At 60.6% G+C, this 126,189-nt stretch overlaps 17 protein-coding genes and 1 long non-coding RNA gene across 47 annotated transcripts in view; 6 read left to right on the top strand and 12 right to left on the bottom strand.

The window, feature by feature from the left end:
- Positions 1–2,800, bottom strand: part of PRDX5 (peroxiredoxin 5) — a 5,808-nt gene extending 3,008 nt beyond the window's left edge. The window contains exon 1 of the mRNA XM_074273376.1: positions 2,592–2,800. Within this exon, the coding sequence (XP_074129477.1) occupies positions 2,592–2,738 (147 nt within the window). The 5' untranslated portion in view covers positions 2,739–2,800. The remainder of the gene's footprint in view (positions 1–2,591) is intronic.
- A 1,822-nt stretch (positions 2,801–4,622) lies between these two features.
- Positions 4,623–5,874, top strand: TRMT112 (tRNA methyltransferase activator subunit 11-2). The gene is made up of 4 exons (XM_074273398.1): positions 4,623–4,829; positions 4,917–5,018; positions 5,493–5,585; positions 5,661–5,874. Exons 1-4 carry the CDS (start codon positions 4,752–4,754, stop codon positions 5,766–5,768), a joined length of 381 nt encoding a protein of 126 aa, XP_074129499.1. The 5' UTR covers positions 4,623–4,751; the 3' UTR covers positions 5,769–5,874.
- Positions 5,875–5,880: 6 nt separating this feature from the next.
- Positions 5,881–10,251, bottom strand: ESRRA (estrogen related receptor alpha). 3 transcript variants are annotated; one of them, XM_074273360.1, is made up of 7 exons: positions 9,968–10,251; positions 8,594–8,951; positions 8,064–8,180; positions 7,851–7,979; positions 7,596–7,763; positions 7,222–7,491; positions 5,881–6,893 (listed from the first exon to the last, which is right to left on the bottom strand). In XM_074273360.1, exons 2-7 carry the CDS (start codon positions 8,934–8,936, stop codon positions 6,640–6,642), a joined length of 1,281 nt encoding a protein of 426 aa, XP_074129461.1. In that variant the 5' UTR covers positions 8,937–8,951; positions 9,968–10,251; the 3' UTR covers positions 5,881–6,639. The 3 variants fall into 3 exon arrangements, with proteins under 3 accessions (XP_074129461.1, XP_074129459.1, XP_074129460.1); XM_074273358.1 differs by having other exon boundaries at positions 10,162–10,235; XM_074273359.1 differs by lacking the exon at positions 9,968–10,251 and adding an exon at positions 9,600–9,611.
- A 725-nt stretch (positions 10,252–10,976) lies between these two features.
- Positions 10,977–13,084, bottom strand: CATSPERZ (catsper channel auxiliary subunit zeta). The gene is made up of 5 exons (XM_074273386.1): positions 12,670–13,084; positions 12,075–12,345; positions 11,752–11,825; positions 11,526–11,592; positions 10,977–11,191 (listed from the first exon to the last, which is right to left on the bottom strand). Exons 1-5 carry the CDS (start codon positions 12,772–12,774, stop codon positions 11,091–11,093), a joined length of 618 nt encoding a protein of 205 aa, XP_074129487.1. The 5' UTR covers positions 12,775–13,084; the 3' UTR covers positions 10,977–11,090.
- A 373-nt stretch (positions 13,085–13,457) lies between these two features.
- KCNK4 (potassium two pore domain channel subfamily K member 4) lies at positions 13,458–17,437 on the bottom strand. 4 transcript variants are annotated; one of them, XM_074273354.1, is made up of 7 exons: positions 17,237–17,425; positions 16,209–16,310; positions 15,967–16,130; positions 15,404–15,564; positions 14,920–15,106; positions 14,603–14,739; positions 13,458–14,057 (listed from the first exon to the last, which is right to left on the bottom strand). In XM_074273354.1, exons 1-7 carry the CDS (start codon positions 17,423–17,425, stop codon positions 13,558–13,560), a joined length of 1,440 nt encoding a protein of 479 aa, XP_074129455.1. In that variant the 3' UTR covers positions 13,458–13,557. The 4 variants fall into 4 exon arrangements, with proteins under 4 accessions (XP_074129455.1, XP_074129457.1, XP_074129458.1 ...); XM_074273356.1 differs by having other exon boundaries at positions 16,013–16,130; XM_074273357.1 differs by lacking the exon at positions 16,209–16,310 and having other exon boundaries at positions 16,013–16,130; positions 17,237–17,437.
- On the bottom strand, positions 17,422–30,629 carry GPR137 (G protein-coupled receptor 137). 6 transcript variants are annotated; one of them, XM_074273369.1, is made up of 8 exons: positions 22,822–23,728; positions 22,182–22,553; positions 21,982–22,031; positions 21,408–21,633; positions 21,153–21,302; positions 20,909–21,037; positions 20,694–20,812; positions 17,422–17,512 (listed from the first exon to the last, which is right to left on the bottom strand). In XM_074273369.1, exons 2-8 carry the CDS (start codon positions 22,536–22,538, stop codon positions 17,422–17,424), a joined length of 1,122 nt encoding a protein of 373 aa, XP_074129470.1. In that variant the 5' UTR covers positions 22,539–22,553; positions 22,822–23,728. The 6 variants fall into 6 exon arrangements, with proteins under 6 accessions (XP_074129470.1, XP_074129469.1, XP_074129467.1 ...); XM_074273368.1 differs by lacking the exons at positions 17,422–17,512; positions 22,822–23,728 and adding exons at positions 19,986–20,406; positions 30,530–30,629; XM_074273366.1 differs by lacking the exon at positions 17,422–17,512 and adding an exon at positions 19,986–20,406 and having other exon boundaries at positions 22,822–23,725.
- BAD (BCL2 associated agonist of cell death) lies at positions 29,953–37,798 on the top strand. Of its 4 annotated transcripts, none has more exons than XM_074273391.1 (4): positions 29,953–30,039; positions 32,602–32,792; positions 36,832–37,055; positions 37,252–37,798. In XM_074273391.1, the coding sequence occupies exons 2-4, from the start codon at positions 32,630–32,632 to the stop codon at positions 37,375–37,377; spliced, it is 513 nt and encodes a 170-aa protein (XP_074129492.1). In that variant the 5' UTR covers positions 29,953–30,039; positions 32,602–32,629; the 3' UTR covers positions 37,378–37,798. The 4 variants fall into 4 exon arrangements, with proteins under 4 accessions (XP_074129492.1, XP_074129491.1, XP_074129489.1 ...); XM_074273390.1 differs by lacking the exon at positions 29,953–30,039 and adding an exon at positions 30,061–30,173; XM_074273388.1 differs by lacking the exon at positions 29,953–30,039 and adding an exon at positions 30,134–30,644.
- Positions 37,799–47,549: 9,751 nt separating this feature from the next.
- PLCB3 (phospholipase C beta 3) lies at positions 47,550–64,127 on the bottom strand. Of its 2 annotated transcripts, XM_074273344.1 has the most exons (32): positions 63,860–64,127; positions 61,653–61,730; positions 61,017–61,085; positions 60,747–60,887; positions 60,444–60,523; positions 60,266–60,319; positions 59,951–60,026; positions 59,721–59,821; positions 58,491–58,657; positions 57,969–58,115; positions 55,501–55,741; positions 55,323–55,407; positions 55,062–55,248; positions 54,702–54,785; positions 54,551–54,621; positions 54,373–54,469; positions 54,181–54,265; positions 53,923–54,047; positions 53,686–53,840; positions 53,442–53,603; positions 53,192–53,291; positions 52,889–52,993; positions 52,484–52,575; positions 50,971–51,118; positions 50,592–50,627; positions 50,284–50,464; positions 49,470–49,611; positions 49,230–49,306; positions 49,060–49,149; positions 48,708–48,765; positions 48,462–48,548; positions 47,550–48,380 (listed from the first exon to the last, which is right to left on the bottom strand). In XM_074273344.1, exons 1-32 carry the CDS (start codon positions 63,956–63,958, stop codon positions 48,138–48,140), a joined length of 3,663 nt encoding a protein of 1,220 aa, XP_074129445.1. In that variant the 5' UTR covers positions 63,959–64,127; the 3' UTR covers positions 47,550–48,137. The 2 variants fall into 2 exon arrangements, with proteins under 2 accessions (XP_074129445.1, XP_074129446.1); XM_074273345.1 differs by lacking the exon at positions 54,702–54,785.
- An 11,346-nt stretch (positions 64,128–75,473) lies between these two features.
- On the top strand, positions 75,474–78,036 carry PPP1R14B (protein phosphatase 1 regulatory inhibitor subunit 14B). Its single transcript, XM_074273396.1, has 4 exons — positions 75,474–75,811; positions 77,225–77,308; positions 77,503–77,535; positions 77,669–78,036. The coding sequence occupies exons 1-4, from the start codon at positions 75,566–75,568 to the stop codon at positions 77,735–77,737; spliced, it is 432 nt and encodes a 143-aa protein (XP_074129497.1). The 5' UTR covers positions 75,474–75,565; the 3' UTR covers positions 77,738–78,036.
- Positions 78,037–78,829: 793 nt separating this feature from the next.
- On the bottom strand, positions 78,830–81,487 carry FKBP2 (FKBP prolyl isomerase 2). Of its 4 annotated transcripts, XM_074273395.1 has the most exons (7): positions 81,369–81,419; positions 80,352–80,376; positions 79,989–80,154; positions 79,757–79,869; positions 79,633–79,679; positions 79,078–79,113; positions 78,830–78,995 (listed from the first exon to the last, which is right to left on the bottom strand). In XM_074273395.1, exons 3-7 carry the CDS (start codon positions 80,148–80,150, stop codon positions 78,934–78,936), a joined length of 420 nt encoding a protein of 139 aa, XP_074129496.1. In that variant the 5' UTR covers positions 80,151–80,154; positions 80,352–80,376; positions 81,369–81,419; the 3' UTR covers positions 78,830–78,933. The 4 variants fall into 4 exon arrangements, with proteins under 4 accessions (XP_074129496.1, XP_074129495.1, XP_074129493.1 ...); XM_074273394.1 differs by lacking the exon at positions 80,352–80,376 and having other exon boundaries at positions 81,369–81,484; XM_074273392.1 differs by lacking the exon at positions 81,369–81,419 and having other exon boundaries at positions 80,352–80,486.
- A 1,329-nt stretch (positions 81,488–82,816) lies between these two features.
- Positions 82,817–87,092, bottom strand: VEGFB (vascular endothelial growth factor B). Of its 3 annotated transcripts, none has more exons than XM_074273384.1 (7): positions 86,648–87,092; positions 85,620–85,662; positions 85,212–85,411; positions 84,781–84,854; positions 84,496–84,528; positions 84,028–84,168; positions 82,817–83,213 (listed from the first exon to the last, which is right to left on the bottom strand). In XM_074273384.1, the coding sequence occupies exons 1-7, from the start codon at positions 86,714–86,716 to the stop codon at positions 83,192–83,194; spliced, it is 582 nt and encodes a 193-aa protein (XP_074129485.1). In that variant the 5' UTR covers positions 86,717–87,092; the 3' UTR covers positions 82,817–83,191. The 3 variants fall into 3 exon arrangements, with proteins under 3 accessions (XP_074129485.1, XP_074129486.1, XP_074129484.1); XM_074273385.1 differs by having other exon boundaries at positions 85,212–85,408; XM_074273383.1 differs by lacking the exon at positions 85,620–85,662.
- Positions 87,093–87,220: 128 nt separating this feature from the next.
- Positions 87,221–92,176, bottom strand: DNAJC4 (DnaJ heat shock protein family (Hsp40) member C4). 5 transcript variants are annotated; one of them, XM_074273378.1, is made up of 8 exons: positions 91,341–91,397; positions 89,851–90,249; positions 89,422–89,521; positions 89,079–89,172; positions 88,055–88,257; positions 87,773–87,946; positions 87,619–87,705; positions 87,221–87,365 (listed from the first exon to the last, which is right to left on the bottom strand). In XM_074273378.1, exons 3-8 carry the CDS (start codon positions 89,511–89,513, stop codon positions 87,293–87,295), a joined length of 723 nt encoding a protein of 240 aa, XP_074129479.1. In that variant the 5' UTR covers positions 89,514–89,521; positions 89,851–90,249; positions 91,341–91,397; the 3' UTR covers positions 87,221–87,292. The 5 variants fall into 5 exon arrangements, with proteins under 5 accessions (XP_074129479.1, XP_074129482.1, XP_074129480.1 ...); XM_074273381.1 differs by having other exon boundaries at positions 87,773–87,943; XM_074273379.1 differs by lacking the exons at positions 89,851–90,249; positions 91,341–91,397 and adding an exon at positions 92,057–92,176.
- Positions 91,537–99,240, top strand: TRPT1 (tRNA phosphotransferase 1). 5 transcript variants are annotated; one of them, XM_074273365.1, is made up of 9 exons: positions 91,683–91,838; positions 95,716–95,821; positions 97,328–97,390; positions 97,479–97,560; positions 97,893–98,062; positions 98,360–98,534; positions 98,609–98,665; positions 98,742–98,851; positions 98,977–99,240. In XM_074273365.1, exons 3-9 carry the CDS (start codon positions 97,346–97,348, stop codon positions 99,238–99,240), a joined length of 903 nt encoding a protein of 300 aa, XP_074129466.1. In that variant the 5' UTR covers positions 91,683–91,838; positions 95,716–95,821; positions 97,328–97,345. The 5 variants fall into 5 exon arrangements, with proteins under 5 accessions (XP_074129465.1, XP_074129464.1, XP_074129466.1 ...); XM_074273364.1 differs by lacking the exon at positions 91,683–91,838 and adding an exon at positions 91,537–91,620 and having other exon boundaries at positions 98,742–99,166; XM_074273363.1 differs by having other exon boundaries at positions 91,681–91,838; positions 98,742–99,166.
- On the bottom strand, positions 92,117–96,684 carry NUDT22 (nudix hydrolase 22). Its single transcript, XM_074273374.1, has 5 exons — positions 96,020–96,684; positions 93,675–93,773; positions 93,496–93,593; positions 93,057–93,150; positions 92,117–92,292 (listed from the first exon to the last, which is right to left on the bottom strand). The coding sequence occupies exons 1-5, from the start codon at positions 96,497–96,499 to the stop codon at positions 92,188–92,190; spliced, it is 876 nt and encodes a 291-aa protein (XP_074129475.1). The 5' UTR covers positions 96,500–96,684; the 3' UTR covers positions 92,117–92,187.
- Positions 99,065–106,700, bottom strand: FERMT3 (FERM domain containing kindlin 3). The gene is made up of 15 exons (XM_074273350.1): positions 106,551–106,700; positions 106,086–106,225; positions 103,255–103,488; positions 102,948–103,067; positions 102,682–102,850; positions 102,208–102,310; positions 101,827–101,934; positions 101,375–101,506; positions 101,244–101,293; positions 100,969–101,093; positions 100,789–100,895; positions 100,482–100,715; positions 100,067–100,191; positions 99,674–99,815; positions 99,065–99,518 (listed from the first exon to the last, which is right to left on the bottom strand). Exons 2-15 carry the CDS (start codon positions 106,207–106,209, stop codon positions 99,339–99,341), a joined length of 1,953 nt encoding a protein of 650 aa, XP_074129451.1. The 5' UTR covers positions 106,210–106,225; positions 106,551–106,700; the 3' UTR covers positions 99,065–99,338.
- LOC141545952 (uncharacterized) lies at positions 106,278–108,183 on the top strand. 2 transcript variants are annotated; one of them, XR_012483189.1, is made up of 2 exons: positions 106,278–106,408; positions 107,308–108,183. It is a non-coding gene; the product is annotated as an uncharacterized LOC141545952 (long non-coding RNA). The 2 variants fall into 2 exon arrangements; XR_012483190.1 differs by having other exon boundaries at positions 106,318–106,397.
- STIP1 (stress induced phosphoprotein 1) lies at positions 107,807–116,613 on the bottom strand. Of its 2 annotated transcripts, XM_074273351.1 has the most exons (14): positions 116,461–116,613; positions 113,352–113,561; positions 113,122–113,263; positions 112,870–113,011; positions 112,332–112,500; positions 111,251–111,377; positions 111,066–111,168; positions 110,781–110,901; positions 110,336–110,432; positions 109,999–110,123; positions 109,395–109,431; positions 109,048–109,151; positions 108,764–108,936; positions 107,807–108,300 (listed from the first exon to the last, which is right to left on the bottom strand). In XM_074273351.1, exons 1-14 carry the CDS (start codon positions 116,467–116,469, stop codon positions 108,228–108,230), a joined length of 1,632 nt encoding a protein of 543 aa, XP_074129452.1. In that variant the 5' UTR covers positions 116,470–116,613; the 3' UTR covers positions 107,807–108,227. The 2 variants fall into 2 exon arrangements, 1 of the variants encoding a protein (XP_074129452.1); XR_012483181.1 differs by lacking the exon at positions 109,395–109,431 and having other exon boundaries at positions 109,048–109,190; positions 109,939–110,123.
- Positions 116,614–122,830: 6,217 nt separating this feature from the next.
- Positions 122,831–126,189, top strand: part of MACROD1 (mono-ADP ribosylhydrolase 1) — a 140,889-nt gene continuing 137,530 nt past the window's right edge. Inside the window, 2 exon segments of the mRNA XM_074273373.1 lie at positions 122,831–123,104; positions 123,106–123,250. Of these exon segments, the coding sequence (XP_074129474.1) occupies positions 122,937–123,104; positions 123,106–123,250 (313 nt within the window). The 5' untranslated portion in view covers positions 122,831–122,936.

Genomic DNA, 126,189 nt, shown 5'->3' with positions numbered 1-126,189 from the left:
CTTTATCTCTATTTTTCTCTCTGTCTCTTTCCTCTGTCTCTCATTTCTGTCTCTCCTCTGTGCCTCTCACTGCTCTCTGTGTCTCTCATTTTTCTGTTTCTTTCTGTCTGTCTCTCCTCTCTGTGTCTCTGTCTCTCCTCTTTATCTCTAACTTTTCTCTCTGTCTCTTTCCTCTGTCTCTCATTTCTGTCTCTCCTGTGTCTCTCATTTCTGTCTCTCCTCTGTGCCTCTCACTGCTCTCTGTCTCTCATTTATCTGTTTCTGTCTGTCTCCTCTGTGTCTCTGTCTCTCTCCTTTATCTCTATTTTTCTCTCTGTCTCTTTCCTCTGTCTCTCATTTCTGTCTCTCCTCTGTGCCTCTCACTGCTCTCTGTGTCTCTCATTTTTCTGTTTCTTTCTGTCTGTCTCTCCTCTCTGTGTCTCTGTCTCTCCTCTTTATCTCTAACTTTTCTCTCTGTCTCTTTCCTCTGTCTCTCATTTCTGTCTCTCCTGTGTCTCTCATTTCTGTCTCTCCTCTGTGCCTCTCACTGCTCTGTGTCTCTCATTTATCTGTTTCTTTCTGTCTGTCTCTCCTCTCTGTGTCTCTGTCTCTCCTCTTTATCTCTATTTTTCTCTCTGTCTCTTTCCTCTGTCTCTCATTTCTGTCTCTCCTCTGTGTCTCTCATTTATCTGTTTCTTTCTGTCTCTCCTCTCTATGTCTCTGTCTCTCTGTGTCTCTCATTGCTCTCTCTCATTTATCTGTTTCTGTCTGTCTCCTCTGTGTCTCTGTCTCTCTCCTCTTTATCTCTATTTTTCTCTCTGTCTCTTTCCTCTGTCTCTCATTTCTGTCTCTCCTGTGTCTCTCATTTCTGTCTCTCCTCTGTGCCTCTCACTGCTCTCTGTGTCTCTCATTTATCTGTTTCTTTCTGTCTGTCTCTCCTCTCTGTGTCTCTGTCTCTCCTCTTTATCTCTATTTTTCTCTCTGTCTCTTTCCTCTGTCTCTCATTTCTGTCTCTCCTCTGTGTCTCTCATTCATCTGTTTCTTTCTGTCTTTCCTCTCTATGTCTCTGTCTCTCTGTGTCTCTCATTGCTCTCTCTCATTTATCTGTTTCTGTCTGTCTCCTCTGTGTCTCTGTCTCTCCTCTTTATCTCTATTTTTCTCTCTGTCTCTTTCCTCTGTCTCTCATTTCTGTCTCTCCTGTGTCTCTCATTTCTGTCTCTCCTCTGTGCCTCTCACTGCTCTCTGTGTCTCTCATTTATCTGTTTCTTTCTGTCTGTCTCTCCTCTCTGTGTCTCTGTCTCTCCTCTTTATCTCTATTTTTCTCTCTGTCTCTTTCCTCTGTCTCTCATTTCTGTCTCTCCTCTGTGTCTCTCATTCATCTGTTTCTTTCTGTCTTTCCTCTCTATGTCTCTGTCTCTCTGTGTCTCTCATTGCTCTCTCTCATTTATCTGTTTCTGTCTGTCTCCTCTGTGTCTCTGTCTCTCCTCTTTATCTCTATTTTTCTCTCGGTCTCTTTCCTCTGTCTCTCATTTCTGTCTCTCCTCTGTATCTCTCACTGCTCTCTGTGTCTCTCATTTTTCTGTTTTTCTGTCTGTCTCTCCTCTCTGTGTCTCTGTCTCTCCTCTTTATCTCTATTTTTCTGCCTCTTTCCTCTGTCTCTCATTTCTGTCTCTCCTGTGTGTCTCTCATCTGTTTCTTTCTGTGTCTCTGTCTCCTGTTTTTCATCTCTTTCTGTCTCACACACCCCTCCCCCACTCAGATCTCAGCCTCAGGGGTGGGAGGGACAGGCCAGGCAGGAGAAAACTGGGTCCAGAGGCACAGACTTGGGGAAGGAGCTGCGGGGCGGGGCACTAGAGCACTGGGGCATCCATCCCTCAGGGAGACGGCAGTAGATCTGGGGACCCTCAGGAAGGTCAGGCCACTCCTTATGGAAGGTGCGCAATGGGGACGACCAGGGATGAGGGGGCAGCTGTCAGTCCGACTGAGGGGCCACGCCAGGAAAAATGACTCCTCCCTGGGAGGCTCGGCTCACTAAGAGCTATGTTAAAGCCCACCCTCCTTAGTTCCCCCAGCCCCCCAGGCCCATCACTCCGCCCACACCTCGGTTTCCCCGTCTGTAAAGGAGCGGACAGAAAGCTGCTCCCGCCAAAGGGAGCGTGGATGAGCCCACGGAACCCCTGCAGAGGGCAGACGCCCAGGGGAGCAATGAGGAATTCTGTCTATATTCATCATTGTTTATAAACGGGAGGAGGGTCAGTCCAGGGAGGGACCCCCCATATGGCCGGTCCGCAAGGAGGGGTCCGCTGAGGAGGCTGGGCAGGGAGGTCAGGGTATGAGGGGATTTATCCCTGCGTTAGGGGAGATTCGTTCGATGGGGGGGGAGGGGTGTCTCTATAAACTAGATCAGTCCAATGGAGAGTCGAGGTTATGGGGAGGAGAATGGACGGGGAAGGCTCACAGTACACGAGTCACCGGCGGTCAGTCCACGAGGTGGCTGCCCCTGACTTGGGGGATGATGGGGGAGCTCAGTCTGCATGGGGGAGGGGTCGGTCCCGGGGGAGGGGAAGGGAGGAGGCGGCCAAGGTCAAAGGCAAGGTCTGGCCACGGCTCACCTTGATCGGGGCCATGGCTGCAGGTGCGCTGCGCAGGGTCCGAACCGACGCGCCGGGGAAGCTCTGGGCTGCTGAGGCAGCTCCCGACGCCCCTTTAAGCGCCGGCCCAGCGCGGCGCCCGAGGGCGAGCAGCCCGGCCAGCCCCATCCCCGCCCGGTTCCGCGTATGGCCCGCCCCCGGCTGAAGCCCCGCCCCTGCAGGGATTTTCACTTGCATGAAGGGGCGGGGCCTAGAGCCAGCCAGCCACTCAGCTCCTGTCATGAAGGGGGAGCGGTGGGGCGGGCATGTCTATGGGGCAACCAGTAAATTTGCACGCAGCCGGCGGCGGGGGCGAAGCGCCGAAGGGGGCGGGGCTGAACCCTGCGGGGCATGTCGGTCATTGGCCTGGCCGCCTTCTGTCTCCGGGGATTGCCCCAGCGGCGGAGTGTCGCAGCGATTCAGTGTGTGATTGACAGGTGGCGTGGGAGGAGGGAGCGCCGGGCCGAGCCCGGGGAGTTCGGCGTAAGAACGTAGTCTGAGCCCTCGGGTGCCAGGGCACACTTGGCGCAGCCGCTCCTCCGCGCCCTCGTCCGCCCGTCTACCTTGCTGCGGTGCTCCTTGTCCCGTCCCTCCCCTCCTGCAGAGCTCTGTCCCCTTGTCAGCCTCCCGACGCGGCTGGGGCTTCTGCAGCCTTAGAGGCCCTCGCTGACCTTCCATCCGCGCCAGCCCCCCTCTCACAAGCTTCCTGTCCGGTGCCTCCGCTTGCCCGTCCCCGGAAGTAGCCGGCAGCTGGCACCTGCCCCACGCCAGTCCCGCCAAATCGGTGTTGCTGCGCTCAGGTCGGAAGGTGACTCACGCCCACGCTGTCTCTTAACAAACCAGAGTTCCCGGTGATGTCCAGGAGCAAATACAAACTCCTCTACTTGGTGTCCAAAAACCCTCCAGGCCCTAGACCCGCCCCCCTTGCCAGTCCCCAGACCATCCCGTCCATCACGTCTTTGGGCAGGCCACTCCCCCACAGCTTTGGGCACCATACGAAGTGCCCCCAGAGTCGCCCCTACCCCCCAGAAAGAAGCCCAGCGTCTGAGGGGGAGACAGGGAACAAAAGGTGCACGGGAAGAACCGGAGATAACGAAGAGCGGGCCGGGATTGTAGGGCGGCAGAAAATTCCCTGATTGGGCAGAAGGGGAGGGAGGGAGGGTCTTCCTCCAGGCCAGCGACGGATGAGAAAGGGAAGAGGAGCAGGTTTGACCAAACAGGTTTCCCATCTGCTCCCGGAGACGGAGGCGAGCCCCCGGTCAGAGCTGGCCTTTAAGGAATCACTTTGATGGCCGAATCCACTCGTGTGGCCCTCTGGAGTTGTCTGGATAAAAAGATTGGGGTGGTGGGCCATTTTCTTCTCCGTTCATTTTACAGATGAGGAAACCGAGCAGACCGGGTGAAGGGACTTGCTCCTTGGTTACCAAACTAGAAGAGTCCGAGGCTGCTTTAGAACTCGGGTCTTCTTGACTGCGCCACCTAGCGGCCCTTTTAATAATGGCACCTTTCTCTGCAAGGCTGCTACTACCTAAGCGCTATTATTATCCCATTTGGTCCTCACAACAATCCTGGGAGCCAGGAACCACTTTCAACCCAATTTTAAAGATGAGGAAACTGAGGCTGAGTAATCGGCTGAAAAGGTTTACAGAAAGTGTCAGGGACGATTCGAATTCAAAACATCTTCCTGTTCGGTTCTCCGGCACACTCGCCACTCCGCCATCTAGGGGCAAATGCTTGTGCGCGACGTGCTTGCGCAGAAATGTACCTGCAGGATCCCGGACGCAGCGCAAGGTATGAGAACGCATGCGCACATTGGCCAGACTACGTGCTTTGGTACCGCCCTCTTGCAGTATCAAAAAGCTTAGCCCCCGGCTCCCGCGCGAATGCGAGTGCACATGCGCACCTGGTTTTAGCTGTATTATTTACATCTAGAGACTGGAAAATGAGAAGTTTCCGGAACTAAAAGCAGCAGCTCCTGCAACATCCTGTTGGAGGAGGAGGATGCCCCGCCCCTTACGGAAGTGGATGGTGGGGCGGGAGAAGGATAATTCTCGAGTGGCAGGGGGAAGCTAACTGGAAGAAGGAAGTGGCGTACGGAGGTTGCCGGTTCCGGTTCCGGTGCGGGTGCGCGCGCAGGCGGCGATGAAGCTGCTGACCCACAACTTGCTGAGCTCCCACGTGCGTGGGGTGGGGCCCCGGGGCTTCCCACTGCGTATCCAGGTACTCGAGGTGGAGTGGGACGGGGGGAAGGGGCCGTGCCCGGCCGGCGGCCCACGTGACAATCCCTGCGTGTCCCCCCTCCCCCAGGCCACCGAGGTGCGCGTGAGCCCCGTGGACTTCAACCCGGACTTCGTGACGCGTATGATCCCCAAGATGGAGTGGACAGCGCTGGTGGAAGCGGCCGAGAGCGTGAGCGCCCACGCACGCCCCCTGCCCCCGCATCTCCCACCTCCACCCCAGTAGACCTCAGTGTCCTCCGTAAAGGCCGCCCCGACTCCCCTGTGGTTGCGAAGCTCACGCTAACAGCCCTTGAACGAAGTGTCGTCAGTCACAAGCACTTATTGGGGATGCCTTTGGGGGGCTCTGTGGGCAGAACGCCGCATTCGGTCTCTGGAGGACATGGGTTTGAGTTCTGATGACTCCGCCCAGACCCCTTAAGTGCTACTCGGGGAGGAAGCTTCGAGCAGAATAGGAAAGGGGAGGGGCCCTGAGGCCCCACCCGCGGGGACGGAGGATGTGTCACGCTGGAGGCCCGCACGGGCCCTGGCGAATTGTGGGCGCCCAATACCCTTAGTTCCATTCTCCTGGAGCCACTTAGGGGGAGGGCCCGGGGGGGTGGGGAAAGGGCGGCACCCGGTTTACTGCCTCGGTTGCCTCCCGCAGCTGGGCCACTTGTCGGAGCTGCCCCGGGAGCTGGCGGAGGGCTACGAGAAGGACGAGGAGTTCCTGCGGAAGGTGCACCACGTCCTTCTGGAGGTGAGGCTTCCTCCCAGGGTCTGGGGGGGTCGGCCCGGCCCGGGCCCTGCTCACGTCTCCCTCTGATCTGAGCAGGTGGAGGTGGTGGAAGGCACCCTGCAGTGTCCGGAGTCCGGCCGCCTGTTCCCCATCAGCCGAGGGATCCCCAACATGCTGCTGAGTGACGAAGAGGCTGCGTCCTAGGCCGCACCCCACCCCCTCTCCTTTGGATCCCAGACCACACAGAGCCCTGGGGGATGGGATGATTGCTGTTATATTTTTTTTTCCTCATTAAAGGTTCAAAACTGAACACGTGTTTTCTTTGCAGCAAATATACATTAAAATAGAGTCTCTGTACAGCTCTGTTCCCCACTCAATGGCCCCTGCTCCTCCCTCAGTCCAAACCCTAAAAATAAATATAGTGTTATTGCTATGCAGGGGTAGAGTAGATGCTGCGGCCCCCCTCCCCTCCCCGGGGTCTGGGATCATCCCTGGGCCCCAGCTCCAGGGGCGGGGCGGGGAGGAGGAGCCAGCTCTGATTTATTGCTTTAAAGGGGGAAAAGGATTGGAGTTCGGGGGCAGTAATAATGCCCAGTATAAATGGCAAGGAGGGAAGAGTTTCAGGGGTCCTTGCTCTCCAGCCCCCGGCTCTGCTAGAGGGGGGAGCCAGGCCCCTGGGGATGGGCCAAGCAGCAGCAAAAAGCACTAACCAAAGGGGAAGCTGGGCCCCTCAACCCTTCCCTCCCTGAGATCTCTTAACCCTTCCCCAGCAGCCCCCCTTTATGGCTTCCACAAGGCCCCCCCAACCCTGGGGGTAGATTATGGCTTGCAAGGGGCAGTGCTTCCCCCTAGCGGTTGGAGCTGCACTGACTAGCCTCGATCCTCTAGGTGCCTATGGAACAGAGCAGGGGGGGCACGGGCCTGGTTCCCATGGGCTGTTGGCACTGCCCTGGCACTGCCAGCAGGCTGTGGGCACTGCCCATGCCCTCCCCTGGGCTTCTTCTGGGGCTCAACCCCCTCCCTCCCCCCCTAGCCGGTCCTGCCAGCACCCCCACACACACATGTCCATCCCCCATCAGTCCATCATGGCCTCCAGCATCTCCAGGAAAAGCTTGTGCATGGGGACCTTCCCCTCCAGCTTCACCCCATAGAAATGGGCCAAGACTTTGCCCGCCGTCTGGCGAAGGAGGGGGAGGGTGAGCAGCAGCCGCCCGGCCCGGCGCCGCTCAGCGCCCCCGCCGGCCCGCCCAGCTTCGTACTCCAGCAGGGCTTCGTGCAAGGCTTCCCGCAGCTGCTCCACGGCCTCCGCGTCCTCGATGTGCACCGAGTCTGCAGAGGGAAGGACCTAGCTCAGGGTTGGGCAGCCCACCCAGAAGCACCCTTGCTCATCTGGGGGGAGCCATCCTGGGATTGGTCCAGGGCTCAGGAAGGGATTCTCAGCTGCAAGATCAGGGCTGGCTGAGGGGATGCCTCCGGTCCTCCCAGCTCGGACCTCTGCAAGCAAGCTGGGCAGGAGAAAGCAGGGTGGGGCGCTCCTGGCCCCTCTCCTGGGGGAGCCCCGGCCTGCTCACCTCTGAGGCCCAGTGAGGACCATGGGAGACTTCGGCAGCTCGCCCCCAGCCACCCCCCCCTCGCCCCTGCCCCACACATGTCTCACCAGAGTTGGCCAGGGCCAAGGCCTTGAGCAACACATATTCCTCCCGTTCCAGCCGAAGGGCCTGGAGCCGCCGAACCAGCTGCAGGAGCGCAGCCCCCAGCTCCCCCAGGCCTGCCGCCCGGGCCCCCTCCTCATCCAGGACCAAGTCCTCTGCAAAAGCCAGCTCATCCCGGAGGGGCAGGGAGCGCTGGGCCACTCCCAACACCAGCACCTCCATCCACACGCTCTGCAACACTGACATCTGGTCCGACAGGGACAAGGCGGAGAAGCCTGCAGCCAGGGCGAGGAAAGAGTCAGGAGACTGCATGGGGAGGGGGGGAAGGAGGGGGGAGCACAGGAGGTCCGGGGAGGCTGGGGGGAGGAGGCTCCCTCACCTGGGATGCTCTTGGCCCAGCTGATTGTGACCACAATCTCTCGGTCAAAAAGGTCACACAATGTGGCTACAGCTGGCAGGTGTCCGTCGGGGCCCGCCGGGTCAGGCATTGCGTAAAGTTTCTCCGGCTCTGCAACCAGTAGGTGCGACACCAGGGCATTGACAGGGGCTGCAGGGACAGAGAGCTGTCAGGGAGCCGGGCCTTCCACACTGGCACCAGGCTCGCCTCCTTGTCCTGGGGCAAATAGCTCCTCACCTGTCTTGCGAGTCCCCCCTGCAGGTGCCAGAGGAGCAGAGGGGAAGGGTCCTGGAAAGGGCAGGGGCTCCACCTCTGGCCGCCGCTTGTACTTCTGCCGTCCTCCCCGGACCCGGTCCAGACGGACCCCTGCATGAGAGAGGCGGGGCGAAGGACGTTCAGCACAAGTCGGCCTCCTCCCAGAGGCCACCAGGGTCCCCTCCCCTCACTCACCCTCCTTGAGCATGCCCACCCGCAGGCACTTGGTGAAGCGGCAGGCTTGGCAGGCCTTCCGCCGCCGCTTAGTGATCTCACACTCATTGGACGCCGGGCAGCTGTACTCGATGCTCCCTGGCAGAACAAGAGATGGGGTTCAGATGTCGCAAGAGCCCCCCACGAGCCCAGCTTCCCCAGGGCTCGGAGTCACGCAGAGGGAGGGACGGCCACAGTTAAGATGACGGGAGTCCAAAGGACCCGAGCTCCAGTTCCGCTGGACTTTCAGGAGCCGTAGGACCTCGGGCCTGTTTCCTGAGCCCAGGACCCTTCCAGGTTCCCATCCCGCCCAGCAGGGGCTCTCCAGAAGCTTCATCTGTGGGTGACCCATTTTGTCAGAGAATGATATAATTAGAACCAGGACTGTCAGATCTGAAGAAATCGAGGTCCGAAGGTCAAGGCCAAGGTCACAGTGAGCAGCAGGGCAGGGACTTTTGCACCCTGACTCCCCCCCACAGGAAGCCGGGAGGGGGAGGCCTGTGCGGGCTCACCTTGGATGGTCCGCTTGAAGAAGGCCTTGCACGCCTCGCAGGAGGCCACGCCGTAGTGGTAGCCAGAAGCCACGTCCCCACACACCAGGCAGAGGCGCTTGGGCAGCGAGCTCAGCACCAGCTTGCCCCCACTGCCCCCGCCACCCCTCTCGCCCAGCCCTGTGCTCTCCCCTTCCTCATCCTCCTCCCGGCCCGGGGGGAGCCGGCGCCGAGCGGGGGCGGGGCCAGGAGGCCGGGCAGGTGGGGGCTCGGGCTCAGCCTCGGAGGAGCCCCGGGGACTGTCTGGGCTGGCAGGCTCTGCCTTGATGTAGAGCGGTTCCGTGCCCCGATCGCGGCCAGACATGGTGCTGCCAATCACCTGGGGAGAAGGAAGGAAGGCAGAAGTGGATGAGGGTCAGGGCGGCCGGGATGAGGAAGGGGACCACGGAAAGAGCAGCTCCCTGAGCTGGCCGGGCGCTGGGGAGGCCGAGTTACAAACGTGAAGGAGAGCTTCCCCCAAACCCTGCGCTTTCCATCGGGCCGTCTCTCGCCCCCAGCCCAGGGTCCAAGCCTCTGGGATGTCCGGGGAGGCATCCGTGCTGGTTGCCCAACAGCCGGGCACGGAGCCAGCACCTGGGGAGGTGGGGGGGAAGGAGACAGGGAGCAGAGTCCAGAGGAATTTCATTCCCAGAAAGAGACGGAAACAGGCTGGGAGCAGGGGGCAGCAAGGGAAAAGTCTCAAGAAACTCACTAACTGCCCCCTCCCCCGCCTGAGCCCCCCAAAGTAAGGAAGGGGCCCCGTGGCCCCCAACGTGAGTCACACTCAGCGCCAGGTTAAACTTAGAAGCCGGCGACCTTCAGCACCCCACGGGCTTCCCGGCCCGGGGTCCTCCCTGGACAAGGCCCACACCTGGCCTCCCACAACACGCCCTTCACTTCCTCCATAGGGTGTGGGGGGGGCCTACTCCCCGCCCCCACCCAGGGGGCATGAACTTCCCTCCCGTCTCCCCAGGGCCTGCGCACTCACCTGCCCGCCCGCTCACCTGGCTAGTGCGCCGGCGGGGGGAGAGGGAGGGCAACGAGGGGGGAGGGGCGGGGCCTCGCTCCAGCTCCTATAACACCCCTACCCCTCCCCGCCCGGGCCACCTCCCGGCAGCTGGGGGGATGGTTCACAAACTTGCGCCCCCCCTCCCGCCCGCCAGCCGTGACCCCTGACCCAGAAAACCCGCACCGCCCCGGGGAGAGGAGCCCCCGCCCACGCGGCCCCGCGGCCCCCACGTGTCTCCCGGGGCGGCGCGGCCTCGGCCCGGACGCCCAGCGACGGCGGGAGCCTAGGCGACCGCACATGGCCGCAGTCCCGAAGCCCGGCCCTGCCCGCCCGGCCCGGCTCCGGACCTGGGGCTCCGCAGCAGCGGCGGCGGCAGCAGCAGCGGCGGCGGCGGCGGCGGCGGCAACAGCAGCAGCGGCCGGCCCGGCATGGGGGCCCCGCGGCGCCGGGGCTGCGCGGTGCTGGACGGAAGCCGCCCGGCCCGGGCCCCGCCTCCTCCTCCGCCGCGTCCCGGCCCAGCCCGGCCCGGCCCGTTGCTCACTCGGCGCCGCCGGCGGCTTGTAGGACACAAAAGGACATCGCGGCCGCTTCCTACTCGGCTTCCTCCAGCTGACAGCGGGGGCGGGGCCAGCCCGGCGCGTATGCAAAGCAGGGGCGGGGGCGGGGCCAGCCCGGCGCGTATGCAAAGCAGAACTCGAAGCACGAGGTGGGGAGTCGAGGGGGCGGGGCTTCTGCAAAGCGGAGTTGGGCGGGGCCGAGGAAGGGAAGGGGCGGAGCGACCCTGAAGCGTATGCAAAAGAACCCAGGAGGTGGAACCTAGAGGCACCTGGGCAAAGCCCCGGGCGGACGTGGAAGAGTCTTCCTGAAAATCTGTTACCGGAGTGAGCACGCACTCGCCGGACCGGCAGAAATCCCTTCGCCCCCTACCAACTCCAAGCCACGCGTGGCTGAGATGAAACCGGAGATGTTTAAGTCTAGAGTTAGGACCCACATTAAATAGGCGGGATACGGGGGGTGGGGCCTTCGCATGACTTCGTTTGGGCGGATCCAAAGAGCGAGAGCGGGCCGCTGCACGGCCTCCCGCATATGCAAATAAGACTGCGGACGAGCCTCTTAGGGGTGGGACCGGCGCCTTATATGGCACGAAGGCGGGCAGAGGAGAAAGTCACTCAAGGTCGCAGGGCTGCGTACGGAAGGGGGCGGAGCCCGCAGGAGGGCGCAAGGCGCCCAAGGTCACTGCGGTGACCGTTGAAGGTCGCGGGGCGGGACTCGTTGTCACGTGGCACCGTGGCCGACCACCTCCACCCCCTCTTTTCCGGGCTCGCACGCGTCCCACGCAGGCGCAGACACCCAGGCTGGCAGAGCAGAGCGCGGAGCGCCTTTATTTATCTGGGGGCGGAGTCCGGATGGGCGTGGCCAGCCCCGGCGGGGCGGGCTTCCCGGGGAGGGGGTGGGAGGAACGCCCTGTGCTCAGGTGAACTGGCGATACTTCTGGTTCCTGAGCAGCTTGTCCACGTGCCGCTGCAGCTGCTGGGTCAGCTTGTGGTCCTTCCCGATCCCCTTGCGGTAACCTGGGCGGAGATCAGAAAGGGGGATTTAGGGCGCGCAGTTGGGCACCTGCTCGCCCCCCAGCGGCTTTCTCGCCCAGGGAGCCAGTTATCTGAACCTCAGTGTCCTCTCTGAATCGATCGGATCTGGGGGCCAGGAGTCTCCGCCCTTCACCGGGAGAATGATCGTAATTCTTACCTTGACGGCGTGTCGGAAATGTAGGAATGGACTTTGGAGAGAGACAAGGTCCCCCTCTAGGTGACCTCCCCTCCCCCGAACCCCACTTCCAGGGACCCCCCTCCCTGCTTAATGAGTCATGGGCCTGATCTCCAAGTAGAGGTTCCCCGGGGCGCTCACTTTGGAGGCTCTTGGTTAGGATTTGCAGCGCCTCATCCTCCATGAGGTGAGCCAGAGGCAGAGGCAGCTGGGGATGGGAAAAAAAGAAGCGGCTGCTAGGACGCGGGGGGGGGGGGGGGGGGGGGGAGAGAGGGGGCAGGCAGAAGCTTCCCAGAAGCCCGCCCGAGGGGAGAGACTCGCCAACCAGCCCTCCCGCCCCGCCCCCCATCTCGCCGCACGCACGCACTCGGTTCTGCAGCTCAGCCCAGTAGGCGCGGTGCATAGCTTCGCGCGATTCCAACAAATTCTCGAATTCCAACTCTGGGAAGAGAGGAGGGTTATTAGGGCCGTCACTTGGAGCCTTCCTGAGGTACTGAAGGGCCGAGGATGGCCACCGAGGAGATCACATCTTTCCTCCTAGTCCAGAAGTGCCGGCTCTTCCCCTTCAGGGACTTGGGAGAGGTGCTGAAGGGGAGAGGGCCCTCCCCTACATCCCCGCGCGCGCTCCGGGGACTCCCGCCTGCGCCCGCATTAGCGCTCAGCCAGGGCGCATCCCCCGCCCCCACTCACCACTGTTATCTGCTGGGTCTCCGACGCTCGGAGAGGTGGAGCCGGACGGCAGCTCGTGGCGGGTGCCCTCCTCGCGCAAGGTTTTGCTCGGCCCGCGGGCAAACTCTAACGGGCCCTCGTTATGGGGTGCAACCCTGCTGGAGCCGGATTCTACGCTGCTGTCCCGTTCCCTACTCGACTTGCTGATACGCTGGACTAACGAGAATCGATGCTTCCGCGTTTCCTTTCGGGAATCGGGAGGGCTTTCCTCCCACGGGGAATCTTCGGACTCCTGCCCAGGGAAGGAGAAAAGGAGGCCCGAGGCTAGGGAGAGGAACGAGCCGAAGCCCAAGGCCCCAGCTTAGGTCCGGGGGAGGGCATCCCAGCCCACCCCCCTTCTAAAGGGTCCTGGGTACAGTTCAGCCTTCTTCCCGGGTGAGGTGGCCCCTGGGCAGTGAGGAGAGCCAGAAAGGAGAAGGCACAGAGCTTGGACATTGCGGAGGAGGCCGAGGCTGGGGCCGTAGCGGTGGGAATGGGCGCGGGCTGGGGGCATGGGAGACCGAGGATTAGAGTCCAGGGCGGCTCCTGGCAGCCTGGGTCCCAAACGAGGCCTTACTTCGGTCGAGTTCTGGAGAGAGCCTTCCCGGGCTTCGATCCTCCGAACAAAGGTTTGCTGCTGTGATCCGGCTTTCGCCGGGGCTGAGCCGTCTTGTCCCTCCATCCTCTTGCCCCAACGACCAGAGCCCGTTATACAACTGATCTCTGGAGGTCGTGCTCTCGGGAAGTGGGGTGGGGGAGGAGACGTTGGGATTAAGTCACGAGTTGGGAATTCGGACCCTACCACTTAAAGGGCACTCCTTCCCCTCGGCCCAAGTCGGAGCTCCGAAGGCTGCCAGGATCCTAAACCCCAGGACCAGCCACCCGACACGCCGCCAGCCCCTCCCTCTCACTGTGGTTCCCTTGTTGGCAAAGGGGCTGCAGTAGTTGCCGTCTTCTTCTTCGGCTCATTTTACAAAGAGTTTACAATCCTCGGCCAGGGTCACGCAGCTAGCGAGCGCCCGGGGCTTGATTTGAGTTGGGGAAGCAGTCTTCCCGATCCTGGCTCAGTGCTCCGTCCGCCGCGCCACTAGCTGCCTCCATCGGGCAGGGGGCGAGGGGCTGGGAAACACCGGTCTCCTAAACCAAGATCTCACTCACTCCCTCCCAAGTGACTGTTGCGCGAGCTCCCCGAGCTCCCCTAGAGGAGAAACCTGAATTCACACCCACTGCATGGTCCGTCCAATTCAAGCCGCCCCCGAGCCTGGGGCTGCCCTTGCCCCCTCAGGGACCCATCCGAGCCCCTCCGCGGGGCCGCGCGCACACCTCTGCGCCGTCGGCCCCCTACAGGTAGGAGACACAGAAGCAGGCAGGCGCAAGACTTTATTGAGTGGGAAGCTCGGGCGGGAGGGTCTGGGGAGGGAAGACAGGCAGGAAGCTTTTAGGGCTAGAGCCGGAGCACCGGTTCCTAGGATGCCCCACTCCCGGAGAATGGGAGCTCTTTGGCTGAACGAAAACCCGGAGGGAGGCGAGAGGAGCAGGAGCCCCCGAGGGTCGCTGCGCCCGAGAGGCCGGCCCGGCCTAGGCCAGCTCCCTCTTGTCCGGGCCGTGGCGGGAGTGGCGAGGCCGGGCGGGTTTCCTGGGCTGCTTGAGGCCGGCCCGGCGGCTGCGGGGGAGCACGCTTCCCCGCTCGCTCTGCGTGTCCGACGACTCGTCGATGAAGGCGAAGTTCTCTCCCGGGTAATCGAGGGGCGCTGAAACTGAGCTCGTGGGCGCCGAGGAAGGGGGCTTCTCCTCCAGGCTGGACGGCCCCGCTCCCGGCTTGGCCGGGGGCGTCGGGGGCGGCCCGGAGCTCGGCTTCTCGGGCAGCGGCGGCTCCGGCCCCCGCGCGTCCGGCCCGGCGCGCTGCGTCATCCGCGCCGTCACCGTGCCGGTCCAGCTGGCTGCGTGAGCGGTAAGGTCGCCCATCTGCGGAGGGAAAGGAGGGAGGACGGAGTGTGTCTCCCGTCGCCTCGGGGGGCTGGGACGAAACTGCCAGCGCCTGGAGGGCTCCGCACGCCCTATCCGGACCGCCTAGCCATTTGCACCAAAGGGATTGAAGAAGCGAGACCAGAAGCGACCTGGCTAGAGTCAGGGCGGCATTAGAACTCAGACCTCCTGGCCCCGTGCGTCACTGCGTACTGATTTGGCTAAACGTCCCGGCTCTGCCCTCAGGCTCTCTGGCCGTGTTAAAACGCCCACCATCACCCCCCAGGCTGGATGGCTGCGAGGGAGAAACGATCTGAAAGCAAGCTCCAGTGGAAGGAGAGGGGGGAGGAGGGGCGAGCGTGGGAGCCGCTGCCGTTTTTAGCAAGTTCCTGGACAGCCGGGTTGGCACCTCCTAGGAATCCCTGGCGCCCCGGGGCCCCCAGGCGACCGCTCCGCGTACTACGGAGCTTGGGGGGAGGGGGGAGCGAGGCGGGAAGTGGAAAGAGCTTCCCCGGCCGCCCCGTCGGGGAGAGGAGCCTCCCTACCTCCGCCCGAGTGCGCGCCGACACGACCCGGAGCCAGTTCCCGATCATGGTGAGGATGGAGGCGAAGTAGGCGAGGCCCATCAGAATCCAGAACCAGACCATGGGCTGGTAGGCCGGGAACTGCTCGGGCTTCGTGCCTGGGGGCAGCCGGCGGAGTTGCGGTTGGGTGCGGCCCGGAGCTGCGGCTGTCCTCCCCTGCCCCGAGCCCCCAAGGCGCGAACCTGCTCCAGCTTCCGTGCCCCTGCCCTCCACCGCCTGGCCGCGGCTCCGGGCCGAACGGCCGGCTCCCTCCCTCCCTGGCTGGGCCTCTCACCCACCGGCCACGTAGTCCCCGAAGCCCACGGTGGTGAGCGTCACGATGATGAAGTAGAGCGCTTCCAGCGAGCTCCAGCCCTCGATGTAGCGGAACGCGAACATGGGCGCCAAGACGAAGAGGAGGCAGCCAACCAAGAGGAAGAGCATGGCCGACAGCGAGCGGACCAGAGCCGGCTGGACCTTCCACTTCTGAGGGAGGGGGGCGGTACGGAGAGAGCGCGGTCAGGCTGTTCGCTCAGGCAGCCCCTAGTGCAGCCCTCCCTTTTTACCGAGGGGGAAACTGAGGCCCAGGAAGGCAGCCCGACCATTACTCAGGATCAGAGAACCTTAGACGTGAGGAACTTGCCACTCAAAAGGGGCTGAGGATTCCCCGGCGGGGGCGGCGGATCGCATTAGGTGTCTCGGACTCTAGCTCCACACGTCCTGGGGTGGGGATGCGGAAGGGACCGTGTGGGGACTGGACGCGCCGATCGCAGGGACGCTCACCAAGAAGATGGCTTCCACGTGGCCAATGCCCCGGCGCAAGGAAGAGCCCAGCTTGTCGCCGACCCCCGCCAACAGCATCCCGAACAGCGGGATCCCCACCAGCGCATAAAAGATGCAGAAGATGCGAGCCTCGTCTGTGAGCAGGACCATGTTCCCATAGCCTGGAGGACCCGGAGGATCAGGGCAGGCTCCGGGGCCTGGGAGTCACCTCCTCAGTCACAACCCTGACACAGACCTTTGTCCTTTAACCCCCCACAAAGCCCCGTCAGCTGAGATTGAGCCTGAGGAGAGGGAAGAGTAGGCCAGGAAAGTGGGCAACAGCCCCCGGGGTTTTGGTCCGCACCAGAAGTTGGGACTTCCTCTCATTTCATTTCCAGTTTAACTGATCACTGAGGTGATGAGCCAGTGCATGAAAAAAGTTGGGGGTGCTCAGAAAAATTGGGGGGCGCTTAGAAAAAGTTGAGGGGTGCTCGATGCTTATTAGGAAGCAAGAGCCCCTGAAGAACCTAAGCTCAAGTGCCTTCTGTGAGTGCCCCACCCTGCCTCTCCTCCCATGGCCTGACCTTAGCTCTGCCCGTGACCGGCCCCTCAGCACCCCTGCCTGCACACCGATGGTGGTGATGATGGTGCCAGCGAAGAAGAAGGCACTGCCCAAGTTCCAGGCTGTTCGAGAGACGTTGGTGAGGTCTCTGGGGTCAGCACCCATGGACAGGTCATTGGCCACCTCCTGCAGAACGGGAAGGAGGGGATTACCAGGTCAACAAAGTGCCCCGCCCCCTGCACCATGCACTGGAGTCCCGCTTACCTGCTGTGCCGGCTTCTCCAAGCCAGGCCCTACCTCTCCTAAACTGGGGGGGCTGGATGAGAGCCTAGAGCTCTCCTGGCCCAGCAGCATCTTTACTGAGGTCTAGACAAGGGAAGGGATTGGACGGGGGTCTCAGTAAGTGCCCGGTCTTGGGACCCCCAATCACTCGTGCTCAGCCAGGCTCCCAGAAGGCCACCTTAAAAGCCAGCCTCTTCTTCCCTGGCAGCTCCTCCCAGGGTCCCAAGCTTAGCTCCCCTCCTCCCCCCCCCATTTTGCCTCTCTCTGAACCGGGAGGATGGCTCAGAGCCCCCAGCCCCTTCCTGGAGACCCCCAGAACTCCCGAAGTGGCCACCCCCCAGCTCCTGACTCTGCTCCTCGGTTCTGTTTTCCAATATATACAACATGTCCATTGCAACGAGGAAAATGGGTCACTTCTGTGTCTTTGTGGTTTGTGTGAGAGCCCGCTCGGCCTCTTGGAGAACAGCAATCCAGAGTTGTTCTGCTACCAGAGCCCCCCCAGTACCCCCATTCCTGCAGCAGGCTACTGCCCCCTCCAGAGCGGGGCCTCTCTGCCCAAGAGCCCGGGGGCTGGGGGGGCAGATAGTTTAAATCATTTATTACAGCTAAATCAGTTTGTAACTGGCCCCTCTGCCTCCTGGGGCAGCCCCGCTCCCAGCCTCTCCTCTAAGCGGAGACCTGCTTTTTCAGGGGGGTTCCAGCCTGACGCCGCCCGGATTGCAGAGTTGGGGGGGAGGGCGACTCCCCGAAGCCCGCGGAACCCCGGCTGCACCTTGCTCCCACGCCCTCCCGCAGCCTGGGCCCCCGCCCTTCTCTTCCTGGGGACATCCCCCGCAGCCAGTCTCACCAGCTTCCAGCTCTGAGCCCCAGCCAAGTTCCCCCGAGAGCTCTGCTGCGGGGGCGCGCCCGAGGTTCCCATCCGCACCGCCCGGGCCGCCTCGCCCTCCCCACAGCGCCCGGCAGGGGGAGGAGCCGGGCCGGCCCCCTCCCGTGCCCCCAGCCCAGCTCACCTCGATAAAAGCCTGGAGCGCGGACAGGTTAACGCACGGGTGTGCCCGGAGGAAGTTTTCCCGGGTCTTTCCCAAACTGCTTTGAGCCTGCTGCTCCTTTGGCATCTCAAAGGCCCTGAACACCAGGGCCCCGGACACCAGGTAGAGCAGCACCAGAGCCAGCAGCGCCAGGAGGGTGGTGGGCCTCATGGCACGGCCTCGAGACGGGCGGCCGCCCCCCCGGGAGCTGCGCTCTTGCCCCAAACCTCCTGGTCACGGCGGTGACGATCATGGACGCTGGGGGGGGGGAGGGGGCGTCAGCTCCATCTACCTGATGCCGGAGCCGCTCCCCGCTTTCCTGTCAGCCTCGCTCCTGGCCCGCTTCCCCGCTCCGTCCCACGCTGACCCTCCAGGGACCCGCCAGTGCGCGGTCCCGGGCCACCCTTAGTCGCGCCCCTGCCCTGTACCCATTCCTCTGCCTCCATCAGCTCCTTCCCTTACCTCTGCCCCTTTCACCAGCCCGTTCTCAGGGCACTTATTGGGGGGAGGGGAGACCGAGCGGACTCGGGGGGAAGAGGATACCGGCCGGAGCGGGATGGGGCTGACAACGAGGAAGAGGCGGGGGGAGCGGGGGCCCGGGGAGCCGGGGAGCGAGAGGAACGCGAGACCAAGGGCAGGAAGCGGAGCGGAAAGGGAGGAATGCGGCAGCAGAGTGATGGAGAGCTGCAGAAAAGGCGGCTGGAGGGAGGGAGGGGGTCCGCGGCGGGGGCTCCGGCCGAGCCCCGGGCTCCCTCCCGCGCCCGCCGCCGCCACACCTGGCCCGGCCCCGCCCTGCCCCGGGCGGGCTGCAGCATCCTCCCGCAGACGGAGCGGGCGCCCCACCTAGCCCGGGGCGGGGGAGGGGAAGGGGAACTCGGCCCCGACCCGGCCGGCTCCGCGCCCCCAGCCCCAGCGGCGGGGGCAGCGCTCCTCCTTCCGAGGGGCGCCGCGCCCAAGACCCCCCGCCCCCCCCCCCCCCGCCTCGGTCCGGGGTTTCAAGGAACAGCCGCAGGGCGGGTCCTGGAGGGCGGGGGCGGCGGAGAGGGGTTCTCCCGCACTGCCAGAACCTGGGACCCGCGCGGGGGAGGGCGGGCTAGAGGCTCTGCGGGTCCCCGCTAGAGGAAGGCGCCCTGGAGAGGGCGTGACGGCTCCCAGCTGCCCCAGGGGACCCGCGGAGCAGCCGGCGGGGAACCGCAGAGACCGCGGAGCAGCTCCGGGCCGTGCCAGCGCACACACGGCCGCGCACGTCCCGCTCCGCCACATTCTCCAGCTGCCCACTCACGCCACCCGGACGCGGATTCCCGCGGGCCCACGCCATGCCCACGCACGCACACACATCTGGCCCATGCCGTGCCTCCCGCCCACGGCCACACTCACTTTCGCACGGACACGCGGGGACCCTCCCCTGGAGCGGGAGGACGATGTGCCGGCCGGCCCCCTCCCCGGGCCGCCAGCCCCTTTCCCTGCCCCCGCTCGCCGCCTGGCTGAAGCGTCCCCGAGGCCCAACCGTGAGCAGCAGCTGGGGGGGCGTGGGAAGCCAGGGCTGGGACACTCTGAGAGCCGCGGACATGCGTGCAGGAGACCGTGCCTGGCCCGGCCTGAGCGGCCCCCCTTCCCTCTGCCTGCTTCCTCCCCCCCACACACGCTTTTTCCGGGTTTGCACCCTTGCCGGGCCCCCCCCCCCATTCAGCCCTCTGCTCACCTCCAGCTGTTCTACAGCTGTGCAGCTCGAGGGCCCAAAGCAGGACGGCCCAAGTCCTGGCCAGAGGGGTCAGCCGGGTACCCAGAGGAAATAAACCAGGGGCACTAGCCTGGGCTGCCCCTTCTCGGGGCCCTTGGGGGCAGACCATCCCTGGGGCTGCCATTCTCAGCAGGGGCTGGCCCAAGTACAGGGTGGGGCCCGGGGCGAAGGAGGGGAGGACACTGCACACCTGTGAGGCTCTGTCCTCACTGAGGGCCGCCCCCCCCAGCTCCAGTATCTCCCAGGGATGAGCCCCCCTGTGCCAGGGCTTGCACCAGGTGCCGTGATCTGGCCGTCCGTGGAGCAGATGGCATCGGAAGCCGTCTCAAGGCTCCAAGCCCACTGCCACCCCTCTGCTTCCTCTGCCAGCTCCCCAGGGGGTGCCCCGCCACCCACCCCAGACCTCGTGCATTTTGGCTCTGCCCCCTACTCCTTGGAGAAGTCCCAGGAGCTCATTGGTCAGTTCCCAGAATGGGCAGAGGCCCGTGGTTCTTTGGTCACTCAGCCCTTGGTTCATCCATCCAGGGACCCCCACCCCCACCCCGGGAGGCCTCCAAGGTCTAGACAAGGCCTGACTTCAGGGTTTCCTCACCAGAGACAATCAAGTCATCCCCCCCAACCACCATGGGGCCCTGCAGATTGACAAGGACTTGGAACGCCTCAGAACCAGTCTCCTGACCTTCCTCAGAAGGGCCCAGATTCTAAATGGAGGCTGCTTTGAAGGCTCCCCCCCTCCCTGCCTCCCTGTGTACTCCTGGGCCCTCCAGATTCCACTGATGCTCCCCCCACGCCAGGCCCTTGTTCCAAGGACAGGAGGGGATGGTCGGAGATCCGGGGGGCAGCGGAGCTTGCTTGCTGCCAGCTTCCAAGCCCTGCCTTGCCAGCTCTAGCTTCTGTGATTTTAAACCCCCCCTTTTTCCAGGGCTAGACCAGCATCGGGACCTGGAAGCCAAGTGTGTGAGTCGGGAGACCACAAGCACCAGACCAAGATTCCCAGGGGGCATGGGCACTGTTTATTGAGCAGCAGGCACAAAAGAGGTAGCGGGCTCCGTATGGCGGACAATGCCGCTCCCAGCAGGAGGCAGAAGCTCACTCTGAGAGGAGCAGCTAAGGAGCTGGACCCAGCACTAGAAGCTGCAGACTTGGCAGGGGCAAGGGCAGAGGACAGGGTTGCGCCGGGGGCTGCGGAAGGCAAGAAGGGGGCCACCTGGAGGAGGGGCGCCCCACCCTAGCCCAGATTGCGGGAGCTCATGTTTGCGGGGTGGAGTAGAGGCTGTGGTGATGGTGGCCGGCAGGCCCAGCCACCTGGGAGAAGAGGAGGGGCGCGCTTCGGCTCTGGCTGCCCACACACCAGCCGGGCTCCCGCCCAATAGCACCATACCAGCTGCCAGCCCCCAGGCTCCCCGACAGGCTGCAGAGAGAGATGGGGGGACTGAACATAGAGGCCCCAACAAGCAAGGGCTAGAAAGCAAAGCAAGATGGGACCCTGAGCCCCTCGGGCAGTGGCCAGAGGGGCCAGAATGGGGAAGCTCTTTCATCCCAAAGTAAGGAGCAACAGGCAGTGGACAGGATAGCAAAGGCCGCCAAAGCAGGGCGCCTGGAGCTGGCAGTGTCTCCAGAGGGGGCTGTGAGACAGGCCCCGAGGTCCCCACAGACAAAGCCCCAGAAGCCCCTGCAGCCTCCACGGCACCCCCATACCTGGTGCTCTCTCCCCGGCCGTGCTCCCAGGGTCCTCCTTCATCTTCACAATGTCCAGCCCGGTCAAAAAAGTAGGAGCGAGAAGTGAAGACCTGTCCGTTGATAATGCGGCTGGTGCTCTTTGGGAAGAGGCCACAGGGCGTTAGCGGCTCCACGCACACGCTCCCCTTCTGACCCCTCACAGACCCTGGCGGGGGGCTAAGGGAAGAGCTTACCAGGTCCTGCGGGGGCCGGTGGACCCGAAAGAAGCCAACAAGCAGGGTGGTGGGCAGCAGCTCCCACACAAAGAGGATGAGACCAAAGACCAGGTAGCCCTTGTCCCCTAGATCATTCACCAGGTCAGCCTGCCAGGGGAGGGAGAGTAAAGGGAGCCGTGGCAGACCAAGGAGAGGAGAGAGGGCCCGGGGACGCCCACCAAGGGTGAGGCTCACAGACAAGGACGCCCAGCAGCTCACCCACCTGGTCAGAGACGTTGTACCAGTCGTAGTCAAAGGAGTCCAGCCGGCTGTGGGGAGCCAGCGCCAGGGCCGCCAAGTTGTAGCAGGCCCGGCTGGCATAGAGCAGAACTATGGCCCCACCCATGGCCGCTGCCTGACACACGCTGGTCCCCTGGACACACAGACGGGCGTGCTTACTTAGGTCCAGCTTCGCGGGTCCGAGGCAGCCCCAGCCACCCCACAAGCAATCCCAGAAGTCCCTGGGACAAGCCCCTACCTTGGCCTCCAGGTAGATGCTGGTGGAGGGGGCCCGCCGCGCCACCAGGCAGAGGCAGGCAGCCAGGGACAGGGCACAGATCACAAAGAGCGAGTCGCTCACCAGCACGCGCACCAGCAGCAGGGCCCAGGGCTGCGTCCGGCGCCGACGGGACAGCATGGCACACAGCACGTTCACCAGCAGGAAGAGCAGGGAGGCCCCGACGAAGGCCCCCCGCACGGCCAGCCTGCGGCCCACAGGCTCTGGTCAGTCCCCCCCCCGCCCCCCGACCGGGAGGGGCCCCTGGCCTGCAACATTCACACTGTTACGTCTGACACACAGGTGCCCCCTCCCCCAGCCGAGCGTCAGCCCTAAAGCCAAGGGGCGCAGGAACCGCAAAGACCTCAGGTGCCCTCCATGCCAGGAGGGAGGCACCGGGCGGGCACCATTGGCTGACCTGAAGGAGCTTCTTGCCCACTTCCTAGTCTCACAACAGCCCCATGTAGCTCCTGGGCAGAAACCAGGGAGCGGCTGTCACGCTGACCCACCCGTTCTCGGGGCTCACGGGGGTTGGACCTTCGGCAGGAATACTCACAGGCCCCGGCTCATCTCGGGGTGCTGCTTTGTCTTTGCCTTGAACACCACCTAGGCCAGAGAGAGGAAGCGTAAATGACAGCCCTGGCTGTAGGGCCACAGCGGTCCCAGGATGGGCCGGAGCAGGGGCCCACCGTCCTTGGGGGTGGGCTGCCTGACCCCGAGCCCACTCCACGGTGCCTCGGCCCCCTCTCCTGTTACCTGGGCAAAGTAGAGGTTCATGAGGGTGAGGGTGAAGAACTGGAGGCACACGGGACAGCAGTAGAGCAGCCAGAAGGGGAGAGGGCCCAGGCGGTTGGCTCGAGCCGTGTCGCGGAAGTAGAAGGAGAAGAGGGTGGTCCGCAGGGCGGCCCAGAGCAGGCACAGCGCCAGGAAGACTGTCTGGTAGCTGAGCCGCTTGTGCCCGTAGAGCAGCACCAGCCAGAGCTGGGCGTAGACCGAGAGGAAGAGCAGGCCGTACAGCGTGGTGTAGGCGGCAGTCAGGCCCAGAGTCACGGCGGGGGGCAGCGCGGGCACCAGCCCCGCAGCGGGCACCAGCCCCGACAGGTTGCCCTCCATGCCGGGCAGGGAGGCCTGGGAGGGCGGGATGAACGAGAGAACAGACCAAGCTTCAGAAAGCAGGCACGGACAGGACAGGCTTGGCGATGGGGGGCAGGGTCCAGGTTAGCTCCCTCCCCCCCCATCAACCTCTCCTCCCTTAGAGAAGGGAAGGGGCAGGGACGGCCCTGGGGGCGGGGGTCCTGGCTGGTCAGCCCCGGTCTCCCGCCCCAAGACACACAAACAGTCCAGACGAGCGCTCTCCCTCCCTCCTGTCTGCCCAGCCAGACTCCCGTCTCCTCACCTCCCTTCCCAAGTATCAGGGTCTCTCTCTCCTGGGCCTGGGGTCTCGCCCCAGGGGGCTGGTCCCCCACAGTTATAGGGCTGGGGAGGTGGTCTGTCTATGGCGGGGGAAGGGGCAGGGTATCTGCACTGACGCTCAGAGGTTTCCTCCAGATTCTTTAGGGTCTGGGGTCTCTGGGGTTAGTCTAAGGGCCTGTCTATTGAGGGGGAGGGGACACTCACTGCAAGAGGTGTCTTCCGGATTCTGGGGGGCCTGGGGGTTGATCCCACTCTAGATGCTAGTCTCAGGGTCTGTCTATCGGAGGGGGAGGGGCAGCTGTCTGCACTGACTCCCAGAGGTCGCTTCCAGTTCTGGGGGACCTGGGGGTGACCCCGAGCTAAGATGCCAATCTAGGGGGAGGGGGGAGGGGTCTGCAGTGACTCCCAGAAGTCTTTGGAGTCTGGGGGTCTCCCGAGGCTAAGATGCCAGTCTGTGTGAACCCTGGGCTCGCCTAGCGGGGGAGACGTCTCCCCCCGTCCCAGGCCCCCCGAAGATTAGCAGGCCTGGGGTCCACGCCAGGGGATGCAACGTGGGGGTCTCTGTGCGGCTCGCGTCCCGCTCGTGGTGGCTCTCCCCGGAGGGCTGCCCGGGGTCTGTCCGGCTGGGTCCGGGATGAATGTGGAGGCCTCCCTCGGGCGCCCTGTCACGTCACGACGTGTCCGGTCCCGCGCGGCCCAGGCCCCGGGGCCTCCCCGGGCTCCAGCCGGGCCGGAGCCCGCCGCGATCCGCTGTGCTCCGGGGGAGCCGGCGCCGCTGCCGGGACCGGGATCAGGCTCCCCGGCTCCCCGGCTCCCGGCTCCCCGGCTCCGCCTCCGTCGCTTCCTCGGCCGCCTCCGCCTCCTCCTCCGCCTCTGGAGAAAGCTGCGCATGCGCTGCGCCCGGCCCTACGCAAAGTGCGCAGCGCCCCGCCCGGGCCCCGGGCAGAGAGAAGGACACAGGGGGCGCGCGCGCCGCCGCTGGCGTAGCCGCGTCCGGGAATGGCCTCGCGCCGAGCCGCGGGCCGGAGGGCGCTCGGGGAGGAGGGGCCGTTGCCATGGAGACGAAGTGGCGGCTACGCTTCTGGCCTCGGAACCCCGCTCCTTTTCAACCAATCCTCGCCCGTAACCTCGGCCCCGCCCCAAGCCGGGGCCCGGTCCCTCAGTGGCTCCCGAGGGGCCTGAACTGGTTTCGTTTACTTCAGAGCTAGAGTAACGGACTTCCGCCCCAAACCAAGATGGCCGCCAGGCCCGGCGTTCCCCGGACTTAACCCTTTGTTGAGCGGGCTTCTGTCTGTGCTGATGCACTGCGAGAGGAGCCCGAGCCTCGAGCCGGGGCGCTTTTGAATTGGACTAATAATCCTAACAGACACCTTGCAGTTAATTATAGGAGTTACAATTGTAACTGCGCTCAGGTGGCCCGGAGGAGCGGCTCTCGGGGTAGCTACACACCAAGCCGCGAGCCCCCACGGCGGGCTACCCTTTCACCACAGCGCTCCCTGGGGTCTGCAAAGAGCTTTACAGGAATCCCGTTTTATCCTCCCTTCTCCGGCGAAGATGTAGCTACAGCAACGGCGGGAAAGGGCGAAGCGTCCCCCACACACCTGGAGCCCGAGTCCGCGGTGGGGGGTGCAGGGGCCTGGGCGGCCCAGGTGACCGTGCAGGACAGACAAGCGCTTCCCCTGCTCCCCATAAGCCGCATTACCCTTCCACTGGTCCTTCATCACCTGCACAGGCAGGGTCCTGTGTCTGGTGCCAACAAGACCCGAGTTCAAACCAGCTCAGAAAGTCACTGCTATGTGGCCCTGGGCAGGTCACTTAACCTCGGTTTCCTCATCTGTAAAATGAGGATGAAAATAGCACTTACCTCCAAAGGTGGTTGTAAAGACAAATAAATTCAGATATGTAGAGCCTGGCACATAATAGGTGCATCATAAATGCTTATTCGGGTGGCACAGTGTATAGTGGCCAGTCTGGAGTCAGAAAGACCTGATTACAAATTTGTCCCCAGATACTCACCAGCTGTGTGACTCTGGGCCAATCACTTAATGCTGATTCTCACACACACACACACTCACACATACACACATGCACTCACACACATGCACACACACATATACTCACACACCCACACACATGCACACGCACACACACATATACTCACACACATGCACACACACACACACATATACTCACACACATGCACATGCACACATACTCACACACTCACACACATGCACACGCACACACATATACTCACACACATGCACACATATACTCACACACATGCACACGCACACACACATACTCACACACATGCACACTCACACACACATATACTCACACACATGCACTCACATACACATATGCACTCACACGCACACATACACACTCACACACATGCACATGCACACACACATATACTCACACACACGCACATACATATACTCACACACATGCACACACACTCACACACATGCACACATATACTCACACACATGCACACGCACACACACATATACTCACACACATGCACACTCACACACACATATACTCACACACATGCACTCACATACACATATGCACTCACACGCACACATACACACTCACACAATGCACATGCACACACACATATACTCACACACACGCGCATACATATACTCACACACATGCACACACACTCACACACATGCACACACACGCACACATATACTCACACACACATGCACACACACACACCTATGCTCACACACTTGTGCTACTTCCTTTCCTTTCACTGGCACTGTACTTTCGAGCTGGAGGCCTGCTGTGTTCTTTCAGCTAGGGCAAGGGCCCTTAGTTTATTTATTTTTATTTTTTCTTTCTTTCTCCCCCCCCCCCCCCAGGCTGGGGTTAAGTGACTTGCCCAGGGTCACACAGCTAGGAAGTGTTAAGTGTCTGAGACCAGATTTGAACTCGGGTCCTCCTGAATTCTGGTCTGGTGCTCTATCCACTGCGTCACCTAGCTGCCCCCGGGCCCTTAGTTTAGGGGCTTCCTTGACTGCTTGGGTCCCTTCATTCTGAGGCTGGCCAAGTCCAGGCAGGAGAAGAGCTCTGGCCTTTGCTTCCTGATTCAAAGCCCACCCTCAGAAAGGGCCTCCACCTTGCCTTCCAGTTATCCAGATGCCCAGCATTGGTTTCCTCAGAGAAGTCTGGGTTAGGTTTATAGCCTTTCCCTCCTGCCCATCTCCTCCCATCCTAGGAAACTTCAAACCTGCCCCCACCTCAAAGGCCCTAACTTCCTGGTTCCTCAACTCATTCATTTTCTCTGATCCAAGCCTCCATCACAACCCAGCTGTCCAAAGAATAGGTGGATGGCCATACCATTGACCTTCCCAGCACCCCCCACTCTTCCACTTCCAGGTTCACAAACTTCCAGATTCTTTGATCCCATCATTCCATCTTTCCCCTCATGGATCTTCCTATCTATATCTCAATTCCTAGTTGAACCAACTCAACAAAGGCTTCTCCACTAGCCTCCCGAATTCTGTTGTAGACCACACCTGGCCAAGCCCCAAAGCCTGTATTGCTCCCCCTTCTGGCTCCTTTGCTCCAGTTCTTTGGTGGTGGGTGCTGGAGGAAATCCCAACTGGCGATATCTTATCATAACTGAACTCTCACTGCCACAAAACTAACCTTTGATTCTCCCCACCCTCCACAGAAACTGCTCCTTCTCTCTCCAGAACTTCCTTTTCCTCTCTTCCGGCCCTGCCAGTCGGCCCGATCCTTTTCAGCTGCCTGCAAACAAGCCCGTGCCTCCAGCATCCTAAAAAGACCTCACTTGATCCCCAGAATAGAATCCCTTCCAGTCTTCTGACAATTTATTCACTTCCATAGGACTCTAAGACCCAGCTTCTTCTTCTTTTTTTTTTTTTAAATAGTTTTTATTTGCCAGATATATGCTTGGGTAATTTTACAACATTGACACTTGCCAAACCTTTTGTTCTAATTATTCTCTCCCTTCCCTTCCCCCCAGATGGCAGGTTGACCAATACATGTCAAATATGTTAAAGTATGATTTAAATACAATATATGTATACATAGGACCCAGCTTCTTAAACTTCAACCCCTCTGTGGAGTCCCCTAACTGAATGTGGGAGTCATGAAATTATGATTAGTAGTCAATGATTTGTAAAAGGTTTTCCAATGAAAAGGTGTCGAGAGTGAGAAAAGCTTAAGGAGTCCTGCTCTGGAATCTCATTCCCCTGGCCTCCTGACCTTCTAGCAAGACAATTTCTCTCCAGACTCCAGGCCTTTGCACTGATCTGAGCTTGGAACACCATCTCTCCTCACTTCTGCCTCCTGGTTTATCTGCATTTCTTCAAGACTTTTTTTTTTTTTTTCCCCTCCCGGAGGCAGAGTTAAGTGACTTGCCCAGGGTCACACAGCCAGAAAGTATAAAGTGTCTGAGGTCTCATTGGAGCTCAGGTCCTCCTGACTTCAGGGCTGGTGCTCTCTCCATTGCGCCCCCTAGCTGCCCCTCAAGACTCATTTACAAACCCACCTTCTGCAAGGGGCCTTTCCAGGTCATCCCTGCCCCTATTCCCTTCGGAATTACCTCCTATTTGCACTGTGTATATCTTTTAAGTCCATGGTGGTTGTGTGTATGTGGTCTCTTCCAGTAAGGCAGGGACTTTATTTGTGCTTTTACACTAGTGAGTGCATAATAAATGCTCAGTGGATATATTGGATTACTTGCTGTCTAAGGAAGGAGGTGAGCGGAAGGGAGAGCGAAAAAATTTAGAACGCAAGGTTTTGAAAAGGTGAGTGCTGAAAATTATGCATATATTTTGAAAATTAAAAGCTAAAAAATAAATAAATGCTTGTCGATTGACTGTCCTCAAACCCCACCTTCTGTAGGAGACCTCCCCAAGTTTCTGTAGCCTTCCTTGAGGTGAACCCTTCGTTTACTCTGAACATTTCTTATAAGCACCAGTGATTTACTTATCTCCCCTATGAGAATGTAAAGCAGGTAAATTATTATTTCCCTTTTTTTGGATGCCCAGAATTTACAACAGTGTCTTGCACTTAGTAAGTTTAATAAGTGTGAGTTTTTTTAATTTGACTTGACAGATTGCTTGCCCTAACATGGTCAGAACCAATCCAGTTGGAGTTATCCAGGGTCTGGTATTTTACAGGGATGGACGCTGGGTCAAAGGCAGGACCTCCATCTGTGGCCCAGAAACCCGGTCTAAGGGTAAATGGTTTCTTCTGGGCAAAGCCGGGAAGGCCTATTTGCATCCGGGGACTTTCCCCTTTGTTTCCCCGAAGTCTGCTAGCCCCTTGGGACTCCTAAAGCACCCAGAGAGGACAGGGACTGTTTTTCTGTTGTTGTTGAGTCCTTTTGGTCCGTCCCACCACTCTTCCTGACCTCATTTGGGGCTGTCTCGGCAGAATACTGGAGTATTCGCCATTCCCTTCTGCAGTTCATTTTACAGAGGAGGAAACTGAGGCAACAGGGTTAAGTGACTCGACCCGGGTCTCACACACTCACCAGAAGTGTCTGAGATCCAATTGTAACTCAGGAACTCTTCCAGGCTCTTACGAACTATGGCGCCACCTAGCGGTAGCATTTGTTACACTTATTATTGTGAGCCTCTAGGGGGCGATCAAATCCAGCCTCAGACACTTCCTAGCTGTGTGACCCTGAGCACGTCACCTCTTTCTGCCTGCCTCAGTTTCCTCGTTTATAAAATGATCTGCGGACGGAAATGGCAAGAGCACTGGGTTATCCTTGTCGAGCACTCAGCCAGAAGGGCCGTTTCCAAGTCCCAGCAGACTTCCCGAGGAGACACGCTTCCGGCCCGGATCTTCGGGCTCCGGTTTCCCACATTCTACTGCACCTTCCGTGGTAGAGAGAGAGAGTACGGGAGGCTGTGAGAACCTCACAAATCCCAACTAAAGTATCATCGTTATTGTTATTCACTCCCATTCTTATAACGGTCACCCAGTCCTTAACAATTATTACGGACTCACGGAGGCTCACGTGCTGGGGATACAAAAAAGAATCTAAACATCGCCCCTGCGCGTGGAGGATTCCGATCTGACGGGAAAGCGAGCACAAACAAGCTCCAGCCGAATCGGAAGCGAAGGAGAGGGAAGTTTCCTGTGAGCCTGGGATTCGGCTGGCACTGAGGATGCCGGGGGTCAGGGGGCAGACCGTTTCCCAAGCAGCCTTTGCTAATTCCCCCTAACCCCCAGCCGCACTGTTGATACGCCCATTTTACAGAAGAGGGGACTGAGGCTTGGAGCACTGGAACCCAAGACAGACCTCCACCCCAAAGACAGTTCCCAGACGACGGCGCTTGGTTTTTAGCGGAGGGCGCAACGGGCCTCGGCTCACACGAAGTTAACTGAGTCCCACTGAGGAATACTCTGGGATGGGCCAAACCAAGCAGTGGGGGGGGACAAATGGGGGGGGGACAAATGGGGGCCCCGAAAGGGAGAGTACCCCCCCCGGGAAACGCTCGGCTTTGGAGTGGGCCGCGGGGTTCGAGCGGCCTGTTCTCCCCAGTTAGGTGACTCTCGCCAGCGTCCTCACCTTCCAGCGCCTCAGTTTCCCTCTGGCCACAAAGCGGACGCCGGACAACGAGCGTTTACAGAGCGCGGGGAGAAGGGAAAGTTAATTGCCCTCAGGGGGCTTCCCCTCGACGGGGGAAAACAGCGGGCTGCGGAGGGGGAGAGGATACTAGGTATCCAGGAGGCGCAGCCCAGGAAGGGGGTGGGAGTCCAGTCAGGAGGAAGCGGGGGGAGGGGGCCGCTGCCGGGATGGGGGCTGGGCTCGGCAGCGCTGGAGGGGGAGGGGCAGTGTAAAATAACTCCCGAGGCCCGCCAGCTTGAAATCGAAGCTCCTGCAATCTCGGCCGCCCCCCCCCCCCCCCCGCCTCTCCCCCCTAGTCCCAGCCCTCCATGCTGGAAGGAAGCAAGCTCAGGGCCACAGGAAGGAAGAATCAAAAATACTCAGAGTAACCTGAGGGGCCCAGGGCGGGGGCAGCAAGCCGGCCAGACCGGGCCCCGGCCCCTGCCCCGGGCCTGGGGCTGGAGGGGGGCGGGGGGAGGAGTCAGGGACTGGGGTGGGGGAGGGGAGACCCTCCCCACCTCTTTCTTCCCCTCCTCCCACCCTCCCTCCCAGCCGGGGTGACATCGCAGGAGCTGATTGGGTTAGGTTCGTGACAGTTTCTCTCACCCAGGCAACGGGGGCCGGGCTCCCACGAAAACGGGAGGGAGGGAAAGAGGAGGGGAGAGAGAGGGAGAGACCCGGGGAGAGAGGGCGAGAGAAGTCCGGGGCTGCCCGTCCGGGTAAGCCTCCTTCACCCACGGCCACAGCCAAGGGCGAGCCCGGGCCGGGCCGCAGGGAGCCAGCCTCCCGGGACTGGGAGGGAGGGCGCTGGAGGGAGGGAAGTCCGGGGAGTTGCCTCGCGGGGAAGGAAATGGAGAGGGATGGAGGCACAGCCGGCGCGATCCCACCTCCCAGCCTCAGTTTCTCCCTCCGTTTAATGGGGAAGTTAAGCTTGGCCCCCCCTCCCCCTCCCGGGGCCGCTGGGGGGAAGGGCTTTTCCGGAGTGGAAGCCCTTCTGCCGGTGTAGATCGCAGCCCACCCTACCCTGGATCCCGGGGAGCCCCCTGGACCACGCTTGGGGCACCGGACTCGTTACCTGGCCCGGCTTACTGTCGGGGGCGGCCCTGGCCACGTTCCCTCCTCGGTCCAATGGGGGAATTGAACCCGGAGGTTGTGGGGAGAGGCGGGCAGATCCTCCCGGCTGCAGGAAGGTGAGTTCTTAGCGGGGACTCATCCTCCCGGAGGGAGCTGGGCGGAGCCCCGGACCCTTGACCTGGAAGTCCCAGGAGCAGGGCGAGACCCTTTGCTTCCCATGTGACCTTGGTGCCCTAGGAAGAGAGTTCGGGCTCTCCGGGCTGGGGCCCCGGGTTCAAATCCTACCCATGTGCTTGAAAGAACCGCAGAAATTAAGTCAGTAATTAGGGGGTGCCGGCAGGCCCCGCTTTAATTAGCCCCGTTTTCCCCTGTTTATAATTCATTGATACCTTGTTGTTTACATAGCACCTTCCCCTTAGATAGTAGCTCCTTGAGGACCTGGGCTGCCTTCAGCCTTCCTTTATATCTGTAGCTCTTAGCACTGGCACATAGTAGGCAATAATTGCTTGTTGCTCCCTGCTATCACCAGGGAATGGTAGCCAGGAAGTAGTAGTTTGACCTGGAATGCCATGGGTATTATGGGGTTAACAAGCATTTATTAAGCACCTACTGGGTACCAGGGGAAGCTACATGGAATAGTAGATAGAGTTCGGGGCCTGGAGTCTGAAAGACTCATCTGCTAAGTTAAAATCCAGCCTCGGACATTTCTAGCTGTGGGACTCTGGGTAATAATTCACTTTCCCCTGCTTGCCTCAATTTCCTCATCTGTAAAATGAGCTGGAGAGGGAAATGGCAGTATTTCTACCATGAAAACTCCAGGTGGGTCACGAAGAGCCAAGCAACCCAACAAGGACACTCCCTAACAGGTGTGGTCTTCTCTGACTGGCTGGTCAGTCATCAGACATTTATTAAACACCTGCTGAATGCCAGGTCTCCATCTGGGAGTACACAGAGAGGCCCTGGGGAGCCCCAAGGGGGTGCTGGTTGATGGGTTATTGACTGGGTCAATGGGAGAAAGCACTGGCCGATGGGAAGGGCAGAAGGTGGCTTGGCTGACACTTCTGGGGCCCAGGGGGCTGGCCCACTGGATTATGGTTCCTAGAGACAGAAAGGGAGGGAGGTGATGGCCAGAACCCTGGGGCATGGTTCTTCCTGTTCGGGATAAGGCCCCAATGGCTCACTGGGAAGGTTCTGGAGGGGCCCAAGGTGGGGTTCTTGTACTCCCTTATGGATGCCTTCTCTGGAACACCTCTAGAGTAGGAACTCTTCATTGCTGATCATGTAGCCCAGGGCATGGGGCACCCACTGGGGGACTGATGGCTGATGCTTGTCAAATTTCATCCAGGCCCTGCCCTTAGAGATGATAGTGGCCCACCGTCTCTCTTTGGGATTTGGGCTGTGCCTGGACTCAGTTTGATGGGCAGGGCACTGGGCACACAAAAAATGAAAAACTGCCCCTCTCTCTTTCAGCTCCAAACACATTTGGGGGACATGAAAATGTTCTCCCTCTTATAAATGGGAAAACGGAGGCCTTGAGAGAAGGACGGTGTCAGACAGCAGTCCATTGGGAGCCTGGGTTCTCTATGCCCTTGGACCTCACCTCCTTGGGGCTCGGTTTCCTTTTCTGTAAAAGGTTATTTAGCCCTAGAGGTCCCTAACTTGTGACATTAAGGAGATCCCCCCCCATGGAGGCGGATGGCTGGCCATCTTATACGGTGTCTTAGAAGGTAACAGTCTGCCCAAAGTCACTCGGCTAGTAGGATCAGGGGCAGGATTTGAAGGCAAGGGTTGCCCAGACTCTGACCACCGAGGCTTGTTACGTTCTAACACGGTTATATTAGGTTAGAAATGGTGCTGGAGTCGAGCAGGTGGAAAGGGACAGAGGAACCTGTCCTCATCAGAATTCCCTCTTCTGCCTCCCCCAGCACCTGGTGGTCTCTTCCATCCTACCCCTGGCACCTGAAGGCCTCTCTCCCCTGGCATCCAGTGATCTCTTCCACCTCCCCCATAACACCCAGTGGCCTCTTCTGCCGCTCCCCTCCCCCAGCCACCCACCTCCTCTCTCCTCCCCAGGCCAGAGGATGCCTCCCACCCTGTGAGCATGTTTCAGATCCCCGAGTTTGAGCCGAGTGAGCCCGGAGAAGACCCTTCTGCCTGTGACCCAGGGGAGCCCAGGGGGCTGGGCAAACACAGCTCCACTGCCCCCAGCCTCACCCCGCTCAGGCCAGGACACAGAGCAGCACCTGGAGCCCACCACCATGAGGGTAGGTACACGCCCCCCTCCGGCCTCTCTGTGGTGTTGCCACTCTGCCATCCCAGAGGGCTCCGAACTCCCCCTTTTGTAGGCTGGCCAAGGTGGTCCAGCTCCTGAGGAGCAGAGAGCTTTAAAACCGCACTAAGATTTTGGGGCTGCCCAGGGGAATAGCTATTTCCATCTCCATTTTACAGATGGGAAAACTGAGCCTTAGAGCCACCTAGCTAGTCAGCAGGAGCAGGGTCCACTGTTATCTGAGGGACTGGGCCTGGCTTAGCCACTTGTGTCCAACACACCTTCACTAGTTTTATATCTCGAGGAAACCCAGTCCCCGGCTCCCAAGCCACCAGGGGAGGGGCTTGGAAAAGCCCGCCACTCTGCTGCCCTCGGAGGCACTGGGCCCGGCCCAGCACCTCCCAGTGCAGTCCCGGGACCTGTGTTTCAGGCCCAGCCCATGAGGCCTTTCCCTGGATCACCTGTCCTAGCTCTGGTCAGCCCCAAACCTAGGGGTGGCCCCCAGGAAGAAGGCAGCTGCCAGCTCCCTGCCCTCCACACCCAACCTGTTGTTCACTCTACAAACCTTTGGGCTGGCCCGGACAGCCTGGGGCTTGCATTCCGATTGGGTGAGGTCACAGAAGCTCTGGAGGGCAGGGGTCTGGGGGGCCGAGGATGCTGGGAAACAATGACAGGCCGCCTTCCCCCTCCCCAGCACTTGGGATTGCTGAGTGAATGAAGATTAACCTCTTTTATCCTCATTTCATTTATACGAGTTCGTCAAAGTCCTTGTGGCTTTGTCTCTTGAAGGCCCTTCCTCCCTATGGCAGGTGTGTCTGAGGGAGCATCCCAGGGACTTCAGGCCCCCTCACATGGGTTGGCTGACGGGCACCTGGCACAGTGCTTGGATGAGCTCGCCCTCCATGAAGGCCATCAGCCCAACGGAGCTCTTCTGCCCAGGGTTTTAGTTCCTTGGACTGTCCCACACCCTATGGGCTCCCCTGGGACTGGAAGAACAGGTGCAAAGCAGGGGACAGGGGAGGAGAAGATCTGGGCAGCAGGGAGCCTCAGAGAGCAAGGTGAAGGAAGGGCAGGGAAAAAAGGAAAAGGAGGAATGAGAAGGAAGAGGACAGGAGCTGGGCAGCAGAGGACAGCTATTCAGAATGGTTATATCCCTTCACAGCTCCACCAACAATGTACCAGTGCACTTTCTTCCCACATTGTCTATTCCCGCTTGTCAATTTTATCTTTTTTCAAGCTAAGCTTTTGATAAAGTTTGATAAAAGTGTAGAAAGGGAAGGAACAGGAAGGGGGCCATTGGGGCATCTTCTTGGAGTCCAGCCTGAGAGCACCCGACACTTCTTTCTTTTGGCCCAAGAGCCCCCTTCCTTAGCTCAGAGCTTGGAGAGCCCCTCAAGTAGCAGAACTCTGGATCTCAGCTGCCTTGCTGGGGCAGGTATTCTCCTCTGGCCGGGACCACACAGTGTCAGAGGTGAATTGGAACTCCAGTCTCCTCCCCCTTTTCATCTGGGCCTTCCCTCCCCCTGACTGAGGTCAGGGGCTGGGCAGATCCCTTCTTGAGGTTTTCAGGCGCACCAGGGGCTCTTAGCTGAGGGCAGGAGGATAGGAGATAATGGTTTCTGTTGAGCACCCCACCCATGACCCAGGAGGCTCTTCAAACCAAAGTCCAGCTTGTCCAGGAATGCTCTGCTGGGCTTAGGCCTCTAGATTTTTGAGGAGGGGGTGATCCCATGACCATCATTCTCGCAGCAGGAGCCCCAGATTTAAGTCAGGTGAGGCAACATGAAACAGAGAATGGAGGATCTGGGAGACCTGGCTTCAAATTCTGCCTTTGACACTGCCGAGCTATGATCCTAGGCAAGTCCCAGGTCTGAAAGCCTGTTTTCTCCTTTGTAAAATGGGAGTGATAATAGCAGTCAGCTCAGAAGGGCATTGTGACAAGCAGATGGGTCTGAGAGCCCTTCCCTTTCTAGGTCTGTGGCCTTATAAAGGACATAGCAAAATACAAATGTAATATCTTTATAATATATATATAATATGATGACATATGTAAGATATTTACATCTTTTGTTTTGGTCACCTACATTTATTTAAAATGTTTTATTATTTTATTAAATATGTTATACCTTATTATTACAATTTTATTAAACACTTTTTGAGAGGAAGAGGAAAAAAATTCAGCAAGTGCATCAAAAAAGGTTTAATGTGTACACCATTCCCCCTAGACCCCCACCTCTGCCTCTTCTGTCTTCTATCTCTTCCTTGGGGCCAGCCTTGCCCTGTATCATTGGATTATTTTGTGATTGTTGTTCTTTTCATTTATATCGTTGTAATCGTTTTGTATATCATTCTCCTGACTCTGATCACTTTACATCAGACTGTTCTCTGTATTCCTTATGTCTATCAGTAGTTAATGTAGAGTGATACAAGTGCTCCCATTTGTGAGACCTCTTCTCAGTGGGTAAGTATTGCTGGAAATAGTTGGCTATATAAAGGGCCTTTCTTTTTGTCAGTGACATCTTTGGGGTATAAAGTAAACAGTGGAACAGTTTTGGGTCAAAGGGTATAGACAACAGTCACTTTATTTGCATCAGTGTTTTTGCTTTTCAGAATGGTTGTATCACTTCACAGTTTCACCAACAATGTATCAGTGCACTTTCTTCCAGCATTGTCTATTCCCGTTGTCAGTTTTGCCAGTTTTCAAGCAAAGCCTTTTTTTGATACAGTGTCAATGCTCTTCTTGCAGAAGAGAAGAAAGGATGACGTAATTAGATGGTGTTGGAACTAGTTGGATTGCCATAATGATAGAGTTGTTGTCAATCATCCAATGTCACTACACCAGAAGGTCCCCATTAAAATACCCCTAAGCATCTGTGATTGGCCCTGGGCCGGCTAAAGTTTTTGTACAATGATTCCGGGCAGTGATTCCGGACCTGTTTGCTCTCAGGAGGCCTTTATACTCTTAAAAATTCCTGAGAACCCCCAAAAAGCCTTCATTTATATGGGTCTTATCAATAGTCACCATCTTAGAAATTAACATAGCTTAGCATTATGAAAATAGTTTTGACCCTGGCAACCCCTGAAAGGTTCACGGGGACGCTAAAGGGCGATGAAATTCAATAGGATTAAATGTAAAGTCGTCCTTTGGCAAAAAAGCTGGAATAAGTACAAGGTGTTATTAGCCAGCATACTGTCCGGTGCAAGTGTTGAGGTTGTAAAGGGGACCCCAAAAGTCCTAGACCAGTGTCTCAAAAGAATCTGCAGACTTGAAGCCATCTGCTAGTCAAGGGGCAGGGTATTAAAGCAATGAGACGCCATTTCTGAGCGGACAAAGGTTCCAATGCAGTAAAGAGACCGAAGCAAGGCTTTCATGTGTCGGAGGGTAAGGCTGGGAAGTGAGCTCCAGATGAATTCAGGGCGGTCTTCGGATAGGCGGGGCAGTTTCCCCAGCCAGAAGACCCCGGACTCCTTAGAACAGAAGCCCTAAGGTCAGGGGACCCCCAAGGCCCATCACGTCCCTGGGGGCTGTGTGGGGAGGGGCCCCTCAGGTTTTCACTGGAAGGTTTTTTGTGCACGTGGTGGGGAGAGGTCTCGAGGAAAGCAGTCGGGGAGGCCCAGCTTGTCCTAGGAGGTGAGGGAGCTGGCAGAGGCGGGCGGTCCAGACTAGGAGCCAGATGTGAGGACACGAGGCTCCTTTTCCCTCTCTTTGCATCCCCGGCCCTTACCACCATGGTACCAGGCACACAGTAGGTGCCTAATAAGTGCTTAGGAAGAAAAGGCGGTTTCAAGGGTAAGTGAGTGGAAGGTAAGGAGAGGCTGAGCAGGCCGGAAGGCAGCGCCTTGCATTGGGTGGATGTGTTGAGGGGGTGAGAATGACACAGTTGACATCAGATGCGTGAAGTCAGTCCCTGAAAAGCTTCAACGCAAGCGATCGGGGCATTGGAGACGTTCTAGTGGGGAGAACTAATGACGGGGAAAATGAATGACTACCAGAGGGAAGAAATGAACCGCGCTCTCCTCCGCTTCCTCTGTAGGCGCCGGCGCAGGGAGGCCCCGCCTGATCTCCTACCCCCCACTTCGGGAGGGCTCCCGGGAGGCGAGCCCCGAAGCGGAGGCCGAAGCAGAGCGCTCCGAAGGGGAGGAGGAGCGCGGCCTCTTCCGGGGCCGCTCCAGCTCAGCGCCCCCTATCCTCTGGGCGGCGCGGCATTATGGCAGCGAGCTGCGCAGGATGAGCGACGAGTTTCATTGCACCTTCAAGGTAGCGGTAGGGGGCGTCCTGTGGCCGCAGGGCATGCTGGTCGTTGTAGTCGCGAGCTTCCGAAAGGCCGCGAAGGGATAGTGGGAGGGAAAAGGGGAGTGCCGGAAGTTGAGTGGGGGGCGGGACAAATGCTCGAGGTAGCCAATCACTTAAATCTTTGCTCTTGTTTTCTTTCCCCCTCTCCCGTCCCCTGCAGGGACTTCCCCGCCCGAAGAGCGCAGGCACTGCGAGCCAGATGCGTCGGAGCCATGGCTGGACCCGCACCTTCCAGTCTTGGTTTGGGCGGAATTTGGGGAAAGGGAGCGTCGGTCCTTCCCACTGACCCCCACCCCTTCCCCCTCCTTCCACGCACCCCATCCCTGAAGTAGTTTGGCGGCCATGTTGGGTAAGGGCGGAAGTGCTCTGCCCCGACTTACCGGGACCGAGAGCAGAAGTAAAAGTTCAGGGAGTCAGAGAGCCCGTGGCGTGACTAGCATCTTGCCGAAGCCGTGCGAATTCTTTGGGGAGCCAGGACGCCGGCATCGCGACAGTGGGAAGGCTTTTTCTGCCCACAGCCAACATGGTCGCCGGAAGAGGCTGCAACTAGACTTCCAGATCCCTAACAATCGCCTTGGGGGCGGGGCTTCGTTGCGCCTGCGCCGTGGTCAGAACCGAGATTAACCACTTCTCCCCCGGACAGCTACTCTTGTAGCAGACTCCAGGGTTTCCCTATGTGAAAGTGGCAATAAAAACCGAGTCATTTGTTGTTGTCTCTCCTGCTTCTCTTCTCCCGCGTCTGAGGCTGGGCCGACACCAGATCGTGTCCTTGGTGGTCTGATCCTCTCTCTGCAGCTCATGAACCTGCCATGGCTCCCCGTTGCCTCTGCAATAAAATGCCAATTTCCTGGCCTGGCATGTCCTTCAGCTTCAGTCCCTATTGGTTGCGGCCAGACTGAGCCAATTTAGAATGTCGGGTCCTCTTAGGTCGGGTTTAGGTGCTGCCTCTGCCGAGAAGCCTCCTGTGATTGCTCCTCCCCTTCCCCCCACCCTTCAAGGTGAGCAGAGAGCAGGCCTTTGGGGACTTAGCCTGCTCGGTCCCTTGTATTTGCTTACCTGTCCTATCTCTGGTAGAATATAAGCCCTGTGGAGGAGGAAACCGGGAAGGAGGGGTGTCTGCTTCCCAGCACACTTCGGAGAATCACACATCCTTTACCAGAAAGACTTGACCCTAAGGATGAGGTGACTCTGGAGCTGGAGGGGACCTCGAGGCCTCTAACATCCAGCCCTGTCATCTCAAAGGAACAACCTGAGACTAGCCGGGTAGGCAGAAAGAGCTTGTTCTGTCTCCTTGGGCAGCTGGTTAGTAGCCGGGTAGAATGCTGGCCTGGGGTTAGGATGACCGAGTTAATATCTGGCCTCAGAATCTCTGTGACTCACTTAACTCTGCCTCAGTTTCCTCATCTGTAAAATAAGTTGGAAAGGCTGTCTCCCAAGCTAGTAACTAATGGCCTCTTGCCAAGTACTGTATCAGACCTTTGGAGAAAGGCAAAACCAACTTTTTCCTAATCTATAAAAAGAGAGTGGGACCAGGCAGCTAGGGGGCGCAGTGGATAGAGCACCAGCCCTGAAGTCAGGAGGACCTGAGTTCAAATGTGATCTCTGACATTTAACTCTTCATAGCTGGGTAATCCTGGACAAGTCACAACCCCAATGTCCTCAGCAAAAATAAATAAAAGAGTGGCACTGGAGGCCCTCTGGGTTCCCTTCTTGGGATCCTATGATTCCTTTGAGTCTCAGTTTCTTCATTTTATCAAAGGAAGGGGTGAAAGTAGACGACTTTCCTGGTGCCTTCCATCCAAGTGGGACGTTTTCATGGTCAAGGCCAGCCTTCCACAGCAGGCGAGCCTTGCAGGATCAATCGGATCCAGGCTGGGCAGGAAAGCTTTCAGGGGCTTCTTATTTGTAGGGCCTGATTACCCAGAGAACAGGTGAAGCTTGGAATGTTAGGAAAGTCAAGCTGGACTTAACATTGACAAGGAACATTTATGGGCCAGCTGGGACAGAGCCACATTTTCAGATCAAGAAAGTGAGGTGTTAGATTTAGATAATCCAACCCAAAATGATAAACCGAGGCACAAAGAGAAAGTGTGGCTGGGCTCGAAGGGAGGGCAGGGCTGGGCAGTTGGCTCAAGCTTCCTCAGGCAGTCCCAAAGGGCTCCAACCGGCCACCCCACTGCCCCGTGTGTCCACCAAGGGGCCGGAGCCAGAACTCCTTGGCAAAGATGTTGCTTCTTTGTAATCTCCCTGTGCCTCCCTTCCTCCCCACCCCATCTCCTGTTTGCTCCAAACTTTGGCAAAAAGTGAGAGAACAGACGATTGGCAGGAGATAAGAAACTGCCTTCCTCTCCCAGCTCAGGCATTTAGGTCCTAATGGGTGGGGAGGCAGGAGGGGGAGTAGGGAGAGTTTTAAGTCAGCCTCTTGACCCCGGGGCTGTGGAAACAGGTCAACTGAGGACCACCAGAGCTGGGCAGACCTGACTGAGAACAGAGGATTCTGGAACAGGGCAGGCCCTAAAATATGGAATTTCAAGGCTGGAAATGGCCTCAGAGCATGGGATTTCAGCCTCAGAGGGACCTTAGAAGGTGGAATGCCAGGACTAGGAGGGCTAATCGGAGCCCCCACTAGGAGGGCTAATCGGAGCCCCTACTTTTACACTAAGCAAAAGCTAAAGCCCAAAGCAGGAAATGACTCACCTGCGATCCCAGTCCCAAAGCCAGGCCCTCTGCCTTCTAATCCAACTGCAATGTGCACAGGGCCGGCTTCCTTCGGGCCAGCCTCTGGTGGCCTTTTTCTTGATCTCCCAGGACTGGCCGGAACTGCTCTCCCGCTGCCTGGGGCCCCAGCTGGGCTGTAGGCTTGCAGCCATGCTGGGAGGCACGTGCTTGGGAGACAGCTCTCCAGCCTGATATACCTTAAATAGAAAGCACACTCCAGAAATAGCTGCCCCAGGGACCCTGCCCAGTGGTGCTGCTCTCCCCAGGGTTCAGCCTTCAGGAAAGTGACAGCAGAGTAGAACAGGCAGCTCCTCTGCACCTGCAGCCTAAGAGCTCCTTGTAGCTGGGATAGGTCAAGGCAGGGAAGAGCAATGGGGGGTGCCGGCAAGAGCCAACTACCTCAATTCAGGACACCTGGCTTCCAGACCTGGCTCTGCTGCTTCCATGTTTCCCTCCTAACTTATGTTGCACTAGTTCCAAAATGGGGGCCCTGGGTGCCTGAGGAATCATGGTGAGCAATCCCTCAATCCTTTGCAGACCAAATACCATCTCGTTCCTCTTTACTTCTCTCCAACTACACGCAGTGATAAATACCAGATTCCTCAAAAATCTGCTATTGAAGACGGGTCATTGTAGTTGGTCCGGAGAACTCCAGGTCTACTCTGACCTAAACATTTCAAGGTCAACGACCCATATGGACTTAAAAAAAAATCATAGCCACAGTATTTGAGTAAATGAAAAACTGGACCAAAAATGTAGGATCAAAGAGAGGGTGATTGGTCCAGTAGAATATCGTGTACTATAATGCTATTGTCAGTGTGTGGTACGGAAATGGTGAGGGAACACCATTTAATAAAAAAGCTGGAGAGAGCTCTAGAGAAAAGCAAAGTTTATTGTACTTCTCGCGAGAAGGGCGTCCCACTCTTCGAGTAGACTATCGAAGAGAGGAAGCGCCTCCTGTGGGCAGGACAGCACCTTTAATCCCTAACGCAAAACGCCCCCTCCCACCACTGACCCTCATCCTCATTGGCTGAGAGTCTTACATTCTAAACGCGAGATCTACCCATGAAATTGAACTTGACCAATAAGTACATAGTTGCCCATATTTGGATGAAATAGGGAGATATCATAGGAGGGGAAGGCAATGTCCTTTACTTGAACTTCAAAGTCCTTCAGGCCTACTAGAATTCTGAAGTAGATGAAGCCTTACTCGATTTTCGCAACTGTCTTGAGAGATCTCACCTTATCTCATTCAGTCCCTCCTCTTATTTTGTACACTGAGATCTCTTCAAATTTTTGTAACATAATTTCACATTCCCTATGAATTCCTCACTTCCTTCTGGTTTCTGTTGGCCTTGGGCCACCGGCTCCACCCTTACCCTTTTAACAGCATCTATTTAACAGACCCTTCAGCTTTCTCTTCCAACCTGATCATTCCAGATGATGAGTTTTGGACAATTCTGGTTATTAATCTGATCAAACAAGGGATGTAGATAGGGAATAATATAACACCACTAAAAGCTATAAGGCCCAACCAAAGGAGCTGCCAACTTCCAACTTCCAGCTTCCCAAACCAGGACCATCAAGAAGTATTGAACAGTGAGGTCCAAGTCTGTACAGGAACATGAGCAAGCTTCCTAATGTTCTTAGTGATTTCTTTCACTAGATTACCATTGTTACCAATCTTTATACAACATGTGGATAAATTTAGTTTAGCACAAACTCTCCCTTCCTCAGCCAACAAGTAATCCAGCACAAGTCTATGTTGTAAAACAGCCTCTCTGGTTTGAGTAGCTTCATCAGCCAAAAGCTGTAGTGCCTCAGCTGTCTGATTGGTGATAATCTCTACAACTGCCTGAAGCCTAATTATCCTGTTCAACATGTATATTGGAGTTCTATATCCCCAACTTCCATCTTGAGCCCAGGTCGCTGGCCCATACTCTTTGACTATTCTTTCTGGAGGCCAGGCCTCACCCCAACCATTTGCATCTCCAGTCCAAGTGATGGAGGTATCTAAACTCCGTTTCTCCCTTCCCAAATTATCATACAACTGAATCCCTAAATATTGGTTTGCCTGTTCGGGAAGAAAGAAAACTTTTGGCCTTATTAGTCCAATATAACAATTCCCTGTCCAATTAAGAGGCAGATGAGTATAGGCAGTTAAACCACAGATCCAATAATGACCCTTTAGAGCAGGTTGTTCCCTTGGAAATATGTCTTGAGCTATTCCTTGTAAAAGGGTAATATTGTTGGTCTCTCGTCCCTAGGGGGCTTCCCCCACAAAGGGGTTTTACTGGCATTTTCATAAACCTTGCTCTTTTCTCCAACTACAATTGGCAACTGGCCACTGGCCTGTTAGATTAGAGGTACTCCAAAATGTGGAAAACAGAGTCCCATGTTGCCCGGGTGTCCCTGGGGTGACATTATACCAACCCCATTGGTAACTGTACCCAATGTATATGTTCCCTTTCCTCTTATTCTCTTTTATACATCCCAATACATCCCATTCTACTTCACTACACTCAGCAGTAGTGACTTGTTGATAGCAATATCCCTGCTCTCCTATTTCTGGGAGAACATCCAAGGTACAGTCTTTCTAGTCCTTCCCACACTTCAATTGAGGATTCCTCCCCGTATCCCGCCAATATTTAGACATTTTTGTACAGTCAATTGTCTTTGGCCTCAGGTCTGTTCTCGAATAGGTCCACTCACATACACTAATTCCCAGCTTCAAACCTTGTCCTGTCTGATTTAAGCAGTATTTCCCTTTCCTATCTTTGGTCAATGACCACTGATGTTTCTCTTCTCAAATCTGGAAACCGGTCCCATTATGAATTTGGGATCTGTTGCTAAGGATCCAGGCTGGGCTTAAGGGGACAGGTACCCATGGCCATTGGTTCAATTGTTGGGATCCACCACAGGTCCAACAATTTGATAAGTTAAATGTGCTCCCTATATTCTGCATGAGCAGGAGAAATTGGTTCTCATCTCTAGAAGGTCATAAGGAAATAGATAAACCCAAAGCTTAGGGAGAGCCTCATAATGTTCAACTATTATAACACCGTAAAGTTAAGGTGAACTTCCCAAAGGAAAATATATCAAATCACAAACAGGCAAAGAGACCCAAAGTAAGAAAAGTCATACAGTTACAATTCCCATTCAGTGGAGGTCCCCTCCTCTTATGTCATTGGAGGTCTCCCCTGTCTTCAACTGTCCACTCTGATAACGGTGGCGCCACAGGTGCTTTTGTCCTGGTGTGGTGTGTCCAGCCTCGTTCCTGAGTGCGAATCGCAGTATCTGAAGTCAGTATCACTTGGTAGGGTCCGTCCCAGCATGGAGTCAGCTTCTTGGATCAGCACCCAATCACCAACCTGAATTCTATGAACAGGGAAACCTAGAGGAGGAGTCTGAGCTATTAGCCCTTTTTGTTGAAGTCCTTGCAAATGTTCCAGCAATGATTTAACATATCTCTTAACAAACAAATCCTTAGTTTCTAAAATAGGGTCCCAGTCTCCCTTAGGATAAGCCTGGAAAGGATGACCATACAATAATTCATAAGGTGAAAGCCCAATATCTCTACGCAGCTTGGTCCTGATTCTAACCAGAGCGAGAGGAAGGCATTTCGTCCAAGGTAGTTGGGTCTCTAAAGATAACTTAGTCAACTGCCGTTTTATTTCTTGGTTCATCCTTTCTACGTTCCCAGAAGAGGGAGGATGCCAAGGGGTATGGAGATCCCAAGTGATTTCTAAGGCCCTAATCAGATTCTGCAATACCTGGGCAGAAAAATGTGTTCCCTGACCCGAGTCTATCCTCTCCACCATTCCGTACCTAGGAATAATTTGTTCTAATAAGACCTTACTTACTGTCGAGGCAGTTGCTCGGCCTGACGGGAATGCCTCCACCCATGAGGTCAGATGGTCCACTATGACCAGCAAGAACTTAAGGCGACCCACTGGTGGCAGCTCAGTAAAGTCCACCTGGATGCTTTGGAATAGTCTGATTCCAGGAGGTCGTCCCCCTTTTGGAAGCTGGCGTTGGGCAGCCCTGTTAGTCCTTCGACAAACAAGACAACCGTCCACCAGTTGTGGAGCCATAGTATATAGGCCGGGGGAAACATACCTTGTCAGTATAGCATCACACAGGTTTTGGACATCCCAGTGACTGCCCTGGTGCAGTTGTTAAAAACAAACTAACAAACAAAAAAAAAACCCACTATACTTAATGGGAGGAGGGACCTCTCCACGTGGTCACCCTTCCCCCACACCACCATGCTTCCCGACCCAATATATCATAGCTCCATTTAAACTATTAATTACTTTTACAAATCAATCTTTCCTGTCCGTCTTTAAGTAAATATATATGTATATATTTTTAAACTTTACACTTCAATGTTTGCACGTAACTGACCCAAATTTCATAAAACTTAATACATGCCCAGAGCTGACAAATACTTAAGGCATAGCTCAGTTACAAATTACCCAATACCTCTAGCAAACATACCATCTAAGTAGGGAGATACAACCACAACCTCCCCTAAGTAAGCTACCAGCATTGTTTTAAAAACCTATGTTTTAACTTAAAATCCCAATCACAGCTTTAAATTCCCAATAATATAAAACTACTTTGCTATCAGATTTAAAACAATGAACTTCACTAAATAGCAGTTTCTTTCCCCCGGCCCACGTGGCCCTGCTGCAGTCAGGACACGTGGGAGGAAGAGGAAGGAAGCCACCATCTTCACTGGCTCAATCCCACATACTTCCCCATGTACAAGGTTTCTGATCCCAAATGGGATCTACTAACAGCTATTTCTGGTCAGCTGAAACGACCCCTGCTTCAAAAGACCTAGTTCTCCTCCCCGCCTGAAGGCCCCTGGAAGGGCTAATGGAATTAAATCCTCTCAGGTCCTTCCTTTCAGGTACCATTTAATCCTTTTGGCACCACCAGTCTGCAACAAAACAACAATACCTTATCTTTTTCTTGCTTTTTATTTTTCCTCATATTTTGGCAGTTTGTTCCAATTACTTAATTTATCTCCCAAGGGAATATCTACCGGTATTTTCTGATATTTTTCTCATTTCTCTCCGCGAGGGCTGGCTGGGACTAGGCCACACCCATTGAATTTGGAAGGAGTTTAACAGACTCCTAAACGCCCAAACACGCTAACAGTCGCCTGTTAGCTCAGTCACCCAGGAAGGCCTAGCTCTCTTCCTGTCTACCGTCTACAGCCCCCTCCAGAACCTATAACTAGACTCAAGGGGCTTCACAGGACGCTTACCTCCACTGGGTTGCTGCGCAGCAAATTTCTTGACTGATCTGTCCTCCACCAACCGGTTGGGATTTTCACCGCGGAGTTTCCGTTGCTTTTCTCTGAGTTTCTCCACTTCGGGTCCACTCTACGTCAGGGAGCAAGGAGAAGCCCCTGGAAGCTGGCGGGCTGCCTAAATCAAGGCAGGGCGCCATCCCACTAGCACCCAGGAGTTCACTTACTCACCGAGTAAAGGATCCGGACTAGCCCCCAAACTGTGTGGTACGGAAATGGTGAGGGAACACCATTTAATAAAAAAGCTGGAGAGAGCTCTAGAGAAAAGCAAAGTTTATTGTACTTCTCGCGAGAAGGGCGTCCCACTCTTCGAGTAGACTATCGAAGAGAGGAAGCGCCTCCTGTGGGCAGGACAGCACCTTTAATCCCTAAAGCAAAACGCCCCCTCCCACCACTGACCCTCATCCTCATTGGCTGAGAGTCTTACATTCTAAACGCGAGATCTACCCATGAAATTGAACTTGACCAATAAGTACATAGTTGCCCATATTTGGATGAAATAGGGAGATATCATAGGAGGGGAAGGCAATGTCCTTTACTTGAACTTCAAAGTCCTTCAGGCCTACTAGAATTCTGAAGTAGATGAAGCCTTACTCGATTTTCGCAACTGTCTTGAGAGATCTCACCTTATCTCATTCATCAGGAAAGCAGAGGAATCCAGGAAGAAGAGCAGAAAATGATGGAGGGGCAAGAGAGCAGGATTGTGCTAACGGGAGCCAAGGGAAACTCCAACCAAAATGAATCAAATATGAAAGAACCAAATTAAATCGATTAAAAAAATAAAAATAAATTGATTTATTCTGTTTCTCAGATCTATATTTTCTGCCCCATTCTGTTTCCTGACCTCCAATTTCTCACACCTCCAGCTGTCTTTTAGTTTCAGGTTGCAGTAGAAGAATTAAACTCAACATGTCTAAAATAGAACTAATGATCTTACCTTCACCTTCTCCAACCCCTCCCCCTACTCTTAGCTTACCATTCAGCCATCCTCCCACTCCCTCAGGGTCCAAGTCATCCTGGACTCCCCCTCCAGCCCCATCCAAGTTGTGGTAAAGGCCTTTCACTTTTCCAGCCATTTCTTATAGATTCACTTTTGAAATATCTCTTGTAGATTTCACCTTTGCAACATCTCTGGTACATTTCACCTTGGGAATATATCTTAAAAGATTTCATTTGTCAGTATCTTTTGTAGATTTCACCTTTGGAGTATCTCTTGTAGATTTCACCTTTGTAACAAACAACTCTTGTGGATTTCATCTTTGTAACATCTCTTGTAGATTTCACTTTTGTGATATCTCTTGTGGATTTCACATCTAATATGCTCCCTTTTCTCCCCTGAGATAGCACCCCCTCGGCAGGTGCAGACCCTCACCACTTCACACCTAAACTACTGCAACAACTACTAGGGGGTCTGCCTGCCTCAAGCCTCTCTTTCCATTCAGCCAACAAATTGAGTTTCCTAAAATGAAGTATGACCGTGTCAAGCTTCTCCTCAGTGACTCCCTATCACTTCCAGGAGCAAACTTTCAAAACCCTCCATCAATCTCTTCCCCTCAACTATTCCCCTCTTACATCTTATTCCCCCACACATATTCTGCAGTGATACTGGCCTCTGAGAATAGGACCCTCAACCTGAGCATTCTCACCCAATGCCCAGAAGGCTCTTTCTCTGCCAGTTCCGATCAATGACCTCCAGGCTTCCTTTAAATCCCAACTAAAACCCCACTTTCTGCAGGAAGTCTTTCCAATGCTTAATCCCCCAGTGCTTCTCTCCATTAATTATGTCCTGTTTTTCCAGTCTCTAGTTTGTTTGTCACCTTCCTTCCCCATCAGACTGTGATATCCTTGAGGGGAAGACTTTTTTTTTTAATGGCCAACACTTAGCACCAACCCTAATTCGGAAGCACTGGTTTATTGATTCGGAGGATGTTTTTGGACAAGTTCTCTAAGGATGAACCTCCGAGATTTGGGTGAACCATTATTCCCCAAGGCGCTGCTCTAGTCCCTCTTGGAAAGCCTTGAATAAAGAGCACTGAATAATTAAACAGCTCTGCTCCAGGCCCTCCAGGGAGAAGGGGACATACATCATCCCAGCTTCCAAGATCTGGTCTCTACAGGTATGAGCTAGAAGAGTTCTGTGCCTGGAGGACTTTCACCCACCCCAGGACTTGTTTGTAGGGATGCAGCTAGGTCTTGTGCCAGTGACTTTTCCAGTCCAGTTCAGGGCGAGTCTGGAAAGATGGGTTGGATTGTGTGGAACAGAAGGGCGTTCCAACTGTGTCTGGTGACACTAACAGAGGAGAAGCTAGCTTGAAAGGGGCTAGAGGGAGTCTCGGAAGCTTCCTGTCCATCCAATCTCTGATTGTGGGAGCTGCCCCTGGGATCGGCCGGATCCCCAATCACACAAGAACAGGTGGTGCAGGCCTTGGAATCCACTTTTATTAACATAGAAACCAAAAACAAGCAGAAGAGACAGAAATTGGTGCTTCTGACCCCCAAATCTGGAGAGAACAAGTGTCCCCAGCCCCACCTTTCTGACCACGCCCCCCAAGAGGCTTCAAGGGCCAGGGGAGCACTGAGGGGGGAGGAGGAGATACTCCCACCACATCCTGGGATCTCAAAGAAATTATGATGTGGGGGAGGGGCATTCCTGCCTCTGGAGTGTGAGCATCATGTGAAGGGGGAAGGGCAAGCCCCATTTTATCCCTTATCTCCCCACCCACCTCAGCTGATCCTTGGCCCCAGGCAGGTCAGGGCCCGCCCTAGTTATCAGCTCAGGGGGGAGGGGGGCTGGAGGGGGGGGGACACACTCTGACTCACAAGTACACATACACATGCAGACGGACAGACACACCCCCGCTGGGACTAAAGAGGGTTAAGGAGGAGGGGGAGGGAGGCTTCTTGCCACCCTGAATTTAAAAAAATAAAAAATTTAAAAAAAATAAAAAGTTTTAAAAACAGGTTTAGTGTCTTCCCTTTCGGCTGGCGGCCCTGCCCGCCCCGGCTCAGAGCTGGGTGTTCTCCTCCTGCCTCTCGCTCCCCGGGGCGTGCCCGTTGCTGGCGCTGCCAAGGGTGTGCCGGTTGCTGGCTCTGCCCAGCGGGTGCCCGTTGCCGGTGCCCAGGCCGGAGCCTCCGTGGCCCAGCGGATCGTCCTCGTCCGGGAGCAGCTCCCCGCGCAGGCTCCGCCGGATCTCCTGGCCCAGCTGCTCGCGCTGCACCTGGCACTCCTGGGCCAGCTGGGCCGTGGCCTGCAGGGGGGGCACAGGGCAGGGCGTGGGCGGGCCGCCCCCGCCCGGCTGCCCCGCCCCTCCAGGCCCTCCCCCCTTTACCTTGGGCTCTTCTTTGTCCAGCTGCTCCTGGACCTGCTGCTGCTCGCTCAGGACCCGCTCCTGCCGCTGCTTCTGGGCGTCTTCCAGCTGGGGGGGCAGAAGCCCAGTGGGTCCGGGAAGCCCTGCGCGCCCCCGGGAAAGGAGGGCCCCACCCCCGCGACTGGCGGGGTAGATCCTCAAGGGGGGAAGAGGGAGAGGGGGAGAGGGAGAGGGGGAGAGGGAGAGGGGGAGGGGGCCGGACCTCACCCTTCGGATGGAGTTGACAGACTCAGTGATGTGCCTCCGGTTAATCTCGTTCAGCTCTCTGGAGGGAATGGGGACGGGGGAGGGGGTCAGGCTCCTTCCTCCCTCCTGTGGCCCCTTCCCCCTGACAACCACAGCGGCCTTCCTGAGGGGCGCCCTCCAGTGGGCCAAGCCCTGAGGAGGACACTTCCTAGCTGGGAGACCCTGGGCAGGTCCCTTCCTTCAGTCTGCCTCAGTTTCCTCATCTGTCAAAAGAGCTGAGGGGGGGAGTGGCCACGCCCTCCGGGATCTCCGCCCAGAAAACTCCCAAAGGGGTTCCCCACCCCACCCCACCCCCCACCCCCCGCCCACTCACGCCTCTTTCTTGTGCTTCTCCCGGGTCTTCGCCTCGGAAATGCTGTTGTGCCTCTTGCGGTCCAGGATCTTCTGCAGCTCCTTCTTCTCCCTGGGCGGGGGGAGTCTGTCAGGCAGCAAAGCCGGGAGCGGAGGGCGCCATGGCCCCGCCCCCAGCAGCCCCCCCCTCACTTGTCACTGGTCTCCTTCAGCTTTTTCAGCTGGCTCGTGTGCGTCTCAAGGACAAGCTCCCGAAGCCGATGCTGGACCTGGACGGGGCAGAGTCAGGGGAGGGTCGGGGACTGGAGCAGGACCCCCCAGGCCTCAGCCCCCCCCTACTCAGATGGGCAGCCCCCTCACGGGCCTCTGAAGGTGCCCCCCTCCCCCCTGTCTCGCCCCCCCCTCAGGTGCTTTCTTGTCCCCCCCCTTTACCTGTCTCAGGTGTTCCTGCCGCCGTTCCGCTTCCAAATCAGCCTGAGCCTCCCTGAAGTCCAACAGACTCTGGAATTGTTGCTTCTGCAGCTCCCGGTACTTCCTCATCTCCTCCTCCTCCTCCTCCTCCAGGCCCCCGCTCCTGCAGAGAGAGACTGGCTGAGCCCTCAAGCCGCTCACATTCGCACCCGGCCCCCCCCTGCCCAAACCCAGCGCCACCCCCTTCTGGAGCCCGGGGGCTCCTGGGAGGGAGAGGAGCAGCTCTCAGGGAAGTCCCTTTCTAGACTGCTCCGCCAGGAGGCCTTTAGGGATGGAAGCTCAAGGCCTCCCCATCCACTCCCAGACTCTCCCATCCCCAAGGTTTCCTCCCTTTCAGTGGGTACACTAAGTCTGCCTCGAGGCAATGTCCTCCCCAGTCATCAAGAGCTGATTGTATGGAACACTTTCCAACCAGAAACTCTCCCCTTCACTTTCTCCCTCCAGCTCCTCCTTCTCCTCGGTCTCAGTCTCTGTCTCTCTTCCTTTATCTCTCTCTGTCCCTCTGTCTAAGGATGGAGGGAGTCAGGCCTGCTCTGCTCCTGAAGTCTGACTTATGCTCCCTGGGCCTCCTCCTCACCTGTCCTCCCTGGGCCTCCTCCCCACCTGTCCTCCCTGGGCCTCCTCCCCACCTGTTCTCCCTGGGCCTCCTCCCCACCTGTCCTCCCTGGGCCTCCTCCCCACCTGTCCTCCCTGGGCCTCCTCCCCACCTGTCCTCCCTGGGCCTCCTCCTCCCCACCTGTCCTCCCGGGCCCCCCAGACGGGCCCAGACACTCACTTGCGCCTCTTTTCCATCTCCCCTCGGTGCTGGGCCAGGGCGCCGAGGAGCCGCCGCGTGAGCGCCGCCGCCTTTCGCTGATGCTTCTTCTGCAGCTCCCGCAGGTCCCGCTCCTGCCGGCTGCGAAGCTTCCCCAGGGACTTGTGGGCCCGAAGCTCCTCCAGGGGGGCCACGGACACCTCTGGAAGCCAGGGCCAGGAAGGGGACGTCAGAGAGAGAGCAGCCTGGCTGGTCGGGGACGTCTGGGGACAGGGAGGAATGGGGGGCACCCGGACCTGGCTGGCCGTCCCCCACTTCCCCCGGCTCACCTCCCAGGATGCTGGCGACGAGCTCATCACACTGACCTGTGAAGAAGAGCAGAACGAGCTGTGAGGATGTTGAGCGGGGAAGGGACCCCAACCTCCAGAGGGGGAGACTGAAGTGGGGGAGGGGGAGGGTCGACCTTCGCCAGTCAGTGAGCACAGCTGGGAGGACTCCCAAAACAGCCGGGCAGAGGAACTGAAAGAGCCCCTTGGTGGCAGTTGAGGGAGGCCATCGGCTGGCGCCCGACTCTGAGCTCCCTGGGCAAGGTGCTCAGAGTCGAGGGTGGCGGGCAGGAGCCAGGCCAGGCCTCGAGCCCCCGTCTCCCCTCGTGATTGAAGGAGAAGATGCCTTCCCGCCGCCCATCCCCTCCCCCCCGGCCCATACCTGCTCTGTTTATGACAGGGCTGGTGGGGGAGGTCCCACAGCCGGGGGGCTGGGAGGGCACAAACTCCGGGCATCCGTGTATGGACCTTTTGGCTGGCGGGCGGTCCAGCTTTTGAGAAGGCAGTTCCTCTGAGGTGTCGGGAGCGGCCTGGAGGGGCAGAAGTTCACCCTAAAGCCGGACACCAAGGTGCTTCCACAAGCCCAGGCCTTCCTCTGCCCGTGGCACCTTGATGCCAAGCCCCCGAGGGCAGTGCCAATTCTGCCTTTCTCGGTCTCCTCGGGTTTACTTGGCTGCACCTGGCACAGGGGGGCTAGAAGCCCCTGCGGCAGTCAAAGGGGGCCGCGTCCAGCCGCGTCCGAGGAGACCCAAAGGAACCGGAGACGAGCGGGGGCTCACGTGCGCCAGTGAACAAGGCTGGGGCGCCCCAGTGACCCAGCAGAGGGAAGGCCCCGACCCGGGAGCAATGGGGCCGCCTGTCTCAGATGTGGAGGGAGACAGAAGCGCTGCCTCCCTGCCTCCAGTCCCTGCCTCCAGTCCCTGCGCAGGCGCAGCCATGGAGCGCGATGCCTTTGGCAATGGAGGAGGGAACTCCGGGTGCAGAAAGGTGCATCCGCCTCCAGGAACTGCCAAGTCGCCTTTTCTAACCCTACTCCTATGTTCTGCTGGTTATACTGTATCATATTCTATAGATTAGAGAACTTATTATAGCTTATAAGGGGAAAAGACAATAATTACATATAAAGTTTTTTGAGGCAATCAAGTGGAGGGACTTGGGCAGATCTTGCAGCCACGAGGCGGGACTCTGCACAGGAGCTGGGCCCCTCTATGTCCTATCCCCCCCCCACTGCTGCCCCCCAGAGAGTCTAAGCCCAGCTCTGTCAGTCCCGGGTGCAGCTGCTTTACCCCCGGGGGGAGGGGGAGGCCTTCCCCCCGCCCCCAAGCAGACTGGACGTGCCTAGACCGGGCGGGCACTTGAGGCGCCTCGGGAAGCTCAGTTCCGAGCAGTTTAAGAACCCAGGTGCTCTCAAACCGGGGTTAGAGTTTGCCCCCAACACATGCCCAGCCCGGAAGGGGCCCAGGCAGCTCCCCTCACAGGTGGATGTGCTCCGCTTCCCGGGCCCAACAAACTCTGACAAAACCCATTAAAGACCAACGACATTGGCGCGACGGCCTCCTCAGCTGAGGGGTGGGGGGCAGCCGGGCAGGGAGGCAGCATACACAGTCACCCTTCTCTGCTACAAAGGACGACGGGAGCAGGACCAGAAGCGGAACGTCGCTCATTTGCCCGCTGAGGGATCCCCGCTCTCTCGGTCTGGCCAGGAAGCCCCAGGAGCCCGGCTGTCCCTCCACACCAGGCCAGCGCCTGCTCGGCGCCGCGCTCACGGCCACTGCTGGGCCTGTGGCTCCTTCCAGGACCTACGTGGGTGGGCCGGAGGGACTTTGGGACAGGCTCCTTGCAGAAGCGCAGGACGGCCCAGAGCTAACTGCCCCCCTCCTCTCTCCCCCCCTCACCTCGCTCTCGCCGATCAGCGCCGCCAGCTGCTTTGACCTCTGGTCCATGAGGCTGACGTGCTTGATGGGGTTGAACAAAGCCTCGGCGTAGTCTTGGGGAGGAGAGAAGCGAGGGAGGGATTGGCAAACCCGGAGATGAAGGCCTCCCCCATCCCCCCTTGGGATGCCCCCTTGGAACAGAAGGAACAGTGGCTGCTCCTTCCCCCCCCCGCTTCACCTCCCGCCTGTTGCAGATGGAGAAACTGAGGCTGGAACCACCACTTTCTCAAGGCTGTCCGGGGGGAGAGCCAGAGGGAGACTGGAGTCCAGGCCCTGCTCCCTCCCCCATCCCTGCTGCTCCTCCTCTCTGACCCCCTCCCTGGTCTGGTCCCAGCCCGCCCCGCCCCCCACCTCCCAGCCCCTCACCCTGGTGATCGTCAGGGATGTAGTCGGAAGCCTCCGTGTAGATGAGCAGAGCGGGCAGACACAGCGGCTGGTTGGCTTCGTTCCTCAGGCAGATGTAATGGTACCCTGGGCGGGGTCAGGGGTCAGCTGGGGCCAGGGCCAAGGCAAGGGTGCCGGCAGCTACCCCCCCCCCCCGTCTCTGCTGCCTGAGCCCCCCGGGGACCCCCGCTCTTAGCCTTCTCCTCAGAACTTACCCTCCCACTCAGGGGCTGGGGAAGGAAGGGAGGGGGGAGGCAGGGGGGAAGCTCAGTCTGGCGGCCTCACCTGAGCGGATGGCAGAGACTGGCAGGATTCGGTGCCCCACAAACTTGCCCCCTTCCTCGAACGCCGCGATGCGGAGAGAGGCCAGTGTGGGCAGCACCACCTGCAGGAGGAGGAGAGCTCAGGGGGGCTCCCTCTGGCACGGACCCTCTGCCCGCCCAGCCCTCTCAGCCTTAGCTGAGGGCTTCTTTGTGCCCGTCCCCTCCAGGGCAGTGGGGTTTCTCCTTCCCGGAGCCTGGGCTCGGGGACCCACCTTGGGGAAGTCGAAGGGCTCCTCGTCCCAAACTGGGTTAAAGGAGTTCCCCTGGGAGGGCCGCGTGCGGTATTTGCGCCGTGTGTCAGCGGGAAGGCCGAAGAGGTCCACTTCCACGTAGATGCTGACCTTCCTGTCCGATAGGAACTGGCCCGAGATCACCTGCAAGAGCAGGACAGGGCTGAGGGTCCGGCCTCTGACCTCCGGGTGCCCCCCCCCACTCCTGCTGCCGCCAACGTCCAACCTTGACCCGGAGAGCGTTGGCCACGATGCCGTCCACGATGCCCTCCGTGAAGGGGTCGAAGGACTTGTCCTGGCGCCGCATGAACTCAGGCTTGAGCAGGTAGCCGCTGCGCCCGTTGTACTCGAACACGCCGGCGTTCAGCTGCATGGGGAGGTCTGGGGGCGGAGGGCCCGGGGCGGCGGTCAGCACACGGCCCGGCCCCGGCCCCGGCCCCCGCAGGGCCCCCGACGGCCTTACCGAGGGTCTGGAAGTTGAGGGCCACGAGCTGGCAGCCCGCGTTCCAGAAGAGCTGCGGCATGTAGTTGGAGGAGTCGACCCGCGTGCCCTTGGGGTAGATGCGACTCAGCTGCTGCTTGTTGTACCTGAGGCGGGCGGTCATGGGCCACACTCTGCAGAAGGCACCGGACCCCGCGGACCCAGCCCGACCGGCCCCCGCCCAAACGGACCCCAGCGTCCTGCTCTGCCATGCCCCCCGCCCCTCTCATGGGAGGATACTCCACAAACTCCATGGGGCTCTTGGTGAGCTGCTCCAGGGCCTTGGTCTCCACGAAGGACGACATCTCGTAGCTCTTGTTCCGCTCTGGGGGGTGGGGATGCAGGCTGGCGTCCCTTCATCCGGCCCCCACCCCCGGCAGCCGGTGTGTGGTCCCCCGGGCCCCTCCCCCTCCCAAGTGCCCCCCCACTCACTCCGCGCCACTTCAAAGGACTTGAATTTGACAGGCTCGACATAGTTGACCAGTGTGGACATCTCCTCGGTGGCGTTCACCTCGCTGCTGGCCGTGCCCTGTGACGCCCCCAAACCAGAGGGTCAGGCGGATGCCCCGGCTCCTTCCCCGCCCCCACCCTTCCACCTCCCGGGCTTGACCTCATCTGTGGAGGTCTTCTTGGGGTCGGGCGGCTCCTCCTCCTCCTCCTCTTCACTTTCGGCCTCGCGGTCTGTGGGAGAGACGGCGGTTGGGGCCCGTCCCCTCTGCCCGCACCGCGGGGCCATCCCCCTCGCCCGCCCCTCCTCTCACCAATGGATTTTCGGGGCTCAGGATTGGCGCCCAGGAGATCCTCCTCATTGCTCAGAGTGGAGCAGGCCTCCGAGCTGGGGGAGCCTGGGGGTAGGGGAAGGCAGAGACCGGGCCCCCGGCTCACACACCATGTCTGCCCGAGCGTGGCCCGGCACATGGGGCAGGGGGAGCACGGGGGAGCACGGGGCCAGGAGGTTAGAGGTCGGGGGAGCCCAGATCCATTGGTGACTGCCCCAGAAGGATGGGGGCGAGGCAGCGTGGCCGGACCCCAGTGTCCCGGAGGACTTGGAGCCCAGTGTAGAAGGGAGGTGGGTCACAGGAGGGGGGGAAGCCTCTGGGGGATCCCGGGCCGGGGCCTACCGAGCTGCGGGGAGGAGGGCTCCGTGACCACGGAGCTCTCGCTCAGGGCCGAGTTACTCTGCTCCAGGGGCCGCTTGCGCACCGAGCCCTCGCCGAGGTTCAGGGGCGGGTGGTGCCGCTTTTTGTTCTTCACCAGGATCCGGCCCATCAGGTCCTGAGGGCTGGGCAGGGGGACCCCCGGGGCCAGCTGGGAGAGGAGGGCACGACCGTCAGAAGTGCCCAAGAAGCCCCCCGCCCACCTCCCCACGGAGCAGCCCCTACCGGGTACTTATCCAGCGGGTCTATGAGCAGGGCGTCCCCGAAGATGGTGCGGCAGTACTCGGCCATCTTGGCCTGCTGCTTGGCCCTAGCCGGAGGGAAAGGGGACAGGGGTCAAGGGCCAGAGCCCAGCAAGCGCCCCATCCCAAAGGTCACTGAGAGGCAGCGCGAGGGAACTCACGAGTCCACGTGGTTCTCAAAGGAGAGGATGACGGGGAAGGGCGAGGTCTTGAAGGCGGTCTCGGCAATGGCCTCCAGCACGTCGCGCAGCGGCACCTCGGTGGTCATGGTGAAGCCGTGCGTGATGAAGGGCTCCTCCTCCGGCGGCCGGCCCTTCCACACGTCCAGCTCCACACAGCGGCAGCCCCAGAGCAGCGCCTGCCGGTACATCTCCACGGAGGAGGTCCCTGCCAGCTGCCCCGCTGCGGGAGGAAAGGCCGTGGTCAGAGACGTGCCCTGCCCCGGGTGAGCCCCTGGACCTCATGGACACGAGGACCCCCGCTCCTCTTCTTCCACGGGGGTTGGGGGGGCTGCACACAAAGAGATCCTGCAAAGGGCCGGACCTCTCCCTCTGCCTCTGGCGCTTCCACAAGTGTCCGAGCGGGACTCGATGACCAGCCCATCTTCTCCCGGCTCAGACATCATGGTGGCTCAACACGTGATCACGGAAGGAGCTGGGCCGGCCGCACCCACCGCCTTGCTCCAGGAGCCCTGGGCCGGCCTGAGCTGACCCTTCGGACAGGGGTGGTCTCCAGCCGCGGCCTTTGTGTAAGAGAACGTCCTTTATCCCAGAGAGCATCCTGGGATGGAGGAGAGCAGCTCCCCAAGCAGCTAATATTTATGCAGTTCCTCTTATCTCATTTGATCTTCTAAGAACCTGCAGGATAAGTGCTCCTATTACCCTCTTCTGCAGGTAAGAAAAGGGAGACAAAAGTCGGGTTTTCCTTTAGTTTTTTCTGAGGTAATTGGGGTTAAGTGTCTGAGACCAGGAGACGTAAGTCTTACTTAAGAGTCCCCTAGCTCCTCCTACAGGCCCACAGCACAGATGTTTCCAAGCAGGAGCATCGGCCTTTGATGGACGGCTCCGAGGGCAGCTGGCCCTTATGGTGAGCGCCCACCCGGCCGCACCTCCCTCGGCCCTGGCTAGACAGGGACTCGGTGTCGGCCGTCCCGAGGCGTCTTCTGAGGTTCTACTGAGCCAAAGGCCTTTTCGGCATCAATGAACAAAGCTGGGCCTTGTTCCCTTCCGTCTCCGGCTTCTGCGGCCGGACCGCCAAGATGGCGTCCGGAGCCTCTGGGAGAGCCCGGCCCGTCTCCCTCGTGCTCTCATCCTGGACCCGCGCTTCATGGAGATGAGCTAGCCCGTAATTGCCTTTTTTGAGTAATCCTCTTCATTGTTTCCCCACGCCCCACACTTTGGCGTTCTGCCCTGCGTGAAATGTCTTGTAAAATGATCTCTTAATGGTTCCAAGACGGGTCGTCTAGATAAGATTTCTCCTGTACGGTTTGGTCCGGATGCTCGTCTCCAGGCTGCCTTTTAAGCATCAGGACTGCATCTTTACAGGCTCCATCTCCAAGCGGCGGAGAGTCCAAAAATGGTGGGGAAAGCGGCGGATCCATTTCCCGCCTTCTCACACTCAGCCCAGTCCAAACTCCGGCCTCGGAAGCGCGGCCCGCGGGGCCTTGGGCCGTTTTCTTGCACACGCTGCTCTCGGGGCTTCTGGGAGGCCGGGGTCTTCTGCCCATGTGCCCCAGACATCTGACAAACTTGCCTCTCCCTCCCCTCCGCCTGCCCTTGTCTCCCATCTGTTTGCTTGGCAGAGAGATCCAGTCTTTGAAGCTCAAATGAGCTAATTATCCATTAAGGACTTAGCATACAGTCGGGGTTTAATAAGTGCCCAAGTGACAGAAGTGGTAATTTACACACAGTTGCTTGTGGTCCACCACAAGGAACACCTCCGCTTCCTCAGCCTGCTCCCTCCTGCCCGCCACTGCCTGGGGCGTCCCAGGACCAGTCCTGGGGATCTCGCTTCGGAGGATCTTCCTGCACCCCAGGAGGACGGTTTGTGCGCCATAATTTCTTTCTCTCGGTCTTCTAGCCAAAGTCCACCGACTTCTCGCTCCCCACCTTGGGGCCCTGGGAAATGTCTGTCCCCGGGAGGAGCCCCCACATCTGGGGACAACATCCCCTCTCCTGTGGTGACATTCAGCACGTCGGTGCAGACGGGGTCAGGTCAGTTTCACATTTGGACCGGGGGAGGAGGGGCGAGCCCCTCCCCCATGCTGGCTGGTGGCAGGGACCCTGGGGCAGTCTGGGGAAGCGCAGGGACCACCGGTCAGACTCATCTTGTCAAACACATTGAGTCACACATTCGAACCCATCGGTCAGAAAACTAAAACAGCTGCGGTGCTCCGGTCAGGGACCCGGCTAAGAACCGTCCTACAGAGCTCCCTGGCACAGGCGGCCTGGGCCCGGCTCCCCCTGACCGTGGGCCGGCTCTGCCTCTCACAAGAGCTGAGGTCACGCCCGTGAGCACAGCGGCGCTGACACAGACACAGACTCTCGCGTTCTCCCAGCATCCTCCCGGCCAGTGCGCACGGGCCCATTCTAGAGAAGAGGCACCCGAGGCCGGAAGCGCCCCGACTTACCTGTGAGGTAGGTGTTGTGTGAGGAATTGATGAAGTAGGAGCTGAGGGGCTGAGTCATGTCATTGCTCAGGTCCAGCGTCTCCGGGGGCAGGATGCTGTTCTCCTCCCCGCCCAGGTAGCGGCTGAAGCCTTCCATGGACATCTGGTCTGGGGGCGGGGCGGAGGAAGAGGGGTCAGCCTGCGGCCCCTCGAGGCCCAGCCCTTGTCGCCCACCAGGGCAGGGGGCACGTGACTCCCCTCCCCCAGGCACCCGGGAAGGGCTGCAAGAGGGGATGTCAGGGATGGGAGGAATCTTAGAACAGGGAATATCAGGGAGGAAAGGGGCCTTGGAACAGGGAATGGCATGGGGGGGGGGGACCTTAGAAAACAAGGCAAGAAAGGACAAAGCTCCAGAAGGGGCAGCTTTGCTTCTGGGAGCCACTCTGGGAGGCCCTCGGAGACCGGCTCTTGCCAAGAGGGCTCGGGAGCAGCGGTGGCCAGGACCCGGAGCCCCCCTTCCTGCCCGGCGGCCGGGCTGCTCACCTCGCTCCAGGAACTGCTGGTTGGGCTCGTACTTCTCGATGAGCAGGCGGGCCTGGGCCGGCCGGAGCGGGGGGTACAGGACTTCGTTCAGCCTGGGGTCCCGCTGCTTCTGGTTGACAAAGTCCAGGAGCTGCTCCAAGGTCAGGTACGGCTTCCCCTTAGCACCACTGTGGGGGGCAGACAGTCCGTGGGTGTGCGGAGGAAGGCTGCCCTCCTCCTCCTCCTCCCCCCCCCCCACTAACCAGTGCCTCTCACATCTGGGCCTGGTGTCTTCCCCTCCCCCCTCACTGCCCAGCTGGCTTGCTGGGTCTAGGGGAGGGGTCCTCTCCTAGGGGCCGCCTCAGCACAAGCCCACGCAGCTATTTTTACCTCAGACCCTTCTTGGAGTCCCTAGGCCATGCTGCAGGGGCAGGAGGTGCCCAAAAAGGATCAGAGGCCCCCTGCCCCCCACTTCTGCACAGCCCGGCCCTGGGCCTCAGTAGCTTTCCTACACAACGGGAGTTTGCTCCTTCGCTCCCTCCAGAACGCCTGTCAGCCCAAAAGCCCCTAAAAGCGAGGGCTCTGTCCTTCGCTCCGTGGGTGCCCCAACAGGCGGCGTGGGGCCGTGGGCCAGGAGGACGCAGGTCAGCCTCTGCCCGCCATGCTGCCTGCCACGCCGCACCTCCCAGGCCGTGCCCGGCTGACTGATCCAGCCTCAGAACTGGGAAAAAAGAGAAATTCTCTGCCCCAAAACTAGGCCACGCTCTGCTGGAGGCGGGGGCCGCGTGGGACAGAGGCCCGCAAGAACTAGGCGACAATCAGAGCTAATAGTCACCAGGGCAGCTGAGAGAGCGCGGGCGCAAGCCTGCCTGACTCAGTTTCCTCATCTGTAAAACGGGCAGGAGCAGGGAATGGCCGTCACTCCGGTCTGCCAAGAAACCCCAAATGGGGTCAGAGTCGGCCGCAGCTGGACCACAGCTGTGGAACTGGTCAGTGACTGCCGTGGTGCGAGCCTCCTGGCACGGGGGGGCCATGCCCCTGAGCGGCCCATACTCTGTTCCACATGTGGAAGAGCTCTAAAGCTGGAGCCGCTTCCACTTCACAGAGGAGGAAACCGAGGCCTAGGGTGGAAATGGCGCAACTAAGGTCGCACAGGGCGTCCCCCTCAGGTCCAGTGGTCCTCTCCAGGGAGATCTCCTGCTCCCTGCGCCCCCCCCCCAAAAGCCCCTCCCTCATCCCCTCCCCCCTCACATCTCCAGCAGGATCTTGTCTATGTCGGGCCGGAGACACAGTTTATTGAGGAATCTCTCAAAGATCTCCAGGGAAAACTCGTCTGGCCGGATTGACTGGCTCTGCAGGGAGGGGCGGGAGGGAGGAGGAGTGAGTGGCAAAGCCCGGGGGAGGTCAAGGGGCTGGGGGCCAGTGCCCTGCGAGGGCACACACTGCCCCTGCCTGAGCCCCCGCCCCGCCCCCCCACGCACCCGGTTAAAATTGAGGCCGCAAGACTCCAGCGCCGTCTCCACTCGCTTCTTGTCAGCTGAGAACATTTTAAGGATGCTGGGGGGAGGGGTGTGGAGTCAGAGGGGGCAGGAGAGGAGGTGCCCCCGGGGTCAAAAGGGCCAAAGGTCACCCAGGGCAAAGACAGACCTTTCACTAGGAGGTGGGGGCACTGACTTCCAAGGTGCAAAGTGGTGAAAAGGGGTCCTCGTCCCTGTCCCCCCTTGCCCGGTGCTCCTTCACCCCTGTCCCCCCTTCCTCCTGTCTCCCCTTCCCCGGCCTCTCAGAACAATTCTCACTTTTTGACCGGTATTCGTCCATCCTGGTTCACCTGGAGTTTTAATTTGGTGTACCTAGCCCCGAGGAGAAGGAACAAAAGGCCCTGAGTTGCCAGGAGCAGCCCTGCCCTCCCCCCTTCTCCCAGCCGGGGACCCCCCCCATTCCCAGCAGAAGCCCCTCTGCCCGGCCCCAGCTCACGCTTTTCGGAGGAAGGTGTTTCGGGACGCGTTCTGGGCCAGGATGTTCATGGCCAGCTTGAACAGCTCATCTGCCCAGATCTGGTGGGGGCACAGAAGGGATCCCCGGGGGAGTGAGGGCAGGGGCGCCATTGCAAGCCCCAGCTCCCCCTGTACTTCCCCCCTGGCCATTCAAGGATCTCAGGTTCCCAGCTGAAGTCTAAAACGGACTCACTGAGAAATGAGGAAACTGAGGCCCGGAAAGCTGCAGGCTGGGCCCAGAGTCAGAGGCAGCCCCCCAGCCTTCCCCAGGACCCCAGCCCACCTTGGCAGTGTCTTCCTGCACAGCCATGAAGTTGAGGAAAGTAGTGTTTACAGGGTCAGGGCCAGCCACTATGGTCACCAGCTTGTCCTCTGGCTTCGTTTCCGGACCTCCGAAACCCAGGACTTCCCTGATCTTGGGGTCCTGTGAGGATCAGAGCATCAGAGCCGGCCCTCCCGCCGCACTCCCCCCTCCCCCTGCCCGACCCATCTGAGGGCCCCCACCGGGGCTCTGCACGTGGCGACCAGCGGGCAAACCGGGCCAGGGACCAACCTTGGGCAGCCGGGCATAGCGGCCCGTGCGCGTGTCCCGGATGGAGCTGATGTCCAGAGTGTCCACTTCCTAGGGGAAAGCCCAAAATTGGAGGTGGGGTGAGGGCACGAGGGGCTTTCCGGTACTCATGAGACGCCTACTGTGTGCTGCTGGAGGCTGGGGTCCAGAGATAAGGAGGTGACCAGCCCCTGCTCTCAAGATGCTTACGTTCTGCTGGGAGGGCCCGGCACAGACTCAGATAAATAAACACAAAATATTTGGAGCGATTCCCAGGACAGTTTGGGGGAGGGGCAGCGGCAGCCTCCATAAGGCTCAGAAAATGGGGGTGTTCTGGGGCAGCCAAGGAAGAGACAGCAGGACCCCCCAAGTCTGCAGCTCCGGAGCTGGGCCGGGCCCCCTGACGAGGATGCCCACCTCTGCTCGGAGCTGCTCGGCCTAGGAGAGGAGAGGGCTTGGACGCTTCCTGTCCAGGGGTGGGGAAGGCTGGGAGGTCACTTCCTGTCCAGCCAGGCCGTGGGAAGGGTCAGCCAGCTTTGGAGGCCTCCGCCCCTGGGGCCCCAGGAATTTGGGGCAGGGGGCAAGCACTGAGGGGCCGCAGCGGAGAAGGGGAGGAAGCAGCCAGGCCCGGGAGCTCACCATGTTGGGTCCGGTCCAGTAGAGAAAGAAGCCATTGGGATCCACTCGGAGCGTGACCAGGTTCCGACTGGAAGCCTCCTGGACAACAAGAGCAGAAGCCGGTGAGGGCCAGGCGGGAGGAGAAGCGGTGGCCGTGGGCCTCAGTGGTGGCAACCAGCTGAGGGGCTCCCTGGGACAGAGAGAGCTCCGTGCCCCAAAATGCAGCCTCTGACACTCAGAAGCTGCGTGCCCCTGGCCAAGTCCCTTTACTGTCTGCCTCAGTTTCCTCATCTGTAAAATGAGCTGGAGAAGGAAATGACCGGCCCCTCCATTATCTCTGCTAAGAACACCCCAGACGGGGTCACAAGCAAGGCCCGTAGGACTGCAACGACTAAACCACTGCCCACAGCTGTGGCGCAAGGTGGCTAGTGCAGCGGCCGTCTTACACAGAGAGCTTGAGGGTCTTGCCCAATAACGCAGCCAGTTGGGCTCTAAACCGATCTTCTCCCAAGCCCATTTTACAGATGAGGCCCCCCAAGGCTCATTTGCCAGATTCCTGAGCCAGCATCTCCAGGTCTTCCTGACCCACAAGCCCAGGGCTCTGCCAGCAGTCCCAGGATCCTCCCAGGGGGGATCTGACACCACAGGGCGGGAGGAGGTGGGGATGAACCCCTAGATTAGCCCCGGCTTAGCAGGCCAAGAGGTCAGGGCTCCCCTGGCCAGCCCCAACCTCCCATGGCTCCATCCCTAATTCTGCCCCCCCCCTCCCCGGCCCCACCCCAAGCTTAGGGTCCTCCCCAAGATTTCTTCTCCAGTAAACTCAGAATAACTGTACAGCCCTCCAGGGTGGAGCAGGGCCCAGGGCAGGAGGGGGCCAGGAGCCAGCCTGCCAGTGCCAGCCCAGCAGGGGAGGTCCGAGGGGTAGAGCAGCCAGCTGGGCCTCCCACCACCCACTGCCCAGTCCGCTGTGACAGTGACCTATGACCCCAGAGAAAGCCTCCCAAACAGCAGGGACCAATCCCAAGGACTCTTGGGACTTGAAGGGGGGGGGGCTTTCTCTGCCCCCGCCTGGGGGTTAATTCTGGCGGGGGAGGGGCGGGAAGGAACTGGTGATAAGGTGACCTTTCCCCCTCCCTCCATTCTGTTCTCAGGAGTCCCCCAAATCCTCAGCGCTCCGCAGCCCGAAGCTCCCTTCCCGCAGTCCGTTTGTAGGGCTCGGGGCCCCTCGGTAGGGCCGGCCATGACGGGTATCCGCCGCTCGCAGCTCTCCCAGCCTCCCCCGGGGTCCCCCTTTGAGATTCCCCAGTTTCCCAGGCAGCCCCCTTCCCCCCCAAGCTCGCTCCTGGGTTCCCACTTCCTTATTTGGGTTTATCACACCAGAAGGAAAAGGAGAAACTTTTTCTAACTTTCCAGCCGAGGCCTCCGGGGGGGAGGGGTCTCCCCCAGCCCCAGGCCCCGCCTCCGCCCCTTCCCCAGCACCTGATTTCTCCGGGGCCGCCACACCTGTTACCTGCGGCCACACCCCCGGCCCCTCCGGCCCCCGGCCACCCCAAAGCAGGAGCAGCTCCCCCAGCCCCACCCAGCCGGAAAGGAAAAGGGAATCCTGCCAGGGCCGGCTCGCCAGGGAGGGGACCGAGGGCCTGCAAGCAGGGCGAGGACGGGGCTCCTGAGGACGGAGGCTCCGAAGCATGAGGAGAGAAAGGCCCGAAATGGGGCGCGGGGAAGGAGGAGGCGCGGAGGGGAGCGGGGCCGGGGCACCGGCGGGCACAGCCGGGGGCGCGGCGTCGGGAGCGGGGCCGCCGCGAGGGGCTTCGGGAGCGCTCCCACAGCGCCGGCGGGGGGGCAGAGATGCTGGGGAGACTTAGTGGGGTTCAAAGTCTTCTCCGGAGGATGGGAGGTGCAAAGTCCCTGCACGGCAGCGCCGGGGGAAGATCTGGGGGAAGAGACCGAAGTCTCGCTCCTCGGTCCCCAGAACGGGGGCTCTGGGGACTGGCCAGGAGCCCCCCCCCCAGCTCTCGGGATCGGGGGAGGGAAAGCAGACGTGGGAGGAAAGCAAGGCGAGGCCCCGGGGAGCCGGGAGGGCGGCCGCGGGAGGCCCGGCGGGGCCCGGGAGGGAGCGGGGGTACAGAGGACTGGAATTGGGGGGCGGAGGCCCGGGCCGGCCCCGGGGGGCTCGGACGCGCAGGCCCGGCTGGAAGCCCCGGCCGGTCCCCCCGCCCCGAGCTCACCTCATCCCACTTGATGAACTTGCTGCCCCGTCTTAAGATCTCGGCCACCGCCGGAGGCTCCAGTTGCAGCGCGTGCACCCCGGGCCGGGCGCCGGCCATGGCTCCCCCGGGAGCCGGGGCCGGGGCGGAGGGCGGGCCGCACCGGGCTGCGGGCTCGAGCCCCGACGGTCCGCTCAGGGTCCGGCTCCCCGCGCCGAGCGCAGCGGCGGGGGCAGCCGAGCCGGAGGAGCGGGAGGAGGAGGGGGTGGAGGAGGAGGAGGCGGCGGCAGCGCAGTCCGGGACTTTCTCTCGGGGCGGCCCGGGCAGGGCGGGGCGGGGCCTGGAGATGCCACGCCCCCTGCTCCTCCCGCCCCTCCGGTCCCACTGCCTTCCCAGAACTCAGGAGTCCGGGGCTGGAGCTAGGGCAGGAGGCCTCGCCCTCTGGCGGCCAGGCGAGGACGGCCCGGGCCGAGCGCCAGGGCCGGGGTCCAGGCTCCGAGGGCTCAGAGCGGACTGAGATCCCGGTCCCGGCTGGGCTCCTGCTGCCTCGCTCTGTCCTGGAAGAAGCCCGGACTCCCAGCCCCCTCCTCTCTCCTCCCCCGTCTCCCCCAGGCAGCCGTCCACCCGCCCCTCCCCTCCTCCTCTCTCCCCCCAGCCCACCCTCTCCTTCCCCCAACTGGCCACCCCCCACCCTTCCCCGTCTCCCTCAGTCAGCCAGCCCCCAGCCCTGCCCCCTATTCCCCAGCCAGTCCCCCCCCACCCCGCCTCCTCCCTCCCCCAGCTTGCCACCCCCCCTCATCTCCTGCCCCCCCTCCCCGGTCGGAAGCACTTAGCTGCCTAATGGCCCTTTCTCCCAGCAGAACCGCCGAAGATCCGGGGACGCCTGGCCCCGCGCTCCCGAGAGAGCCCAGTGGCCGGAGCCTCAGCAGCCGCCCGCGCCCCCCCCCCCCCCCCCGTTTCCTCTTCTCCCTCAGTTTGTCAATCGCGCGCTGTGAACCAGAGGGGGCAGCCACTTGCTCGAAGTCACACAGCACGAAGCTGATGTTTCCCACCGGCCCCAGCCTGCCGGGCCGGCTCCCGCGGGAACGGCCGGAGCGGCCCCCCCCCCCCCCCCCCCCGCCCCCGCCGGAGCTAATCCCCGTTTTCAGGTTTATCAGCCAGGTTTATCCTAGGGGAGGGACACAACCCCTGACGAGCACCCGAGGCGGCTGCTCGGCAAACTCTGGGGCCCCGGAGACGCCGGGGGCTCTGAAATGGGGGGCCGCAGGCTGGCCAAAAGCAGCCCCGCCTGAAGCCTCTCAGCCCCCCGCGCCGCATGATGCCCCTGGTCTTGGGCTAGCGTCCCTGCGAGCCCACTTTCCGAAGAGAGAAATAATCCGCCTCCAGAGAAAGGGGGGGAGGGGGGGGGCGGGGGCGGGGGCGGGGGGGCGCAGGGCGGGGCTCAGAGCCCCCGCGCTCGGGCCTGGCTCGGAGCCTGCCTGTGGGCCCCCGCCCCCGAGCCATAGCTGGGGCTTCGCGGAGCAGAACTCTAGAGGGGCTGAGCCCAGTTCTGTGCAGGCCACAATTTTACCTAAGGCTGGACCTAGAAACCCAGAAAGACGGCAAGGTGGGAGGAGGGGGAGGGTGGCAAGGTCTCCTGCTGGGGCTGCAACAGGAGGGCGACAGCCTGGCAAATGTGTCTCGCTGGGGGGAGGAGGGGAGAGGCTGGCCTGCTTGAGCCTCAGTTTCCTTTTCTGTACAAATAGCCATAAGGATTCCTCCCCGGTCTTAGGCGCCTTGAGGTGGGCCAAGCCCCTTCTGAAAGCCCAGCCCTCTGAGAGAAGCCCTATTGATGGGATTATCTCCATTTTACAGATGAGGAAAGTTTCAGCTTTGCAGTCAGGAATCCAGCAATCCACCAGCATTAGGTGCCCATTAAGTGTCAGGTGCCGGTCCCCAGACAAAAAAGATTAATTAAGAGCTCCTCTGAGACCCAATTTGGGGTTTTCTTGGCAAAGATTACAGAGTGGTTTGCCATTTCCTTCTCATTTTACAGATGAGGAAACTGAGTCATGTGGTAAAGGATCTCCCCGCCAGTAAGTATCTGAAGTCATAGTTGAACTCCCAGACTCCTGATGGGTGCTCCATGCACTGGGGTACCTCCTCACTGCCTCTCAAGTAGCTCGAATCCTATCAGAGAGAGTCCTGTACCAAGCCCCGCCTCGGAGGGAATCCTGACTGGGTGACCCTGGACAAGTCCCTAGCACTAAGCTGCTGAGTTTAGCCAGGAGTAAACCAGCTGACTAGGCCTGCTTCTGTACAGAAGCCGCCCGCTGGCCTGGCCCCAAAGCCTTTAAGTCTCGCCTGGGTCACCAGGATTTTCTCAGAAAGTCCACTCTGCTGACTCAGGGGAGGCCTGCCCAGGGCCGGAGGCCCCTCTGGCTCCCAGGATGCCCTGGGAAGTGGCCAAGTGGAACAGAGGCTGCCCCCGTCTCCCAGGGCCTGGCTCCCTGCTCTCCTCCAGCCGGGCTCCCAGAGCTCCTTCCTTTCCTCTCCGAAGTCAGCCCCCTGCTAGGGAGGGACAGCTGGGGCGGATCCCCACTAGGGCTAACCACAGGGTTCCCTGACCTCAAGTCCAATTGCTGACAATTTTCTTTGCTAAATTGCCCACTGTCAAACATCCCGGTCTGGCACCTACATACACATCGGAGCCTTCCCAGATGGCAGGGACCTCTAGCTCAACTGACTCATATTCCTGGAGCAGAAAACAATATAGGAGTTCTCAATATTCCAGTTCTTCCAGGATTGCCGACTGCGCCTTCTCAGGCAGATGGGAACATACCCATTTCTCAGGTGAAGGGACTGTGGTACAGAGCAATTCTCCCGGACTGGAGCGTGGCCTCCTTTGGACACCTTACTGGCACCTGGCTCAGCAAGAAGGGATCTGGCCCAAGGGCGGTGGAAGGGCCAAGTCTAGAAAGCCCACCCAGGTCTCTGACGTGGAGGCCATGGCCTTTCTCTTGGCCTTTGTTCTCAGACTCCCCTGGAAATCGAATCCCGAGACTGGATAGAGGGAGACAGCTACCAAGGTATTGCAGTCCCTGCTGGCTTTGGTCCAAAGGGAACTTCCTGCCCTCAGGGAACTTACAGCCTCCTGGGGTGCTGAAGGAGCTCAGACCGGTTCACCCATGCAAGCTGCTGGGAGAAGCTTGGGGGTCCCCAGCCAGGGGCAGGGCTTGAACCGGGGTCTTCTAAGGCACAGATCGAGCCCAACTGCTCCAGGCTGCCTCCGAGCCTCCATCAATCCCGCAGCTCTAGAGTTGGGGGACTGGATCTCAAGGGTGACTGGGACTGATTCAGTTAGCAGAGAAGAACTGGGGCTAGAACCCGTGCCAGAGAGAAAGATGGAGATGGGGAGGGAGCGGTAAGAGGGGCCAGAGCCGAGAGGTGAGAGACAAAGATACAGAGGTGGGGCAGAAATGGGAGAGACAGAGACAGCTGGAGAGAAAAAAAGAGCTAAAGAGAGCCAGAGCTGGAAGATGGAAGAGAGACAGAGTCAGAGCTAGAAAGAAGATAGAGCTGGAAGAGACAGAACTGGAGAAAAAGAGAGTGAACAAGAAAGAAGAGAGAAAGACAGATGGGAGAGAGCTAGAGCTAGAGAGAAAAAGGACAGCTAAAGAGAGCTGGAGACAGACAGATGGAAGATGGAAAAAAGACAGACTGAGCTAGAGAGAAGATAGAGCTGGAAGAGACAGAACTAGAGAAAAAAGAGATGGAAGAGAGACAGAAAGAAGAGAAAGAACTAAATAGAAAAGAGACAGATGGAAAAAAGACAAAGCTAGAGAGAAAAGAGTTAGAGAGACAGGCAAAAAGAGAAGAGATAGAAATAAACAGAAGAGAGAGATGGAAGAAAGACAAAGCTAGAGAGAAGAGAGAGACAGAAGAGAGAGAGCTAGGGAGAGACAGGGAGAGATGGAAGATAGAGCTAGGGAGAAGAGAGACAGAGATGAAGCTGGAGAGACAAGCAGAGATAGAAGAGAGAGAACTAAATAGACAGATGGAAGAAAGACAAAGCTAGAGAAAAGAGAGGAGACTGAGGTAGAAGTGAGACAGCTAGGGGGAGACAGGTAGAGATGGAAGAGAGACAGCTAGATAGAAGAGAGGCAGAACTAAAGAGAAACAGGCTGAGATGGAAGAGAGACAATTAGAGACAAGAGAGCTGGAATAAACAGAACTAGAAAAGAGAAAGATGCAAGACAGAGAAGAGAAAAAGATACAGAGATGAGCAGAGATGGGACAGAGACAGAGTTAAAGAGAGAACTGGAGAGAGACAGATGGAAGATGGCAGAGAGACAGAGACAACTAGAGAGAAGAGAGATAGAGCTGGAAGAGATACAACTAGAGAAAAGAGAGATGGAAAAGAGACCGAGCTAGAGAGAAGAGAGACAGAGACAGTCAGAGATGGGAGAGAGATAGAGCTAGAGACAAGAGAAAGATGGAAGAGAGAGAGGGAACTAAAGAGAAGAGCGGCAGAGATGGGAGAGGGATAGAGCTAGAGACAAGAGAAAGAATACAGAGAAAAGAGACAGAGAAGAGAGAGGGACGGGGAGAGGAGAAAGGGACAGGGAAAGATAAGGTCTAGATCCCAGGAAAGCCAGCCCAGAGTTCCAAGCAGAGTCTGGGAAGAGATGAGAATTTGGAAAGAGCAAGAGGCTACCCTGAGTAGAAGACGCAGATTCGCTGGGGGGCGGGGGGGTGTCAAGGGAGAGGGACTAGCTTTCTGCCTCTGCCCCTCACTCCCCAGATACCTTGGCCAAGGCACTTGAGTCTCTCGGAGCCCTTTCCTGACCTAGAGATGGGCCTCCATGAGCCTCACCATTCCCGCTGGGTGGCTCTAGGAGATTGCTTGGCTGACCTGGAGCCAGACCCTTTGCCGATCTGCCTCAGTTTCCTAATTTGCATCAAATGCAACTTGCAAGTCTCTGCCATCCCTGCTTCCTTCCAGACTTCCTAAAGACAGAGACGCTGGGGAGGGAAAGGGAGGAATTTTCTGGAGGCTCTGCCTGGGAAAGTGCCCTTAGCAGACAATGGAAGAGTGAGTGTTAATTCTCCGGTGCAATGGTCCCAGAGGGCTCCCTGGAAGAGGGCTTTTTCCTCCGGACACTCTCCAAGCCCCGGTAATGGGAATGGGGCGTCTCGGTAATGGTGGAGGGAGAGGCCTGGTGCCTTCCAGCCTCAGCTCTCGATTAACCCCACCCCACCCTCCCCAGAGCCTCTGGCAGTGGAGCTGAAAGCAACATTAGCTAGGTAATATGAGGATGGGGGTGGGAAAGGGGGCTGGGTGAATCAGGATATGGGAAACCTGGCCCTCTGCAGTGAATACAAGAAACTTTGAACCTTCTTGCCTGGTTCCTGGAATGGTCCAGACATGAAAGATGCCCCGGACTAGATACAGGTAAAAGGAGGCAGTTGGGGGGCAGGGAAGAAGGAGGACCGGGCTCCTGGGGTACCCCAAGATCTGTCCCCCTTGGATGAACCTCGGTATGGGCAGAAAGGGAGAGTTTGAGCCAGAGCTGAAAGGCTGGGCCCCCCCTCTCTCCCCCAGGCAGCAGCCACTGTGACTTGGAACATTAGCCTGGAGGTCTCCGGCTTGGGCTCGAGTGCCAGGCGGAGGGAAAACAAAGAGGGAAAAAGAGCAATTCCTGTTGGCAGAAAAGTCTAAGCTCTCTGACCTGAATGGGGGAAGGGGGGAAGGCAGTTGGGAGGGCGTCTTTAATTTTTGTTTATCTGTGTGGGGTCCCCATCAGCATCCAAACTCCTTAAGGCTGAGCCTGGGCCAGGCTGCGCAGGGGGGGGGGGGATCCACTTTGAGTTGAGCACTAGGGCTTGTGTGCTTAAGAAATGCTTGGGGCTTTTTTTTTTCTTTTGCGTGAAAGTGGGATTACTGAGTGTGAAACCATTCTCAGAAATGGAAGCCCAGAGAATCCCTAGATCTTGAAGCTAGTTAAGTAGCAGAGCCAGGATTAATCCTGGCTACAAAGTCCATGCTGCTCTAACTACTCTCCCACACAGCCCCTTTAAAACGCTGGCTTGCAAGGAGAGGACGCTGCTCCTGTCCTGACCGGACATATCCTGTGCTTACATCACCCTGGTAGGATTAGTTCAGGTGCAGGGCCCAGTTCTCAGTTTTGGCAGATTGAGGAGGTCAAGGGCAGCTTAATTAACTGATGGCTTGAACCGACTGGGTTCAGCTCAGGCCCAGAAGGACCTTCCTGGGGACCAGAGGGCCAAATGATGAATTTATAATGGAGTCTATGATGTACCCGGAGAGAAAACCAGAGCACGGTGTCCGCCCGCCCGGGGCCTCCCTCCCGGAGGCTCGGTCTGCTCAGGAGACAGAATTAAAACAGAAGCAGGAGGTTGCTCAGAATTAGAGCAAAGGGACTGGGCTGTTCTTAAGGGATGTTTCTATCCTGCCTGATGAACCACCCTTCCCCCCTCTAGGGATGCTGCTCTGTAAAGAACAGGTAGAGAAAGGTAGGGGCGGCAGCCATCTGGCCTGGATTCTCCCCGACAGCCCTGATTTCAGGCACTTGGCCCCTTTCCTCAGGAAGCCACAGAAAAGGGGGGGAAGGACTGTGGACCCCAGGCCAGCGGCGTTTCTGCAAAAGCCCACTGCCCATCTAACCCTCTCAGGAAGTATTATTTCCTGTCTGCAGGCCCACTGCAGAGGAAAGAGCTTGGGCCAAGGCCTTGGGTCAGGTCTTCATAGAGCTTTTCTAAGTGTAAAATTATAGTAAGTGCTCTCTAAGGTCCCTTTCAGCTATGACATTCCATGTTCTAAGACCCTCTCCCAGCCCTGACATTTCTTGTTCTAAGCCCCACCCCCCAGTTCTGACACTACACCATGGAATATGTGGTGGAGATGTGACCCAAGCTGGCCCCGGGGGTGCTGCTCATTTCCTCTGCTCTGCGTCTTGAACAGACCTGCTGGGAGGACTATGGGGTCCCTGAGCCCCACAGCTCAGTTGGAAAGGGGTGAAATAGCCTTCCTGGGCAACATTCACAGCCCATTGTCTTCACCCTCCTCCAGGGAGCCTCCCGCTCCCCCTACAGTGATTGACTATTCCAACAGCCCAGCTTTTAAGGGCAAAAGAGCATCCACTGAGCAACTTGAGACGCCGCCATGAAAGAGGGAGCGCTGATTGGGCTTCCAGCGTCTCTGACTTCAGAGGGATTCCAAAGCCACCAAAGGGTCCCTTCACCCGGAATCCAGCCCTCCCAGGCTTGGGCCCAGATGAGCTGGGGTTACCAGTTCCCATTCCTCTCCTCATTTCTGTCCTTTGTTCCCCCCCACCCATGGCACTGCCCCAGGCTGGGGAAGTTATGGAAAGGGGAGGGAGGCCTGGAGCTGGGGACCCTGGATGGAGGTCGGGAGCCTCAGATGAGACACCAGGTCCGGCAGACTTTGAAAATGGCCACCGTGGAACTACCTAGAAAAAATAACAACAGAATTCATATGGAACAACAAAAGGTCCAGGATTTCCAGGGAAATAATGAAAATAAATAAATAAATAAATGAAGGTGGTCTAGCTGTACCTGATCTAGAACTATATTATAAAGCAACAGTCACCAAAACCATTTGGTATTGGCTAAGAAATAGACTAGTTGATCAGTGGCATAGGTTAGGTTCACAGGGCAAGATAGTGAATAAAAATACTAATCTAGTGTTTGACAAACCCAAAGATCTCAACTTTTGGGATAAGAATTCATTATTTGACAAAAACTGCTGGGAAAACTGGAAATTAGTATGGCAGAAACTAGGCATGGACCCACATTTAACACAACATACTAAGATAAGATCAAAATGGGTCCATGATTTAGGCATAAAGAACGAAATCATAAATAAATTTGAGGAACAGGGGATGGTTTATCTCTCGGACTTGTGGAGGAGGAAGGAGTTTGTGTCCAAGGGAGAACTAGAGAGCATTATTGATCACAAAATAGAACATTTTGATTACACCAAATTAAAAAGTTTCTGCACAAACAAAACTAATGCAAACAAGATAGAAGAGAAGTAACAAATTGGGAAAACATTTTTACAGTTAAGGGTTCTGATAAAGGCCTCATTTCCAAAATATACAGAGAATTGACTTTAATTTATAAGAAATCAAGCCATTCTCCAATTGATAAATGGTCAAAGGATATGAACAGACAATTTTCAGATGATGAAATTAAAACTATTTCCACTCATATGAAAGAGTATTCCAAATCACTATTGATCAGAGAAATGCAAATTAAGACAACTTTGAGATATCATTATTGGCTAAGATTGGCTAAGATGACAGGAACAAATAACGATGAATGTTGGAGGGGCTGTGGGAAAACTGGGACACTGATGCATTGTTGGTGGAGTTGTGAATGAATCCAACCATTCTGGAGAGCAATCTGGAACTATGCCCAAAAAGTTATCAAAATGTGCATACCCTTTGACCAGCCGTACTACTACTGGGCTTATATCCCAAGGAAATACTAAAGAGCGGAAAGGGACCTGTATGTGCCAAAATGTTTGTGGCAGCTCTTTTCATAGTGGCTAGAAGCTGGAAGATGAATGGATGCCCATCCATTGGAAAAAGGTTGGGTAAATTATGGTATATGAAGGTTATGGAATATTATTGTTCTGTAAGAAATGACCAACAGGAGGAATACAGAGAGGCTTGGAGAGACTTACACCAACTGATGCTGAGTGAAACAAGCAGAACTAGGGATCATTATACACTTCAACAATGATCCTGTATGAGGATGTATTCTGATGGAAGTGGAAATCTTCAACATAGAGAAGAGCTAATCCAATTCCAATTGATTAATGATGGACAGAATCAGCTACACCCAGAAAAGGAACACTGGGAAATGAGTGTAAACTGAGAGCATTGGTTTTTTTTGTTGTGTTTTGTTTTGTTTCTCTTCCCAGATTATTTTTAGCTTCCGGATACAGTTCTTCCTTTGCAACAGCAACAACAACAAAATTCGGTTCTGCACATATATATTGTACCTAGGATATACTATAAGATATTTAATATGTATGGGAATGCCTGCCATCTAGGGGAGGGAGTGGAGGGAAGAAGGGGAAAAATTCAGAACAGAAGGGAGTACAAGGGATAATGTTGTACTGTCATATGTACTGTCAAAGAAAATGTTATAATTATAAAAATTAATAAAAAAGAAAAAAAAAAGAAAGAAAATGGCCATCGTGGAGATGAGAAGCACGGCTCAAAGCGGATGGGCCTTGAGTTCAGAGTCTCCACTTTCTCCGTGACTTTGGACAAGTCCTTGTCTTCTTGGAGTGAAATGACCCACATCAGGTCAGAAGTGAAGGGAATCTTAATCATGATTTGATATGATTTATATGATAGAATGCCTACTACTGCCAGGTGCTTCACAAATATTAATGATCCCCATTTCACAGAGGAGGAGTCCGAGGTTGAATAACTTGGCCAGTGTCACATAGCTAGTAAGTATCCAAAAGTAGATTTGAATTTCATTTTTTTTTACTCCAAACCCAGCAATCTGTCTCCTGTACCATTAAAAAAAAAAAAAGTCTCAATTGATTTTTTAAATTCAATTTTATTTTATTTTAGTTCTGAATTCTTTCTCTTCCTTCCCCCACATATAGAGAAGGCAAAAAAAAAAAAAAAAAGAAAATTGCAAATATACAATCATGGTAATACATCAGCCACGTACAAAAACAAGGAAAGGAAAATGAAGAAAATATGGCTCGTTGGGCCTGGGGGGAGGTCTCTGAGCTCTTTTCTGGAGCAAACCACCTTTCATTATGAGTCCTCTAGAACTGGGTTGGGGCTCTGCATTGACTGGAGGTCCAAAATCCGGGGGTCTTCCCGTTGGGCCTGCTTCCTCCCGTTCATAAAAGGCTTCAGCGGAGCCGGGAGCAGAGCACAGACCTTCCTCCTGAGCCTCTGGTTTCCTTCCTGCTGCCCACCCCTGTTTTGTGGCCATCTCCTCCGTTTCCTGGCCCCCGACAGTCTCTGGGCATGGCCTGAGCTCGGGCCTGTCTCCTTTGATGAGTGGGTGACTTCTTTCCAATCCCACCTCTCCCGTCTCACTGTTGGCTCCTAAGTCGTTACTGCTGCCATTCGGGCTCCGGCCATCTTCACTTGGTCAGCTGGCTGCTTCGGCTCCAGATGAAGAAGGGCTGGGCCCGCACCCGGGACCCTGCATCTCGGCCCGCACCCGGGACCCTGCATCTCGGCCCGCACCCGGGACCCTGCATCTCGGCCAGCACCCGGGACCCTGCATCTAAATGGGTCTGAAGCATCCTGGGCTGAGGTTCTCAGGCGCCCACATCCCACCTTCTCCCACCCAACTTCCATTTGGACCCAAGCCCTCTGACCCAGATCCAAGTGAAGGAGCACTGAGTCGGCTTCTTTTGACCCTCAGTTTCCCACCAGCCAAGAGTCCTCCTCCTAGCAATAGGGGGGACCTGTGACGCTTCACCTTGAGGCAGCTAGGTGGCGTCGTGCGCAGAGAGGCAAGCCCCGAGTTCTAATGCTCTCAGAACTGCCCTTCTGCCTGCCTCAGTTTTTCCTCCGCGAAATGGGGCCGCTAGGGGGCGCCGCAGTGCACAGAGCACGTCCAGGAGCTCAAATCCAGGCTCTTCCCTGCTATGTGGCCCAGTCTGCCTCAGTTTCCCCACGAGCTGGAGCAGGAAATGGCCAAGTCCTCCAGCGACTTTGCCCAGAAAACCCTAAATGGGGCCGCGCGGAGCGGACCGAACAGCCACAAATGGGGCTAACAAGCGGAAGTCGAGCTGTTTCTACGGAAACAAGCGGAGATGGGTTCGTGGTGGAGTCGGGCCGAAGGCGCGGCCTTCCCGCTGCGCTAGTTCGGGGCCGGTGCGCCTCCTGTCCGTCCGCCACAGGGCTCCTTGGGCTGGGGACGGGGGCCGAGCTCGGTGACCGGGGCCGAGGGGACACGATGCACCTCGGGAAGGGCTCCGGGAAGGCCCCCGGCCCCACTCCCCAGCGCTCTTCCGGAGCTAGGGGATCCTTAGCGGGGGGAGGGGGAGCAAGGCCTGAGCGTCCGGTGGGGGGATGGGCGACCCAACACGACCCTCGGAACTACATTGCCCAGACTGCTCGGGGCGCAGCCATCTTGGGGGCTCCCTCAGACCCCCCAAGTCTGGCCTGAACGGTGCCGGTTGCCCCCGCCCCAGTGGTCTTTCAACTCTGCAGCGCGGTGCGGGGGGGGGGGGGGGGGGGGGGGGAGGTAAGCGACAGAGGAACGAAAGCGCTCGCTATCCCACTCGACCCCTCTTCCAGGCCACGCCCCATCGGGGGCTCCCCGCAGTCTGAGGCCGGGGGCGCCGGGGTCCCGGGCTCAGGAGGGGGAGCGCGGGGGGCGGGCCCGGGTCCGAGCGCGGAGGCCGGCCCGGGCTGGGGAGGGGGCGGCCCGCAGCGAGGCGGGCCCTTTAAGGGGGTGTGGTCGGGGAAGGGGGAGCCAGCGAGACACAGAGGCGGCGGCGGCGGCGGCTCCGGAGGCTCCGGCGGCGGCTCCGGCTCGCGCGGCGGGGACAAAGGGCGGCGGCGGGGCGGGCCGGGGCGGGGCGCGGCGGAACGCGGCGGGGGGCAGCGGCCCCTGGCGCCGTCCGGCGGTCCGTCCGTCCGTCCGCCCGCGGGCGCCCCGCGCGTGCGTGCACGTGGCCCGGCGTCCTCGGCCTCGGCCCGGCCGCGGATGGCGGACAGCGGCCCGGCGGGCGGCGCGGCGGTGGCGGCCCCCGGGGGGGCCGGCCCCGGCCCCCGCGTCTACTTCCAGAGCCCCCCGGGCGCGGCGGGCGAGGGTCCGGCCGGGGCGGAGGACGAGGGCCCGGTGCGGCGCCAGGGCAAGGTCACGGTCAAGTATGACCGCAAGGAGCTGCGGAAGCGGCTCAACCTGGAGGAGTGGATCCTGGAGCAGCTCACCGGCCTGTACGACTGCCAGGTGAGCGGGGGGCCGGGACCCCGCCCACCCCCATCCCCCTCTGGCCCCCTGCCCCGTCTCCGACTAAGAACCTTCCCCCCAACCCCCACGATGATCTGGGACTCCGGCACCAACTCCCCGGATCTGGGACCCTGGCCTCAATTCCCCCCTCCCCATCTGGGACCCTGGCCTCACTCGCGCCCCCCCTGCTGGTCTGGGACAGTTCTGGCTCCCCTCCTCCTCCTAGTCTGGGACTCTGTTCCCCCCTCTCCCCTCCCCACTCTCCCCCATGCTGCTCCCCACCCCTTCTCCAGCTGGCCTGAGACCCAGCCCCCCCCCCACCCCGCCAGCCTGTTCCTCCTCCCACTGGCCTCAGTTCCCTGGCGTCCCGATCACCCCTGGCCAGCCTGGAACGCTCCCCTCCCCCACTCCTTTCTCCTCTTCCCCTCCTGTGCCCTCCTCTAATGCACCCCCTGCCCAGCCCCCTCTGGCCCGGAACTCGCCTCGCCCCTCCCCTTGCCCTCGTGGTGTGCCGGCTTCCCAGTCCCGGCTCGGAGATGGAACGGAGGGCCCTTGTTTGGCGCCCCCATGCGCGGTCTCAGAGACCCGGGAAGGCGGCCCTGGCTGGGGAGCGGGAGCGGGGAGGCGCCCATTGTCTGCCCGCCGGGCTCTTCCCGCCCTCTCCTCCCCGACTCGGGTTGCTGATGGAGATGAGTCAGGGACCCAAGGGTGCGGTGCGGTGCGGTGGGGGGAGGCCCCGGCCCTGCCCTGGAATGCAGCTGCTTCTGGAAGGGTCTGCTGGGGGCTCCTTCCCTCCCCCTCTCCAGAGCCTCCCATTGTTCCTGTTTCCAAGGGTCCCAGGCTTCTCAGGTCTGACCTCTGACCCCTCCCAATCCTCACTTCCTCTCCTCTCCCCTCTCCAGCTGCTGCTTCCCAGGGAGGGGGCTGGGATGTGGTGGAGCCCCCCTCCCCCATGCTGGGCAGGAAGCTCATGGCAGGTGTTTGGGGGGAGGAGGGAATGGGGGCAGGAGCCGTTGAACAGAGGCAGCTGGCACCACCTGTGCCCGAGGGGGGATCGGCCCTTGCCAGGAGGAACCCATCTTCTTTCTGCCTGCCCTGTTCCTTATTTTCCCTGCCCCTCGTCTTCCTCCTCTGAGCGCCCTCACTTTGGGGTTCCCCTGGCAATACCCGCTTGGCACCCTTCCTCCTTTGGCCCCATTGTGCCCGCTGGCAGGATGCTGCCTTGATTCTTTTCTGGCAATTTGTCTCCCCTTCAGCCCTGTGCTGTTGGCCCTGGTTCTCTATCCCTGCAGCTGCCACCCTCTACCTTCCAAAAGTGCTTGAGGAGGGGAGGGGGTGCTTGAGGGTGCGGGCAGGGGAGCCCACCCAGGAGCCTCTCCCCTCTGTGCCCAACTCAGCCCCTTCTGTCCCCAGGAAGAAGAGATCCCTGAGCTGGAGATTGACGTGGATGAGCTTTTGGACATGGAGACTGACAGCACTCGGGCTGCCCGAGTCAAGGTGGGGCAGGGGCGCTGCCCTGTGCTAGAGCCCGAGCCCCTGGCCTGTAGCGGGCACAGGCGCAAGCCTTGGGCTTTAGCTGCACGTTCAGGGCTCGCCTGTGGGGGTCCCTGAGCTCGGGGCAGCTCTGGAGCAGGTTTGGGCTGGGCAGGAGGCTCCTCAAGGGGTTCACCGTGTGCCTCTCTTTCCCTCAGGAGCTGTTGGTTGACTGTTACAAACCCACCGAGGTAAGAGACTGTGGGTGTGGGGGGGTCTCCATCCCCGAGCCGCTCCCCCATCCAAGGGCTTTTGGTGTCCCAGCCAGGACGCCTGGGTCCCACGGAGCCCCTCCCCGCCCCAACTTGGCTTCTCTCCCACCAGGCCTTCATCTCTGACCTGCTAGACAAGATCCGAGGGATGCAAAAGCTGAGCACACCCCAGAAGAAGTGAGGCCCCGCCCCCCACCCCACCCTTTGACTGGGGCGAGGCGGGGGCCACCCACCAGGACAATCGCTGCCCACCCCACTTCCCCAGACCTCGTAGCAACAGCAATACTTGAGGGGGGGGCCCTGCTGCCTGGGCCTGGTGCCCCCAGAGGGCCCCTTGAGCTCCTCCTCGGGGCCTCTCCCTGCCCCCCTGAGTTTCCGTTTGGGGTTTTTTTTATTGTTATTAAGCTGAGGGACTTTTTGTGTTTTTATATCGATGGCCGTACAGGCCCTTGAATAAAGCCAGGACCTGCCTTTTGTGCACGCTGAGCCTGGTCTGTGTGCTTGGGGGGTGGGATCCGGCATCTCCTGCCTACAAGGGGGGGGGGAGGGAAGGGGCACCTACAGAACACTGCCCGGAGCCTGAGCGGTCCTTGTGCCCATCTGGACCCCAGGAGGCCTCCAGCAAGCCTTCCTCCAAGGCCCTTGTTGCTGTGGCGACAACCCAGAGCTCCATCCCCAGACTGGAGACAGAACTGGCTGGGGAGGCTGGGGCAGGCGAGGCGGGCGGGGTGGCTGGCGCTGCTGATGTCAGCTGGAAGGCATGTGCCCCCTTTCCGGCCCGGGCTTCCGGCCTGGGCTCAGCCACACTGGCACCGTGCCAACTCCTGCCACCCACTGAGGGCACAGGAATCAACTAGGACTTCCCCTGCTTTTCTTGGCTTGCCCCAGAACTGGCTTCTGCCCCCTTGCCCATCCCACCCGGCCCAAGCCCCTTCACTCTGCCCAAGTTGCCTGGAAAGCTGGGTTTCCTGTGCCCCCATGTGGCACAACATGGCACTACAAGCTAGGAGAAGAGGTTGGGGCCCTGGAGGCTGCGATTGCTGGGTTCTGCTCCAGCCCCGTGGGCAGGCCTGCTGAGGTTTTTGAGGCCGACTTCCCGGCTGAAATAAGGCCACCCAGCTAGGAGAGGCTGCCCAGAGCGCCTGCAGCCAAGCAGGCCTGGAGGCGGGGCCCACATGCTTATCAGCCCAGCTGCCCTGGTTCCTGCTCTGCCAGCCTTTGCACAAGGGCTACACATGCGCATGCACACGCTTGCACACACAAGCACACATACTCCCTTTGGCTTTTTTTATTTCACTTTTTTTAACAAAGAATGGTCCCCTGAGAGAAGGACTTCCTGACTCCCCCCACCCCCCACCCCCCTCCCGGGCCCCTCTGCTAGAGTTCAGGTCTCCGCTCGATCTTCAGCAGCTCCACCTCAAACACCAACGTGGCTCTACCTGGGAGGGAGGAAGAGAAGGAGGCTTCAGAGCACGGCCATAGAAGGGGGGCTCGGGGACAGAAGGTGGTCAGATGGATTACCTGGAATCTTCGGGGGAGCCCCTCGATCCCCGTATCCTGTGGGGAGAAGTAGGTGCATGAAGGAGGCGCCTTTGGCCCATACCCTCCCCTTCCCCCTACCCTGGGGAATGCCCATTAAGAACCTCCTCTCCCAGACTCTAAAGCAGAAGCAGATGGGCAAAGCTCTCAATGACCTCCTAGCAAGGAGCCCAGGCCTGTGACACAGGGACAGCTTTGGGGGGGGCCTCCCACCTCCTTGGCCCTCTTTCAATGGAGCTGGCAATGGCTTTCATGTGCCAACCTACTTTAGAATTCCGAGAGGGGCAGAGGCAAGAGCTGGGACTTTTAAACATGCTCTCCCAGAAGCCCCGGGAAGGGGGGGGGAAGGCAAGAGCCCCCGGAAGACCCCTCAGGTTGCGATGGGGACATCAAGGTCAGGAGCGCCAGGTCCAGGTGTCCCGAGCGGCTGGACAGAGCCGCCTCCTCTGGGGGCAGAGGATGGACGCCAGGCCAAGAGACGAGCTGTCTCAAGGCAGTGCGGTGCAGTGCCCCCAGCCCAAAGCCCCAGGCTCTTACCCAGCTCTGAAGGGATCACCAGCTTCCGCTTCTCCCCCTCACACATCCTGCAAGGAGAACAGAGCCCTGCAGCCCCAGCAGCCAATCACGAGCCCGGCCCCCCACCTCCCAGCCCCCCACTTACCCGAGGAGCCCCTGGTCCCAGCCCTTGATGACCTGGCCTGTCCCCAAGGAGAAGACAAAAGGCTGGTCTCGATGGAGGCTGCTGTCAAACTCGGTGCCATCCTCCAGCCTCCCCTGTGCAGGGAGAGGGGGGTGAGGTCGCAAGCAAGCAGAGCTGAGGGAAAGCCCTCCCCCCAGCCCTGGGGTCCTGCCCCCCGGCCCTGCAGGAGGCGCTCCCCACTGGGCCTGCTCACAGTGTAATGGATGTGGAGCACGTCCCCCTTGCGGGACTTGAGGGGGCAATGGTCCACCCGTTTTTTGACTCCAATCTGCAGCTTTCGCTTCCCCTCCCCCGCCCTGGTGGGCAGCACACCCAGGCAGAGGGACAGGAAGACCAGAAGCCAGCTCAGCTGCATGACCCTGTGGGCACAAAGCAGGGGAGGACAGAAGAGACGGTCACTGGGAGCTGGGGGCTGCACCCCCAAAGCCCCCCATCCCAACCAATGCCCCCCCTTGTCTGCTGGGGTCACCGCCAAAGTGGGTGCCCTCCCCTCAGTGAGTTATCCCCAGGGACTCCCCCAGCCCCCTCCCCAGCAGCCCTCGGCAGCCACACTTACCTGTCCAGCGGAAAGGGGGCTTGACCTTTGAGCCCAGCAGCGGGGGGAGGGGATGAGGGGAAGACACAGCAGCCGGGGGTCCTGCCCCAAAGCTGTCGCCAGGGATCCCACCCCCCCATCCCGCTCATTCCCTGCCCTGATGCCCCGCCCTTCAGTTTCCTCCCGCGCCCTTGGTGGCCTCCCCTTTCCGCAAGGTCCAGACCCTCTCGGGCTGCCCCCCAGCAGGCCCCACCGGCACCCCCCACTCCCGCCACACCCAGGCCCCTCCAGCCCAGCACACCCACACCTCCCCAACGGACGGGGGGCGCCCCCTGGGGACCCACACGTCTCCCGTGGGCTCCGGGGAGCCCCTGTCCGTGGAGGTGACCCCCCAGGCCTGACCTCCACCTCCCCCGGGGGCGCCCCCCCAGCTCTGAGCCCGCGGAGGTCTGCGGGGCACCCACACGGGGCCCGGGTCTGGCGCCCGCTGCTCCCTTTCTACCCACACCACTTCTCCTGGGGGGGTCCGGGGCCGACCTCGACCCCAGGCTCGCCCTCCCAGGAGGCCTCCTCTGCTCCGGAGCCCAGGACTTTCCCCAGGGACCGCAGTGGGCCGGGGTGCTTGGGCCCCTCCCTTCAGAGGCTCAGCCCCGGGGCCCGATGCCCCGCCCACCTCCGCCCTGGGATCCGCCCCCTGGCCAATGGCTGCGTGCTTCCGCGGGGCCAGCCCCGCCCCCAGGCCCAGGGTCCCGCCCCCGATCACAGTCCCGCCCTCTGCGGGTCCCGGCTCCGCCCCCGGAGCTCCAAGGTCCGTTAGCCCGGGACTCGGCTCCCGACTCGGGGCCCCACCTTCTCCTGGATCAGCCCCCGCCCCTTGGCTTGGGGCCCCGCCCCCTGTTGAATACGACTCCGCCCCCTGCGGCATCACCCCCACTGGCAATATCCCCGGGTCCCTCTCCCTGCTACCCTGCCCCTCGGCGGACCCCCGGGCCCCGGCCCCAGTCCCGTCCCCGCCCCGGGCTGCGGCCCCCCGCTCACCTCCTCACCGCGCCCCCGGAGTCCTGATCAGTGCCGCCGCCGCCGCCGCCACTGCGCACGCGCCGCCACCACGCCTCGGCCGGGGCCACGCCGCCCTCTGTCATTGGTCAGGGAGCCTCGGGACCCCGCCTCCAGAACCGCCTCTATCACGTGAGGCTGCGGGGGTCTGTCTGGTCCAGAGACCTGCTGCACCCCTGCAGGAGGTGATGTCACTTCCCCTCCTCGGCTCTCCCCTAGCAGAGCGCCGGCTTCCCGGTTTTAGGGTTAAGGGCGACTTCCGACCCGGCCGCCTCTACTTCCGGTCGGGCGCAGCGCAGGTCGCGCTGGCTCCCGCCTGCCCTAGGACTGGCGCCATTTTGCCCCCAGTCCTCCCTCACTCCTGGCGGATCCTGACTCAGTTTCCCCCAAGGCCCAGGTCTCAGCCTTCCCAGCCTGACCCCTTTGCGGATCCTCCGGACCCCGTGCAGGAATGGAGCCCCTGCTTCGTAGCCTGGGAACCATGTGACCTTGAGTGACCCCTGCTCGCCTTGTGCCTCAATTTCTCCTTGTAGCCCGGCGCATGTGCGGGGAGCTGAACCCCTCCCTCCCTCCCTCCCCGAATAACAACCCTGCGGGACTACGGGAAGGGCCAGCCCCGGACCTCCCAGAAGGAGCCGGCTGCCCCCAGTAACCCTGGGCTCCCCTTCCCGTTGGAGTGTGAAATGGAAGGTTTTCAGATTGCTCCGTGGGGCCCCAGGACAGGAAGTAGGAGTGGGCTCCAGATGAGTCCCTGAGACCCCCCCACTCCGGGTGGGGAAGAGAAGGGGATCCCCCGATTCTAGAGGGACTCGCCTGCTTCTGTTGCCTGGAAAGGATCTCAGAAATCCAGTGACCTATCCCCTTCAGGAGGACAGTGGGGGGCCCAGGAGGGACTCCGCGGTGAGGTGGGGGGGCTGCGGTCTCAATACCAACGTTGCAGGAGCCAGGGCTAGTCAGTAAGAGCCTCTGGACACCCACAAGCTGGGAGAGGGGAAAGGTCGCCGGGATCTGGGGTGCTGCCTCCCTCATCTTCTCTGAGCAAATGGCTGAAGGTCCTCCCTCTTGTGGGCATGAGGAACGCCACCCCTCCTCCCTTGGCCACTGGGTGTGAACTCCAGGGTCTCATTCTCTGAAGTGGGGGTCTCTGGGTGCCTTTTCCCCTGCTGAGGCTTGGGCTCCACCTAGGCGTGAACTTTGGGGCCGGTTGGTTTTGGGTCAGGTTAGCCTCCCGATGCCCGCTGTGCCCGGGGCCACCTTGGCCCCAGAATCTGAGCTGGGAGACTGCCAGGACGGAGCTTCCAGGACGTCTTCTCTCCCCCTCCCCCGCTGGCCCCCCACTGCCGCTCTCCCACGCCAACCACCGTGCACCAGGACGGCTTAGGGTTGGCCTAGTTATGTGATGAGTCTGCACAGAGTTTAGAAGTCGGCTCTTTTCATCACTTTTATGAGGTTTGGGGGTCACACAGTCCGTGTACCAAAGCCAAGAACATTCTCTGAGGCTCTGGGGTCCTCCCACCTTTGTTCATCCCATTGTCAATCGGCAGGGGAAAAGTGGGGAGCAATAAGGGACAAGGTGCTTCTCTGGGTGAGGGGGGGCATTCAGTAAAGAAGGGTCCATTCCCTTCTGCCCCAAACCAGTGGCCTCCCCTGCCCGCCCCCTCCCCTTCAAGCAGCTCAGGTCTGGGCTTCCTGTGTAGCAGCTGCTTCTTCCCCAGCTGAAGCCACTGGTGCGTCGACCCAACAGGGCTCCCCCATCCCAGCGAGGGGTCAAAAAGGGATGTCCCTTCAGAATCCAGGAAGGGCTGTCACCTTCGCAGCTTCTTGCACCTGAGGACATCAAGAAGGTCAAGCAAGCTCAGTCCTCTGAACCAAGGCATCCTCCCCACCAGAGAAAGCCTGAAGGAGTCCAGCATTCAAAAAGCCCCATCAGAGGCTAAACCCACGTCATTTTGTCTTTCCCTGTGGTCCTCCAAATCCAGAAAGGGCCTAATAAATGCTCCTTAGGCCAGGGTCTTGGAAGAGTCAGATGAGGGTGAAAGAAGCAATTATGTCAGGGCAGGGAGGGCCCTTAGAACACAGAATGGGAGGGCTCTTAGAACAAGAATGGAAGAACTCTTGAAAAAAAATAGAATGGGAGGGCCCTTAGAACACAATGGGAGAATTCTTAGAACACAGAATGGGAGAATTCTTAGAAAACAGGGCTCAGAGGGCTCAGAACATGGAATGCAGGACTCTTGGAACGGAACGGGAGGGTCCTTAGAACTGGGAGGGACTGTGGAGAGCTCATCATTTCCCCCAAGTGAGAGCCACGGAAGCCAAGGCCCTCAGCCTTCTCCTGAGCTCCTCTTTTCATGTCAGTGCCGCTGGCCGTTGACAGTGACCCCAGTCTGGCCGCTCCATGTGGCCAGCTGCTGCCCGCACAATAACTGCCTCTCAGATCCTCGAGGGTTGCAGGAGATGAACCCCAAGGTCTCTTGTTGCTCTAAATCCTTTGACCTCCAGTTCCCCAACTTCAGGGTGGCTGGCTCCTTAATTTCTGCCCCTGCTTCTCTGACTTATGGAGGCATGTGGAGTTTGTGGATGTAGGGTGTAGCCTGCTCCTCCCCCCCCCCCAGCTCTGACCTGGTCTGCCTCTACTCACCTGCAGGTGTCTGGGTTGAATTCTAGGCCCCGCCCTTGGCAACGCAATAAGCTCCGGCGTCTGCAGCGACAGGTGCAGGTTCGAGGATCGGGGCGCTGGCGTCTCTGGGCACATCTGGGGCACTGGGGCCTGGAGCTGACACTAGCAAAAGGGAGCGCTCGTGTGATCAGCCTGAAGCTGAGGAGTGAGTGGGAGTGGGGAGGTGGGGTGGGGGTGGTGGGCAAGGAGCAGGAGGCCCTGGAGAGCCCTGGCCCCTGGCCAGACTTCCCAGGCCCTGAGACAAGGACAGTAGGAGGGGATCCAGAGGGGGCCAGGGACAGGTGCTGAAGCAGGACGAGGCTCTTTCAGGGGGCAGCTTCCTGACTCATGGTGCCACTCGGGGCCAAGGTATCTGGCCCACATTGGACCCCTTGAGGGCCCGGTTCTGGAGCTAGTGCCCAAAATGGGGAAAGCCAGCTGTGAGCTTACCTGACTTGTTTCACCAAAATGTCCTTTTTGGGTCTGAAAAGCAAAAAGGGAGAGAGGATAGGGGCCCTGGGCAGCCAGATTTCAAGCCTCCCACAGCCCCTTTAATTTAAATTAAAAGGGGACAAGGCTGATTATGTAAACAAACTTTCTCAGAAGTGAGTCTGGCCGGGGTGACAGCTCTGATGGCAGAACCCAGAGTGGCCAATCCAAGTGCAGCCAAGGCTCCCAGAGCTCTGGGCTTCTCCCCCTCCGTGCGGTTCCCCCCCCCTCTCCTGGCCCTTCTACCTGCATTCACACTGGCTGTGCTCCACGAAGGACATCTCCCCCAGGTGACTGCTTAGGTATCTGATCATCAGGATCTGTTCTCAGAGTGAAGGGTTGGCAGAGAGAGAGAGAGAGAGAGAACTGTGGGGAGGGGGGGCTGGGGAGGAACAGAGGGGGTCCCAAGACCGGGGCTTTTAGATCTGGGAGGGGTCTCCAGTCACATTACAGCTGAGGAAACCGAGACCCAGATGAGGGCAATGACCCCGGGTAGCCTGGCCGAGGTCACACAAGTGGCAGGACTCTCTCCCCTTTGCCCGTGAGCCTTGGGGAGGCTCCAAGGCGGCAGAATTACGTCGGGACTCGGTGCCCGCTCAGTTTCCGGCAGCGCCGACACGGGCAGGCCGGCTGTTTTCCCTGGCAGGGCCCCTGCGGCTCCCTCCCCACTCCGGTACCTGCATCCGGACGTGGCGCTGCCCAGTAGGCACACATTCAAAAGCCTCATCAGGGCAGCAGCCTCCGCAGCGCTGCAGGGGCACGCAGCTAGGGACCAGCTGGTGGGCGACCTCCCCGGGGAACTCCAGGCTCAAGGGCACCAGCACCTCCCTGGGCTGGCAGGAGGCTCGGCTGAACACCTCCAGCCAAGGAACCACTGCTGAAAGGACAAGTGCCCATGTGCCTGAGCGCTCCTGCTCTGCATCCTCCAGGGACCTGCCCCGCTCCTCTCCGCGCCCCCCTGACACCCCGAACGGATGCAGTTTGCTCAGCTCCAGCCCCCTTTTAGAGCTCAGCCCCTGCACTCCTGCAGCTGCCATCTGTTTGGGGTTTTGGTCCCAGAATCCCTCTGAAGCCCCTGCTCTTACCTTTCTCTTGGTGGCGGGGCCCCTCAGGGGGGGAGCTGGAAGTCTGGAGGGGGAACAAGACACTATGCTTCCACACTAGAACGTGAGAACTGGGAGGCACCCATGATCCAGAACTAGAACCCGGCTGATGCCTCAGGAGATGCTCAGCGTCTCCCAGAGCTTCACCCTTTCTCAAGGAATCCTTCCCTGACCCGACCACAGTCCCTTCTCCCGGCCCCTCAGAAGAAATCCCTGCTCTGGACCTTGTGGGTTGTGTGTATGGATCCCTACGCGGCTTTATTTGGGGGTCAGAGGACCTGGGTTCAAATCCCGGGTTCCCTGCTTCAGTTCTGCTCGGGGCTCGGGCTCAATTCAGCCTCCACCTGGCATGATAATGAGCCGCCTGCAAGTCGGGGGCAAGTCTCCGGGAAACGAGGAGAGCCGGGAAGCCCCCGAGCCTGGACACTCCCCCGGTTAGCAACAGCCGCGCACCCGGGGAGCAGCCGGGCAGCGGCAGAACTGTGCTGGCAGAGGCGGACGCTTTCAAGGGAGCTGACTAGTCCAAGGTCATGTAGCTAGCAAGGAGCCAACTGCTTCTCACCCCGCCCCCGCCCCCAGCCCGGGCTGAGGGAGGGGCCGAGTCGGGGAAGGAGCCTGCCTCTGCGCTCCGAATCCAGCTTCTCCGGAGCGGCTGCCTCCCGTGGACCCCGCGGCCGCCCTCCCCATCCTCGAGGGCACCGCCTCCCCAGGCTCGGCCGGGCCGCCCCGCCGCAGCTCTCCGGCAGCCCCGTGCCCTCCGGCCACAGTTGTCCGGCCGGGCGGGGCCGGGGAGGGGCACGGCTGGCAGGAGGGGAGAACGTGGTCCCGCCCACCCCCACCCCCCAGCTAAGCCCCGGGGGCCGGCAGGGGCGCCTGCCCCCCGCCGCTGCCCTCGGCCCGTCCGAACTCCCGGGGCTGGCACCCACCGCGCGGGGCCCTCGGCCGCGCCGTGGCCCCACTTCCTTCCGCCAACCTTGGGAAGAGGGCAGCGGGGGCGCGGGCGCACCTACCTGCGCCGGGGTTCCGGGGGGCAGCGGCGGCAGCAGCAGCAGCAGGGCGGTCAGCAGGAGGGGGCTCATGGTGCCCGCGGGGCTCCCGCATCGTCCTAGCCCGGGGGCGGGGGCAGGCGCGAGGGGCGCCCCATGGCGGGGCCGCGGGCGCAGGCGGCGGCGGGTGCCCGACGAGGCGGTGGCAGTGGCGGCGGCGGGGACACGGGCGGCCGGGGCTGCGGGGGGCCGAGCCCGGGCGGCTCATGTGACCCAGACACGCGCTCCCCCCCACCCCCACCCCGGGCCCGGGTGGGGGAGGGGCCGGCCGCGGCCGGGGAGGGGGTGAGAGGGAGGGGCCGCGGGGGCGGGCAGCCGGCCTCCAGCACCCCCAGCCCGGGCCGCTCCCCCTGGGGCTGCGCACGCCCCCTTCCTCCCTCCCTCCCTCCCTCCCTTCAGCGGGCGCGGGCCAAGCCGGTGGACAGCGCCCGCTCTCGCCTGGGGCTGCGGCCCACGTGGGCGAGAGGAAGCGGACGGGCTCCCGGCGCCGGAGCCAGGCCCGCGGGGAGAGCGGAGGCGCGAGGGAGGAGGCACACGCCCACTGACAAAGACTTTATTGTACGCGCGCCGCGGGGCCCCTCGGGCGGCGGAGGGAAGAAGGGGCGCGGGTCACTTCTCGGGGCGCGGCTGGGGGCTCTGGGCCTTCTGCAGCTTCTCCTGCTGGAGCCTGGCGCTGTTCGCTCTGTAGGGGAAAGGCCGAATGAACCCGGGCCCCGGGAGCGCTTCGGCCCGTCACCGACCCCCTCAGCCCCTCCCCCAGGAAGCCTGTCGCCCACCCCACCCCCCGACCTCCCGCTGCTCCCGGCCCAGAGAATGCCCCAGGCCTTCCACGAGGGGCCCAGCTCCCCCGCTCCCCACCGGGCACAGGCTCTGCAGCCCCGAGCCCCGGGTGTCCCTCCCGCCTGGGGACGCAGACTGGAGAGGGGGGCCCAGACCTGGCCCTGGTCCTGCTCTCATTGTAGATGGCCATGATAACTCGGTCCTTCTCGTCCATAAAGCTTCGGTGCACCTGCTCCAGCTTTCTGCGGGAGGGGGAGGGGACGGGTTAGAGGCCGCCCCTGCCGGGGACCCCCCCTGCTCCCCCCTCACCTGAAGGCGATGTAGTGCATGACCATGCCCCCCAGCATCAGCAGGAGGCAGTAGCCCAGCACGCGGTGGTTCTGCCGCTGCTGCCGCTGACGAGCCCCCACGAAGTCCTCGGGGCGCACCCGGCGGAACTGCCCCCAGTAGCGGGCGTCAGCCTCGGCCCAGGACCAGGAGCTGCTGGGAAAGGCGACAGAGGGGATGCTGGGGAGCCGGAGGACTATGGGCTGAGGGGGCGGGGGCGGGGGCGCCGGCGGGTGGAGGGGAGGGGTGGAGGCCGGCCTTCACCTGGAGGCAGAGGCCGAGGGAGGCCGGTAGTTGTGGTAGGCCCCCTGGGAGGCGTGGCCGGGAGACGGCGCGGAGCCTCGGAGGGAGAGCTGCTGGTCATAGGCCCGCCGGCTGGACTCCTTGCTCAGAACCCGATAGGCTTCGTTCAGCGCCACAAATTGGTTGTGGAGAGCGGGGTTCTTGGGGTCCCGGTCGGGGTGAAGCTGGCGGAGGAGAGGCTGGTAACTGGGGGGCTCCAGCCCCCTCTGTCCCCTAAGCCCAAGCTCCCCCACACCACCCAGCACAGACTGTGCCCCATTCTGAAGGCCTCGGAGTGCCCAAGGGATGCTGGGAGGGTCTTAAACAAGGCTTTCCAGTGGCCTTTTCCCTTGTGCCCCAGCGCCCCCTTTAGTGTCCCCCATGCCCCCTTCCCCTCTGGGAGGGCTTTGTGGCCCGGTGGATTATGGGAATCGGGACTCCAAGCCCCCCGGGGCAGCTTATTAGGCTGGCTCCCAGTCTGGAAGGTGAAAAGACCCGCTGGCGGCTGTAGGACAAAGGGGCTGGAACCGGCACAAAGATCACTTGTCCCCGAGCCTTCTGGGTAGCCCCCAAGGCCCCTGCTCTTACCACATGTCCCAGGCTGGCTCCAGGCCTGGGCATTTCCCAACCAAGGCTGGACAGGGAAGGCTATTCCAGGTCACTCCCACCCCCATCTGTCCCCGCCTCCCCACAGCATCCCCAGGGCCCCGCACCCCGGTTTGGTTCTGGGGGCACTGCTGCTGGCCCTGGGAGCCAGAGCCGAGGCCCTTCTCGCCCAGCGCCCACAATGCTCGGTGGAACTGGACCAGGACCGGGAGCACCCCCACTTGCCCGCACCAGCCTGGTTCAGACGGTGACTTGTCTGAGGTCTCCCAGCTCACAAGCCATCTCTACCGAGGTCTTTTGACTCCCGGCCCAAAGCTCCTTCCCCTACTCCGCACTTGGAAGGAGCCGGGGGTGGGGGAATGGCAGCAGCTCCCCAGGGCGCCCTCCGGCCCACACCCACCTCTTTGGACTTGGCAAAAAAGGCTCGCTTGACTTCCTTCATGCTGGCATCGGGACAGATCCCCAGAAGCTCATAGTAGTTACTTTGTCTCGCCCTGCCGGAAGGTGGGGGAAACCCTGGATGGTTCCGGGGTCACCCCAGAGGAGGCGGGGTCTGAGCAGGCCCGGAAAGGGGACCCAGGGGGCGGGGTTCAGTGGCAGAGCTGGGACTCGAAGCGGGCCGGGGCTGCCTCCCACAAACTGGGGAAGGGAGGACCACCTGGCCCAACCCCCTCTGGGACCTGCAGAGGCCAAGACCACAGACAGACCAGAGCAGGGTCTCACCCTCCCCCACCCAGGCTCACCTCTGGCAGGGACTGAAGCTGAGGGGCCTGGCACAAGAAGGGCATGGGGGCCACAGCTGGCAGAGCCGGGAGACCAGGCGCAGGAGGGGCATCTCTGTGCCTGGGGGGAGGGCAGGACAGAAAAGTCACCCAGGCCGCCCTGACCAGCTGGCCCCTTGGGGAGGCCAGGAGACTGTGACAGTGGGGACCCTGGGGGACATTCTCTGTCAATGGGGAGAGGACGCTGGAGTTCGGCTCCTGTCACTGGGGATCCCGGGGGGCCTTGTCTTCCATTGGGGGTCGTAGTTTCTCTCCAAAACGGAGCGCTCTGTTTCGGTTTCCCTGGGGTCTCTGGGAGCAGCCTTCCTTCAGGTCAGTAACCGCCACACGAGCAGCGGGGGTTAAGGTCCACATCCTTTATTGTCTCCTTCCAAGTCTCGTCTCCCTCACCTGGGGCTCGGCCAGCTTTCTGGGGGCCTTCCGGACCGTGGTGTCAGCGGGGGGAGGAGGGGGGCCGCCACCGCTTCTGCCTCCCCGCGTTCTCCCCGGCTCCCAAGGGTTTGTGCTCCAGCGCCAGCGAGGGTGGGCGACGGAAGGAGCTTCTAGTGCGCCCGGCCCTGAGAGCCTCCCCTTCTGTGCCCCCACTGAGCAACACCAGTCACTCGGGGAATCCGTGGTTTGTTGCAGGATTCAATCAAGGCTAAACTAGGTTTAACCGTCGTCTGCTCAATCCCACTCAGTGCCTTGTTCCAAGTTCTGGCCCCGATCGGCTCCTTGGAGGTCAGATCCTCACAGGGAGCCAGGCTCAATGAGGCAACCGCTGTCTCCCTCAAGTCCACTGACCTAGCGCTTCAGAAGAATCCTCTGTTTCAAGTTCAGAGTTCTGGCCCCAAACAGGGGGACACTCGGGGGGTCTCACACTGGGGGGGTCACACTAGGGGACACTGAGGGGGTCTGGGACACTGGGGGACGCTGAGGGGGTCTGGGACACTGGGGGACACTGAGGGGGTCTCACACTGGGGGACGCTGAGGGGGTCTCACACGGGGGGGGGTCACACTAGGGGACACTGAGGGGGTCTGGGACACTGGGGGGGTCTCACACTGAGGGATGCTGGGGGGTCTGTGACACTGGGGGACACTGGAGGTGTGGGACACTGGGGGTCTCACACTGAGGGATGCTGGGGGTCTGGGACACTGGGGGACGCTGAGGGGGGTCTCACACTGGGGGGTCACACTAGAGGACACTGAGGGGGTCTGGGACACTGGGGGATGCTGGGAAAAGGGAACCTCATCTGCTCCTCACAACCATGGGCTGACAGGTGCTGGGACGATTCCTATTTTACAGCTGAGAAAACTGAGGCAGACACAGGTGAGCTGAGGTGCCCGGGTGCACGGACAGGAGGGGCTCCTTGTTCTACTGGATTGGCCCCTGGTCTCTGGCACCGGAAGCGCTGACCTCCGGGGGATTTGGGGCGGTGGGGTCTGACGCGGAGATGACGTGGGGCGGGGCGAGGGGGGGGGGCTGGGGTTCCTGACACCAAAGACTTGGGAAGAGCTGACCCTGGTCCGGGGGGTCTGGCCCTGGGGTCCCGCGCCCCGTGTCAGAGACCCGGGAATCTGATACAAGAGGGCATTGGGGTGTCCGGCGTGGGGGTCCTTCCAGTGGGGAAGGGGAGGCTGAAGAGAGGAGGGAGCCCGTCTGTGCCGGCTGCTGGAGGAGAGGCAGATTCTCACCCCCGGGGGAGAGACTGCGGCAGAGGAAGCCTCTACTCCAACCTTCCCCACCCCGGGAAAGAAACCCGCAACGTTCCGCCCCGCAAGCTAGGCCGGCGTCCCCCCGCCCCCCCAAACTTGATTTGGGGGGAGGGGCGGCGGTGCGAAGCCCCGCCCCCCACGCACCGCCTCCGACCCCCCCACCCCACGTCCTCCGGGACACTCACGGGAGCTCCGGAGCCCGACGCCCGCGCCGCCATTTCCTTCTCCCGCTCAGGCCCCGCCCCCTCCCGCCCCCGGATCTCGCAATTGGTCCGGGTGCTTCTAATCCCGCCTACCGGGCTCGCAAAATCGGTTGACACCGCCCACCCACCACCGTCCTCGGCTGCTCTCATTGGCCCCAGAGCCCTTAGATCCGCCCATCTAGCGGCAAAGACGTAAGGGGTGGGACTCTACGTGATAGTCCCGCCCCCAGACCCTCCCCTTCTTCCTCCGCCGCCTCGAGGGGTGCGTATCTGCGGGGAGGGGCCCAGGCTGGGGGAGGGGCGGAGGACGTTCTCAGAGCTCCTCCCTAGTTCTTCAGTGGGGGTAACTGAGACCCAGGTCAAGTGACCGGTGCAAGGTCAGAGGGGGAATCGGTGCCCGAGGCAGTGCGCTCCTGGGACCCTCAGCTCCGGGGGCAGAGAGAGGGGGGACTGGCCGAGGGCCGGAAGGGCTGTGCCGAGGTCAGAGAGCCGTTCCCAGAGGCTAATGCCTTTCCTGTCTGGGCCTCAGTTCCCCGAGCCTTAAATGAAGGTCAGGGAGAAGTCAGGGCTGGGGGGACTTTTAAAAATAGTTTGAGGATATTTCCGCAGAAGTTGTTCCTTAGAATCCTGTGGGGGCGCAGAAATCCGCGGCGGAGGCCCGCCCGACCCCTCCCCCAGCGCAGGGATGGGGGCCTTGCCTCTTTGTCCACCGGGAGAAACTGAGGCCCGGTCTCTTCCGGCGCGTTCTCAGACCAGGCGCAGGAGAATCAATCCTTTATTGTCTGGACAGCGCAGGATGGGGGGGTGAGCTGAGAGGGGCCGGGCCTGCTCACCCCGGCCTGGCCTGGGCCAGGTTGTAGAGCAGAATGGCGCCCTTGGCCGAGGGGCAGAGCTCGCCCCAGGCTTCGGATTCCTCCTGCAGGCCTCGGACTCTCTGTGGGGAAAGACAGGCTTGGGCTTAAGTCCCTGGCCCCCCGCCTGGCCAATCCAGGGGGCCCCCGTCCGTCTGTCCGGGTCCAGGGTGCCCGGGGGCCCCCGTCCTTACGTCCGGATCCAGAGTACCTGGGGATCCCCGTCCGTCCCCTCCCTTCAATGTCACCTCTGGCAGGGAGCCATGCAGCCTTTGCCTTGAAGACCACCAGCAAAGGGTGCCCATGGGCCCCTCGGGAGTTAGGGAACCTTGCCCCCCTGCTCCTGTCCTCTGGGGCCCAGCAGAGCACTCTACACCCATCGGCCATCATTCGTGTCCCTGGTCTGACTCCCAGGATAACCCTCGCCATTTCCTCCGCGCTTCTGGGATGGGAGGGTGAGGTCCGTCCCCGGGGAGCCTCCCTCCTCCAGGCTGTCAGTGCCTGTCCTAAGACGCTGCGCCCCGAAGGCTGCCATCCTCCTTGGGGGTCCCGCTCCCCTCTGCTCCTGGACTGGCTGTCCACTTAGAGCAGAGGACTTTTACTCTTATGCTAGCTAGCATCTGCCCAGCCTCGTCCTCGGGCCCAGCGGGGGCGCAGAGGCAGGACTGCCCACCGCTCCTCTCAAATTTCACCTGAAAGGATCTTTACTTGCTGCCTCTGAGACTTGGGGCGAACCTCCCCCCCCCCATGCCCCCGCGCCCCTGGCTCGCTATTTCCATCCTGCCCGGCCTCGTTTTCGCTCCCAACATCAAGCCAAGGACCCGGCGTCCGGCCTCCCAGCGCTCACCTGTGTTTCCATGAAGATGATGCCAGTGGACTCGTGGGCTTCCAGGCCTCCAGTCATATAGAGGGTCCTCACCTGCTCGGAGGTCAGGCTACAGCTAAGGGAAGGGGAGACAAAGTTCAGAGGGCAAGGCTGACCCCTCCAGCCAGGGGCCCAAAGGCTCAATCCTCCCCAAGCCGGCCTCCAGACTCCCAGAAAATCAGGAGCAGAGTTTGAAACTGAGCCCTTCTGTGCTGCCAGCCCCCTGGAGACCCCAAGCGCCCCCTGGAAATCCAAGCACCCCCGAACGTGGGTGGCGTGGCTGGTGGAACGAAGGAAAGGCTGGCTGCTTGTGCTCAAAAAGCTGCTGTTTCCCAGAAGGCCCCTTTGCAAATGCCTCCACCCACTTCTGAGTCTGCCCCCCCGAAGGAAGAAGCACCAGCTTCCGCAGGGTGCCTGGTACCTGACATAGAATTCTGCGCTGGCCCTTCCCGCGCTGGTCTCATTGCGGGCAATGCCCAGGAGGAGGGGACGGCTCAGAGTAGACAATGGCAGATTCACCTGGGGAGGAAGGGGTCTGAGATCGGGGGCACTGCCCCATCCCCCGCTTCCACCATCCCCCTCCTCCCCCCCTCTCCTCACCTCATCCCGGATCTCCTGCAGAATGGAGGAGAACAGCTCCCGAATCACCAGATCCTCGGGCAGATCTTCATGCCGGGGAGTCTCCCCAGGAAACAGGGCCTACAAGGAGGCAGCCTGGGCTCGCTCCCTGTCCCCCTCTGACAGAAGTCCACGGCTCCAGGCGGGCCCACCCCCCCTCGGGCCCTTCCTCCCGGCCCCACTGCAGCACATCAGGCTGGCAGAGCACCAGGGAGGGAACTGGCTGACCAGAAGAGAGCCAGACTCTGGTTTGGGGGCCATTAACTCCCCTGTCAGCCATCAGTTCCTTGTGACTGAGTAAAAGGCACAGAGAATGGACCCGGACCTCCCTGGCAGGAGGAGCTCCCCCAGACGATGCAGTCAGCACCTCCTGTGCCCCAAGAGTCTCAGAGCCCCCATCTCTGAGAGGGCTGGAGAAAGTGTCCAAAAGGGACTCGTCACTCCTCCAGCTTCTAGCACTTAGTGTGGTATCTAGCACAGCCTGGGTGTTTAAGAAGTACCTGTAGGCTCAGTGCCTAGCACACAGTGGGTGTTTAAGAAGTACCTGTAGGCTCAGTGCCTAGCACACAGTGGGTGTTTAAGAAGTACCTGTAGGCTCAGTGCCTAGCACACAGTGGGTGTTTAAGAAGTACCTGTAGGCTCAGTGCCTAGCACACAGTGGGTGTTTAAGAAGTACCTGTAGGCTCAGTGCCTAGCACACAGTGGGTGTTTAAGAAGTACCTGTAGGCTCAGTGCCTAGCACACAGTGGGTGTTTAAGAAGTACCTGTTGGCTCTAGTTCCCTATATCTACCTCAGTAGCCTGTCCTCTGTGACTCTTTCCACTTTCACTCACCTCAAGTAGCTAATGGTTTGTAAATCCTGTTTCTACCTCCAGTCTTCCTCTCCCTCTTTCCCTGCTTACGGCCACTTTCACCCTAGTGGAAACCCACATCCTCTCACCCCTGGACCATTACAGTAGCTCGGGGGTAGATCAGCCTCCCCTCCCCAAAGTCCCTCCTCCACTCAGTCACCAAAAGGAATTTCTCAAAGTCCGGCTCTAATCATACTATAAAATTTTCGCCCCCTTCTCAGTACATTTCAGTGGCTTTTTCTTGCCAAAAATAGCATGTAGAATCTCCCCTATCGGGCAGCCAGGAGGCTCATGGGAGAAAGACCTGGGCCTGGAGCTAGGAAGAACTGAGATACTTCAGATGCTTGCATCCATGTGACTGCATAAGTTAGTTAATCTTTGCCTCAGTTTCCCCATTAGTCAAATGGGGATGATAATAGATCTATTCCCCAGTGTGGTTGTGAGGATCAAATGAAAAAATTTTTGTTGAGGGCTCATCCCAGTGCCAGGCACACGGTTGCTGCTTAAGAAGCGCTAGTTTCAGGAGCAGCTGGGTGGCTCAGTGGATAGAGCACCAACCCTGAAGTCAGGAGGACCTGGCTTCAAATCTGGCTTTAGACACATAACACTTCCTGGCTGTGTGACCTGGGCAAGTCACTTAACCCCAATTGCCTCAGCGAAAAGAAAAGAAAAAAGAAAGAAATGCTAGTTTCCTTCCTTCCTTCCTACTTGGAATGCCTTCTCCCCCTCAGCTCCTCCTCTTGGAATCCCCGTTTGCCAGCCTTTACTCTGCCATCTTGACTCCACCTACCCCCTCTTTGTGAGACCCTTCCTGGTGCTCCCAGATGCTCATGTTTCCAACCCATCATGCCTCTGCCTTCACATGTGCACGTTGCCAGAATCACAGGGCCACAGACTGAGAGCTGGAAGGGAGCCCCGTGGGAAATGAGGCACAGAGAAGGAACAAGGCTAGACAGACTAGCCAAATATCATCTTGCCAGAGAAGAAAGTGATGGAGGCAGGATTTGAACCCAGGCCGTCCTGATGCCATATTTAATGTCCATTATACCACACTGCCTCTCAGGCACTTTACTCAACTTGGTCCATCTTCCTCATTCCTCAGTCATTCTCTACATTAATCTCATTTCTCTCACTCAACAAATATAGGTTGACCATCTCTTGTTGCCTTGTAGATGCTGGTGTGGGGAGAGAGGAAGATACTGGGGGGCTAGGTGGACCACTGCCTGCCTGTGACCACCTCACCCTGCTTCTTTCTATCACAGTGCTTGCCCTCCTCAGGTAGGTCCTCAGGCTTCTTCCCCCACAGCTCCAGACAGTGAGAGGGTGCAAGAGGAAGGGGAAACGAGCCCCCAAAAGTACAAGCAAGCCCTCCTCCCCCACCCTACCCCTAATTCTCCTTGGTTTTAGGTCTTAGAGTCCTAGGCTCTAGAGGTCAGGGGCTCTCTTTGCCTGACTCTGTAGGGTGTAGGTTCTCACCTGAGGCTCAGGGTGCCCCCCTGGCACATCTATCATCCCGGGGGCCTCGGCCACCCTCAGAGACCGGCGTAGAAAGACCAGAAAGCCATCTGAAGTGCCCAGCATGGCGCCCACTCCCAGGGGGTCTGCCAAGTAGGCCTGGGCATCTCCCCAGTCAGCTCTCCCCTGACACCGAAGCCTGCCTGCTGAGCTAGCCCAGTTGGTGCCTAGGAAGTCCCGGTAAGAGGTGAGACCCAGACGCAGGGTCAGGCGGGGCCCCCCAGGATCCGGGGACCCCAAGGCTGCCGAGTGCAGCCGGAACTTGGGAGCGTTGAAGAGCCAGGGCTGGGCCTGCCGTCGGGCATTCCAAGCATCGGTGATGGAGTCCTCTCCTCCGGGCAGCAGGCGCCGGTCATAAGCTGGGCTCAACTCTGCCCGCACCTGCTCTTCAGCAAGCCCGCCCAGTGGGCACTGGACCAGCAGGGAGACCTCGGGATCCATAGAGCGGGGAGGGAGGCAAGGTCTGGAAGGGAGAGATGGGCAGTTACCACTGCCCCAAAGGGTGGCTCCTGCCAGCTGAAATTCTCTTGTGAAGTCCCAGTCCCGGCTGTGCTGCCCAGGTGCCCCCGGCCTGGCCCAGGACTGACTGGGCAGCTCCCTCCTATGGCTGCTGCTGCTGATCTTCCTCTCCCTGCTCCTCCTCCTCCTGCTCCTCCTCCTCCTCCTGCTCCTCCTCCTCCTGCTCCTCTTCCTCCTCTTCCTCCTCTTCCTCCTCCTGCTCCTCCTCCTGCTCCTCTTCCTCCTGCTCCTCCTGCTGCTGCTGCTGCTTCCGGTCTCAGCTGGGCCTGGCTCCTCCCCTTACTTCAGGAAAGCGGAAGCAGAGCCTCCCTCCTCCCCCCTCACTCCCTCCCTCCAGTCCCCACTTCTCATTGGCTTCCTCTGTTCCGGAATCTGGTGAGGACCGCCCCTCCGGGCCCAGGGGATCCACCCCCTCAGCAGATGGGGAAACTGAGGCCCTGTGGGGCGCTGCACCTTGGCCAAGGCCGCACGGGGCAGGGGAGGGGGGGAGCGGGAGTCTCTTTCAGAAGCTCCCTCCTCTGTCCTGTCGCCTGGGGGTCTCTGCCGTGAGCCAGCTCTACCCCTCCCCACCCTCCTTCACTGTACCCTCGGCCCCCAGCTCACAGGCTGGGGGGGGAGGGGAGGACATGGGGGGCAGCAGAGGCAGCCCCCCCCCCCAGGCTGGTCTGAAAATGCCTTGGCTGGGGGGTCTGAGATTGGGGTCCGAGCCCTGGCTGGGACCCTCCCTGTATCTGACTCCTGTGTTCCTAGGTTGGGGTGCTGGGGGGCATGAACCCCCCCGGGGGAAGAAGGACCCGGAGGCCCCGAGAACAGGTGAGTGCCCGGGGCTCGGCATGGGGGAGGGGCTGCTGGCTCTGCTGGCAGGGGGGGGAGGCTGAAGACTGGCCTTGGACTGTTTCAGGACCCCGATGTGCGACTGTCCAAGGCTCTGTCCTATGCTCTGCGCCACGGGGCCGTTAAGATGGGGCTGCCCATGGGCTCAGGTAAGCCTCGGGCATAGAGGCTCGCTCCCTGGGGCGGGAGACCAGCCCTGGGAAGTCAAGGTCTCAGTTCACAGCCGGCCTGAAACCCCCTGTGGCGCTGGGCAGGTCACCTGCCTCAGTTTCCCCAGGCTGATAAGACGCCCATCCCCCAAGGTGTCACTGAGAGGCCCAGCTGTAAAATGAGAGTGACAGGCAAAGGCCCCCCCGCCCCCCACTGCCCTGGGATCCCCCAGCATTCCTGAAGTGCCTTCTGTGTGCCCGGAGGTGCTCAATGAGGGCGGGTTGGGGGGGGCAGCTCCGGCCGAGCCAGGCCTCCCCTTGCTCCCTTGCAGATGGCTTCGTGCCCTTGGACGCCCTCCTCCGGCTGGCCCAGTTCCGGGACTTCTCCGAGGAGGACGTGCGCCGGGTGGTCAGAACCAACGCCAAGCAGCGGTTCGCGCTGCGCCCCGGGCCCCCGGGCGGCTGCGCCTCCATCCGGGCCAACCAGGGCCACTCCCTGCAGGTGGGGGCAGGCTGGGGGAGGCCGGGGCAGTCTCCCCTCCACGAGGGGTCTCTGCCCAGGGAGGGCCCGGGGAGGCGCAGGGCTTGGGCCGGGGGGATCAGGACGGGGCTCTTGGAGCTGTGTACCTCGGGGCGCCCCCCCTTACTGTGCCGGTCTCCTGCCCGGCCCGAGGGGTTCTGAGGGAGCCCAGCCAAGTCTCAGCTCGGGCTCCTCCCTGCCTCAGTTTCCTTCTCTGTAAAGTGGTGGCAATAAGGTGGCAGAACGAAGGGGTGACCCCCTCCTTGCTCCTCCTGGCAGGTGGCCGACCTGGAGCTGACCCCCCTGAGAGCCCCCCAAGACCTGCCTCCCGTTCTGGTGCACGGGACCTACCGGCGCCACTGGCGCTCCATCCGGCGGGAGGGGCTGTCCCGGCGTGGGAGAACCCACATCCACCTGTGCCCCGGCCTGCCCGGGGAGACCCACGCCCTCAGCGGTTAGTAGGCCCGGCCCTCCCTGAGGCGTGGGGGTTCCCCGGTGCCCGGTGCCACGTGCGACTCTGTCCCCTAGGGATGCGCGCGGACTGCGAGGTGGCCGTGCTCATCGACGGGCCCTCAGCCCTGGCTGGTGAGTCCCGCTGGAAGTGGGGTTCGGGGGGCGGAGACTCCCCGGGAACGCGCTCCCTGCACAGCCTTCCCCACAGATGGAATCCCCTTCTTCTGCTCGGCTAACGGGGTGATCCTGACTCCGGGGGACGCTAGGGGCTTCCTGCCTCCCAAGTACTTCAAGGAAGCCCTGCAGCTGGGCTCCCAAGTGAGTACCCCGACTCCGGAGCCCAGGCTGGGGGCCCGGCCCTTGCCTCTTGCCCTCAGACCTCTCCCTCCCTGCTCCCACCCCGTTGTCGCCCCCTCACCCCCTTATCCCTTTCTCTGCCTCAGGGAGGCCGCTCCCTCTGGATGGAGAGGAGACAGAGGGTCAGAGCAGTCACCAGGACGCCTCAGCCAACGGCTGAGGAGACAGCATGGGGAGTGTGCAACCATGAAATGTTTATTTGTAAGAAGACAAATAAAAACACAGAAAACCTCGTGCCCGGGCATCTCGACCGCCCTCCTGGGGGGGTTAGCCTGAGTCCCATGTGCCCAGTGGGGGTCATTCAGCTCAGGTCCCCTTTCCTTTCCCTGGGAAGGGGGAGGGGCGCTTGAGGCGGGGCTGGGAAGTGCTGTGGGGGGTGGGGGTGGGGGCGGGTGAGGGGGAGCTTTGGGGCCTCGGGCGGGCTCCGGGATGGAGGCGGACCCGGGGCTCAGAAGGCCTCGTGGCCCCCGGTAAGCTGCAGGAAGAGATCCTCGTCCAGCTCCTCGCCTCGGGCGCGCTCCCGGGTGGACAGGAAGATGTAGCCGCCGATGTACTCGTGCAGGACCCGGCACCCGGCCGACACGCAGCTGAAGGCCACGTTGATGTGCTCGTCAAACTCGATGGCCACCTGCGGGGGGGGGGGGGGGGGGGGGGGGCGTGAGGGGGGCGCCGGAGGGAGCGCGGGCCTGTGTGGGCCGGGCCGCAGGGAGCGGCCCGCCCCCGTCCCTTGCCCCGCCCCGCCTCCCTTGCCCCGCCCCGCCTCCCTTGCCCCGCCCCGCCCACCTGGCGGATGTCCCAGTTGACGTTCCACTGCCGCATGTTGCTGAAGCGCCAGGTCTTCACCACGTCGCCCACGGCCAGGTCGATGCGGATCAGGCGATTGTTGGCGATGCCCAAGACCTCGTCCTTTCGGCTGCCCTTAAACCTGGGGGGGAGGGGCCGTCTCCGAGTCCGGCTGGGGGAGGGGCCGGGCAGAGGAGGGGGCGAGCCCCCCCAGGGGACCTGGGTGGCCTCGGCCTGAGCTAGAAGTCGGGAACGGGGAGCTCGCCCCTCCCCCGGCCCGCCCGTCACTGGCTGGGCGTCCGCCATCGCCGGGTCAGGTCCCGCCCTCTGGCCCCGCAGCTCGGGGATCCGGAACCGCTGGGGGGGCCCGGGGGGAGGGGCCGCCGCCGGTACCTGACGATGAAGTAGGAGATGCCGAAGTCGGGCAGGGACTGCCAGGCCTGGATGAAGCGCAGCTTGGCCTCGGACAGGGACAGGCGGGCCACGTTCTGGTGCGCCTCCAGGATCCGCGGGGTCAGCTGTGGGGGCGCGGCGGCTTTAGGGCCGGGAGGGCGGGCGGCCCGGGCAGAGTGGGCGCAGAGGCCCGGAAGGCGGGCCTGGAAGCTCCCGGGCTGCGCGGCTCCGGGACACCCGGCCCCGCCCCCTGCTCCGGTGAGCTCCAGGACCCGCAGGGCCCCCCACAGCTGCACCAACAATGTATGCGTGTCCCCGAGCCCCCAGTCTGCGGGAGGAGGCGCTTTGTTCCTTCCTTCACATCTCCCCCGCCCCCCTGGGTCATGCCCTTCTCCGCACCCCCTCCCCCGCGCACCTGCTTGGCCTTCAGCTTCCGCTGGAACCGGGGGGCCACGAGGCCGTGGGGGTTGAGCCCCTCCCCGCTGGCGTCGGGGCCCTGCGGGTTGGCCGGGCCCGAGCCTCCGCCGGCCCGCTGCAGGCTGAGGAAGGCCAGGATGGCCTGGACTTCGCTCTGGTAGCTGCTGTCGGCCATGGTGCGCCCCTTGGAGGCCAGCCGGCAGCCGGCCATCCACTGGGCGTACTGCTGCTCCTGGGGGCGAAGGCCGGGTCAGGCCGGGCCGCAGCGCCCGCCCCCCGCCCCCCGCCCCTCGCGCCCTACTCACGTCCTGGCAGCGCAGGCAGAGCTCGCTCATGCCCTCCGGCGAGGGCACCAGGAGCTTGATGCAGAACTTCTGCCCGGAGACGTTGACGTCGGGCACCACCTCGCAGCCTAGGCAGAAAGGGAGGGGGCGTGAGGGGGGCGCGGAGGGAGCGGGCGGCAGAGGCCGGGCAGGGGGGCTCACCCTTCAGGTGCAGCTGCTGGATGGGGTCCCCGGGGGCCTCGTCCTGGCTCTTGTAGTAGGAGAGCGTGGTCTCTTTAAACACGACCCAGTACTGGCGGTAGCCCTTGAGGGTGAGCTTCCGGGGCCTGGGACGAGGAGGGAGGCGGGGATGGAGAGCGAGCCGGCGGGGGGTCACAGCTGGGACAGCCCCGTCCGGGGCCTGGATCATGCTGGGATCACCCCCAACAAGGCAGCCCCCTCGGGCCGGCCCCCCTCGCCCAGGGTCCGGGGCTCACCGGAAGATGCGCAGATGGTCCTTGAGCTCGGGGATGGCCGTCAGGCTGTCCTGTGGGCCGAGGGGCACCCTGAGCGCCGAGCTGGCCGGGGCCACCCCCTCCCCCCGCGGCCTCCTCTCCCCCCTCCTCACCAGCACGTCGGTGGGGGCCGAGCCCTCCAGCTTCACCTCCAGGTTGTTTAGGGCGGCGTCCAGGTCGTCCAGGCCGCCGGGGCTGGCCGGCTCCTCCGTGTCCCCGCTCAGGGCCAGCTTGTTAATGTGGTACTGGGGGGCAGGACGGCGGGGTCCGGGTGACCCCGGCTCTGCCCTGAGCCTCGGCCCCGGGGGCCCAGCCCGAGCCGAGAAGTCCCCGGGGAGCCCTGACCCGTCCCGGCCCCCTCCCGTCCAGGCCTTGGGGGAAGCCGGGGTCTGTGACCCCCGACCCCGGGGCTGGCCCCGCTCTCCCAGCCTCCCCCACCCTCCGCCTCCTCCCCACCGTCCAGAAAGGGCTTAAGCCGCAGGCGGAGGGTGAGACTGCAGGCCAAAGGTGGCACTCCATCCGATGGGAGCAATGGGGGCAGACTTCCGGGGGGAGGGGGCCCTACCTGCAGGGCCGCGAAGACCATCATTTCCTCCTCCGTGCAGTCGATCTCCTCCAGCAGCAGGTCCCAGCGGGCCTGCTCGTAGAGCTGCGTGAGGCGCACAGGGTCGGCCTGCGGGGGTGGGGGTGGGGGTGTCAGCCTGGGGCCCAGCCTCAGCTTCCCTCCTGGGGGGAGGGCGCTTTGGTGGTCACCGCTGTGATTAATCCCAAGGACCTTCCAGCAAGGAAGGGTAGGCTGGGGGAGGGGCTGCCAGGGGGAGCCCCAGCAGGTTCTTGAGCAGGGGAGGGTGGGAGACGTTTCTCCCACCAGAGGGGCCAGGCTCATCTTCTCCGACCCGCCCTCACCTCCCCACCCCCGCCGGCCCCCCTTCCACACCGCCCTCACCTTGGGGTCCAGGTCAAAGAAGCTGTAGTACTTGAAGCGCAGCCACAGGGTGTCCCCGGGCTTGATTCCCTGCTGCATCAGACACCTGGAGGAGTCCAGCCACCTGGGGGGGCGAGGAAGCGGGGAGCCCTGCGGTCAGTGGGTCCCACCCCTGCTCCCCGGGGGCTGAGGGGGTCCTGCGGGCTGTGGCCCCCTGGGGCTGGAGACAAGATGCTGCCCTCCGGCCTCCTCGGGGCCCCCAGCGCCCCCTGCCCAGCACTAGCGTCTCAAGGCCGCCCTGGCGGGATGTCAGCCACATTTAACAGGTCAGGAAACAACAGGTGTCCCAGGTAGCAGCCCTCCCCGGAGCCCCGGAAGTCTCGGCCGGTCGGGCTTGGGGCAGCATTGGCTCTCCCAGCCCCCTCCTTGCGGCCTGCCCTCCAGGCTCTCTGGCTTTGACCTGAGAGCCCCGGGTGCCCGGCGGCCGGCCGATACCTGCTGTGCAGCTGGGTCTTGTCAGCCAGGGAGCCGGGCCGGGGCAGGCGCAGCAGCTGGGCGGGGTCTGGGGGCGGCTGGGGGCGGCTGAGCATCCGGTAACAGGCCTCGGTCTCGGGGCTGTCGGAGAAGTGGGCCGGCATCCCCCGGAACTGGGCCGGGGCCACTCCTGAGGGGGCGGGGGAGGGGTCAGGCCCCGGCTCTCCCTGCCTGCCCCTCCCCCCAAGCTCCTGCCCTCCCAAGCTCCCCCTCGCCCTGCGGCTCACCGGCAGCCAGGACCACCGAGGACAGGTCAAACACCTCCTCTTCTGGCTCCTTGTCCTTCTTCTTCTTCTCCTTCTTCTCCGGGGCCCGGAGCAGGGACAGCTCCTCAGGGTGGCGGATGCCTGTGGAGAGGAAGGGCCCTTGGGGGAGGGGCGCTCAAGCACCACTCGGGCCCTCGGGCTCATCTGCACAATGGGTACACAAGGGGACGGCCCACAGGGGCCCAGGGCCCCTCCCCCGGCCCCCCTGGGAGCGAAGGACACGGGCGGGGAGGACGGGGAGGTCGGGGACAGCGGCCGGGACACTCACTGAGGACGCGGCAGATGGCGGCCACGGCGCGGAAGAGGGGCTGCGAGAAGCTGGCGCGCAGCCGCAGGGCCCGGCGGTTGGGCAGCCGCAGGGTGACGGGCCGGTGCTGCGGGCCGAAGTAGAGCCGGGCGTCCGCCAGGATGCCGTACTTGTCCAGGGTCCAGTGGGTCTGCAGCAGCCACAGCTTCTTCTGCTCCCACCACAGCCCGTGGTCCGACCAGTCCTGCTTCCGCTCTGCCGGGGGAGGGGCCGGTGAGGAGGGGAGGGGGGAGCTGGGGGGGACACCCGGGGAGGGGGGATGGGGAACTGGGGGTTGCTTCCTTGGGCCCCTCCCACTCCTGGGGAAACAGTTGGGAGGGAGGCTGTGGGGACAAGGATTGGGAACAGAGGCCCTCCTCCCCTGGCCCCCAGGGGGCGCCAGTAAGAGTCGGGCGGGCCGTCCCTGCTCCCCTGGGCTCCGCTGGGCCCCACCGTCACGGCTCTCCCAGCTGGGGGCAGACGGGCCGTGTCCGAGGCCCTTCCTCGAGGGTGGTCAGCGCCTGGCCGCCGAGGCCGCCCGGGCCACTTCCCCCAGGCTGGCGCTCCGGTCACCGGCCCAGGCCGGGCTCCTCCCTGAGGAAGGAGTTCGGGGCCACCGCCCCCCCACCCCGGCTGCGGGGTCAGAGCCGGGCCTCGCACTCAGAACCCACACCTCTCCAGGAGGTTCCCCACCCAGCTCGGAGGGAGCCATGGGCACTGAGATCACATGACTCCTGCCTCCGGACTGTACCCTTCCCGTAAGGCCGGGCCGGATTCCAGACCGAAGTCTCAGCAAGCCTTTTGTGAGGACATTCACTAGAAAGCAAGCTGGATCTAGGGAGCACTCCAGATCTGGGGAGGATTCCTAGGGAGGATTCTGAATGTGGGGAGGACTCTTAGGGAGGACTCCTAAGGAGGATTCTGGATGCAGAGAAGACTCTTGCTCAAACCTTGCCTCTGCTCCTTACTTTTTTTTGTGATCCTGGACGAGTCACTTTATCTCTGCCTCAGTTTTCCCCTCTGTCAAATGGGACGAATTCCAACCCTGCCTTCCCTACAGGACTGTTGACCCAACAGCTGCCCCAGCCCCAGAACGGCCAAACGCAGCAGCCGTGGCACAGGCCCAGCCTCCCCGTCGGCCTCTCCAAGGGCGGCAGCCGCGCCAGCGAGCGTCATCAGCTCATACGTCGGAGCCGGGTGGCGTTGGCCGGGGATGGGCCGTGCCGGCCGCAGCGTCCGGTCTGGCCTCGAACCCGTGGTCCTTGTGGGAGCTCTTCCCTGCGGTCCACTCTCCAGCCGGCTGTCAAGGGGCCACAGATTGATCCCTCCCAAACCAGCGGGTCTCGGGCGGGAAGGGCAACGGGCATTTCTGGTCGCCCCCGTGCCAGGCCCCAGGCCCGGCTCCACGTATGACCCATCAGACTGATCTGGGTCCAATCTCAGCCCCTCCGCTGGGCATCTCTAGTCCCTCTTGTCGCCCCCTTATCACCGGCACGCTCTGCTCCAATTCGCCAAGCCGCTGGCGTCTCCAAGACTGCCCTGTCATCTCCCAACTCCAGGCCTTTGCCTGGACTGGGCTGGGGCCAAGCCCGCTCTCTCCTCACCGCCGCCCCCTGGCGTGTCCCCTCTGGAGGCCTTTCCGGGGCCTTCCGGATCACGCCATTTCTCAGACCTTTCCTCCACTCTTCGTCACACTTGTTGCCAAGAGACCGGGAGCTCCCTAAGGACACCAACTGTTTTCTACCTTTTTTGGAGCACACAGTAAGTGCTTAATAAACGCTCACTGACATACTGGGCGCGTCATTTCTGTCTCCCAAGGGTCCAGGCAAACCCTCCGACCCCGTAGCTCCTAGGCTGGGGGAATCCCAGGGGAGAAGGTGCACGCGCGTGCGCATACGTGTTACACACATGTAGAAGGCACATACGCAGATGAGAAACGGGCTACCCTGTCATGCTGTGTGTACACGTGGGCGCTGGGCGGCGGCTGGGGGCCGAGGCTCGGGTTTGCGGCCTGTCTCTGACACTCACTACTCCAGGTGGTCAGTTACTCTCACTGAGCCTCAGTGGCCCCTCCTGTAAAATGGACAACAATCCTGGGATGTGCCAGCTCCGTTAAGTGAGGAAGCAAAGAATAGACGGAGTAAGTACCAGTGGGGGCGCAGTGGGCAGTCATTCCCTGGGTCCCAGTCTGCCCTCTGGGGCCCTTCCTGGAGCCCTCGGGCCTCTCACTGTGCCCGGCTCAGGAAGCTTGGGCCGGTGGGGGCACAGAGTGGGCAGAAGCGCCCACCCCCGCCCCCTCCAGCACCCAGCTGTGCCCCTCTGATACCACAGGGTGCTCTGCTGCAACTTCCTGTGGGGGCAGGGAAGGGCCTTTCCAGCTCGCCCATCGCCCCGACAGCTTCCTTCCGTCAGGCATTTTTTTCTTCGGGGGGAAGTGCGACTCATGGGGGACAGGATGAGCAAGCAGGCGGCCTGGCCGAAGGCTGGCCCCAGAGACTCGGGCTGTGGTCGGCCCGGGGGGCAGACGGACCCCCTGGGCCCCGGGTGGGGGTTCCAGGGAATGGGGACCCCCGGGGCTTCGTCCCTCGCTCCGGCTAAGCAGCGCTGACTTGTGGGAGACGGGGGGCCGGGCTGCCCCGGGAGAGAGCAATGGAAGGCCGAGCTGGGGGAGGGGGAAGTCGGGGAGCTCCTTATTTGGGGAACAAGTGGCTAGGACCTGAGTCACTGGAGGGCCTTATCACGAGCCTCCGGGTGGGGAGGGCAGGGCAGGAAGGCGGCGGGCTGGGGGTCGGGGCAGCAGGGGCCCTACTCACTGATCTCCTCCACGATCTTGAGGATGACGCCGCCGATGTGGGACTCGCCCGTGACCAGAAGGGTCACCGACTCCTCCTGGACGTCGGGGTCCCCCACGAACACCTGGAGCTCCCAGGCTGCCATGGCTGCCGGCCGGGTCCTGGAGAGGGGCACAGGGGCCTGGCAAGCTCTCCCTCGGCTCCCCTGCAGGCTCAGCTCTCCTTTCCTGGCCTGGGGGTCCCGTGGGGGGCCAGGCAGGAAGGGCCGGCCGGAGGCTGGGCCTCTGCCCTGCCTGGATGGGCCCGCTGCCCTGAGAGGTGGTTTATACCCAGGTTATACCCAGGTAAGCAAAGTCTGGGGAGTTGGGCAGCCCCTCCCTCCACCCGCCTTTCCGTCTCCACCCTTGCAACGAGGGCAAGCCCGCCTGGGAGCTGGGCACATGGAGGGACTCAGAACCAGGGCCCGCCCCTCAGAACCTCACTCACCTCTCCTGGGGGTTGCCCAAGGGCAGCTGCTGCCCCTCTGCGTGTCTTTGGGCACGGGCACCCCCGTCTGCAGCAGGCGCCCCTTCTCTACCGGTCTGTGGGTGCCCTTGCTCCTCAGGGCTGCCCCTGGCTCTGCCTTATCTGCAGTTCAGCCCGGCTCCACCCCCTGGGGAGGGGAGGCCCCAGGGCCAGGAAGCTGTGGAGGAGCACTTGTCACTCACAGAACTGGGGCTTGGACCACAAAGAGGGAACTGCTGGGAGGAGGGTCCACCCTGGGACCCACGAGGGCCCCCACAAGCCCACTCGGCCTGAGCCCTGGCTTTGGGGCAGAGAACATTGTGGGCGTCTGAGAGCACGGGCAGCATAAATGGAGGAGCCCAGGAGAGGAGCTCCAGGAAGGCCTCAGAGGCTGCCATGTGTGCCCCGTGGTGCCCGGAGGGCCAGGTGCCTCAGGGCCGATCTGGCTTTCTGCCAGTCACTTACACTGGCCTGCCTCAGTTTCCTGCTGTGTAACGGGCTGGAGGAAATGGCAAAGAACACAGGGTCACTGCCAAGAAAACCCCAAAGGGGCACTGCTATCCCCGAATCCCCCGGCCCCCACAGCTCAACAGTTGTCCTGGAGGTGCCAGGCTGGCGAGGGCTTCCTCCTGTGCCCATCCACCATTCCCTGCCTGCTGGCACAGTGAGGGGCCACAGGGCCCTGCCCCACTGCGTGCATGGCACCAGTGCCGGAGCTGTGGGTGTCCCTCTACTTTAGGTTCCTCTATTAAATCGCGAGCAGAGGACCAGCAGCCGGGTCTCCTTAGGCCTTTGGGTAAGGACCCTGCCCCGCTAAGTGCCAGCCGTCTCCCAGGCCCTCCTGACTTCAGGGTCCATGGTGTATCCCCAGCACCCCCCCTCCCTGCAGGAGATGCCCAGGGCCTGGGACAGAACCGGAGAGTCAGCAGGAAGTTCCAGGCCTGACCCTGGACTCCTTCATCCTCCCGGCCAGCTGACCACCAGGAAACACCCCAGGCCTCGATCATGAGAGGCCCTAGTGGGGCTGCCAGCCAGGGAAGAAGGAAGAGGCAAGGAGAGCCCCCTGCCCCCGCCAGCCAGCCCAGGCTGCTTGGGCTTGGTGCAGCTCCAGACCATTAGACCACATGAAGGGCAACAGCACCCCCTAGTGTCCCTAGTCCTCCTTCACCGTGCCCACCTCATCCCCTCTGCCAGGAGCCCCAACAGCTGCCCACCAAGAAAAGGAGTCGAGACCTCGGTAACCCATAACCACGCCGACTGGCTTCTTTTATTTGGAGGTAATGGGGGCGTGGGCTTAACAATGAGCAGGGGCAGGGGAGCCACGGGAGGGGAGGGAAGGGCCCCCCTTCCCTCCCCCAACACACCCACTGCCCCAAATAAAAAACAAAACCAACTAAGGGGGGAGAGCGGCTGGGACGGCGCCAGGGGAGGGGGGCGGGCCTGAAAGGGGCAGCAGTGAAGAGACCATGCATGTGCTGGGCAGCCGCCAGGCAGCGGCACGGGGGGCGGAAGTCTGTGTCCTCCACACATATATGTACGTATATATGTATAAATATAGAGACGAGGTGGGGGTCTCTTCAGTCCCCTTCTCTGCTCCGGCTGCGGTCCCAGCTTCTCTTTGCACAGAAAAGGGGGGAGGGACGGGGGCTCCACAAGTCATCACCGAATCGCGATGAGACCCACGTCCATCAGCTTCTGGATCTTCTGGGCGATTACGGGGTTCTTTAAGTGTCTATGAGAGAAAAAGAAGCCGTGAATGCCCCCGGCCCGTGTCTCCAAGCTCCTTGGAACCGATCAACCCCAATTTGGCCCTGTGCTAGTCAGGAGGCAACGGCCCTCAATGGGGGGCTCCGGAACCAAGGCCTCTTAAGCTGGGCCCAAGTCACTGTACAAACCCTTAGACCTTAGAATTGCTGCTCCCTCGTAACCCAACGCAATTTCTTTGATGCCTTTTCTTTTAATCAAATTGTTATTTTTACACAAAAAAAGCGTCATCGCTTTCTATAATTCTAAATTCCTCCTCCCCTCCCCTTATTGGCAAAGTGAGGTTGGATGCACGGTCACACAAGAGGGATTTCCCCAGCAGTCGTGTTTGTGACCCAGCCCCAAAAGGGCTCTGCAGGCCGTGTCCCTGCGTTTAAAGGCCTCTGCTGGCCCGGCCAGAAAGGGGCAGCAGCCTCCTTGCCCCCACTTACTCGCTGAGCGCCTGCGGGTCCTTCTGCATCTGCTCCAGGATCAGCCGCATGGCTGGGTCACTCATGATCTGCTGCACCTCGGGGTCAGCCATGGCTCGCCGCTTCACGTCCTCAGGATTGTCGTGACGGTTGTACTGGCTTATCACACAGCGCTGGTAGCCGTCGGCCGCCTCCTACCCCCGGGCAGGGAGAGAAGGATGGGCCTCAGCCTGGGCTGGCTCAGCAGGGAGGGGCCAGACCAGAGGGGAGGCACAGGTGGGTGAGAGGCCAGGGTGGGCTACTACCTTACAGTTGGAGTCCAGGTCTAGGGCCTTCTGGTAGACGTCCATGGCCTTCGTGTAGTCCTTCATGGCTTCGAGGGCAGCTGCTTTCCGGGTATAACCCTTGACTGGGGGCAGAATAAGGGGGATGGGGGTAAAGCCATAGCCTGGAACCTGAGGAAACCACACCAGGTAAACAGCGAGCACCCCCCCACGGAGGCAGAGGTTGGGGAGGACAGATGACTCCTCATGCCATGCTGTGCCAGGGTTAGGCCACAGTGCTTCCAACCTTGGCAGCTTATCTTCCTAGGAGGAGCAAAGACAGGGACTGACCCAGGACCTCCCCCAAAAGCTAGGGAGGCCGTACTTACTGAAGGTCGGCTCCAGCTGGATGCATTCTTCACAATCCTGGAAAGGCAGAGTGAAGGTCATGAGTGCCCACCAGACGTGCAGGCCCTGCCCCTCCCCCACATGTCCTCAGTCACCTGAAATCTCACCCAATGAGGACTCTGGGGCTTGCTAAGAGCCAGCTCTGTGCCCTCAAGGCTTTGGGCTTTAGCTCCCTCAGGTACAAGACCAGAAGGATGCCCACCCTGTGTCAACAGTTCACTCCCACACCTGGCTCCAGGCCTTGCTCCTAGGACCCTCGCCCAAGAATCTCCTCCTCACTGGCAGAGGGGGCACAGACTCTCCCTCAGCTGCCAGAGCAGCAAGCTCCCCTGGGTAGAAAAGCCCCCAAATCAAAGGGAGGGAAGCCAAGGGAGCAGTGCACACTGCTTGATGGTGTTCAGGGGTGCGTGCGAGCATCTCGGGCCTATTTCAGGCCAAGGAGCACAGGCCCACTAAGACTAAGCGTTCAGGGGCTGAACGAAGCAATCACCGGAGGTGCACAAGGCAAAACCCCCCCTCCCCCACTGAGGGACTACAGAGAGCAGCGCGTGGGGTCCAATGCCTCTCAGGGTCCCCTTGCCTGACCTTGAGCGCCAGCTGGAACTCCAGAAGCTTGGTGTAACAAGCGGCGCGGTTGCTGTACAGCTTGGCATCCTTGGGGTTCCTTTTGATGGCTTCCGTGTAATGCTTCATGGCCTGAGGATAGTTCCCTGGGGGAGAGGAGGGAACCTTATGTCAAGTCTCTGAGCCTGCATGGGTCTCCAGGGTGCAGAACACTAGCCGGGAAGCCAGGAAGACTCAAGTCCCACCAAACTCCACACCTGCCCTTTGTGGCTTGGGGTCCCTGGCACTTCACCCAAGTTTCCCCATCTGCCAAGAGTGGTCGCTGGCTGAGGCTCCCCTGCCCAGCCCAAGCCCACACCTTTCTGGAAACACTCATTGCCTCTGTTCTTCTCCTCCAAGGCCAGGTCGGGGTTGATGTAAGCCAGCCTCTCCTGCTCCTTTAGGATTTTCTCAGCCTGAAAAAGGAACCCGAGTGGCCATTGGCAATGATGCCCAGGGTGAGTTTGCCCAAGGCCTGGTCACCATGGAATGCAGGCTAGCTAGTTGTGAGGTTGGCACATCAATGGGATGCTCTTCAGCGGGTTCCTTAACCTCCCAGCAACACCACCTGACATTCCAACGCAGTCTGGGCTGCAAAAACTCCTCCACCAAATTTAACTGAGAGCAGGCAGAAAACCCCAGAGGTTCAGCCCTGAGAAGATCCATAACAGGATAAGTGGAAGAGGAGGGCTGGGCCCAACAAGGTCCAGAGGCTCGCTCACTGCCCCTGGCAGGTCCTCCCAAAGACCCCTCCAGCCACTGACCTGCTGGCACTTCTTGAGGACATCTGGGGTCCTGTGCTCGGCTAGGGACTTGTTGTAGAAGTGGATGGCTTCCTTGTATTTCTCCTCTTTGAAGTAAGAGTTGCCAATTCGGGCGTAAGCTCTAGGGATGGGAAGCACAGGGCAGCTCAGTCACCCCCATCCCCACTCCCCAATAGCCTCGATGCTGCCTTCTCTCTCCTCACCCCCGGTGCTGGCTGGCCCAGCTCTGGCCACTCCCTTCCCCTCCCCCCATTCTGGGTCCACGCCAGGAAAAGGGGTGCTCACTTTGCAATCTGCCGATAGTCCTCCCGATTCTCTCTCCCCACCTCGATGGCCTTCTCACAGAGCTCTCGGCACTTATTGTAGTCTCCCTGTTCAAAGTACACCGCTGCCAAGAGAGCAGAGTCAGGAGGACACCGAGTCAGGACCCGCCTGCCCACCCTCGTCCAGGCCGCAGCCCAGGCACTCACCTGCCTGATTGGTAATGTAGGTCATGTTTGTGGGGTCCAAGTCCTTGGCTCGGTCATAATGCTTCAAGGCTGTGGCGAAGTCCTTCTTCTTGTAGGCGTCGTTTCCCAGCTCCTTTTCTTTCAGAGCCTGGAGGAGGATGAAAGGCCCCCACAACCAGCTATGAGCAGGGTCCTGAGCAGGCCCAGAGCCGAAGCCGGGCCTTGGCAGGCGATGCCCCTACCGCTGGCCACAGCTGGCAGCTTGCTTTCCGCTGAAGAGGTGTCTGGACAAGCGTGACTACTCCCACCTCCCATTCTCGTAGCCCTCTCTATGGCTCCCCCCCACTACGTGGACTCCAGTGAGGCAACAGTGTGGCAAGTTGGGCCCCACTCCTCCCGTACTCTCTACTTAGTTTGGGACAAGTTTTATTTCTGGCTCATGGCTGCGGCCACCCACACTGCCACAGGATTCTGCTCATCAGGGAACAATGATCAAGGGGGGTGGTGGGAAGCCACGGCGGGAGTGATTAGCTCACTCCTGGGGAGCCGTTACCCCGGCTCTGAGACACCCTGATGAAGCCCACGCGGGCCCTCTGTGGCGGGTGCTAAACTTGGGAACAGTTGCTTGGCTGTTGCCGCCAGCAGGGAAATGATGAGGTGTCCCAGCATGTGCCAAGCCTGGGACGACTGCTAAAGCACAAGCCTTGTGGCCCCGCTCTCCATGCAGTCAACCCCTCGTCCTCAACGCCTCAGATGGTTTTAAATGGCAACAAATTTACAACATTCTTCCCACCTGAGGCAGGGCTTCCCTCCTTGAGCCAATGGTCACACCCCAAAGGGCCAGATGCCAGCCCCCCCCCAATCCTTGATCTGTCACCAATACTCTGAGCACTGATTTATTCACTCGCCTTAAAGCTAACAAAAAAAGGCCTTCAACACCTGGGGGAGTGGGTCAAGGCTACTTGATTTCATTTCTGAAAATAGAGCCTAGGACTTTGGGCAGCCCCCCTCCCCTCCCACACCAGACCCCCTTCAGGAAGGCCAGGCCAGCTGCTTCCAGGGTAGACATGAGGAGAAGGCGACAGTCATGGGAAGCCCATACCTGCTTCTTGTTCTCAGGAAGATCTTCCTCCATGGGTTCGGGCTTGGTCTCCTTCTTGGGAGGAGGGGGTGGTGGTGGGGACACCACCTCCTCTTCCTCATCCATGCTGCCCAGATCCACACCAAGAAGTACACTCAGTGTGGTCATAACACGGGGGTCCTGCAACTTCCTGTACATGGGAAAGGCGGTCATTGGCACCCCCGAGTGAGCCACGGCTCAGACCCCTCACTGAGCAGTGTAGCCTGGCTCAGGAGCTCCTCCCGTGAGTAACCACGGCCAAGTCCCTCGACCTTGGAGAGCCCAGGAAATCAAAAGGCCACCATTTAAAGGAGTTGCCAAGTGGCTTTGGTGGAAGAATCACAGGCCAGGACCAAAACCCGAAGGACAGAAAGGTGCAAAGGGAAGCGCGGGCTGGGGAAGATGGCGAGGGTCTGACAGGCAGGAGGAGGATACAAATGCTCCTCCGTTGCTGAGGACACATGAGTTGGGCATCCCTTTCTCAAGAGGGGGGCAGGTGGGCAAAAATGCCCTCACTTACGTGCCCAAATCTGAGGGCTTATTGCGGAGCTGCTCAATCAGCTCTTTGTAGCTGGGGTCATTCAGCAGAGCCCGCGTCCGAGGGTCATTCTCCAACTTCTGGTACAGGTGGGGGGTGTTGAAGGGGTTCATGAACTTCCTCTCTGCACCAGACACAACACCAGAGGCCCTCAGTGTGTGTCACAAAGGGTCACCCCGGGGAGATCTCGTATTCACGAGGACAAGGGGAGAAGGGACGGAGCGTGACACCCACCAGCCAGCCGGGCCTCCATGTTCTGCAGCCCCTCCTTGAGCTGAGAATTGCTGGCTTCATGCTTCAGTCCCTCCTCGTAGGTCCGTTTAGCTTCTTCAAACCGGTTTAAGAACTCGAGGGCGGCCGCCTTCCGGGAGTAGCCCTGAAAGCAGCGGAGGAGGCCCCTGGTGAGCACAGGACAGCTGCCCCTTCCCCCCGGCACTGCCTCGGGAGGCCCCTCCCCAGCTCACCTTGCCCCACTCTGGCTTCAAGTCCACAGTCTTGCAGCCATCCTCATAGGCCTTCTGATAGTCCCCCTTCTTGGCGTAGGCAGCAGAACGATTGCTGTAGAGCACATGGTTCTGTGGGTCCAGCTTGATGGCCTCCGAATAACATCGCAGCGCGTCGTCGATGTTGCCAGCACTTAGGGCTTTGTTGCCCTTTTCCTTCAGCTCATTCACCTGAGAAAAGCACGAGGGAAAGGCAGGTGGCCAGGTGCTCGTGCAGCCCCAAGGCTTCACTCCCACACAAGCTCCACCGAAGCGCTGCAGCATGCAGGACTGCCGTGGGGTCTGGAGCTTCCTCCTGCAGGAGCCTGGCCCAGCAGCCCCCGTGGAGTCCCTCCTTCCCTGAAGGAGTCAGAAAAACACAGGACCGAACACACACGCCGAGGGAAACCTCAGCAACAACCCTATCAAGTGCTAGGAATCCCATTCCGTGGGCGAGGAAACGGAGGCTTGGAGATTCAGGGGCTCGTCTGGCCACACGGCACTAAGGCACCGGAGCGATTCAAGGCCAGATCCCTCTGATTTCAAGTCCAAAACACTCTGTCTGACTCTTTTTGAACCACAATCTAAAATTAACCGACTCTTTCTACGCCAAAATACACAAATTGTTATTAAATGGACAGACCTTCACATTCTCTGAGTAACGGCTGCAAACAGTCGTTCTCACGGGCTGGAACAGCTTAATTTATTTGCAAATTTCTCTGTTCTCGCTCAAGCAAATGATCTAAAATGTTTAGGCTCAGAAAGGAGCTCGAAGAAGGTGAGACTACAGTGGGATTGCCCCATGGAAGCAGGAATTAGTTGGCAAAGAAAGCCCGTGGCCATGTTGTTCTGTTACGGTGACTGGGTGGGATTCTTGAAAACCAGAAAAGACTTCCTACTTCTGGAAGAGAAGAGACACCATTTCCTGGGTTCAGTAAGAACCCCTCATCCCTATCACTGAGAGCAGACACTTTTCTCCTGAGCGGAGAAGCAGAAACGGAGGGAAATCCAGAGGCGGCCCCCAGGAGCATTTGGGAGATGAAAATAAAGCCTGTCCCCTGCTCAGTTTAATTCAGCCAAATCTATGACTCATTTTTTAACCTCCAGTCAGAGGAAGTAGGAGGAACATGCGTGAGGGAGGGTCCGTGGTACCTCTCCAGGACATCCCTCACTCCCCCAGGCAAGGGCTCCGCACACGCGCTCCCACAGGGGAAGGGCCATGCTGGTTCAAAAGCGGCCCCCCCATCTGTACGGATCTTCTCCCTCTTCAAGAGGGTGAGCCTACTTCAAACTGGACCCCAAGCGTCCACAGCCCTGAGCAATCCCACAAATGAGAACCCTGCTGCCCTCCCCGCGCAATCCTGGCGCCGCGGGCCGAACCAAAGGGGCCTTGCTAAGTTCGGCCGAGGGCAGCAGGAGGAGGATTCCCACCCAGCGGCTAAGTGTGGGTCGGCCAAGAAGTGAACCGAGCGTTCTGGGGGATGGCCCCCGGGGACGAGGGGGACTTCCAGGAGAGCGCTCTGCCCAGGCCTGCGGTGCCAGCGCAACGTAACTTAGGACCGGACCCTCGAGTCGCCCCCAGCGTGCTCCGGCTTGTGCTGCTCAAATGTTTCCACAGTTCGTGACTCTCCTAATCACAAGCTACACGAGGGACTTGTTCAAGGGCAACAGAAGAGAAGACATAAAACCTGGGAGACGGCGAGCTGAGGGATGCGCCGAGGATACCCTAGGAAAAGCTTTCAGCTAAGCGGGGGAGGCCCCATCCGCCCGCCCCTCCCCCGCGGGCTTGGGACAAATCCTTTTCTGGGCCTCAGTGTTCTCATCTGTAAAACGCACTTGGGGAGGGGAGCGGCCCGGAGGACACCCAGCTTGCAGAAGGTGGCACCCAGGCGGGTGGTCCTGAGCTCCTCCAGGGGGAGGAGTCTAACCCTTCCTTCCTCTCCCCAAGTTTCTCTGGCTGGGCTCAGAAGCTGGGGGTCTGCCCGGGGCGCCAGCCCAGAAAGCCAAGAACTTGTCCAACAACATCTCAAGAGTCACGGGGGCTGCCTTCGTTCAGTCCTCGGCCCGTCCGCGGACCAGGGAGGCCGGAGCGGGCGCAGGTCTGGGCCCGGGCCCCACTCAGGCTCTCCCTTCCACCCTGCCCCGCCCCTGCCGGACCTAAAACTGGGGGGGCCACGAAGTGATGGGAAAAAAGAGGCGTCTAGCCTAGAAGTGGGTCGGGCCCCCACAGGTTCATCCCAAAGGGGGCCTTCCAGAGGAGCAGGGCCCTCACCGGACCTGGGGGGCTCCCCCTCCCAGAGGCTTGGAGCCGCGCACGCCAGGCCCTGGGAGAAGCCCTAGGACGGATGACTGCCGGGGAGCCGGGGCCTGGACCCCCCACTAGGCCCCACGGAGCCTTCCCCTCGGGCGCCCCCACAACTTGTGCTTCACTCCAACAAACCACGTTCCGGCTCTCAGACCCCGGTCCTCGGCCCCCCCCAGCTCGCCAGGGCCCGCTAATCTCTCGGATGCCCAAACTGAACCCCCACATTCTGGGCGTACACCCCGAGCCCCCCCATCCCAAGTGCCCAGACCGAGCCCCCCGGGCCCATCGCCCCGGACTCAGCCCTCGGCATCACCCCGCTCTGCGCTCCCTCTCCGCTCACAGCGGGATCAGAAGCTCTATGGCGGGGAGGGGGGAGGGGGAGGGAAGGGGGGGGCCGCGTCCTCTTCGGACCTTTCCTCCTCCTTCCAGGAATCGATCCTGCCTCAGACTCCCCAGTAACTTCCTGTCTCCCCCAGCTCCTCGGGGACCTCAGCGCCCCCCCACCTTCCCAGCCCCCCCCAGTCCTTGCCCCTCCCCCCCTCGCCCTTCCCTGGACCTGGCGCCCCCCCCTCCTTCCCTCCTCCCCCACTCAATCTACCCCCGGCGCCCCAGTAACCGCCCTCTGCCCCGGGCCCGGGCCGGCCTGGCCGCCCCTCCCTGGGCCCCGGGCGCTCCCCCCGGCCAGGGCTGAGGCCGCGGGGAGTTACCTCAGCGGCGGCCCTGGCTCCCGGCGCCCCCCGCTCGCCCCCAGTCCGGCTCTCCCGCCGGCTGCCGGCCTCTCCTCACCTGCTCCATGGCCCGAGCCGGAGCCGAGGCAGCCGTGAATCCGTCCGCCCGCCCGCTCGCTCGCGCCCAGCTCCCAGCCGCACGCGCCGCCTTCTGGAACCTACTAGAAGCTGCCGGGACTCCCGGGTCCCGCCCCTTCGCAGCCGCCCTATTGGTGGAGTTCTCCCTCTGAGCCCCGCCCCCTCTGGCTCCTAGAGGCTAAATCCTCTGCCGTTCATAAGTGCTTCCCTCTCATTGGGCAGCGGATGGCGATTCGCTCTGCCCTTCGTCTTTTCTTCCTCGCCATTGGGCGTTGCTGGGCACGGCCCGCCCCAGAGCCTGCTTGACGACTGGCAGAAGGGAGACTGCCTGTCACACTCATTGGTCGGCGGGAGCGCCGGTCTGGTTGTCGCTGGCCGCACCCATTGGTCCAGTTCCTTCTGGAAATTTCCACCTCTCCCATTGGGCTGACGGACACGGTGACGCCAGAGCCATGGCTGAGGAGCGATCCTATTGGGCGTAGGATCTCCAAGCGCCTCTGTGTGATAGGTCGCTCCTGCTGCCATTCGAGCAGACTGTTGCCACGGCCGTGGGTCCTCCCCCCCCCCCCACCTCCCCTCACCCGTGGCGGATGTGCGGGCTCCGCCGAGTGGCCTCACTGACTTCCTGCAGCCCGGGGGTATCATGCACTTTCCCTCCTCAAACTGCTCAGCCTAATTGGAAGGCCCTGAATAGGCTTCAGTTTTCCTATCTGTGCAATGGGTTGCAAAATCTCCACCGCTCCAGAATGAGAGCTCAGGATGGGAGATGGGGGAAGGGGGGTGTTCAGGCAAGGAATTAGGCGAGCCCCTTCACCCCTGCCTGCCTGGAAGTCCTGGTAATTGTAAAGGGCATAATTAAGTACAGAACCAGTACACAGTAAGCGCTTAATAAGTGCTTTGAAATTTTTTTTTTCTATTTGGAGCTGTTTCTGCTACTTTGGGCAAATGAGCCCCTTTCTGTCTCAGTTTCCCCGCTGTAAGCTACACTCCTCAGGTTACTGAATAAGACGCCTGAGATAAAGCCTAGGTCCCTGACCCCTGGACAGAGGGCATGGGGAGGATGGCACCTGGAGGGGGCAGGATGGGACAAACAGAGCTGGGAGGGGGCCTGGGTGGCCCCTTAGTCCATCTCCCTGATTCACAGATGAGGAAAAGGAGCAGAGCTGGGCTTCCAGAGCAGCTCCCTTTCCAGGGCCTCACCCACTCCCAAGGGCAGAGTGCGAATCCTGGAGCCACCAATCATCACCCGGCTGCCCCCCCTTGTGAAGTGGAGATAACGCCTTGTGCGCCATCCAAATATCAGCGTCTGTGGGAAACTGACCAACGTTAGGGTCCTCACATCCGGTTCTTGACCCCTGTGGGAGAACTTGGAGCCTTCCAAGAACCAGGTTTCTAGGTGCCTCCGAGCACGTCCGCAGAGCTGCAAAGGAGAGGAGCTATTGGAAACAAAGCCCTGGGAGCGTTCACAAGCAGGCCAGGCCGTACTGCGATGGGGCCGGGCCTTGCTTTGCTAATGGAACTGCATGACACGTATTTATCCACCTGGAGGGGAGGGGCCTTCCTTGGGGAGATCCCCTGGAGTTGAAATTCCAGGTCTGACCCATGAGCAAAGTCACATGACCGCCTATAATGTTTTCTAGAGAATTAATAATCGTTTTCAAATCATTAATAAAAGGGTCGCTTGGCTCTCTCCTAAAGATCTGTTATTAAAGATTGTGCAAAGCTCGCTAACGTTGCAGGCAGAAGGGTCTCCATGTTCTTCCTCTGGGGCGCTTTGTGAAACGTGCCGGAGACCCCGTGGGGAGGCGGGATCATCCAGGTGGTCCGAGTCATTCCCTTTCAGTGCTAGTGGAGCGATATTTTCCTGGGAGTCCTTCTGAGCCCCCCAAGGGCAATCCTGGAGACCCATCAGAGAACTCAGAGAACGGGACCCAGACGCAAAGACCCAGCTCCGTGTCCCACAGCCCGGGTCAGACCCGGCATACATGGGAGCCCGGGAAGGTTCAGCTTGTCAACTGTGGGGCGGTTAAGTGCACCGTCCAGGTGCCCGGGGATCTTATATTCTCCTGGGAAAGATCGCCTGTACGAGCATCAGTCCACAAAGGACAGGGACGGACTAGAGCTGGCAGCGTGCTGGAAGAGTAGGGAGGACACCAGCTGGAGGAGAGGGCTCAGGAACCCCTCTGGTGGGGGTGTTGCCTGAGTAGTTTTGAAGCAAGTAAAGGATACAAGGCAAGAATGGCATTCCAGGCGGGGGTACCAGCAGGGCAAAGGCATGAGGTGGTAGAGTACTATGGAAGAGCAGGGCTAGAAGGTCGACTTTGGCCCAGCCTTAGGTATGGGAGAGGAAATCCCATTTAAAGGGGTGGCAAAGCCAGGCTGGTGATGGCTACCAGCTACGACTCATTCCCCTCTGCCCGCAGCCTCCTAACTGGTCTCTGTGCCCCCAGGCTCTCTCCTCTCTCTCCCACCATCCCTCACACAGCAGTCTCTGACTGTGCTCTGCATACAGTAGGAGCTTAATAAATGCTGGTTGGTTGACTGACTGACAGAACCATCTGCCACATATTTCCGAGGAAGCTTGGGAAATTGGGACCCATCTGTCAGATTGGAAGGGAAAGAAATTCAAACTGAATTTTCTTCTGGAGGAGCCCAGCTGCCGCCAGGCCTTGAGGGAAGGACAGTCTCTTCCCTGAGCCTGTCTTTCAAAACAAAACAAAACAAACATTTGATTTAAAGCTGACCTTGGACGGCCACACTCCCAACTCTAGACACCCCGTGACTGCTGTTCAGTTCTGCTATTTCCTGGGGCGCCTTCCCCTCCCCCCAGCCTTGGGGCTCTGCTCCCCACTCCGGTTCCTCCCAGTGTTCAAGCTGCCAGCCTAGGACAGGGACAGATTTGAGCCTTTGGCCCTTGGGCTGCTTAGTGCTCCTGGCCCTTTAGAGCCTGGCTCCCTTCTCCCTTTCCGGGCCTTTTCCAGCTCCCCAACAGCCTAGCTCTGTCCTGACCTCCAGCTTCCCAACTCAATCCCCTACTTCCGCAGGAAGCCTTCTCCAGCCGCTCCTGGGCCTCCCTCCCCTGGGTCCCCATCCCCTGATACCTGGCCTCCTCTGCGGCTGTTTGCCCCTTATCTCATTAGACTGCAAGCTCCTGGACACAGGGACTGCCCTGAGCCTTTCTGTATCCCTAGGGTTTGGCACAGTGCCTGGCACTTAGTAGGTGATTAATAAAAGTTTATTGAATTAATTTGGAAAGGGCTTAACAGTGCCTGGAACATGGTAAGTGATTAATGTTTATTGAGTTGAATGGAAAGGGCTTAACAGTGTTTGGCACATAGTAGGTGATTAATGTTTACTGAGTTAAATGGAAGGGTTTCAGAGTGCAGAGCACATAGTAGGTGCTCTAACAGGCTGGTTGACTGGACTGCTCCTTGGGCCTCAGGGGCTGGATTCTCTGAGATCGGGGATCCAGACTCCAGCGTGTTACCCAAGTGAGTTTTTATTCTTGGGCTCCAGAAGGATGTCAGGAGAGGGGCCGGGCTGGCAAGTCCGTGGAGCATCTAAGGAGCCTCCCCTGTTCACAAGTCCCAGCCCAGAGGAGTCCGGCAGCCCCAAGGTGACTCAGGCAGCAAGCTCAGTGCTCTTGGCTTGTGTCCCCTCAGGGCGGGAGGGGGAGCTGCTGGCCCCTCCCCCCCAGGGCTCACAGCTATTTCTAGCTCCGGGCCTGGATTCCAGCAACAGGTGAAGAGGCCGGGCCAGGGGCAAGCTCAGGGCCTGGAGAGAAGGCTGAATGTGAGAGTTCCCAGGTGTCCTGGGAAACTGGAGCCATGGACTTGAGGGGAGGGGAGGAGGGGGGAAGGCTGAACTAGGATGCTGGGAAATGTAGTCCTGACCTCGGAAGGAAGAGGAAGAAGTGGAGGGAGCAAGAAAGAGAGAGGAGAGAAAACAGAAAAAGGAGAAAGAGAGGGAGGGGAAGAGAGAAAGAGAGAGGGAGGGGAAGAGAGAAAGAGAGAGGGAGGGGAAGAGAGAAAGAGAAAGAGGGATGGAAGGAGGGAGATGGAGGGAGGGAAGAGAGGAGAGAGAGACAGAGAGAGGGGCCAGCCAGGTTTCCATGCTTCTGTGGGAGGCTCATGGGAGGTGTCCCAGAGGGGCGCAGCCTGCATCAGAGACCAGACAGCCCACTGGGAGACCCCACCTGGGACCCCCCCCAGACTCAGATTTGCTCACAGGCCTTCCCCTCCAAGTGCTTGTCTCAGGTGAGGGAACCGAGGCACCAGAGGGGAGACTGACTTTCCCAGGATCGGACGACCGGCCTTCCTCACTTTGAGCTGTTCTGTTCCCAGTTTCCCCGTGCCCACCTTCTTCCGAACTTGTGGGACCGGGGACATGGGATGACTGGCTCTGCAGGGTCCCGAGTGCCCATTCTGCTCTGGCCATGTGCCTGAGTCACCTTGGATCAGTCCCCCACCTTCGCTGGGCTTGGCAGGATAAGGAGATTTACCTGAGAGGAAGGATCTCCCAGTCCCTCTCCCCTGGAATCGCTACTTGGCTCGGGGGCCGCTCCCCCGCTGGGAGCTGGGAAGGTACAGTTCTGCGGGCTTGAGGCGGGCCACCCAACCGGACCTACCGGTTCTGGCTGCAAGAGCCCAGCAGATAGCAGCCTCCTTGGATGGCATTCTGAGCAGATTCAGGGCAGGGCAAAGGCGAGGGAACAACCGTGTGCAGTGGAGCTGTCTCCTCCCACCTGGCGGGAGTTACCCGTGGGGCAGTGGAAAGCATGACTGTGTCTAAGCGGGAGAGCCGGCCACCACCCCGGGCCCCAGCTCCTCTGTAAAATGGGGGGGGTCAGTAGTCTCCCATGATCGCGGTTCCAGAGCTGGAAGCGGCTCAAAGCGTCACCAACCCAGGGCTTCTTAACGTGCGACCCCTTTCACCTGAGAAATATCTATGTGACCCAGCACATCGGTACATAAAACAGGAGTGCAAATCAAACAGGGACTGTAAGGAAGCATCATTTCCCAACCTCCACTCAGAAGCTTTGGTCCAGCCCAGGCCTCGAGCTCCATCATTAATATCTGTCTGTCTAATCTATCCATCGATCAGGTTTGTCTAGCTCTTAAAGGCTATCTATTTTATTATCAATATTTATCTATTATCCATCCATCCATCTGTCTGTCTGTCTGTCTGTCTGCCTCTGCCTCATCTATGGACCCCCCGGAAGGACCCTCCTCTGACTTCCCCTCTGAGGGGGCCTTTCGTGTTCTCTTTATAGATCTCTGCATCCACTTATTTCTAGTTTCTCCCCCTTAGACGGAGGGCTCCCGGAGCAGAGGCCGTTTTTCCTTCTCGTAGCTCCAAGGGCTCCCCGCAAGCCTCGACTCCTGCCGCGGACCCGCTCCCCTTGCCCTGCCCGGGTGACAGAGCTGCAGGTTTCCGAGGGAGGACGCGGCCCCCTGTTTCCTCCCTTCTGGTCTGTGGCAGGGGAGCCGCGGGGCCCAGAAGTGGAATAACCCCGTCCAGTGTGGTGCGGTCAGAGGCGGGGTGTCCAAGGCTGGCGCTGTGCCAGTGCCGGGCCAGAGCGAGGCAGGCCAGGTCCGGAGCGCTCAGGCGCCCACCATTCTGCCACCCAATGGCCCCGAAAACCTGCACGTCCTTTGATCCAGCAGCACCGCGGCCCAGAGATTATAAAAGGGGAAGTGTTCAGAGCCATTTACCGTGACTCCCCCTGAGTGTCCCCAGTAACAAACCGCTGTCTGCCAATGTTAGGGGAGGTCACAGAAACGGCTCAGTGGTTGCGTTGGGGGCCCTCAGAGGGCCGAGAGGCAGGGCCCGCTCCGGCTAGTGCCGGGAGCAGCTGGCTGGGCCTGGGCATCCTGAGCCCTCTTCCGGGAGGTCTTTGGGGGGGCAAAGGGGGGCTTTGGCTTGGCTGAGGAAATGGTGGTGCACACAAGCACTCGTGGGATTGTTGGGGCGTGGGGTGTGCGCGTGCCCCCGGGAGTTTGCCTCGGGGGGTGTGTTGGTGCGCTGGGGGGTTTGAGGGGGGTGGGGGGGCGCGTTCATACAAGCGCGTGCACACACGCGGGGTTTGCTGGGGGGGGGAGGGGAGGCGTTCATGCAAACGCGCACAGGCGGGGTTTGGGGGGGCGCGTTGGTGCAAGCGCGCACACGCGGGGTTTGCCGGGGGTGGGGGGGGGGGAGGGGCGCATTGGCGCAAGCACGCGCTGCCTTTCCTGTGCGGCCGCGGGCTCCCGGAGCGGTGCGGGCCGGCTCGCTGCGCAGCCTGGGCCAAGTTCACTGGCAGCGGCGGGAGCCGGGCGCCCGGCGGGCGGGACTACAAGTTCCAGGGTCCCCAGCGGCGCGTCCCGGATCGCCCGCCGCCCGTCCGCAGCCGCTCGCTCCGGCCGCGCTCTTCCCGGTTCCGAGTGACTGGAGCGCGCCAGGCGGGGGCCCTTCCTCATGCCGTGGGCCAGCCGCGGGGCAGTCGGCGGGGCTCGGATGCTCGGCGCCGCGCGGGGCCTCTGCGCGCGCCTCGCCGCCCCCCGCCGCCCCCCGAGCGCGCCCCGGGGCACGTGCGGCGGCCTCCGGGCGCCCCTGGGCGCGCGCGCACTGGCGGCGGCTCCCCGGGGCGCAGCCCTCCTTGGCACCGCGCCTCCTCTGCCGGGCACAGGGACCCGGGCGGGCCGGCGTGCGCACTCGGGCAGCCGCTCCCCCTCTGGCCATGGCGGCCAAGGTGGACCTCAACACCTCCACCGACTGGAAGGAGGCCAAAGGTAAGGGGACCGGCCCGCGCCCCTCCCCTCGGACCGCCGCCCCCGTTAGGCGCACGGGTCCGGCTGCTGTGGGCGCGGAGTCCGCCCCGGGCGGCCGCGATGGCAGAGACCCCCGAGCTAGACCCCCCCGCATTCCGGGGGAAGGGGACGGGCGGGAGCCCCCCCAGCCGGCGCGGGTGCGCTAGCCCGGGCCCCCGCCCCCCTCCCCCCGGGCCCCTCAGCCCCCGCTCCGTCCCGGCCGCTTCCTCTCCTGCTCTAACTTTGGCCTAGTTTCTTAACCTGTAGCGTCGGGTCTGCCCTGTGCGGCACGTGGGGAAACTGAGGCGGAGCGGCCCAGGGAGCCCGGCTGCCCTCGCCCCGCCGGCCCCTCCCCCAGCCCGGACCAGGGGCCGGCCCCTTCGGGCTGAGAGCTAGCCCTGGGCCCGGGACCCGGACTTCGGGGGTTTGTCTGCCGGAAAATAACTTTGCCGAAGTTCCTTCTCTCCCGCCGCCCTGGGAACTCTCGGCGCTTTTGTGTGCGGATCCGTTTGTCACTGAGCACTTTTAGGAACGCCGGCACCTGGGGGGAGGGGGTGGGCGGGTGCCCGCGCGAGTGTGAGGGAGGGAGTGTGAGGGGGGGTGAGTGTGAGGGGGGTGAGAGGGGGGGGGTGAGTGAGAGTGAGGGGGGGTGAGTGTGAGGGAAGGGGGGTGAGAGAGGGGGGGTGAGTGAGAGTGAGGGGGGGGTGAGTGAGAGAGGGGGAGTGAGAGAGGGTGTGTGTGAGGGAGGGGGGTGAGAGAGAGAGGGGGGTGAGTGAGAGTGAGAGGGGGGTGAGTGTGAGGGGGGTGAGTGTGAGGGAGGGGGTGAGTGTGAGGGAGGGGGTGAGTGTGAGGGGGGGGTGAGTGTGAGGGGGGTGAGAGAGGGGGGGTGAGTGTGAGGGAGGGGGTGAGTGTGAGGGAGGGGGTGAGTGTGAGGGAGGGGGTGAGTGTGAGGGGGGTGAGTGTGAGGGGGGTGAGAGGGGGGGGTGAGTGAGAGTGAGAGGGGGGTGAGTGTGAGGGGGGTGAGTGTGAGGGAGGGGGTGAGTGTGAGGGGGGTGAGAGAGGGGGGTGAGTGTGAGGGAGGGGGTGAGTGTGAGGGAGGGGGTGAGTGTGAGGGGGGGGTGAGTGTGAGGGGGGTGAGAGAGGGGGGTGAGTGTGAGGGAGGGGGTGAGTGTGAGGGAGGGGGTGAGTGTGAGGGAGGGGGTGAGTGTGAGGGAGGGGGTGAGTGTGAGGGGGGTGAGTGTGAGGGGGGTGAGAGGGGGGGGTGAGTGAGAGTGAGAGGGGGGTGAGTGTGAGGGGGGTGAGTGTGAGGGAGGGGGTGAGTGTGAGGGGGGTGAGAGAGGGGGGTGAGTGTGAGGGAGGGGGTGAGTGTGAGGGAGGGGGTGAGTGTGAGGGAGGGGGTGAGTGTGAGGGAGGGGGTGAGTGTGAGGGGGGGTGAGTGTGAGGGGGGTGAGAGAGGGGGGTGAGTGTGAGGGAGGGGGGTGAGTGAGAGGGGTGAGAGAGGGGGGGTGAGTGTGAGGGAGGGGGGTGAGTGAGAGAGAGGGGGGGTGAGAGAGAGGGGGGTGAGTGAGAGAGGGGGGGTGAGTGTGAGGGGGGGTGAGTGAGAGTGGGGGGGTGAGTGTGAGGGAGGGGGGTGAGAGAGGGGGGGTGAGTGAGAGTGAGGGGGGTGAGAGAGAGAGGGGGTGAGTGAGAGAGGGGGGGTGAGTGAGAGTGAGGGGGGGTGAGAGAGAGAGGGGGTGAGTGAGAGAGGGGGAGTGAGAGAGGGTGTGTGTGAGGGAGGGGGGTGAGAGAGAGAGGGGGGTGAGTGAGAGGGAGGGGGGTGAGAGGGGGGGTGAGTGTGAGGGAGGGGGGGTGAGAGAGGGGGGAGTGAGTGTGAGGGAGGGGGGGTGAGAGAGGGGGGGGTGAGTGTGAGGGAGGGGGGTGAGAGAGGGTGTGTGTGTGAGGGAGGGGGGTGAGAGAGAGGGGGGGTGAGTGAGAGGGAGGGGGATGAGAGAGAAAGGGGGTGAGTGAGAGAGGGGGGGTGAGAGAGGGTGTGTGTGTGAGGGAGGGGGGTGAGTGAGAGAGGGGGGGTGAGAGAGGGGGGGTGAGTGAGAGGGGGAGTGAGAGAGGGGGCGTGAGTGGGAGGGGGGTGAGTGAGGGGAAGGGGGGTGAGAGGGGGGGTGAGTGTGAGGGGGGGTGTGAATATGTTGGGGATCGCTCTTTTTTGAAACTCTGGACCCAAGAGACATTGTTTCTCCTCTTGTCCCCTCCCTCAGACTTCTTCCTTCTCCCCTGCCCCCCCACGGCCTGTGCTCCCTGGCCCTGCCCCCCTGGTTCTTGACAGGCCTGGCAAGCTGCCCGCGCTCTCCCTCTGCCCTTGGGCACCGATAGGGAGGAGAAGCTGGGGTCGGCCTGTCCCTGGCTGCTCTCCCGGGCCTGATAGGGGGCGGGCTGGTGGGCTGGGGAGGCTCTCCGTGCTCGTCTCGCCTCACAGCCTGCTGGGCATCTCGAACTGGACGTCCTGTGACTATCTCCGACTCGAGGCCTCCGGCTCCCGCTCTCCCCAGTCCCCTCTGGCCTTTGCCGCTGGCATCTCCAAGGGCGCCTCCCCCAGCCCCCTCCGCCCCCGCCCTCCTTTCTCGGGCCGCTCACCCCTCACCCCGAGTGTGGCTCCTTTCCCCTCGGCCCTGGGCACACACGGGGAGGGCCTGCCCGTCCTCCCGGCCCGCCCTCCCTCCTCCCACCCGGCAGTGCCCTCGGCCCTCTCCTTTAGAGCTTCTGGAGGGCAGGAGGGGGCTCCCGCTGGCACCGGCTGGCCGCTGGGGGGCCTGGGTGACGACGCGCTGTTGGCCATGGAGCCTCGGTCGGGCTCGGAACGTCCCTCCCTGGTGCTTGGGCCCTCGGGCCTCAAGCACAGGGAACGGTGCCGGGTGCTGCCCAAGGTC

The sequence above is a fragment of the Sminthopsis crassicaudata genome, chromosome 6, assembly GCF_048593235.1.
Source record: "Sminthopsis crassicaudata isolate SCR6 chromosome 6, ASM4859323v1, whole genome shotgun sequence".
Taxonomy (NCBI): Eukaryota; Metazoa; Chordata; class Mammalia; order Dasyuromorphia; family Dasyuridae; genus Sminthopsis; species Sminthopsis crassicaudata.
The sequence above is the reverse complement of the archived record's forward strand: the minus strand, read 5'-3'. Positions and strand labels throughout refer to the sequence as shown.

What these genes read in the sequence shown, in the direction of transcription:
- PLCB3 (XM_074273344.1), bottom strand. Translation starts at nt 63,958, where the DNA reads ATGGCCGGCGCCCGGCCCGGGGTGCACGCGCTGCAACTGGAGCCTCCG. An exon ending in ACTGGACCGGACCCAACATG is followed by an intron (nt 61,086 to 61,652) that starts GTGAGCTCCCGG and finishes GCTTTCCCCTAG; the next exon opens with GAAGTGGACACTCTGGACAT. An exon ending in GACAAGATCCTGCTGGAGAT is followed by an intron (nt 58,658 to 59,720) that starts GTGAGGGGGGAG and finishes TGCCCCCCACAG; the next exon opens with TGGTGCTAAGGGGAAGCCGT.
- FKBP2 (XM_074273392.1), bottom strand. Translation starts at nt 80,479, where the DNA reads ATGAGCGGGATGGGGGGGTGGGATCCCTGGCGACAGCTTTGGGGCAGG. An exon ending in TGCTCCACATCCATTACACT is followed by an intron (nt 79,870 to 79,988) that starts GTGAGCAGGCCC and finishes CTCCCTGCACAG; the next exon opens with GGGAGGCTGGAGGATGGCAC. An exon ending in GGCTCCCCCGAAGATTCCAG is followed by an intron (nt 78,996 to 79,077) that starts GTAATCCATCTG and finishes CCTCCCTCCCAG; the next exon opens with GTAGAGCCACGTTGGTGTTT.
- DNAJC4 (XM_074273379.1), bottom strand. Translation starts at nt 89,513, where the DNA reads ATGCCCCTCCTGCGCCTGGTCTCCCGGCTCTGCCAGCTGTGGCCCCCA. An exon ending in AGCTTCAGTCCCTGCCAGAG is followed by an intron (nt 89,173 to 89,421) that starts GTGAGCCTGGGT and finishes ACCTTCCGGCAG; the next exon opens with GGCGAGACAAAGTAACTACT. An exon ending in GAGAGCAGGACCAGGGCCAG is followed by an intron (nt 87,366 to 87,618) that starts GTCTGGGCCCCC and finishes TTTCCCCTACAG; the next exon opens with AGCGAACAGCGCCAGGCTCC.
- GPR137 (XM_074273368.1), bottom strand. Translation starts at nt 22,538, where the DNA reads ATGGAGGGCAACCTGTCGGGGCTGGTGCCCGCTGCGGGGCTGGTGCCC. An exon ending in CCCGAGATGAGCCGGGGCCT is followed by an intron (nt 21,634 to 21,981) that starts GTGAGTATTCCT and finishes TGTGGGCCGCAG; the next exon opens with GCTGGCCGTGCGGGGGGCCT. An exon ending in ACCGGCCCCCGCAGGACCTG is followed by an intron (nt 20,813 to 20,908) that starts GTAAGCTCTTCC and finishes CTCTTCCCAAAG; the next exon opens with AGCACCAGCCGCATTATCAA.
- FERMT3 (XM_074273350.1), bottom strand. Translation starts at nt 106,209, where the DNA reads ATGGCAGCCTGGGAGCTCCAGGTGTTCGTGGGGGACCCCGACGTCCAG. An exon ending in TCTGCCTGCGCTGCCAGGAC is followed by an intron (nt 100,716 to 100,788) that starts GTGAGTAGGGCG and finishes CTTCGCCCCCAG; the next exon opens with GAGCAGCAGTACGCCCAGTG. An exon ending in GGAAGCTGAAGGCCAAGCAG is followed by an intron (nt 100,192 to 100,481) that starts GTGCGCGGGGGA and finishes GCGCCCCCACAG; the next exon opens with CTGACCCCGCGGATCCTGGA.
- STIP1 (XM_074273351.1), bottom strand. An exon ending in CTACATTACCAATCAGGCAG is followed by an intron (nt 111,169 to 111,250) that starts GTGAGTGCCTGG and finishes CTCTCTTGGCAG; the next exon opens with CGGTGTACTTTGAACAGGGA. An exon ending in CAATGAGTGTTTCCAGAAAG is followed by an intron (nt 110,124 to 110,335) that starts GTGTGGGCTTGG and finishes CCTCTCCCCCAG; the next exon opens with GGAACTATCCTCAGGCCATG.
- CATSPERZ (XM_074273386.1), bottom strand. Translation starts at nt 12,774, where the DNA reads ATGGAGGGACAAGACGGCTCAGCCCCGGCGAAAGCCGGATCACAGCAG. An exon ending in CTCTCCAGAACTCGACCGAA is followed by an intron (nt 12,346 to 12,669) that starts GTAAGGCCTCGT and finishes TTCCCTGGGCAG; the next exon opens with GAGTCCGAAGATTCCCCGTG. An exon ending in AGACCCAGCAGATAACAGTG is followed by an intron (nt 11,826 to 12,074) that starts GTGAGTGGGGGC and finishes CTCTCTTCCCAG; the next exon opens with AGTTGGAATTCGAGAATTTG.
- VEGFB (XM_074273383.1), bottom strand. Translation starts at nt 86,891, where the DNA reads ATGAGCCGCCCGGGCTCGGCCCCCCGCAGCCCCGGCCGCCCGTGTCCC. An exon ending in CCCCCGGAACCCCGGCGCAG is followed by an intron (nt 85,412 to 86,647) that starts GTAGGTGCGCCC and finishes TTGTCCTTTCAG; the next exon opens with CAGTGGTTCCTTGGCTGGAG. An exon ending in CACAGCCAGTGTGAATGCAG is followed by an intron (nt 84,529 to 84,780) that starts GTAGAAGGGCCA and finishes TTTGCTTTTCAG; the next exon opens with ACCCAAAAAGGACATTTTGG.
- NUDT22 (XM_074273374.1), bottom strand. Translation starts at nt 96,499, where the DNA reads ATGGATCCCGAGGTCTCCCTGCTGGTCCAGTGCCCACTGGGCGGGCTT. An exon ending in GGGGGCACCCTGAGCCTCAG is followed by an intron (nt 93,774 to 96,019) that starts GTGAGAACCTAC and finishes GCCTCCTTGTAG; the next exon opens with GCCCTGTTTCCTGGGGAGAC. An exon ending in TGCAGGAGATCCGGGATGAG is followed by an intron (nt 93,594 to 93,674) that starts GTGAGGAGAGGG and finishes CTTCCTCCCCAG; the next exon opens with GTGAATCTGCCATTGTCTAC.
- PPP1R14B (XM_074273396.1), top strand. Translation starts at nt 75,566, where the DNA reads ATGGCGGACAGCGGCCCGGCGGGCGGCGCGGCGGTGGCGGCCCCCGGG. An exon ending in CTCGGGCTGCCCGAGTCAAG is followed by an intron (nt 77,309 to 77,502) that starts GTGGGGCAGGGG and finishes TCTTTCCCTCAG; the next exon opens with GAGCTGTTGGTTGACTGTTA. An exon ending in ACTGTTACAAACCCACCGAG is followed by an intron (nt 77,536 to 77,668) that starts GTAAGAGACTGT and finishes CTCTCCCACCAG; the next exon opens with GCCTTCATCTCTGACCTGCT.
- TRMT112 (XM_074273398.1), top strand. Translation starts at nt 4,752, where the DNA reads ATGAAGCTGCTGACCCACAACTTGCTGAGCTCCCACGTGCGTGGGGTG. An exon ending in GCTTCCCACTGCGTATCCAG is followed by an intron (nt 4,830 to 4,916) that starts GTACTCGAGGTG and finishes CCCCTCCCCCAG; the next exon opens with GCCACCGAGGTGCGCGTGAG. An exon ending in TGGTGGAAGCGGCCGAGAGC is followed by an intron (nt 5,019 to 5,492) that starts GTGAGCGCCCAC and finishes TGCCTCCCGCAG; the next exon opens with CTGGGCCACTTGTCGGAGCT.
- ESRRA (XM_074273360.1), bottom strand. Translation starts at nt 8,936, where the DNA reads ATGTCTGGCCGCGATCGGGGCACGGAACCGCTCTACATCAAGGCAGAG. An exon ending in CTTCAAGCGGACCATCCAAG is followed by an intron (nt 8,181 to 8,593) that starts GTGAGCCCGCAC and finishes TTGTTCTGCCAG; the next exon opens with GGAGCATCGAGTACAGCTGC. An exon ending in GGTGGGCATGCTCAAGGAGG is followed by an intron (nt 7,980 to 8,063) that starts GTGAGTGAGGGG and finishes TCTCTCATGCAG; the next exon opens with GGGTCCGTCTGGACCGGGTC.
- TRPT1 (XM_074273361.1), top strand. Translation starts at nt 96,662, where the DNA reads ATGGCTGCTGCTGCTGATCTTCCTCTCCCTGCTCCTCCTCCTCCTGCT. An exon ending in GGAGACCCACGCCCTCAGCG is followed by an intron (nt 98,535 to 98,608) that starts GTTAGTAGGCCC and finishes TCTGTCCCCTAG; the next exon opens with GGATGCGCGCGGACTGCGAG. An exon ending in CGGGCCCTCAGCCCTGGCTG is followed by an intron (nt 98,666 to 98,741) that starts GTGAGTCCCGCT and finishes CCTTCCCCACAG; the next exon opens with ATGGAATCCCCTTCTTCTGC.
- BAD (XM_074273388.1), top strand. Translation starts at nt 30,583, where the DNA reads ATGGGGGAATTGAACCCGGAGGTTGTGGGGAGAGGCGGGCAGATCCTC. An exon ending in TGGAGCCCACCACCATGAGG is followed by an intron (nt 32,793 to 36,831) that starts GTAGGTACACGC and finishes CTTCCTCTGTAG; the next exon opens with GCGCCGGCGCAGGGAGGCCC. An exon ending in AGTTTCATTGCACCTTCAAG is followed by an intron (nt 37,056 to 37,251) that starts GTAGCGGTAGGG and finishes CGTCCCCTGCAG; the next exon opens with GGACTTCCCCGCCCGAAGAG.
- KCNK4 (XM_074273354.1), bottom strand. Translation starts at nt 17,425, where the DNA reads ATGAGGCCCACCACCCTCCTGGCGCTGCTGGCTCTGGTGCTGCTCTAC. An exon ending in CTTCGGGGACTACGTGGCCG is followed by an intron (nt 14,740 to 14,919) that starts GTGGGTGAGAGG and finishes GGCTGCCCCCAG; the next exon opens with GCACGAAGCCCGAGCAGTTC. An exon ending in CGGCGCGCACTCGGGCGGAG is followed by an intron (nt 14,058 to 14,602) that starts GTAGGGAGGCTC and finishes TTCCCTCCGCAG; the next exon opens with ATGGGCGACCTTACCGCTCA.